Source organism: Silurus meridionalis, chromosome 17, assembly GCF_014805685.1.
Source record: "Silurus meridionalis isolate SWU-2019-XX chromosome 17, ASM1480568v1, whole genome shotgun sequence".
Taxonomy (NCBI): domain Eukaryota; kingdom Metazoa; phylum Chordata; class Actinopteri; order Siluriformes; family Siluridae; genus Silurus; species Silurus meridionalis.
In genome coordinates this window covers 20,219,025-20,363,203 of record NC_060900.1, presented here as the reverse complement: position 1 = coordinate 20,363,203, position 144,179 = coordinate 20,219,025, and the positions used below count along the sequence as shown (strand labels likewise).

The 144,179-nt window shown below is 36.6% G+C and overlaps 5 protein-coding genes, 1 long non-coding RNA gene and 1 pseudogene across 6 annotated transcripts; 2 read left to right on the top strand and 5 right to left on the bottom strand.

Annotated features, from left to right (window-relative positions):
• Positions 1 to 4,804: 4,804 nt before the first annotated feature.
• LOC124400260 lies at positions 4,805 to 5,461 on the top strand (annotated as a pseudogene).
• Positions 5,462 to 46,377: 40,916 nt separating this feature from the next.
• Positions 46,378 to 52,885, bottom strand: LOC124399645 (thyrotropin-releasing hormone receptor). Its single transcript, XM_046870723.1, has 3 exons — positions 52,687 to 52,885; positions 51,662 to 52,539; positions 46,378 to 50,306 (listed from the first exon to the last, which is right to left on the bottom strand). Exons 2-3 carry the CDS (start codon positions 52,448 to 52,450, stop codon positions 49,890 to 49,892), a joined length of 1,206 nt encoding a protein of 401 aa, XP_046726679.1. The 5' UTR covers positions 52,451 to 52,539; positions 52,687 to 52,885; the 3' UTR covers positions 46,378 to 49,889.
• A 4,069-nt stretch (positions 52,886 to 56,954) lies between these two features.
• On the bottom strand, positions 56,955 to 61,456 carry LOC124399644 (osteoclast stimulatory transmembrane protein). Its single transcript, XM_046870721.1, has 3 exons — positions 61,329 to 61,456; positions 58,721 to 59,729; positions 56,955 to 58,455 (listed from the first exon to the last, which is right to left on the bottom strand). Exons 1-3 carry the CDS (start codon positions 61,358 to 61,360, stop codon positions 58,000 to 58,002), a joined length of 1,497 nt encoding a protein of 498 aa, XP_046726677.1. The 5' UTR covers positions 61,361 to 61,456; the 3' UTR covers positions 56,955 to 57,999.
• A 2,570-nt stretch (positions 61,457 to 64,026) lies between these two features.
• Positions 64,027 to 99,852, bottom strand: slc13a3 (solute carrier family 13 member 3). Its single transcript, XM_046870720.1, is given in 14 exon segments — positions 64,027 to 66,605; positions 67,139 to 67,276; positions 67,831 to 67,992; positions 68,356 to 68,468; positions 70,804 to 70,851; positions 70,854 to 70,900; positions 78,360 to 78,464; positions 88,904 to 88,996; positions 89,214 to 89,339; positions 90,999 to 91,178; positions 92,404 to 92,467; positions 93,635 to 93,798; positions 96,507 to 96,772; positions 98,423 to 99,852. Coding segments are annotated over 14 exon segments (1,989 nt in total). The 5' UTR covers positions 98,744 to 99,852; the 3' UTR covers positions 64,027 to 66,443.
• Positions 99,853 to 110,792: 10,940 nt separating this feature from the next.
• mc3r (melanocortin 3 receptor) lies at positions 110,793 to 112,116 on the top strand. Its single transcript, XM_046871961.1, has one exon. The coding sequence runs from the start codon at positions 111,019 to 111,021 to the stop codon at positions 112,114 to 112,116; it is 1,098 nt and encodes a 365-aa protein (XP_046727917.1). The 5' UTR covers positions 110,793 to 111,018.
• Positions 112,117 to 115,181: 3,065 nt separating this feature from the next.
• Positions 115,182 to 126,603, bottom strand: LOC124399840. Its single transcript, XM_046871092.1, has 9 exons — positions 126,360 to 126,603; positions 125,307 to 125,398; positions 124,935 to 125,050; positions 124,021 to 124,243; positions 120,448 to 121,526; positions 119,759 to 119,904; positions 119,336 to 119,555; positions 117,608 to 117,792; positions 115,182 to 116,320 (listed from the first exon to the last, which is right to left on the bottom strand). Exons 5-9 carry the CDS (start codon positions 120,476 to 120,478, stop codon positions 116,273 to 116,275), a joined length of 630 nt encoding a protein of 209 aa, XP_046727048.1. The 5' UTR covers positions 120,479 to 121,526; positions 124,021 to 124,243; positions 124,935 to 125,050; positions 125,307 to 125,398; positions 126,360 to 126,603; the 3' UTR covers positions 115,182 to 116,272.
• A 2,343-nt stretch (positions 126,604 to 128,946) lies between these two features.
• LOC124399842 lies at positions 128,947 to 129,398 on the bottom strand. Its single transcript, XR_006928283.1, has 2 exons — positions 129,362 to 129,398; positions 128,947 to 129,029 (listed from the first exon to the last, which is right to left on the bottom strand). It is a non-coding gene; the product is annotated as an uncharacterized LOC124399842 (long non-coding RNA).
• Between the last annotated feature and the right edge of the window lie 14,781 nt (positions 129,399 to 144,179).

Genomic DNA, 144,179 nt, shown 5'->3' with positions numbered 1-144,179 from the left:
AGGCCAAACAAGTCTTTCAAAAAATAAATAAAGCAATTTGTTAAACAGGTCTCTTTAATTATGAAACAGATTTACAGTTTATTTTCACACAGTAGACAAACTATTAGATTTCAAAAGAGAAAAAAAATGTTAATTAGTTGTTCCAGGGTTTGAACCCACAACCTTGTGGGGACCTGCTGACTGGTAAACCAATGCCTTAACCACTGAGCTAACCTCTTCCTTTAATGCAAGCAGTCAATAAGCCTAATGAACCAACATGGCTGCTTTTCCATACTTCAATACCATGTAACTCATTAAAAGAAGGCCAAACAAGTCTTTCAAAAAAGACAAAGAAATAAAGCAATCTTTTAAACAGGTCTCTTTAATAAACAAAATGATTTACAGTTTAATGACAGAAAGTAGACAAACTATTAGATTTCATAAGAGAAATAAAAATGCTACTTTGGCTGTGCTAGGGATTGAACCGACAATATTGTGGGGACCTGCTGATCGGTAAACCAATGCCTTACCCACTGAGATATGAGATCTTATTTCTGCAAACAGTCAATAAGCCTAATGAACCAACATGGCTGCTATTCCATACTTCAACACCATGTAACTCATTAAAAGAAGGCCAAACAAGTCATTCAAAAAATAAATAAAGCAATTTTTAAACAGGTCTCTTAAACAGATTTACAGTTTATTTTACAAACCAATGACTTACCCACTGAGATATGAGAACTTGTTTCTGCAAGCAGTCAATAAGCCTAATGATCCAACATGGCTGCTTTTCAATACTTCAACACCATGTAACTCATATTACAAGAAGGTCAAACAAGTCTTTCAAAAAGACAAATAAATAAAGCAATTTTAAACAGGTCTCTTAAACAGATTTACAGTTTAATGACAGAAAGTAGACAAACTATTAGATTTCAAAAGAGAAATAAAATGCTACATTGGCTGCGCCAGGGTTTGAACCCACAACCTGTGGGGACCTGCTGATCGGTAAATCTACACCTTAACCACTGAGCTACCAGTTGCCACATTTGTAAGCAGTCAAAAGCCTAATAAACCAACATGGCTTATTTTCCATACTTCAACACCATGTAACTCATTAAAAGAAGACCAAACAAATCTTTCAAAAAAACAAAGAAATAAAGCAATCTTTTAAACAGGTCTCTTAAAATTTTTAAAAGATTTATAGTTTAATTTCACAAAGTAGACAAACTCTTAGATTTCAAAAGAGAAATAAAATGCTACATTGGCTGTGCCAGGGTTTGAACCCACAAACATGTGGGGACCTGCTGATTAGTAAACCATTGCCTTACCCACTGAGATATGAGATCTTATTTCTGCAAACAGTCAATAAGCCTAATGAACCAACATGGCTGCTATTCCATACTTCAACACCATGTAACTCATTAAAAGAAGGCCAAACAAGTCTTTCAAAAAGACAAAGAAATAAAGCAATCTTTTAAACAGGTCTCTTAAACAGATTTACAGTTTATTTTCACTGAGCTATCCTCTCCCTTTGGTGCAAGCAGTTCATAAGCCTAATGAACCATCATGGCTGCTTTTCCATACTTCAATTTCATGTAACTCATTAAAAGTAGGCCAAACAAGTCATTCAAAAATAAATAAAGCAATTTTAAACAGGTCTCTTAAACAGATTTACAGTTTAATGACAGAAAGTAGACAAACTATTAGATTTCAAAAGAGAAATAAAATGCTACGTTGTCTGTCCCAGGGTTTGAACCCACAACCTGTGGGGACCTGCTGATCGGTAAACCGATGCCTTACCCACTGAGCTACCAGGTCTGAGTTGTACAGGCAGTCAATAGGCCTAATGAACCAACATGGCTTCTTTTCCATACTTCAACACCATGTAACTCATTAACAGAAGGCCAGACAAGTCTTTCAAAAAAGACAAAGAAATAAAGCAATCTTTTAAACAGGTCGCTTTAATTAATAAACAGATTTATAGTTTATTTTCACAAAGTAGACAAACTATAAGATTTCAAAAGAGAAAAAAATGTTAAGATAGCTGTGCCAGGGTTTGAACCCACAACCTTGTGGGGACCTGCTGATCGGTAAACCATCGCCCTACCCACTGATCTATGAGATCAGATTTCTGCAAGCAGTCAATAAGCCTAATGAACCAACATGGCTGCGTTTCCATACTTCAACACCATGTAACTCATATTAAAAGAAGGCCAAACAAGTCTTTCAAAAAATAAATAAAGCAAACTTTTAAACAGGTCTCTTTAATTATTAAACAGATTTACAGTTTATTTTTACAAAGTAGAAAAACTATTAGATTTCAAAAGAGAAAAAAATGTTAAGATAGCTGTGCCAGGGTTTGAACACACAACCTGTGGGGACCTGCTGATAGGTAAACCAATGCCTTACCCACTGAGATATGAGAACTTGCTTCTGCAAGCAGTAAATAAGCCTAATGAACCAACATGGCTGCTTTTCCATACTTCAACACGATGTAACTCATTAACAGAAGGCCAGACAAGTCTTTCAAAAAATAAATAAAGCAATTTTTTAAACAGGTCTCTTTATTATTAAACAGATTTACAGTTTATTTTCACACAGTAGACAAACTATTAGATTTCAAAAGAGAAAAAAATGTTAATTAGTTGTTCCAGGGTTTGAACCCACAACCTTGTGGGGACCTGCTGACTGGTAAACCAATGCCTTAACCACTGAGCTAACCTCTTCCTTTAATGCAAGCAGTCAATAAGCCTAATGATCCAACATGGCTGCTTTTCCATACTTCAACACGATGTAACTCATTAAAAGAAGGCCAAACAAGTCTTTCAAAAAAGACAAAGAAATAAAGCAATCTTTTAAACAGGTCTCTTTAATTAACAAATAGATTTACAGTTTAATGACAGAAAGTAGACAAACTATTAGATTTCAAAAGAGAAATAAAATGCTACGTTGTCTGTCCCAGGGTTTGAACCCACAACCTTGTGGGTACCTGCTGATTGGTAAACCAATGCCTTACCCACTGAGCTATGAGATCTTCTGATCGGTAAACCGATGCCTTACCCACTGAGATATGAGATCTTATTTCTGCAAGCAGTCAGTAAGCCTAATGAACCATCATGGCTGCTTTTCCATACTTTAAAGTAGACAAACTATTAGATTTCAAAAGAGAAAAAAATGTTAAGATAGCTGTGCCAGGGTGTGAACCCACAACCTTGTGGGGACCTGCTGATCGGTAAACCAATGCCTTAACCACTGAGCTATCCTCTTCAAAAGCCTAAAGAACCAACGTGGCTGCTTTTCCATACTTCAATACCATGTAACTCATATTACAAGAAGGTCAAACAAGTCTTTCAAAAAATAAATAAAGCAATCTTTTAAACAGGTCTCTTAAACAGATTTACAGTCTATTTTCACACAGTAGACAAACTATTAGATTTCAAAAGAGAAATAAAATGCTACGTTGTCTGTCCCAGGGTTTGAACCCACAACCTTGTGGGGACCTGCTGACTGGTAAACCAATGCCTTACCCACTGAGCTATGAGACCTTATTTCTGCAAGCAGTCAATAAGCCTAATGAACCATCATGGCTGCTTTTCCATACTTTAAAGTAGACAAACTATTAGATTTCAAAAGAGAAAAAAATGTTAAGATAGCTGTGCCAGGGTGTGAACCCACAACCTTGTGGGTACCTGCTGATTGGTAAACCAATGCCTTACCCACTGAGATATGAGATCTTATTTCTGCAAGCAGTCAGTAAGCCTAATGAACCATCATGGCTGCTTTTCCATACTTCAATACCATGTAACTCATTAAAAGAAGGCCAAACAAGTCTTTCAAAAAGACAAAGAAATAAAGCAATCTTTTAAACAGGTCTCTTTCATTAACAAATAGATTTACAGTTTAATGACAGAAAGTAGACAAACTATTAGATTTCAAAAGAGAAATAAAAATGCTACGTTGTCTGTCCCAGGGTTTGAACCCACAACCTTGTGGGGACCTGCTGATCGGTAAACCAATGCCTTACCCACTGAGATATGAGATCTTATTTCTGCAAACAGTCAATAAGCCTAATGAACCAACATGGCTGCTATTCCATACTTCAACACCATGTAACTCATATTAAAAGAAGGCCAAACAAGTCATTCAAAAAATAAATAAAGCAATCTTTTAAACAGGGGGGTATTCCAGAAAGCAGGTTATGTGACATACCTGGGTATGTTTAAGGGTAAGTTCGTGGATAACCTCAACTTTCGGTTCCAAAAACGGAGGTAACTTTCTGGGTATGTATGTAACCATAGCAACTGACTCTCTAAAAGTAACCTGCTCGGGAGCAGGTTATGTTTCAGTGTAACTTCGGCGTGCCCTTTTGATGAGGATCCTGTGGACTTAGAAGCACAAATTATACGAGGTTTTTTTCGTCGGGAGAGGGTTATAACACCGCGTATTGATGTGTTTGCATACCCTAATGAATATTTGAAAGAGCGTTATCGTTTTTCAAAAGATTTGTTAGTTTATTTAACACGTCTTTTAAAACCGCATATCGCAAATGTGACAAACCGTGTGGGCAATTCAGAGCATGTGGGAAAGGCAACTGTGTGTAGAGCCGTTCGTACAGTATGTCTGGCACTTAAACAGTTCTTATATATATATATATAATAATATATATAAATATTTTGTCATATTATTTATATCTATACGTGTATTCATTATGCACACACACACTTCATACATCCATAACTTTCTGTTTCAGGGTTTCCAAATGTAATTGGGTGCATTGATGGCACTTACATTCCTATTAAAGCTCCACCAATAAATGAGGGAGACTATGTTAATAGGAAATCTATTCATAGTATCAATGTGCAGGTCCCAACTTATTTTTTTCCCTTCTTAAAATCATTAAAGTCATTACTTTTTTCACTAACTAGGTAATATGAGGCAACCCAAATCATTACCAATGTCGAGGCAAAATGGCCAGGATCTGTGCGTGATGCCAGAATTTTCCGTGAGTCATCATTATGCCAGACATTTCAGCAGGGTATGTTTTGCTTTATACAATTGTTTTTTTCCTTTTTACTATATTTGTGTTGTACACTTCAATCATTACAGGACAGTACAATGGTTACTTGCTGGGGGACAGAGGATACCCTTGTCTGCCCTATTTAATGACACCCTACCCTGAACCTGAGCGTGGACCACAGACACGGTTTAACCTGCCTCACAGCCGAACACGGGCCAAGGTGGAGATGACTATAGGGATCCTCAAATCTCGGTTTCAGTGTCTGCGTGGGCTCCGGTTAGTCCAGAGATGGCATGCGACATTATAGTGGCTTGTGTTGTGCTTCACAATATTGCCACTATAAGAGGAGAGAGCGACCCTCCTTGTATTGAGGAAGATGGCCCAGAGGAACACTTACAGATTTTAGAGGCCAACAGAGACGGAAGACTTTTTAGAGACAGGATCTGTCAAAATCACTTTTATTAATTTTTTTGCACTGGTCTGCCAGGCAGTTTATTTCTTTATTTCCAGAAAAACAATAAAAGTAAAATTCAATAAAATATTTATTTATATTGCTTTACACACACACACACACACACACACACACACACACACACACACACACACACACACACACACACACACCACTTTTAACATGCAACAGATTAATATTCAGACAAGTTCTCACCTTAAGGCGATGCTCCAGTAATTCAATTTCAAGTGCTGCTTTTTTAATGAGGAGCCTTTTCTCTTCCATTTGAAGCTGTATAAGGTCCCTCTCCATGTCACTTTTTCTTATTTGTTTTTGAAGATGGACCTTATACAGCTCAACAAATTACTTACAACTGTGACAGACTGTGTTCTTTCTGGAGGGTCCAATAATACAATACGTCCATCAGTATCTATAAGAACACACAACCCATTCAATTCTCAATATTATTAAAGAAAATAATACATGAAAAGAGTAAGATGTCAGACTAAGATCACAGTAGCCTATACATCATATGCAGTTAAATAAAATAAGCCTACATAAAAATTAATCTTGTTCAAAAAGCCTTTAAGTGACAGAGATAGTAATTTATTAGGACAAAAAATGAAAACAAATCATAGAGGTAAACTTACATTTCACCATTTTTTCACCATCACTTGTGGTGCATGGTGTGTGATGAACTGCCTTGAATGCCAGCAACCACTGGTTGCCCTTTATTAAGGGACAGAGCCAGCTCCTCAGATGGGGTGAGGGGAGGTGGTGGTGGACCCCCGCCAGTAAGACGGGCTTCAGTCTTCTTTCTATTAGCTACATGACAGAATGAATATTCTAAATCCTGTTATAATAATAGTTCAGTCATTGTGTAATTAAATATTACCTTTTTTGCAGAATGTTTGTGTTTCATTTTGACTTGGCTTAAAGCTCTTGTGGCTCCAGAAGGATTACACCTTATTAAATAAGAAATATACATTATTATTTTAAACTAAAGAGATAAATGGCAGGAAAAGTAAATGCTTTCATAGTGATATATTCAAAAGGATGTATAAGTCATACTTCATTATTTTACATTATAATAAAACTAGAGCAAATATCAAATTTGTAATTTAATACTCACGCATTTACTCTGTTCATTATTTTTTGCCAAGCCAACTCTCTTGTTTTAGCCGATGCAGCTGTATTGCTTCTTTTTAATATTATTGGCTTAAACTCCTCATAAGCGTGCATTAAAACCTCCAACTCCGCCTCTGTGAAATACGACGCTCTCTTTTTTTCGCTTTGAGTTTCCATGGTGACTCGTGAAATCGGCTTTATATATTCACCGTGCACGCGCATTACCTCTGGGTAACCAGTTGGAGGTTGATTAAACTAACTCTTCTCAGGTGTTTTGGAACCGACATACTCATGGTATGCCTGTTTGGGGTAAATCAACCCAGAGGTTATGATTTATCAAATGGTAAGTTAACCAAGCTTTCTGGAATACCCCCCAGGTCTCTTTAATTATCAAACAGATTTACATTTTATTTTCACACAGTAGACAAACTATTAGATTTCAAAAGAGAAATAAAAATGCAATGTTGTCTGTCCCAGGGTTTGAACCCACAACCTTGTGGGTACCTGCTGATGGTAAACCAATGCCTTACCCACTGAGCTATGAGATCTTCTGATCAGTAAACCGATGCCTTACCCACTGAGCTATCCTCTCCCTTTGGTGCAAGCAGTTCATAAGCCTAATGAACCATCATGGCTTCTTTTCCATACTTCAACACCATGTAACTCATATTAAAAGAAGGCCAAACAAGTCTTTCAAAAAAATAAAAAAAGCAATTTATTAAACAGGTCTCTTCAATTATTAAACAGATTTACAGTTTATTTTCACTGAGCTACCCTCTCCCTTTGATGCAATGAATAAGCCTAATGAACCAACATGGCTGCTTTTCCATACTTAAATTTCATGTAACTCATTAAAAGAAGGCCAAACAAGTCTTTCAAAAAATAAATAAAGCAATCTGTTAAACAGGTCTCTTAAACAGATTTACAGTCTATTTTCACACAGTAGACAAACTATTAGATTTCAAAAGAGAAAAAAAGTGTTAAGATGGCTGTGCCAGGTGTGAACCCACAACCATGTGGGGACCAGTTGATCGGTAAACCAATGCCTTACCCACTGAGCTATGAGATCTTATTGCTGCAAGCAGTCAGTAAGCCTAATGAACCAACATGGCTGCTTTTCCATAAATCAAACCCATGTAACTCATATTACAAGAAGGTCAAACAAGTCTTTCACAAAAGACAAAGAAATAAAGCAATCTTTTAAACAGGTCTCTTTAATTATTAAACAGATTTACATTTTATTATTACATAAAAGACAAACTATTAGCTTTCAAAAGAGAAATAAAAATGCTACGTTGTCTGTCCCAGGGTTTGAACCCACAACCTTGCGGGGACTTGCTGATCAGTAAATCAATGCCTTAACCACTGAGCTATCCTCTTCAAAAAGCCTAAAGAACCAACGTGGCTGCTTTTCCATACTTCAACACCATGTAACTCATTAAAAGAAGGCCAAACAAGTCTTTCAAAAAAGACAAAGAAATAAAGCAATCTTTTAAACAGGTCTCTTTCATTAACAAATAGATTTACAGTTTAATGTCATACAGCAGACAAATTATTATATTTTATAAATTATAATAGCTACTTTTCGGGGCAATGCCAGGTCTTGAGCCCATAACTATGGGTGTACCTGCTGATCTGTAAACCTGCACCTCACCTACTGAGCTACTAGATCTGACTTTTATATGCAGTCAATAAGCCTAATGAACCAACATGGCTTCTTTTCCATACTTTAAAGTAGACAAACTATTATTTTAAAAAAAATTATACATATATTTTAAGTTGGCGATGGCAGGGCTTGAACCAACAACCATGTGGGAACCTGCTGATCTGTAAAGCTACACCTTACCAACTGAGCTACCAGGTCTGAGTTGTACAGGCAGTCAATAGGCCTAATGAACCAAAATGGCTTTGTTTCCATACTTGAAGGTAGACAAACTATTATCGTTAACAAATATTTAAACATTTTAACATGGCAATAGCATGGCTTAAACAGAGACCCATGTGTGGATCTGCTGATCTGCAAACCTAAACCTTACCCACTGAGCTACCAGATCTTCCTTGTGCAACCATTCTATAAGCCTAATATACCAAAATATATTACACAAACACACAATGCAACTCCTTCTGACCTTCTCTATACTTCTCCATCAACATTCTCAAAGCAAATAATGCATCTGAGTGCTCTTCCTCTGCATAAAACCATACTGCTGCTCACAGATGGTCACCTCTTCTCTCAGCCTGACTTCCACTACTCTTTCCCATAACTTCATGGTGTGACTTATCAACTTAGTTCTCCTGTAGTTACTGCAGGTCTGCACATCCCCCTTGTTCTTAAAGATTTGTACCAGCACACTCCTTCTCCATTCCTCAGGCATCCTCTAACCTTCCAAAATCCTGTTAAACAATCTTGTTAGAAACTCCACTGCCATCTCACCTAAACATCTCCATGCTTCTGCCAGTATGTCATCTGGTCCAAATGACTTTCCACTCTTCATCCTCTTATTGCTGCTCTCACTTCCTCCTATCCACTTCCTGCTTCACTAACTCCATACCATCCAACCTTCTATCTCTCTCATTTTCCTCATTCATCAGCTGCTCAAAATACTCCCTCCATCTTCTCAACACACTCTCCTCACTAGTCAACACATTTCCATCTCCATTCTTTATTGCTTTAACTTGCAGCAAATCTTTCCCAGCTCAGTCCCTCTGCCTGGCCAATCGGTACAAATCCTTTTCTCCTTCCTTAGTGTCCAACTTCTCATACAGCTCCTCATATGCCTTTTCCTTGGCTTTCGCCACACTCCTCTTTACCTGCTGCCACATCTCCTTGTACTCCTGTCTACTTTTCTCATCACTCTGTCGATCCCAATTCTGTTTTGCCAACCTCTTTCTCCTTATGCTTTTCTGCACTTCCTCATTCCACCACCACATCTCTTTATCTTTCTTTCTATTTCCAGTTGTCACACCAAGTACCTTTCTAGCTGTCTCCCTTATTACTTCTGCAGTAGTTGCCCAATCATCCAGCCTCACCACCACCGAGCCCCTGTCTGACCTCCTCCCTGAATCTCACATCACAGTCTTCCTCCTTCAGTTTCCACCATCTTATTATTTTTTCAATCTTCACTCTCCTTCTCTTCTTCTTCAACTCCAGGGCCATCCTTCAGACCACCATCTGATGCTGTCTAGCTACACTGTCCCCTCCCCACATGTTACAGTCTTTAATTTTTTTAAAGTTGCATCTCGTTCATAGAATATAGTCCACCTGTGTTCACCTTACAGAGGCTTTAGCCATGTTGTTAGCCAATCATTGCCCATCTACTTTATGAGCAGCACTAACATCCTGATGCTGGATCAGTAGATTTTTTTAAATTTGGATCCAGATTGTATTATATCTGTACTATTCACCTCTTTAGCTTTATAAAGAGATATGTATCTGGCCCCATTCTCCCTTTCTCCATTAGGTCATGCCAAAGCTATATCATGGCATTACTACTAGCCAGAGACTGCCAGATATGGACTGAGGGTATAATGAGTAGCTCTGTTATCTAAGTGGTTAGCAATTACAATACATTTATACATTTATAATCATGAAATAAGTCATGAAATATTTATATGAAAATAGTGTGTTAGTAGTTCACAGAGTTTTGCCGAATGTCTGTAGTTATCTAATACATATAATGGATTATCAGAACAATGGTTCGACATACGGTTTTTGATGTTACGATGTCGATAGCGATACGACAAAATGTAAAAAATATTTAAATTTTGGCACAACAGGCACAGGCATCCTTGTACGATGTACATTGGACACGCAGCTGCAAAGAGCGTATCTTTCCCCTGTGAAATGTCCTACTCTCGCTAGCGCTCGACAGAGTAAAGTTGTATCAGTGTGTATTTCTATCTGTTTTAAACAGCAATTTAAGTGATAAAAGCATGTCTTCCAAATGCCCAAGTATGTCTAGTGCTGGTAGTGAAAAAAAAGAAGAGAAGAGCCATCAGTTTAAAGCAGAAAATGAAAATTATAAATCAGCATGAAGTCGAAAAGGTTGTCATAGTCATAGTACCATCTTCAATTTACAATATTGTAATGTAGTCGTCGTAGCATATTTTCATCGTAAGTGGGGGACTTAACACCATTTGTATATATTGTAGTGAAATTATCAAAAATTATCAAAATTAAATATTAAAATTCCATAAACCAAATCACATTAAAGTATTTTTGAACCTAAATTGACAATTAATGAATGTAGATTCCCCTGGCATACAACAGTCCATGCGAAATTAGGATTGAAAGACCTGGAGTTGGCCAACCTCTTTTTGAATAATTTCCTATTGCCATTAATAATGAGTGTTTGAATATAGACAGATCCACAATAAATTACATTAAGGACTTAAGTTTTAACAGATCTATCTTATTCAAATTATTTTATGCATTTTCATGTGATCCAACAAAAATAATTTGCTTAGTAATAATATAATTTGTGGCTCAGTGTACCCTGAAGTTTTATTCTGGTGCATCAACAGTAACTGTACTTAATTTTGTTAATTTTATAAATTAATATACATTTATAAGTAAATAGTATAATAATATATTATGTAATATACATTACATTTATATTTTATTAATGACCGATAGATGGTGCTAGAGAGTGGGAAGGACGTGACACACACTTCCAGAACAATGTAACGGTGGGGTCGGCAATACCGTGTGTGACCTCTAGGGTATATAGATTACACAGTCACACAGATTTTGTCTTGAAAATGGACAAAATTACAGAGAGAAACCTTCAGAGAAAATTTCAGAGAAAACCTCACTGGGCGTGTCTAGACACTGTTTGGGAGTTACTTGTATGGCTTTGCCAGTGGGGACCTCAATTTAGGTGCATTCAGGTCGAAGTCCCCACCGGGATAGGAAAACAAGAACACGCACACACACACACACACACACACACACACACACACACACACACACACACACACACACATATACACACACACACACACACACACACACACACACACACACACAGAAATTTTGCATGATATAATTAAGGCTGTAATGGAATACACTTATAAATGTAATTCAGTGTAACTTAGGGCCAGTACTTCTGAATGTAAAATTATTTACTATGTAATTATTATCAGTGTTGGGCAACGTTAGTTTAAAAAGTAATGCATTAAACTATTGAGTTACTCCCCAAAAAAATAACTAATTACGTTACTTAGTTACTTTTTATGGAAAGTAACGCGTTATATTACTTTTGCCTTACTTTTGCGTTACTTGTATCTCTTTCACGGCTTACAGGTGTAACAGGTGTAATATAGATAATTGCCATTAAGAAATAAGTTATATTAGGGCAAAAGACATGTGTGGGCCGCACACCGGTGATGTGGAGGGAGAACATAACTTTCGCTGTCATCTCATAAAACTTTGTGCAATTCCGTAAATATGACCTCGTCCTCGTCTACATCATTCTCTGCTTCATCATCAGCTTGAAACATTCTGAACGCTTTTACAAAGTTCGCGCTATTATCAGTGACCGTGGCAGTTTATCTTCCCACAAAGAGCAACCGAGCTGTGAATTTGCTCTCTATCTCCGCTGCGATGGCATCGTACATGTGTCTCCCACGGAAAACTTTTATTCTGAGCAGTCCATAGATCTGCAGTGGTGGAAGGTCGGCAAAAGTTTTCTATATTTCTGTCTCCATTTCCATATATGCAACATTGCATAATGTTGCATATATTAAATCAACATTATACACACACACACACACACACACACACACACACACACACACACACACACCTGTAGTGCTGTGCTTTGCATGCAGATGTTTTTTTTAATTTGAAGTGGTATTTTTTGCAGTTGACAAGAGCTTTTCACCAACACATAATCTACACTTAACCATTATTCCTTTCTTCTTTTCCTCCACTATTTCATAATAATAAGAATACTTCCATCACAGTAATGTAATTCTCTGGTTTGCCATCTCCGCTTCTGACCAGCTTCTGTTCCCGTGGCTCGCACGTATGAGTGCGCGATTCTACGTGACTACGTTCATTTTAATTCAGTATTTATTTTTTTATGCTAAATAATTTAACTGAAAAGTAACTCGCAATACTTTTTTTAAAAAGTAACTCAGATATTAATGTGTAAATTTATAAAGTAACGCGCTACTTTACTCGTTACTCCAGAAAAGTAATATTATTACGTAACGCACGTTACTTGTAACGCGTTACCCCCAACACTGATTATTAAACACTTTATACACATTTTTTTTTTAATGGGATTTACAAATAAAAATGAATAGTTCTAAATTCATTTCATTATTCTTGGACTAAACTTTACTGTAAATTCTAAGCATTTACATGTTAAACGTATATCTTTTAGTTAACCATAGCTTGTTATCAGTTATCAGAAATGAAATGCATTGCACTAGAAAACTCCTGTGTGTTTTGAAGCCAGAATTGGGTCTGGTGCTTCAGTCAGAGGTGATTTCACTCCACAGTTTTGTAAGCATAAAATTAACAAGCACCTTATAAGTATGTTCTCAGCTCTGTTAGACGTATTAAACAAACAGCAGTATTAAATACAAACTACTGTGATTTGGTAATGGATTTTCCTTCTGGTACCACTGATAACCACAAAGTGTCCTGCCACTGTCAGAAAAACTGTAAGAGTATAATAGCTACACGATCATGTTATATACGAGGTTATATATGACGCATCGTTAACCATAGGTTTCATCCTGGAGTTTTAGATGAAACGTATTTATTCCACATTAGAATTTCTGTTAGAAATCTACACTTCTAAGGATACACATGCCTAAATATTTCTGCTTCATCCTTCATATTTTGTTTTTATTTTCTATAAAACACATAGATGAGTGTGGTGCAGCCATGATGTAATATACAGTATAAAGGCCATGAGTTAAGCCTATTAGGTTCAATAACTTGAGAGCCATGTTTTTGGCCAATAACAAGTTTGCCATATTCATCATGCAGTTCACAAAATTTATTGGCACAAAAATTGGTACCTTGTTATTTAAAACAAAAATGATTCATTATTTTTGGCCTCAATAACTAACTAACATATTAGTTCATGGGCTTTCCTCATTAAATAAGTCAGCCAGCTCAAAGTCTTTGTAATTGACTTCTCTACAAGGATACATATACAATTTAATATTTAATATAAAATCTTACAAACAAGAGTAAAATAACAGTTTAATAAACAGAACATTATATATCGAGTTACCTACATTTTGGACATGGTATGGACAAACTGTTTTTATTGCCCTGCTTGTGGAAATAGATCCAGAAGGAGTAACACTCATTTTACAGCTGGCTATCTAGAACACACTGATTTGTAAATTCCTGCTAAAAGGTGATTCCTGTGAAATTGTCCCTTTTTCTTTTTAATCCTATTTCTAATAAGCTTTCATACTTCAAGTCAGATGTTAGATATTTGAAAAATAACCCTACTGTACTTTTCAAACTGGGCAGTCAAATTGAAAATGGTGAACATAGACAAGCTGAGAGATTCAAACAGTAAAATGTCTCAGTGCAGTTACATGGAACACCACTCGTTCAATCAAATTATGGGATCAGAACCAATATTTGTAATTGGTTATTTATGAGCATTTAGATAAAAGATGACATTAGCTAACATTCTGTCTGGCCATGATGGCAGAAAAGTAGTATCGAAACGGAAATCCTGTAGTATTGATAATCATCACAAAGATACTCTCTTTGTGTAATTTGCAATTATTATGCATAGATTACTGAGTTAAAGGTTTGACCTACAAACATTCATTGTGTCACACATGAGCTCAAACTAATGAGCTTCCTGATTGCAGGATGTAATTACATGACTCCTTAACACACAGAGCATTTTTGTATGGCTTATTTTCCAAAATATAAGAGTCAGAAGAACATTGAGAAGAAGAAGAAGAAGAAGAAGAAGAAGAAGAAGAAGAAAAACAAGAGCAAGAGATTTTTTTTCTCACCCATTCATTTATCAGAAATGAAGCCCTGCGGATTAGTTCCTGAGAGATCTTGTAAAATAAAATGAAATTCGAATCTCGCTTTTGATTATTTTGCATTAATTAATTAACATTTCTCAATGACTATATTTCTCATTAATTCAAAGAGGAAGAAAAAACTAACCGAATCAAGGCACAGTGACCTCAATGCTTTTATTCCAATGATAGAACATTAATATCATATAAGCAAAGCAAAGTGGAGTGTCTGAAAAGACTGCAACTGATGCTTAGGAAGACTCTAAAGCTTTGTTAGAAGTGGAACACACGAAAGGACACCCAGTGTAAACCAAGCTGTCTAGAGCAGACCAAAGAGATCGAATTAGTCTTCATTTTAGGCTAAAGGTTGCATAAGCATAATGGAGGATGCGAGGGCATGGATACAACTATGTCAAAGCAAAACCATTAAGATCTATTCAGCCTCTAGTCGCTCTCTCTGCCGTTCCCCGTAAAAAAAAGATATGATGGCTAATGCCAGCACCGTAGAGGCTGTTTTGTGTTCTAAGAAAGCTCTTTCTGTGATCTCTAATGTAGAACAGATGAAAAAAATTGAAGCTTTATCATCACCTTGTTATAATAGCTGCTTTTTTATGTTCTTGATGGATAGCAAAAAATATGCAGAAAATTATTTTATATATTCAAGATAATGAAGTTAAATAGAGCCTGCAGCAATCCATTCATTCAAAAGAATCGTCCTACTATTTAACCTACTTTTACAACTACCACTAAGTTATCATCCTCGAATAAAAGATTTATAGTTTCAAAGTACAGCAGCAATAACAACTACTGTATACACTGATTAATGTGAAATTACACCTGAGAGATATATATCTTGCTTTGTTTGCTTGGAACAAACACAAGCTATTAGCTGTCAGTCAAAACCCCCAGTCCCAGATGACTAAATATTCATTCATTAATTCATCTGCAGTAACCATCTCCTGATTATAGTGGTGAAATCAGGATTTTAATGTATTTAGGACATGGCAGAAGAGACTGTTATGTTGCCAACAACAAAAGCTTGCACTGCAAAGCAGGAGATAACGTCAATTGCAATGAGCATTTGGATGTATATGTCCACTATGTAGCAACACTATTCAGACCTTAAATAAATTCTAAAGATGCTGGAAAACACTTTTTGAGAGGAGAATTTGATCATCATCAGGGGCACTTATTATCATGTAGGGTATGTAGGGACTGTTTCCATGGTAAATCTTAATCATACACCACTTCGTAACTATTACATATTATAATTCAACACTTTCATTTTATTAAGTAGATTTTCCCTTTATTTCTTTATTCGTATCTGCAAATTTACACTCACCAGTCACTTTTCCACAATCATACGACATTTACCAACAGGGGAGGATTAAGGCTATCACATACTTCTTCTGATTCACTACTTATTATTCTGCATCACAGGCTGGCATAACACCCTTGGATGAAAAGTTATCCATCTTCTTCTTTATATATGAGCACAGACACCCATGATTGGCTAGTGTCACAATGATTGACAGGAACGAATGCATGACATCCCTCTCACCCAGAAAACACGGCCCATGTTGCTCAATTGGCTCCCAGACACAGATCTGTTTTCCTGACATCAGTGTTTATCAAAGACGTTTCTGCCATTGCAATTAATTTCTTGTTTAATTTCCACGGCTACACATATGCTAAGATTTAGTTTGTTACATCTATTATTGCTTACATCATTTCAAGATTATAGATACAGATGAGACTGATTTATTTGTGGCCTGATAGTTTGTGTGTGTGATGCTGATATTAATATATTACCACCACCAAGCTGCCACTGCTGGGTCATTGAGCAAGGCCCTTAAGCCTCAATTGCTCAGCTGCCTAAATGAGATGAGCATTTGCAAAATGATATAAATGTAAATGTAAGTGTAAATGTATCAAATAAAGTAACACTGTTGGGATTTTTAAACATCTCTGAAGGATTCTGGACAGACTACGAAATAAAAATATCCAGTCAACAGCTGTCCTGTAGTCAGAAATAAGTTTATTTATTGTTTAAAATAACCATAGCAACACTGCTGTGGCTGTTGCAACTAGAAACTAAGAAGTCACGGCAATATCATTGCTGTGCTGAGAAAAATCCATCTCACTAAAACCAACTGGTGACCAGTAGTCATGTAATGATTACTTTGTGTTTTGATATCCACTGAGTGCACTTACAGTATAGTATGCATGGTAGGTGTCTCAAGGAAACTAACAATCAAGTGTTCTAAACACATTTAACTGATTAAGTGCAGTAATAGTCCATGGATAAGGCTATTATTTTTTTTGTTTCAAGAACTTAGTGTACCCATGTCCTATTGCTCAATCCTCTCTAATAAAGGTTAAGCCATCCAAGTTTATTACTCCCCCACAAGCAGCAGAAATTTATCAGACACTACGATGAATCCATAACAACCCCACTGTGGTATTTGATTGGGCACCACACATAGATGGTAAACACAAAACTGACTCTATATGTCGCTTTATTTAATTAACCATAGTATAAAGCATGTCACTGAAAGCCATATGATCTATTAAACTGTAATGACCAACTTCCATTTGAAGCAAGTGCTCTCATGTGATTGATTCTAGTCATGCTGGTGTATGATATTTTTAGTTTCACATGTGGAATTATTAGACAAAAGAAGGTTATTTCTCTTCTTTGTGAGAAGTGCAAAATTGTCAACAGAGTATCCAAAGCATTATAGCCAAATGTGTGAAATTTGTTTCTTTTTATATGATTTTTCTTTTTTCAATGCCTGAGGGGACAAGATTTCAGCTAAGAGGATGAGACAGAAAGAGAAAAAGGAGTAAAAAAAGGAATTCCTATTTGTTCAAAAGGAATTAAAAGTGCATAATTAAAACTGGCAAAACTGGAAAACACTCAAAATGGAAACTCTTCTTAAACCCCGAATCTGTGGTTCTGTCCTGTCGTATGTTAGGCAGGCTGCCTGGAGTTAAAAGATAACTCATGACATTACAGGGATCAGTGAGAGAGAGCGGATTGCATTTGACAGGTGATGGATTTCTTATCAAGACCATGGTCTGTTAGTGAATTTCTTTAATGTGGAAACCGCTGTCCAAAATATCGTCCAAATTGATGTTCAAACTGACCTGTCATGTGGCATTAGGTCTAAAGTACTGATCTTCTGCTCTTGCCCACTTTTGTCTCTCACTGTCTTTCTCTTGTAAAACTATTATCAACGTTTTGACAAAGCTTTTTAAAATCCAGAAATCACTGCTGTTAAAACACAGACTCTGTTACTCAATAAGTCTTGTATTTCAAGGAGTGCTTGTATTGGCATATACAGTGGGTACGGAAAGTATTCAGACCCCCTTAAATTCTTCACTCTTTGTTATATTGCAGCCATTTGCTAATATCATTTAAGTTCATTTTTCTTCCTCATTAATGTACACATAGCACCCCATATTGACAGAAAAACACAGAATTGTTGACATTGTTGCAGATTTATTAAAAAAGAAAAACTGAAATATGACATGGTCCTAAGTATTCAGACCCTTTGCTCAGTATTTAGTAGAAGCACTCTTTTGATATAATACAGCCATGAGTCTTTTTGGGAAAGATGCAACAAGTTTTTCACACTTGGATTTGGGGATCCTTTGCCATTCCTCCTTGCAGATCCTCTCCAGTTTTGTCAGGTTGGATGGTAAACGTTGGTGGACAGCCAATTTTTAAGTCTCTTCAGAGATGCTCAATTACATTTAAGTCAGGGCTCTGGCTGGGCCGTTCATGAACAGTCACGAGGTTGTTGTAAAGCCACGTCTTAGTTATTTTAGCTGTGTGCTTAGGGTCATTGTCTTGTTGGAAGGTAAACCTTGGCCCAGTCTGAGGTCCAGAGCACTCTGGAGAAGGTTTTCGTCCAGGATATTCCTGTACTTGGCCGCATTCATCTTTCCCTCGATTGCAACCAGTTGTCCTGTCCCTGCAGCTGAAAAACACCCCCACAGTATGATGCTGCCACCACCATGTTTCACTGTTGGGACTGTATTGGACAGGTGATTAGCAATGCCTGGTTTTCTCCACACATACCGCTTAGAATTAAGGCCAAAAAGTTCTATCTTGGTCTCATCAGACCAGGGAATCTTATTTCTCACCATCTTGGAGTCCTTCAGGTGTTTTTTAGCAAACTCCATGCGGGCTTTCATGTGTCTTGCACTGAGGAAAGGCTTCTGTCGGGCCACTCTGCCATAAAGCCCCAACTGGTGGAGGGCTGCAGTGATGGTTGACTTTTTACAACTTTCTTCCATCTCCGACTGCATCTCTGGAGCTCAGCCACAGTGATCTTTGGGTTCTTCTTTACCTCTCACACCAAGTCTCTTCTCCTCCGATAGCTCAGTTTGCCAGACGGCCAGCTCTAGGAAGGGTTCTGGTCGTCCCAAATGTCTTCTATTTAAGGATTATGGAGGCCACTGTGCTCTTAGGAACCTTAAGTGCAGCAGAAATTTTTTGTAGCCTTGGCCAGATCTGTGCCTTGCCACAATTCTGTCTCTGAGCTCTTCAGGCAGTTCCTTTGACCTAATGATTCTCATTTGCTCTGACATGCATTGTGATCTGTAAGGTCTTATATAGACAGGTGTGTGGCTTTCCTAATCAAGTCCAATCAGTATAATCAAACACAGCTGGACTTAAATGAAGGTGTAGAACCATCTCAAGGATCATCAGAAGAAATGGATAGCACCTGAGTTAAATATATGAGTGTCACAGCAAAGGGTCTGAATACTTAGGACCATGTGATATTTCAGTTTTTCTTTTTTAATAAATCTGCAAAAAGATCTGTGTTTTTCTGTCAATATGGGGTGCTATGTGTACATTAATGAGGAAGAAAAAAGAACTTAAATGATTTTAGCAAATGGCTGCAATATAACAAAGAGTGAAGAATTTAAGGGGGTCTGAATACTTTCCATACCCACTGTAGGTGCAAGTTAAAATCATACATAGATATAACAATCTACTATACAATTTACAATATTTTTGAAATAGGTTTGTTTTAAATTGCCCACTCAATTGATGTTGACTGATCTTGACTTTAGAATGAAAAATTAGTTGATAATGCACAGCTCATGATATCATGTTTCCAAATATGGCAGCATTCATGAATGTTTCATGTGTGGTTGAACTAAGGAAATTGTAGTGTAATTACAGGCCTATGAAGTCTTCCCTTGGTAATTTACCAAAACATCTGAAAGGAAATGATTGATAATAATGATGGTCCTGTCTTGTTTCCACTGTCACTATACTGTTGCATTGTCTATAAGACAGACTTAATAAGTATGTGCTAGCTATCTAAATAGGGCAGCCAGATAGTTTGCTTTTGACTGAATATATAAGTGCCACACTTCTGGCCCACATTTACGTCTTTTATTGTACTTCAATCAAAAAATGTTCACAGCACATTTTATTTAACCTACTGTAAACATAAGGCAACATAAATTAAATGTAATTACAGTACAGCATTTATGTAAGCAAGTCCAATGCCATTAGAAGACTCCTGCATGTCACGAATAGCAACAATTTATTAGTTTACAGAGGATTATTAAGAGCAACAGTACAATGCGGCCACATATTTTGATGCATCATTCAAATCTCAGCAAATTTAACCCATTTGTGAGCATACAGGCTGTGATGCTAAGAAATGCAACCCTTTGAACTACTAGATGGTAGTTTCCTGAGAATAATGGAAATGATGGTTCCCTGGTTGGGGTAACAGTAGGATGGGAATCCCCAAAAAGCCATGAGTGACTACCTCATCCCCAAAGTCATGTTAACTTACTTTAATGGCAAATAACATCATTACATTTTCCAGATATAAAGGTATAATCTGGGACTCAATCGGCACCTGGAAAATGTGCAAGTGCAAGAGGATGAATCACAAGATCCTGGCTATTAAGAGTCTGTGAAACCAGATGCCTCTTTCCTGTATCTGTTCTGGCAACATAAACCTGCTTAGTGCCTAGAGGATTGGTTACAGTTGTCAGAAGGGTCTGTGTCTCTTCCATAGCATTGTAGGCAACTATTTATAAACATCGGCCAAAGCTTCTGTCCAGCAAGTTGCTGCTGCTGCAGCCAGTCACTGAATGAATGATTTACCTGAAGGTAACAAGAGTGGAAAGAGTTTTCACAGGCATTAATAGATTTTTTTTTTTTTCATTTACCATCTGTCTGGTCTGATTAAATAAATAAGGCATGGTTTTAAAATAAAAATGAAAAGAAAGGAAAAAAATGGCAAAAAGTTAAAAACAGCACAAAGTACAACTATAAAACACTTCAAACCAATGCCTTATTTATAGCTGTGAGCTAATGATAAGTTTCATATCCAGGCAGTTTTAAGTAAAAAATATTATACTGAATAACATTCATTAGTTTGAGAGCATTACTAGGTCTAGAGCAATTCTCAATGTATATTAATCCCATTTAAATTCCACTTCCATTTGACAGCACTGTATAATAAATTATACTGTCTGTTAAACAGCCATTTGTTACATGCTAGCTTTTTGTAATGATCAAGATTTGAAAGATTTGAAAGGTCACATGTGATTGGCTGCAGCAGATGATCAGAGAAGCTATGGCCGATGTTTATTATGTTTATAATTTATTATGTACTTTGAGAGTCACTAACAGCTGGAAACAAATTCCTTGTGTGTCAACACACTTGGCCAATAAACCTGATTCTGATTCTGATGTGCTGCCTTGCAGTCATGGGGATAAAATTAAGGCAATTCAGTGGTCAAACCTCTGGCCATCAGGAACTCGCATGGTTAAGGATGACTTCTCTTATTTATGTATGATATATATCTTATCTGGCAGGTCAGGGATGACCAGCAACAACATTCTGCTCTGTAAATAACGAAGCCGTGAAAATTGATTTAATAGCACTTCCCAAAACTGCTGGCTAAGAGGAAATGGTTCTTCCCCATAACCTGCAACAACATAAAGTTCATATTTCACTCTGGCCAATTTTCCTTATATCAGCATAAGGAGCTCTCCTGACCTGATCGAGTATCAGAGTTAGCCTCTGATTGCCAATCTGAGGTCAGTATTTGTTTTCCTCTCTGACAGAGGTATTGGATCAGCACTAAAATCATAGAAACTGCTGTAGCTTTGGTGAAATTCATACACACCACATACTGTACATTAATCTGGTGTAGGTGGAACTAATAGTTCTTTGGTTATGCCTTTAGGATAATACAGATCTATTCAACAGAAGGTTTACATTTAAAAAAAATTGGTTCCAATTCAAACTGTTTTAGAAAGCAAAGACCCCTTTATTATCAAAAAGATAATTGAGGAAGCCTTTATTTGATCTACAAGGTTACCGTAATTGTAAAGTATAATACAATTCTTTTTTTTTTCAAGCAAATGAGCAATTATTCAAATCAAGAGCAAATATGCAATGTCTTTATTTAAAACAATATTTACCAAAGACTATAAAAAAAGAGACTTACACCAAGATACACATACAATACATGCTGTCTGCTCTCTGACGCAAAGTAGATGACTTTATTCAATGCACTTACACAGGTGTTCTACACAATTCGGTAAATAGAGCAAAAATGGATTTGTAGAATAATGTTGATGACTTAAGCAGACAGTCATCATTCTACAGAAAGACGGAAACCCCTAGACGAATTCCTAAGATGTCAGACCTAATACTAATGGAGCACTACTGAAATGGATGCACTATACTGCATGCTAATGAGGCCCTGAAAACAATCTTGCACTGAACAGTACCAAAAGGCCTCATATATCAACCCAGACATTATGACACACTATAGAATATAGCCTGTTGTCTATTGAAAAAACAAAAACTAAAAAAAAGCTGTATGAATTATCCCTTTAATCGTTTGACAGATATTATTGTGTGAAATGTCCTTTTTGAACATATGTAGCACTTGCCTTTCCACTGTATGACTGTATAATAATGTAATGAATGAATGTAACCTAATACTACTAATGCTACTTTTAAAAATCTGACTGAACAAATAATGCATCCAAAAAAAATACAAATTCACTACAAATACTACAGGAGGTGGTCTAGGTGGTGCAGGAAGATTTGTCTTTATGTCCTGCCTAGTGAGAGTGATTATGGTTAAAGTTAGGCCACTATACACTTTTTGAAAAAAAACAAAAATATTTTTAATTAGCTGAAATTTAGTGGATTTGGACAAGATATACGCATTTATTTCTCTTTTGCTCAACTTTTATGTAAAAAAACAACAACTAATTAACGGTGGCACTCTTGCACACATGCTTGTGTATCCTAAGGGTCTCCAAAAATTTTTATTTTAACTAATTAAAAGTTATTGTCCTGTATGTTTATTGTTTGTATGTATTTCATTGTTTGTATGTTTGTCTTTCTTACATTATAATTATTTATTGTTATGAAATTTTTTTGAGCTAATGTATATAGGCATTTTAATGAAATGCAGATTCAGGGACCCTGTTTTGACTAGCAGAAGCACTAGTTGTTTTTACTATTTCTTTGGCATAGTCTTAGTAGTAGAAACCACAAAAAGGCTCAAATATAGACTCCCAGTTTATGGACTCTCATGAAGAAGAGGATAGGTTCCCTTTGAGACCGGTTCCACTGAAGGTTACTTCTTCATGTCATTTCAGGGAGTTTGCCTTTCTCACTTTTGTCCCTGTCTTGCTCATTATGGATCTAAAGCTGTCTATGTATTTGTATAAAGCTGCATTGTGATAAAATCCATTGTTAAAAGTATTCATGTAAAATGTAATTACCAATACTTGTATTACCCAATTGCAACATTGGATTAAAGACTACATATTTGCATGTATTGGAAAAAAGGGCCTATTTATCACATCTAACAGTGATTTACATTCAGCATGTCAAAGATTTTTCAATGATTTCACATGATTTCAGCATTTTCCAGTCAGTCCTCTTTACACGCACTTTCTGAAATGACCCTGGCTTTAAATAAAACTTCAAGTACATGCATTTAAAAAATTCATGCACTCCAATCAACTCTATTCATACAGCTATATTTATTCAAGTCAAGTCAAGAAGTCAAGAAGCTTTTATTGTCATTTCAACCATATATAGCTGACGCAGTACATAGTGAAATTAAACAACGTTCCTCCTGAACCCTGGTGCTACATACAACAACAATCACAGAAAACACAGGGCTAAGGACTAGTAAGTGTCCTCGTCAAAGTGCATTGTGTGCAACCTGGTGCAAACAGTGCAAGACAACACAAGACTGTGCAAGACAATACTGGCACATGCTCCATTTTCAGGCTTTTTGTCATATGAACTGCTCCACAGCCATCATCATGGCAGCTCTAATGAATTCAATCAAAGTGCTAATAAAAAGGCTGGGACAATAAAATCTAGCTGACCTTAAAAACCAAAATAGGACTTTTGGTACAAAAATAAGTTCTGACTCTTTTCCTATTCTGATATGCAGACGATGTAGGAGTTTATGTAATATGTAATGTTTCTATATGATCTTCAGAATTTAAAACTGGTGCTAGCTATTCCATAAGAAAAGATGAACACTAAACTCAGATCACTAACCTTCAATGGCCATAATAGAGAACAGCAAAAACAGAGAACTAGCGAATGGAGATGATGTTGCCCTTTCTCAGTACCAACCTTCATATCTTACAGTTTTTCAATTTTTAAATAAAACACAGAGTGCAATCAAGCAAAAATGTATTGCAAAAAAACCTTTAAATCATTTATAACAGATCATATATGCAGTGTGATCCTCAGGGCCTGGAGGACCGACAATTTTTAATATCACTATGCTTTGTAGAATTCTTTTTAGGACAAGTAATAAAAATAAATGGATTCTTCCAGCTGCTATTTTGACTTCCTCAGTTTACACAACACTGAAACCATTGGAATGCCTAGCTACAGCTAGAGCTAGAGTTACAGCAAACAATTCCAAACTTATGATACATTGGATAACAGAAACATTGTCTAGTAAAAAAAAAAATGTCAGGGGTGAACAATCAATGGCAATAACTATATGAGGCAAGAGGACCCAAAAACCAAAAAAGTTCCCATTCTGGAACTCAAGCTGCGCCAACAACGCTTTGAAACGCTTCTGCGTTGTTCATGCTCTGAATCACATGTGTAATCAGAGCCGATTGTCAATGGAGACAACCCTGTGGCAAACTGCTCCTGCAGGAACTCCAGCACTGAACCAATCGTTCCTTCAGGAAACTAGGGTTACAAACACAACCTACAGACAGTTCAAAAACTATTGCATTAAACCTGCTTTTAACATACAGTACAGACCAAAAGTTTGGACACACCTTCTCATTCAAATAGTTTTCTTTATTTTCATGACTATGAAAATTGTAGATTCACACTGAAGGCATCAAAACTATGAATTAACACATGTGGAATTATATATGGAATTATATACATAACAAAAAAGTGTGAAACAACTGAAATATGTCATATTCTAGGTTCTTCAAAGTAGCCACCTTTTGCTTTGATTACTGCTTTGCACACTCTTGGCATTCTCTTGATGAGCTTCAAGAGGTAGTCACCTGAAATGGCCTTCCAACAGTCTTGAAGGAGTTCCCCGAGAGATGCTTGGCACTTGTTGGCCCTTTTGCCTTCACTCTGCGGTCCAGCTCACCCCTAAACCATCTCGATTGGGTTCAGGTCCGGTGACTGTGGAGGCCAGGTCATCTGGCGCAGCACCCCATCACTCTCCTTCTTGGTCAAATAGCCCTTGATGCCTTCAGTGTGACTACAATTTTCATAGTCATAAAAATAAAGAAAACTCTTTGAATGAGAAGGTGTGTTCAAACATTTGGTCTGTACTGTATGTGGCATTTTTTGTTTTAGTATGACTATTAGTATGACTGTACAACAATGTAACCATGTATAAAATGATGTAGCCTAATATTACTGTTGATTGAACAGATTATGCATCCAAACCAAATACAAAATCAATTATAAGTAGTAGGTGAACTAGTAAGAGTAGGGGCTTTAGAGAAGGCATATGCATTTTATTTATATGAGAAAGAAATACAGTGTCATACATGCACTGTGGGTGGGCTTACATATGTCTTTCAGAGTCTCCAGAAATAATCATTTATTTTATTTAAAGATTATTGTCCTGTCTGTTTATTGCTTGTTTTATGTTCTTACACTGCTTGAGAAAATGTATACAGGATCTATAAAAAAAAAAAACATTTGTGTGTGTTTTCTAGTGTTATATGACATTGTGGTAGTAGTAGAAACCACACAATACAGACCCAGTATCTGGACTCCTAACAAGAAGAGGATAGGTTCACTTTTGAGTTTAGTTCCACTAAAGGTTACTTCCTCATGTCATTTCAGGGAGAAAAACTATCAGAAAAAAGGATGTATAGTCAGCAAAAGGAGACCACACTGATGTCGGGTGAATGTATCTGTGGTAGTTAACGGCCATGTTTGCTGGCCATGCTGTATTCTAGTAGCTATTGTTTGATGCTGATATAGCATGACAAATATTTTTAACTACAAAAATACAAAGCATTGTTCTTTACTTTTTGCAGTACAAAAAAATCTTACAGTAAGAGTAAAGGTTAATTATGGACACAGATGTTGGTGAGTAATCTCACTAGATTTACAGTATTAGCCAGATGCCCTTATCCAGAGTGACTTAAAATGATCTTGTTTTTACAACAGAGCAAGGCTCAGTAGTGGCAGTTTGGTAGTTTGAACTCATGACTGTCTGCTCACTTACCCACTGACCTAACACTGGTTGCATGCACACATACAAAAGGGAGTATTTTACCACAGACAAAATAATATATATATTTTTTCTAATAAATTGTTTCTTTTGGCAAAAGAATAACAAAATCCAGAATCAGAACAAAGATCCTCTACTTCTTTTTCTGTCTGGTATTATGCAAATCTTATAGCAGACGTGTTTAAATTAGATAAAGCCTGAGAAAAATGTATTACTCATAATAATCACATTAGCTTCATAATCTAACCATTATAAACAGCTGCAATCAATTGGGGTATGACGCTAGTGTGTGACATTAAAGACAATTTTGATGTCTAGACATCCATGTGATGCTTGGTTTCTTAGACAAATATCAAAATAAAATCTCATCTCAAGCAGTTAGATGTTATGGAAGACTCAGATCGTAAAGGACAAGACTAATCAGCTTTAATAGCTGCTGATGGCGTGACTAACAGCACTTAGAGACTCAGAATACAATTACAAATGGTGGCTGAGTCGAGGATCACAGAGGATCACAGATTAACACTGAAAATATTACTAAGCACAATCATTGAGCTCCCTTTTAATTTCTATACATACATACATACATACATACATACATACATACATACAATAAATCTTTACAAATGTCAAATTGTAATTTATTATAATGAATTTAAAAAAATAAATAAAAACATTTAGTGCATTTATTGCCTGCCACTATTTGCTGAAATGATTGATGTCAAGTATATAAAACTATAAAGCTCTAAATTCTCTGCGGTCTTCCCTCTTTTGTGATAATATATTGCGGAAGGCTGACTGGTTCTGCAGAAGGTAGATAAGACTGATGCTTCTCGAGCAGGCGTAAGAAAACAGCAATCAATTCTAATGTGCATAAAAATCAATTTGGGCTGCCAAGTGCGAAGCTGAAGCAAATGAAAGAATTTGTGTAAGTCTTGAAATAGCGGTTAAACAGGCCGTCCAACTGACTGTCAACAGTGAAACTGCTGACCTTGAGGAATTTCCTATAGTGTAATAACTATCGCTCCCTTTTGGTTATTAAATCCTAAAATCTTATGTGATCTAAATATAACACTTATACACAGTCTATTGTATATGATTTTTTGTGATTTTTTTCATTTCCCCAAAAAATAAAGTTTATTGTAGCAATGTAACTGATAAATACCTTATTTAGACTTGTCAGATACTGTTCACTAAATAGATACAAATACATATACAAATAGAAGGCTCAATATTATTTTTTTCACCTCTGAAATCTTGCCTAGACTAGAGGTGTTTGTCTGGACATTTATGATGATATATCAAATACGCTGATATTCATCACAGGACAAAGAAAAGTTCTGTTTATTATAAACATGCAGAGGTTCTTATTACAGTTTGGTCAGGATTGCAGTGGTTTAAATTAGGAACAATTTTAGTGGTAACTAAACATTGCAGGCAGGTACAGTACAAAAATTTCCTTGCAAGTATAAATAATTCAGCAGTCTGTTGGGACCAATTTATGAACTTCAGCAATGTAGCTTAGATTGAGAAAATGTTAAGCTGCATTCACACATGTAGCAACAAAGCAACTGGAGACAATTTAGATAACAGATATAAGATATATGCATGTCCAGTGACATGACAAAGTTGAGAAAAGTTTAACTCTATGCAGATATGGAGCAAATTTCAAGAGACTTCCAATCAGAGTGTTTTTTACATTTGCGCCATTCAACTTTGTCATGTCACTGGACATGCATATATCTAATATCTGTTTTCTAATACCCTTTTCCTGATTTGTGGAATTATAGATAGTTTTGTTAGGGTTGTAAATTATGAGTAATGAAAAATCCACTGGAATTCATGATCACCTGAAAATAATTTTGAGCTAAGACTAAACTCCCTTTGTCCCTATCATAATGAAACAAGGCCATGTTTATCTTCTGCTTCTTCATCTTCTTCTTAGTTACATTTACTGTTTACCTGCATAAGATATATCTCTTTGCCAACAGAGAATACATCATGAAATAAAATTAAGAGCACCCTTGTGAGACATTTATTATTCACATAATGGTTACTTTGGTTATGCTGACCCAATAGACAGTTGATTACTTTTATCAATCAAGCAGTATCTTAATCATAGGAACAAACACAATCATAATATCTTGCTGAGAGAAAAGCATATTCTATATTTACTGTACTCTGTATGTACTCTGTCTATGTGTGTGTGTGTGTGTGTGTGTGTGTGTGTGTGTGTGTGTGTGTGTGTGTGGGTGAGAGAGGATGAACACCTCATTACGATCTCAAATGAAACCAGTCAAAACTTTGCAAGATTCTTTTTAATTAAACATATTGCTTCCTTCATCATCTTTCCAAACACTTCTCAAAGTTGAACAGATTTTGCTGGAAATTTTAATACATTGTTGTGACAGGATCCTCTTTTTTGATGTTTCATTAAGGTATTGTGCACTTGCTTCTGGTGTCTAATTTGCTGTGCTTTGACGTCAATCAGCTCCAATCACAACACTGAACTACAACAGAGAATATTTTGGCTGCACCATTAATTGCTGCTACGCTTCAGTAGGGCCTATTGTAAAGTGCTTTTAAAGCTGTTTCAACATAATGTGCAGTAGCTGAATTAATGATTATTGCTGATATGGTGCAAGCACATGGCAATGTTCTGGCTGGTCAGAATCCAGGGAATATCTTCTTTATCATAGCAAACATGCAATCTGTGGACTCCATGCAATCCGTGGACTTCATGCAATCATGTAACTACTGTCATCTATTATTGTGCATGTACACATATTTATAAGTGTATTAAGGAAAGTTTTCCTGAAAAATTACAACATGCGTGCACACACACACACACACACACACACACACACACACACACACACACACACACACACACACATGCCAACTGCTCTAAACCAATGCTCTGCAAAACATTCTTTTATACCTGCACTGCTTTGAATTGTGCAGTGAGAATAAGATTCCCCAGTGCACACATTTAGATCAAATATGCAAAAACAAACTCATGCCTCCATCTTTATCTTTATTTCAGTATTTATTATCACTCACACAGATTTAATTTTTTTGTACCTGTCAAAAATATTTTCTCAAAGCCTACACAACCTAGTAGGCTGATGCAAACTACCATGATCCTGACCAAGTGGATAGGAATGAATGAAAACTGTGGGCTCATTTTAATCAACATTGTTTTTCTTGACCCATGACTGTAATGTCTAACCCCTCACTTGCCTGAATGCCAGTAAAACCTTTTACTTGTGTAATGTTTTTTGCAGTAAACACAAGTTTGCATACCTACCTGTTATATGCTTTCAGGAAAAAATAATTTTTTTTTTTTGGTCACCATTCTGTCCATATTGCTTTTGATGATCAATTATAAGTTGTTGGGCTACATTTTGCTTACTGCATAAGACTGTCTAACAAGCTAAAAAAAAAAAAACGCATTCTAGCAAAATCTATTATGTAAAAAAACACTACATTTAGATATGTGTGCAAGGTCAGAATATCTACCAATCCTGCCTGAAATGCATGCATTACGAGGTCTAGAAAACAAAATCTAAAAAGCTTTATTAATTAATAATACAGTGCATAAATATTCACTTGAACCCCATTATACTTAAATGTTAAATACATTACAGTTTCAGATGTCAATTCCAAAATGTCAGAATGTTCAAGAGGTAAAAACTTATGCAAAGTGAAAATAAGAGGATAACAGGTCAACCTACTAATTGATCACATAACTGCTCTGTTTATTTAATAACTTGATTGGTTTTGAAAGTGAGCTTCTTGATGAAATTTTGTGAGTTTGCGAATTTGGACAAAATTGATCAGATATAGAATCAGGAAGTGTAGACATCATTGTAATCACGCTGTGCTGATGGTTAGATTTGTAGGTCAATAAAATATAGCTGTCTATCTAAAAGTAGGACAAGCATTTGTGCTAAAACAACATTGAAAGAGTTTTTCAAGGTGAAAGCTGACATGAGATCTAACAGGGATGTGCATTGTGTAAACTAACTCTCCTACCATCAGATAGTTCGGCTGAGACTCATATCTCATCAAATCTGCCAAACATCTCATTATAACTGACAACCCATTACCTGAAGCTGAATCCAAGACTGTGATGAGACATTTTTCTGCAAAGGCAATCCAACACTTTGACAATGCAGCCTCTTTTACCACTAACTGAACATCTTGGATTTAAATATAAGTAACTTCAGTGTAACTCCGAACCCTTGGTATGTTCATCATAGTGGCATATCTAGGAGTTCGTAGATCTGGATTAATTTGAAAGTGATCTTTGCAGCTAGATGGCATGGATTGCTTGCAGTAAAACCCATTTGTACCTTTATAACCCCTGTCACAAGGACAAGACAGCCTAAAAAATTATGTCTAAATAACACATGAAAAAAAACTGTGGAATTTATTTAGAAAGACCATTATTTCTAGTCAGGTATTTCTTTTCAAGCTACTTTACAGTTATGATTGGTGAGTGCTGTGTGGCTGCCTCATCTAATTTGCATAAATTAGCTCAATATTTCTCACAGTGATATGAGTGAGGTTCTTGCCGCTAGACATCACACAATCCTTTGCCATTTTTCCTTTAAGTCCCTGTTGATAAATCTGTCATTTCACCCTGTACAGATTATCCTGTATAGACCACTATCTGGGTCAGCAGTAATGGAGACTGAATTCAGACAGACCTTATTAAGGAGTACTTAGTAAATACACCATCATGACCTGCCAGTTACATAAACAACTAAAACATGGCAAACTACCAACCAAGGAAGAACTCAAGAAAATGTAAAGACACGGTAAAAAAAAAAAATATTCTGCATTAAGCACAACACTAAAAAGAACCTCATTTTTATACAGTTTGCATTAGTTGTGTTACCATACTGATAAACAGATCTCAAAAAGAAACAATTTAGCAGTTAGTGCCATTGCATATACACTGAGTGGTCTGTGCGCTAGATATACTGCAAGTATAATTAGTCTATTTAGAAATTGTTAAGAAAATATCTGCATGCTGCAATATTGTGCACTATATCTTGAGCAGGGAGTGAATTCAGACAAAAAAAGAGCACTCATTTATGTGCTAAATGATAGCATTGGCTTTTCCTGGCTGCTCAGTTTTATCCTGTTCCTTGCTTCCAAAATCACAAACAGTTCAGAGTAATGATGTATTTTTCAAAAACAGAACAAAACACTTTTGCAAGCCACATAACATAATGTATATGAGTGTTTGCCAAAAAGTCAGTGAAGTGCCTATACAGTGTGACAGCCTGACATTACTGACACTAATTATTAAATCTGCTTCATTTGGAGCACTCAATCATCCAAGATTTCATAGTCTCTTTGAAGAATGTTGGCACTTCACATAGACTGAAAAAATTTATGAAAACAACCGGCTTGGCTGAGCACAGTAGTCCTTAAATCATACTCAAGGCCTGTCAAACTCACATTTGGCCTGACGTACAATTATATCCGGCCTGCAAGATCATTTTATATAGATCTATTATTATTGTTATTAATGGCTCGGTTGATATAAAGCGCTGATAACACACAAACTACAGATCCCATAATGCAGCATCAATCAAGTCAAACTTCTGTTGATGTATTTAACCCTATTGTAAAGTTATTGCGAAGCCCCTCACAATGGCGAAGAGAAAAGTTAGGAGGCTGAGTATATGTTTACTGACATTGCCGGTAAACCCATGTGTCTTATTTGTGGAGCTAATGTGGCTGTAATTAAGGACTTTAATCTAAGATGGCACTACAAGACAAAACATCAGGATAAGCTGAAAAAGCTGAATCATTCAGAAAGTAAAAGAGTTAAAGAAGACGTTTTTCACCAGAGCAAAATCACAAAGTGAAGCTGCTGTGAAAGCAAGTTTTATTGTGGCAGAGGAGAAATCAGAGCCAAATCAGCCCGGCCATTTACAGAGAGAGAGTTTCTGAAGAGCTGCATGATGAAGGTGTGTGACGTCTTGTGTTTGACAGGAGATATTTTTATGGAGAGCAAAATATTTTAAGTTATTTAAAGTTTTTATATATTTTTAATGGCATAAGAGCAAATAAATGTGACTGTTTTGATTTGTTGTTTTGATTTGTTGTTTAACGTTTACTTTTAAAAGCACAGTTTTAGTGTGTTTATCCTGTTCGGCCCGCAACCTAAAGTGTGCTTTAAGTTTTGCCCCCCTGTGCAATTGAGTTTGACACCCCTGCCTTAAATGGTCAGGACCAGCAGCTTTTTTCTTACTTCCCTTTTGGAAGACATATTTAATAACATCTTCTGTGACAAGGACAAAGGATGACAGAGAGGAAGTCAGAAGCCATGGGGCTAATGATGAAGTTAAATTATTAAAGCATCCGTCGGACTCATTAAGTTTGATATGTTATCAGCAGGATAAAAGGAAACAGAGCACAGTCTTTCCTCTAACATTTAGTTTTCATTTTTTCCTAATTCATTTTGAATCCATGTTATTGTACTGTCTCTTGACTTTCCTCTTGCATTGGCGCAGGTACCAATATTTTTTCCCTAGTTCTTTTTCCGAATCCTATTCATTTCCTTCAGTTATATGGCTGTTCTCAATGAAACTGTGTGAGAAGCTTTAGTTTAAAACACAGTATGCACAGACACTTTTCTCAGCCTCATCAGCCCTAATTCAAGAGCACTGGTGTAGATTTTAATATTAATAATTAACCTCTCAGTAAGCTCTGCTCTCAGTTTTCCTTTTTTTTTTTTTGTAGTCAAGTTTCTTTGTATCACTGACTAATTCTACTTTACATCCTCCTCAGAAAAGAGGAGGATTTGTTCAGCTTGTTTATTAGCATCACAATGGTAAGATAATAGGGGAGCTAAAAGAGGCTGTTGCTACGAGACGGCTGACGGGGACTGTCACCAGGGCGGAGGTTTATCTCGTGTTCAACGGCCAAGGCGCGGGTGGAGAAGGACGTTCTGGCCTTCTCCAACAGGAGATGAGCGAGACATTTGGGCTATTAGTCACTGAGGACCACTACTGCTCCCCTGAACCTATTCACACATAGCGGGTGCTGAAAGGAGATACATGAGCACATACTTAAGCCTTTGTTACACATATGACAGGAAAATAGACATACGCGTATTATACGCTGTTAATATATTCCTGTACCTCCATGAATGGAACACATTAGGGGAACAAAGCAGAAAACATGCACAGTATATGCAAAAATGCTGCAGCACTGTCCATGCCCATTTATATATGAAAGTCACATAATGATTATTTTAGATAATGCCAATAAAGTCAACAATATGAAAAAATATGACTGAAAAAAGTCCTTCTACATGTCAAACTCTTAATGGAAACTTGATCTCATGCAAAATGTATTAACTTTTAAACAATTGTAAGTGAATGAAGACAAAATTGTGACCACTGGCCCTGGCCCTGACCTTATCCTTATTAATATTCACCAACTGTCATGAATTATTTATTAACTACAGTGAAACCATTTGGAATGATGTGCAGGTTCAAGAGAGAGTAATGAAAGAGTTTTCAAAAAGCTGAGCACATGTTGAGACGAGTTTACTTAATAGACATGTGCTTTAGGGTGTTGCCAAGTTTCCAGTCTTTTGCTTCAGGCATGTCTGGACCAGGTCTCCCTGTTGTATATAATGCTGATGGATGGAATCTGCCTCCTAGTTTTTCCTGAAATTGATCATTTTATTTCACCTCGTCATCGTATCATAAACCATTTGCACATTGTGTGAACATGAAATAATACCCTCATGCCTCACAACTAGCAATGCTTTACTATGTTTACTATAATTTGAGCACCAAAATAAAAGAAATATAGCTGTGCCTCGTACTGAATTGCACATTGAATTCATGTTCTTTCTAGTGGTGGAAACATTACTGACTGTAACAAAGCAATGACACTTGAAACTCCATATGTCCATAGTGTAAATGCAATTATAAACATCCACAAGACTAAGTGAAGCACCCACTATACAAGTTTGTGACTGAGTTTCTAATAGATAACTAGTGCAAGCTCTCATTATGAAATTTCAATCATCACCTTAAGAGGAATAAGATTTAAACTATTCAACATTGTAAAACAGCAAAGAATTGACAGAACATAAAGAGTAAGAGATAGAAACTGATATTTGGTCCTTGTTATCAGGTAATTTTTTGCACTTAACTGAACCGTAACACAACAGAATTTTCCAAAAAACAAGTCTGTGCTTTATTGTAATCATAACTGTACAGAGACTCATACTCCTCAGTTAAGATCACAGTGTGAATAAGAAAGAAAGCATGCAATTGTATCATAAATGCATTGACCTTAATGTAAGAAGTAACTGATTGTAAATGTAGACCTACTAGTTAATCACAGGGTCATGATTTGAGTCATCTTTGTATATACAATAAGTGAACTGATAGCGTGAACCTAAAGACTATTAACACATAGGTGCTTAGAGATAGAGATGGCAGCAACAGTGCACACATTTAGATCAATATCTCCAAAACAAACTAATGCCTCCATTTTTATCTATTTCAGTATTTATTATCACTTACATAGATGTTATTTTCTGTACCAATTCACAGTAACTTACAGACTGTTAACACATAGATGGTTTGTTGGATAGAGATAGGGATTGCAGCAATTGCAGTTATAGCACACCACACAGAATAAATTAAGTAACAAGTAATGCAGTCAGTGATCTTTTAGAAAGAACAAAATTACAACCAATATATGTGGACCAATTCTCTATAAAAAAATAATAATTATGTCGCATCTCAATTAATAGGGACCTATTATGGTCAATACGAAGGGAATAAAACATTTTGGGAGGGATTGTTATAGAAAATATAAGCACCACTAGGATTGTGGGCTCTGGCCCAGCACAATGTGGAATGACCCTTTTCAGAAGTACAGTAGTATTTTCATAAGCCAGCGCTTTGCAGATTTATTCTTTGTATACCATTTGCCAATGTATGCAATTTTTAATGTATTAAATGAATTCCACATCATACTTCTGCCATTTATAGTAATGTTTAATGATGTGGAACATCCCCAAGACATGGTCCTATTATTGCTTACATTATAGCAGCATTCATTTCATCACCAGCGCATTTTTTTTCTCTTTTGAAAGTTACTGAGACAAAACAAAATATGTTACTGTGAAAAAATAAATCAGAAAGGAAAACTTACTTAAAGTTACAAAGCTCTGGAAACTCTTTCTATAAAGGTTCAACAAATATTTCTTTTACAGAAAGCTTTGCAATGTTAATTTTTTCTGGCACCACTGCCAAAACCATCGGGGAAAAAAAGAAACATTTTTGTCCAATCAGATTTGAGAACACACCAGTGTAGTGGCATAATAAATAATAATTATACAGCAATGTAATGACAGGACAAATCATACACATTGACATGACATGGTAATGTTCGTTCTTCTACACCAATTACTACTGTGCACCTGTGCCTAAAAAAAGGGAGCTAAAAGTAGGCCACAAAGATAAATATTAAATCAAAAGCACACACACAACATGGTGTATGTGAAAGCTCACTACTCACTAGCTCACAACTCAGCTGGATTCAAATGACTTTTGTACTGAAGCCTACATAAAATATTTGTGTGTGCATCACAACAGTACAGTGATGTAGCTACACACACTGCTTTAAAACGTGAATGTAAATTCAATGAAACTTTGATTCAGGCAATTTTTTTGAGGTTTGGTTTAGATATGTGATGAAAATCCACAATTGTTACAACACTGTATATCCTTTTTTAACATACATTACAGTGAATATAGAAATAATATTAATTGTCTATACATTTGTATATATTCCAGCCTACATACATACACATACCCAGACTAAATATTTAACATAAATAAACAAATAACTTGAATAAATACTCATTTATAATTATTTATTTAACCTAAGTTTTTAAGTAGCTGAAAAGTGCACTTTCCCCCTTTACATCCTTTAGTTGTAGTTGTGCTACTTTCCTGTCACTAATTAGCAAATACTTCTTGTGGAAAACATCCAGACTAGGGAAAGTCAGTATTAGTGTTGGCATGCACTACACTTGGCATAAAAAAGAAAGCCATATGGAACAGTCTGCCAACAAACATGAAGGAAAACAAGCACAGGGTCACTTATGCTTTCAAGCATTTCCTGTCAACATGCTCTTGCTTGTCTTGGACTATGGAGGAATTTGTATGCAGACTTTGTATACAGAGAATCGTTTGCAATGACTCTGTTGAGGGTGGTCAATAATTCCCTTAGGAATCAAATATATTAATTCCACAATATCTCACTGCAACCAAAACCAATATTATTAGAGCTGGGGCCAGCACAAGAAGCTTCTGTGGACAGACATGTCTAATACTCCAGACATTATGAAGGAGAAACCTGCATGACCAAGTCATGGTAACAACATGAGCTGAGAAGGAGAGTTGTTGCATTTATCAGATGTATTTATCGAGAGCAACTTAGAAAAGTGTTATTAATCCTTTTCAAAAGCACTTATCTTATGCCCTGAGAGAGAGAGAGAGAGAGAGAGAGAGAGAGAGAGAGAGAGGGGAAGAGAGGAAGAGAGAGGATCAAGCGCTAATAGAGATTCTGATGGTGTACAATGCAGTGCAATGTGCATTTTTTTTTTTAAGGCATGCTTTAGTGTTTTAATGTGTAGTTGCAAAGCCAAGTTATTCAGATACATTTTGGATTAGTCACAGAGGTTGGATAGTGTTTAGGGGCCGATCTGCCAAGACTGAGTGCAATTGTCAACAAGTTGGCCATGGGACTGAACAAGCTCCTAAATGGGCTCTGTGGGTAGAAATGGCAACATCAAGGAATCCTCTTAGAGTTGTAATGGAGAAACTCTGGAGCTGTGATATGTAATGCCACCTGTTGTACCAATACCAATCTTCAGTTTGCTTTTACCAACTTTAGAGAACATCCTTCCTACAACTTAATTTGTATAAAATCATTTATTTAAAATGTCCTGCATGTCTACAGCTTTTTTTTTTTACAAGGAAACTTGTTAGAATGAAAAAAGCTGCCAAGATTCTGCCTTGGCCATTAATAGTTAAGTCTTAGATATTCTGGTTAATCAATGCCATCTTAGCCCTACAATGATCATCAGCCCTAATCATGACAAGCATTCCCACCAGACAGTTTGTGGTTTTGATCTCTTCCTAGAAAAGATGAACAGATCAGCTGTTTCAGCCCAGCTGAAGGGCTCTCCATCAACAAACAGCCACAGTGAGGTTCCTCTTCACCAAACCCTTAGCGCTGGCACTGTCCCTGTTCTCACTTTGTATGCTAACACCACTGGCCACACAGTAAAAAAAAAAAAACAAGCAAATGCATATTAATGAGAGATGGTTGGGGGCACTTGTCTAGCACTTCAAAAACTCTCTTCTCATTCTAAATAACAGCATGATGTAAAGGGCTGTTAGTCTAAGTGTAAAACACAGAGTTGCCATCTTTATGTCTGTGAACTTAGCAGAGATACAGGAATTTAAAGCTTATTATCTTTGGCTAAAGCAAGGTTTATGTAAAGCTTTCTCAGGTTGAACCTAGATTTTAAAACTTTACTTTTAAATATAAAGTAAAGATATAGTATAAAAGATCAGCTCAATTAAGTGTACATAAAAGCAATAATAATAATCAATTATCACTTCTTAAGCAATAAATACTCTTAACATTATTCGAATTATAACAAATCTTATGAAAAATATTTTATGAAAAAATAATTGAATTGAAGAAAATATTCTAACCTCATTCTCACCACTGACCTTCTGCTTTGCAATTTTAAACACCATGGTTACTAATTTGAGTTCATAGGCTCTATGTAAATGCAAATTTTCTGGACAATCCTGCCATGTTTTTGATTGGATTTGTAAAAAGCCATTGTTATGTGAGTGAGTCGTGTTATTTTTGTGGTAATAAATACATTTGCTGTATTAAATTAATTCGAGTGGTGCAAGAGAGTGTGTGACATTCAAAATTTGCACACACAATTGTCTTTTCAAACAGAGTTTGATCCATATATGAGCATGCACTAGGCTACCACTGTCCAAACATCCCCCTACACAGATGGTGGGATAAACCAGAATTTTCCTGAGTACTAAGTGCAATAAAACTTTTCCTTTTGGCTAAATATTTACTATAATCACCCATCTCCAGTTTAAATACTCAAAGATTATTTGAGTTTATATTATATTATATTAAATTATATTATATTATATTATATTATATTATATTATTAGTTCATGTGCAAAAAAGGGACATAGGGTACATCGAAGAATGTTGTGAATGGAGCAAGCAGGAGGAAAAAGCAGAAGACCATATATATGGTATATGGATCTCTTGAGGAAAGACATGCAGTTAGTTAGTTTAAAAGAGGCATTTGCAGAGAATGATTTGGAACAGCCGAAATAATAAGAAAAAGAAGAAGTTATTTTACTGTATTGTAGAAAAATCATTAATAAGGACCAAACTTTGATGTAATTAATAAACAATAATATCACTCCATTAAAACATAAAATGTATAATCACTGAAAAATTCAGTAATCCTGTATATTCCTAGGCATATATAGATATTACTTATGTAAACAAGTATACTGTATATAAAAAAAATATAAAACAACACAAACAAGAAACCCATAACCTCAGTATGAAGATGAGGAAAAAGAGTGTCCTGATTCTGACTATATAACAGTGTAAGAGTTGATCGGTTATTTTTCTGTAATATTCGTAAGGAAAGCACACACAAACAGGGAACAAATATGGGCTGTGCAAGTCAATAAAATTAGTCAGTAAATAAAGAAATGGGTAAAAAGAGGTCATTATTATAATTATTATTATTCTTATTATTCTTATTCTTCTTGTTGTTATTGTTATTATTATTATTATTATTAATGATAAGAATCTAATGGGCAGCCATTTTTTATTCATGTGCTCAATACTATACCCACCTGTTTTAAATCTTTGGTCAACTTAAGTGAACAAATTGTACAGCAATTATGGAGGTGAGGCCTCAGAATCGATGTGCCCTGCTTTTATCATTCTCTCATGCCAAAACGCAGATGGATGGACACAACCCTCAGAGGAGATTAGACCTGAGGTTTGACATTTATGTGCTTCGGTGGATCACAGAGCTGTGAGAGGGGGCAGAAATACATAAAGCCAGTCTTGAGTGGAGTGGATCATAGTCATGGCAAAAAAGATGACTCCTAAATGCCATTCTGATTCTTATCCTATTTCTTTCTCTTATCCATAAGGTCATAGTAGTCATTTGGGTGGACGCCAGTCTGAACTAATGTGTTTCTGATGCTGTAATCTGCACTGACTTCCAGCAGCACTTTGATGGGTTTAAAGAGAAAGAGACAGGGATCACATGGGATTTATTTTATTCAGGGAACATCTGTGTCCCTCGTATACAACCAACAACCACACACACACACACACACACACACACACACACACACACACACACACACACACACACACAAACACACACACACACACTAGTAATTTGTTTGCTTGTTACTGCATGACATGTTCAGAAATTTATTATTTAAAAAATTGTATATATACATATATAGATTTTATATTCACATTTGCCATCACAAATGTCAAAGCAGTTTCTTTACATAAATAATCATTACCTAATCAGATTTAAGAATGTAATGGTGTTGGGCTCTATGTAGTGCTATAAGATGTGCACAGTACAAGCAGGTACAGACATATGCTACCTGCGAACCCTTGTTCAGGTGTTTGCCTAATTACCTGTAAATGTAATTTTCCAGTCTGGCTTGTGTTTTTTTTTTGGTTCAGGCAAGAAGCCAGGCCTCTTCATGACCATACATACATTTACAGAGGCTCATCACTGTGGATGTAATAAGTCTGAAAACATTTTATTTTCAAGTACTTCAGCCTTTTCACATCAGTCTTCTCATAGCTCTCACCTGCAGTCCTGAGGGATCCATGTTTACTTTCTCTAACAGCTGCTTTACCTAATAAAGGCTTCCTAATTAGTTGCTGAGCTGAATCAGATGTCTAGAGGAAAGAAATGAAATGCATGATGTATGATAGATTGGACAGGACTTTATTAAGAGAAGCACAGTTAAGTGATAAAGATTGCTGTTCTGCCATGCTAATACTAAACATGTAAATGTACTCATTGTAAAGTATTAATAACACTGTCATTAGTTTTCTGTTTTTTTGGTGTGTGTGTAGCAGGTGGGATTAGGTATTGCTATGGTTCCTCATCATAATGGAGATGTGATGTGATATATGTGTGTGTGTGTGTGTGTGTGTGTGTGTGTGTGTGTGTGTGTGTGTGTGTGTGTGTGTTTTGCACTTTAGAGAAAATGCATGACTGGGTTTCATTTGTTATGTGTTATCAACTTAAATCCCCCAGTGGTCAGTGATATTTTATCAGTCAACACTTTGGTGTATCTGGCAGTCTTTTTGTTCATTATTGTTGGTGGGGTTTTTTTTATTCTTCAGCTGCTGTCAATCAATTTTTTGTTCAGTGGAAAGAGAACCTTAAGTCTCAGTAGTAACCAAGACTGATGGTGTAAATAACGAATATATAACCAATCAATACAAGAAAGTCTAATGACTAGTCCATTATGTTGCATGCAAACTTTGGCATGTGTGAACTCTTTAGGTGGTCTAGATAATCTTAAGCGTCAACCCTTCTAGCTTTAGCTATATCTACTGACTACAATGCTAGCAATAAATTCTGTTTTACGGTTCAGGGTTATCATAGCATTTTTAATGCTTAGATGTAAACGACAGCTCTGACAACGCGCCAGCTCACAGCACCTCTATTTAATGATCTTGCAGGATAATCTGATGCCAAAAGAATGTAACTCTAAAACTAAAATGACAGTTGCACAATGGAAACTCCCTGTATTAGCTGTTTAATACCCTAGTTATTGTTAATTATACTGACAGTAGTAAGCTCATGGTTCCAAGTGGGAGAGCAGATGCATTGCATGTCAGATATAAAATTTAAATTCTAATAAATGCCATTTTTATTTAACATAATGAATTATTTCATTTGAATTAACTCTTAACTTACCCTGGTCAGTGTGAAATCAAAGTTGATGCTGAGAACATGGTGCTTGAAGCTTGAATACACCTGTGATGAGACACCAGTTAATTTCACCCATGAGACTTCTTCCAATATCTATGACAATTGGGTGCAAATTTATAAGTAAGCTCTTCAGACCCAATACAATAAATCTATACTCTTTTCTGGTATTTATCTTTTATTTTTCAAACGTTTTTATGGAAAAGTGTGCAATATGGATTTTTTTAGCGCACTCAATCCTATGCATAATAGCCGTGTAGGATGCACACAGGACTCGGCTCAAAGCCAACATGCAGCCAAAAGAGCTCTTGAGGCTTTTTAGCATCTTCATAGGAAATACAAACACACATGCACGCAATCACTTTGAACTGCCAGTAGAGAGAACCTGAAGGAGTACTTGGGGACTGGGGATGCATTCAATGCATTTGTTTCACAGCAAATTATGCGCAAAGTACTTCAAGGAAGCTGCGCTAACATTTCTCCAACCCCTTCCTTCCCTCATTCCATTTGTCCAATCCTGACTGTCTTGTTTTGTCTCATTCTCCAAGACAGCCATCTACAATTTTTATCTGCCTCTCTAGTCATATTGTATCGGAAACATATATCTGATGAGGAGCATGATCATCAATATTCATCCAGTGGCTATTGAGGCATTAATATTCATGGTGGTTGTCCTTCTTCACAGATTCACCCAGCAACTAGGATTACTGTAGGAGGGAGAGTGGGTCACACACGGGCATTCAGACCACTCTTCATTAGAAGTCCTGTGCAGGCGAGTATAAGCGAGCAAAACCTCCTGCAGTGGCAACCGCTATTTACTCTGTACCACTTTTCTGGCAGATGCACACGGAGAGACATACAAGGAGAGAAACAGCGAGTGGTTAGGGCTGTCCAAAGTGGTAACAATTCAAGAGATGCAAACACTCATTGTGTGCCAAGTTATATAAAATAGACATGATTAGGAGTTGCATGAAACACTACAGATTTTAGTAAACAGACGTTCATACCGTATTCAATTCTACAGCCACTACGGACGTTATGTTTTTTGTTGTGTGAAATGAAATCTTTTGTCATCATGGTTTTGACTGTTATTTGTGAAAAAATATTCTCTCAGACAAGATCCACTACATGATAAATACTTATCAAGACAAAAAAGGAATATATATTTTTAACTATGTATTAATTATAGCTAATTGTTACAAAAAAACAAAAATTTTCTGTTCAAGCGTGACTGTGTGGGTGAGATAATGACGACTAGTCATGATATTAGAAGTGAGCTCTTATCAGTTGCTTGACAATGGAACAGTTAGGCTTGGGCAATGCATTATCTGAAGAGGTTTCATTAACGGCATAATAATAATGATGTGAGGCAAACACACACACACACACACACACACACACACACACACACACACACACACACACACAATACTGGCCTTGTGCTCTGTTTCCTCTGAGGACCAATATGACAAGCAGAACTTGTAACCCTTTCATTGAAACTAAAACCCTAAAAACTCTAAAAACTGAATTACCAGTTCAGATATCTGCCCTTGTGAATATGTACATAAACTGGATAAAGTATATCTCCTTTCTAGGCATAAAAGGAACAAGATTGAGATCAAATGTATACTGTATAATTAGTATGAGTACAAATGTCAGTGATCTGACACTGAATCTACAGCTAGAAAGAAACTAGCCCCCAAAAAAGATAATTAAACAAAAAGAGGGTTAGATCTGCAAAAAAATGTACCATATATGTCATGAATATGTTTAATAAAGGGCTAGGGACTATGCATATTTTTATTACATTCAAGTAGCAGCCATATACTGTATAAAGATCCAAATAAAGCAAGTCCACTGGCTTTTGTATATAAGATTGGACACCTCTGTTGTGAGTTGTCCTTGGTGTAATTGTTCCAGGTAAAAAAACAATGTAGACAGAATTAGACAGCAGGGAACGAAAAAGGTGAGCTGGTCTGAGTGCTATGCAGATTATCAGATGTATTGCTAGCCAAGTCACATCAGAGAGAAGCAACACAATTAGTGTTACTGCCATGAAATGCTCCCAGTTAACTGCCTATTACCATACTGCTGGCTCTGCTATGGCTATAGGCAAACTAACCCACACTAGTGCTTTTGCAGCAGTAGGCATAAATTAAAATGGCTATTACATAACATTATTACCTTCATACACTCCAGTCTCTCTGATGATACTTGTTAATTTGTCACCTGCTACTTGCTCTGACAATTTGTAGCTCCTTCACTACTGTTTAATGGATTTTCAGTCACACCAGCTGATTCACGAAGAGCTGACTAATCAGAAACAGAAAGAAGTATAGAGCTGACTGACATTGTAATTTGACTAATTATAAAGACATTGTCACTCTTGGCTGGACCACTTGAGTGTGTAGAAATGCAATTGCAGGAGGGCATCATTATCGCATGTTCAGATGAAGCCTTTTAATTAAATCTGCTTGTTGAAAGAATGTCTTTCAATGTTTTTATGGACAACAAAATCATGATACATAACAACAACCAATCATTTGATTCCTTGGCCACTATTGCGAGAAAATGTTTTTCACACATATCTGAGTTCATCACAATGCACAGGTGAACCAGATAGATGTTTCTGGAAGCAAGCATAGCTTTCACATTTGGTGCCAAACATAAATGTGTAAAAAAAGGATGTGCTAAATTTATCAGAAATCTTTCACTAGGAAAGCTTAACAAACTATAGATTACTGTAGAGTTAAAAAGTGAATTCAATTGATATTGATATTAGCTTCAAATATGTATTTTTTTCTCATCTCCAGTAAACAAAAATATAGACACAGATAGTGAGGAGCACTGTAATTATTCTGCAGGAAAAAAGCACATATTTAGTAGTGATTGATGAAATAAATAATCTTCATCATCCGTCCCTATATAATATTTCTCTACCCTATACTTTACCAATAATTATGCTTTAGTACACAGGAATAGGTGATACAAGCCTCTTGTCTTAGATTATATAAAATTTTTACCTAATATTTCAGCTATTTATAGCTCTTTACTAAGTGTGACAAGCTGTCAGCCATGACCGTCAGCAGCTCTATTTATATATATCACCTCCTGAGTACTCTGATAACAACCTGGCATGTCAATAAAGTAGCTGCACTGTGTCCTTTCCAAGTGACTCACACATTGAACCACACACAGTGGAATATGATGTATTCATACCAAAAAATGGAGGCATGAATTTGAGTCTCTATATAATGTGTAACATTCGTTCTCATGTTATGGTGTCTTCGGTTTTTCACAGGCCATTTACGCAGTAAAAGCAGCGTAGAACTCTAATGAGGAAATACAACCCCATTTCAGACTGGTTATTAAATAGATCTTTAAAAAAAAGCAACAATGCGAAAAAGTGTACTGTAATAGGTTCAAAAGGTTACTTTTCAAAATGCACTTTAATCTTTCATTTGTGAATGTGGTAAAGCGGTAAATTGACATTTTTAGCCCGAGTCGGACTGAGAAAATAAAAGAACATTACAATAAATGTTGAAGATCTTCCAACAAGAGTATTTGCAGTAAATAGCACCATTATAGCATCATTCATCAGAATATCTTTCTAAGTTAGCCAAGGTCCCAAGAACATTGTTGGCATGCATTTAGTGCATGGTTTAAACTACCCTGACAGTTTTGTATCAATGTTTCAGAAAACCATTCATATATTTCTTTTCACTCTTCTTAAACATTAGCGCTAGTGTAGATTGCATGGAAAATGTATCCAACAATGTCATGAGGAACACTATAGGAACACCCTAAAAGGTTTTTAGAGATGGCTGCTTCTCTTAGACTATTTGTAGAGCTAGCTAAATAAGGCCCATGAAGATTTCCAGAGTTTGCCCAGTTTATAAATAAATCAAAGTGATGACGTCCGTTAGTCAGTAGTGTAGTCTTTGCTTATTCAATGGAGCTCATCGTGTCTTTTCTCCATTTCACATGAGGAGTTGGTCTTAGTTGTTACTCAAAGTGGGGGTCTGAGGACACATCAACATGGCATCCTCTTGCTCAATAGTCTTATCTCATAAATCATTAGTTTTTGCTAAACAATGTCTGCCACTAAGTCAATGTTTGATCTTCAGGGAAACTCAGACTGTTTCTGGGCTTCTGATGCATATTAATTTGTTGCTAGGCCTGGGCATTACAACAAGCAGGCTGTTTGTTGGAGCTGAGCTAGATTTATCTCTAAGCCAGGGTTTAAATCTACAAGCCAAGCATGCTCTGTTAACATCGTACACAGTCAGGCGGGGTGGCTCTCCAAGTCAGAAACAATGTTGAAGTTTAGGGGGTCAATATACTGACAAACCTGACTTCCCAATGATCTGCTGTGGCTGATCCACTGATCCACTCATTACCCACTTAAAAATTATTTATATACAGTCAAAAATAACTGATTAGCAATATGATACAATGTTTATTGTTCTTAATGAGTGATAATAAGCCTGAATGGGAGCTCAATTCATACACATATTAATATATAATATTAATATATAATTTTTTTCTTTCTTTTATCTATTGTAATTTTTAATTATAGTATTCTGTAATTACAGTAAAATTAATAAGGAAGATGAACCCATTACTGGAAACTATGATGTAAGCCTGAACCAGCTAATGATATACTCCTAGTCGAGTAAAACATAAAGTATATACATGCAAAAATAACTGTTATTTTATTCTTAAGTATTTTTATAGTAAACCTTGCACACTCTCACATAATACTAACACAATATTTGTGAATATATTCACTGTAAGAAACCAGGCAGGAAGATTGACACAGTTTTCCCTGAAATTCTTATCTGTTGTCCACAGATCAAGGCGATCCACACAAAAAAAGTTTTTTATTTTTATTTTATTTCATTTACACTTTTCCATCAAAAAGACAACAGTAAAATATACAATATTATAGGAAATATGATATTTCACAATTCATGTATGATTTCAGTTCAACAACATGAACGGCCTGTGCTATAACAAAAATCCATGCCCAATTCTAGATTAGCAAGTGTGAAATGGACACATAGTTCCATCTTTATTCCCATTTCAATTCTCCTCCCTCAAGCATTGTTTCGCATCACTTTGTGCAAAATATAATCAGTCCTAATAGACTGTAAGTAAGATCATTTCGAGTCTTTTTTCCATGCACAAGACATTTTGCTGCCACTGTTTTAGGGATAAACAATCATTTTGCTTGCTACAAGCAACATTTATTGTGTCATATCTCTAACATGTGCAATCTTAAATTCATGCATCCATAGGGCATATTATTTGTTATTATAATTAATTACAAATAAAAAGAATTAAGCAAAATCTGAAAACTAGCTACAAATTATGCATTTAGTATCAATCACTCAGCATGGTCAATGTGATGTTGAAACTTTACCATTTGAAATGTCATGAAATTCTAAAAAAGACATGTCACACAAGTCAAAATAATAATCATGCAACATAACTCATAACTCCATATACTCGTTTTGTTTATATTGTACAGTGCAGACTGAGCTATTTAATTTCACATGGAATACTCACGCCTAGAACTTAAGAATACAGCATATTAAATCCATTTTCACAAACAGATTTGGTTTACAAAGTGTTCCAAGTACCAATATACAAAAGTGATGGTCCAAAGGTAATTTATATTTCATCAACAGAATAAAATGGCAATCAAGGTTTGCATATCTTCTCCTAATAGCTTTGCTTTTCTCTTCTGTTATGTTTGCAACAAATTGCATTTTGAATGCCACGTTGCGTTTGTTAAATTAGATGAGGTTTTGCTATTAGATGAAAATGTTGCATTGGATCAACTAATGGTCTAAGAGTTTCAGCGTATCCTCAAAACCAAACTGCCAATCATTAATAGTGTAATGAGCTTTGCCTTTTTCAACAATTTGATTCTAAATGTTTCGCTCTCATTCTGTGACTGGCACTCATAATAGACTAACATTTCACAGACAGTTTTGTTGGCTCTAAAACAATTCATAATCAAAAATATATATACATACAATTAAAAGCGAATTTTTCATTAGAAATACTACATTATTTACACCCATTTCACAATTGTGCAACAACTGATAAGAATCTGAACAGTATCAATTGATGGGAAAGAATGTTCTGTTTCCTGATATATTAAAAACAAATGAGTGAGTTCCACTTAGTCGACATGGAATATACTTAAAACTGTGTGGTAGAAGGCTATATGAAAATGTCTTACACAGCCCCAAAACATAATGTAAAAACACATGAATAAATAAATAAATAAATAAGAAAAAAGGATAAAACAACAGATTGTAAGCTTTTCATTTTTCACATATTGTTCCACTATGTTAATAACTTATAATAATAGTGTACTGATTATCTGTTGAAATTCACAAATAGAACAAAGTAAATCTAAAGGACTTTTGTAATTATAGGAAAGCAGTGTGGGTGATGCTTAAGATAAACTCTGTGCTTTTAGTATGTTTTTTCTTCTTGTTTTTTAATTAGGTCACAAATAGTTTTATTATATTTCATCATTCATTCAGTGGATGAGCAAGGAATATAAACATGTGACACATCATCAAACTGCTCTCCTGTGAACATACTGACCAAATGTTTTGCATTCCTGCATATAGATTTGACATTAGACAACAGAAAGGGGAAAAAGCACAGATCAAATGTATTTTAGTAAAATAATTGGAATTGTCTAAAAATTTTACTCACTTGCCATTTTTAAATGAAAGTATAGGATGAAAATTGACTTGATTGAGGCTTAAGCAGTATCTACATTTGAAAAGAACAAAAATATAGAAGATTAAATTGAGACGTTTTAAAAGTATATTTTGTTTAACCCTGTATGACTATTTAGTTTGCTAAGCGATTGATCCTAAGAAAAATGTTAAGCTCAGACAAAATAGAATTATCATATGTTTTTAAAAATGATTAGCATTGAATATTAGGCATATCAGCAAAGTTAGCTCATTTAGAGAGTGAACACCTTTTTAGAAAACCTAACTAGTGACCTAATTTAACAAACTAAAGCACTAATCTAAATGAGCTAATTCAACTAGCTAAAATGCTAAATGTATCTAGCTAGTCAATTTACCTAGCCAAATTATAAATCCTAACTAGCTTAATTAGCAAATGATAGATATTTAGTTTTAATGGTGACATACTTTAATTAAGACACTACATTCTGTATAAATCAGTAACTACAGCAAAAGAAAACATCTTACTTAAAAAATAGCAAACTTAAAAATGAAAACTTTTTTTGCTGTATTTTTTAGGTCAAAATGAAAAAATGTAAGGATTAAAAAGTTTAAAATACAAAGACTTTTTTCTTTAGGAAATTTACTTGAGTAAGAGAACAAGTATTCAGTTTTAATAATCCACAAGAAAGGTAAAATATAAATTCTACTGCTTTCTAAAGCCTCTTCATGGTTATTATTCTTAAAGTTTACTTTTTTTTCTCTCTTAAGAAAGGTGCAGTCTCTTTCCACCACTTTGAGAACAACAGCTACAGATGACCCCACAGCTAGAACAGTAAGATCAGCATAGCTCAGAAACAGCATGTGTCTGTAGTTTATGTTTTTTAATGTGTACTTAACAAGTTGTAAGAAAGGTCTAAATATAGTAAAAACACTTTACAGTATTCATTTGAATTAAATGGGACGTTCAGCTCAAAACTGTATTCAATGTATAGTTAGTCCAAGTAATTCCAAATATTAGCATTTTTAAAAATGTCATAATGAAGATCTTTACCTAGGCAACAAATCCTAAACCAGGTAACACTTTATTGTCCTGACCTTGAAATGAAGAAGCTGAAATTGTGTTAGTTTAAAAAGATGTATATATGTATGGAATATACACTGTATACTAGCTATATACAAATGAGTTATTGTTGGCAGCTATTCAAGAACAATTGAAGTTTGATATTTATTCCACACAAATGTCATGATGCTATTTCAAGAAGCTTAAATGAGGTAAATTTGTTAGTAAATGTAGTGTCTAGGTATCTAATGTGCTAGATTAGGTTTCTGATTCGAGTTATTCATGTAAAATATTTATCTTTCTTAATAGAATGTTTATTCAAGTGGAAAAATCTGTTGGCCAATTGGACATTTTGCATAGTGGAATAAAAAAAATGAGTCAGCTTTCATAAACATGGAAATACTATATGGATGCCTTAAGTGACTCCCATGCATTCACATGTCAAGCATGCATCTCAGTTTAGTCAGGCAGTTAGTCAGTAAAAGAATTCTTCCTAGCTGGCAAGATTTTTAACAGCCCACGCAACAATATCTACTCTCAAAACACTTGCAAAAGCTGAAATAACGGCCTCTACTGCTGAGCTGCAGCAAAACTGTGTCTTTTTTCAGGAATTTTACTTAAGCAATGCTAAACATCCCCTGAGCAGTTGCTTCTTCAGTCTGGGCTGAAAAGTTCACTCGCTTGGCAGATACACTGTATGTGCTAACGTCCTCCTGCTCTGTCTCGTATTCAGGACTTGAGGAGTCTTTAATGACACTGTAGTAGACTGGGGCATTGTGTTTTGATGCCTTCTCCTTACTGATTGTGGTCTTGCAGTGGCAGAGCTTTTTAAAAGCCGTGCGGAATTTTTGCGACATGGCGTTGTATATGATGGGGTTGATGGCACTGTTAGTGTAGATACTCATGCGGCAGAAGAGCAGAAACCACGTGTTGAGATACGGAGGGTCCATGAGAGAGTTCACCACAACCAGGGTACGGTAGGGCATCCAGAGCAGAGCGAACAATACCACCACCACTGCCAGCATTTTAGTCACCTAGAACAAGAAAGGGCAGAAACGAAACACACCCATAGTATCCATTTAATACATGAAGAGCTGTTGCATTTTTGGGCAGCAATTATAATTGAATCTTAGACTAGTTTTGTTTCATGAACAAATTAACCACTTAATGAGCCATTCAAGTTCAGTTTTTGAAGGAACAAATACTTGAAATTTCCCATGGCGATTGACTAAGGCATTCTCATTTTTCTTTTATTCATATTCATTAACCCCTATGTCCTGGTCAGGTTCACAAAAATCCTGCTGTGAGACATGAATACACCCTAGATGTGATGCCAATTTATTACAGGTCACTAAGCACACAACTTCACACCTTAGGGAAATTTAGTTGCCAATCTAACTACTGACATGCCTTTGGGAGCTGAAAAGGAACTATTAAGTACAGAAGAAACCCACAGCCTAAACCCAGGATTAAACCAAGAGCTGTGAAGTGGCAACACTATTTGCCACACCACCATGCTGCCCAAGGCTCAGTTACTCCAATAAACACAGAATAGATTGCTGTGGAATGTTTCATAATACTTTCAATAAAGATCTAGTAAACAGTATCTTTCTGGTTTTTGCTTTATTAAATTGATGTCTAATGCTTTGGCATTGGAACAGCACAATTTCCTAGTGCTTAAGCTAATAAAAAGTCATTAACTTCTTATGAATTCATACCATAATCCATTTTCCTCGCTCTGCAAACCATATCATCGGTTATTTTGGGACGAATAAAGAAGTTCATAGGTGGGTGAGTCCTGCAATGCATATTATTCTGCTTGATGCCTCCAAATGCACAGATTGAATTAGTGGAAATATTTGCATTTATAGTACAATTGTCAGGAATACTGTACTTTGGAGGCTAAGCAAAGTAGGTGTGTGGTGTTAGAGGCAGTGTAATTTTAGAGTGTCAGACAGAAAGCCTTTGAATCTCTTGCTAGAATAAGTGTCTTTAATTGGCAAAAAAATAAGATCATACTTGTCTCTTTTGCTTGCAGCTCTAGGTGGAATATTGTATTTTTTCTTTGTCCATGCCTCACACCTTTCTTTCTCATAAAAAACTGCTTTGGCAGTGTATGCAGCACTTTGTATGAAATCAGAAGTTATGTGACACTTGAACAATTGCATTGGACAATTTAGAGAAGGCACCAAAACATTTTTTTTCCACAGACGGAAAGTAAGAAAAGAATTTGTGCATGTTGACAGGTGATAGACTACACCTCAACATTGTAAAGCAATTCACATCACAGCTAAACATTAAAATCAATCATTGTCAATCATTTTAACTTAGTGACATTTAATGATTTAGGGTATTAAGTTCTCACTACTCATATAAAATAGCAGCACACCTGTTTTCTGGAGGACACTGCACCCTTATTTGGCTTGCAGGAGACTTTCACCGTGCTGTTCATTCGTCCTTGGTGGATTGAGTCATTTCCTCTTTCAGACAAATTTGCTGGTAAAGGATTCATGAACAATATTCTAGCAATCAACCCGTAAAGTACTGTAGCAACGACCAGAGGAATGACATAAAACAGCGTGAAGTCCAAAAAGTAAATTGGCATGTAGAGGTTCCTCGAGACCCGATAACCACACCTCACAACGACACCGTTGGCATAAACCATCTCATGTATATCAACGAGGAAAAACCACATGATGCAGTAGAGTGAGGTGAAAATCCAAACGCAGCCGATGATTTTTTTAGCTCTGGATACGGTGCATATAAACTGTGCCTTGATGGAGTGGCATATTGCGATGTAGCGCTCAACAGTGAAAGCTGTGATGGAGCACGAGGAGACATTGATGCCCAGATACTGCAGGTAAGTGATACACAAGCAGCCAGCATAGCCATAGATCCAAGAAGAAACTACCTCAGAGATGTTGGGCAATCCAGCTGCCAGAAGGACGATGAGGTCAGCAATGGCCAAGCTGACAAGATAACAGTTAGTTGGTGTCATCATGTGTTTGGTCCGGAGAACCACCAGGACGACCATGATGTTCCCAGCTATTCCCACCCCACAAATGAGAAGGGACAGGAGTATAGTGATGACTTGGACCTCCAGTGAGTTCTCAGGCATATTGCTCAAAGGTTCCGAAATTGTGAAGTTAGTCATAGCACTCGGAGTTGCATTCTCCATTGTAATCGCAGTATGTCTCCTTTCCTCTTGGGTCCCTGGATAGATGTGAGAGATCGCTTGGATATTTTTCAGTTGACACGATTGAAATCCTGTAAATCATAAAATAATATTATCTTATTTGAAAGTCTTACAGTCATATTTATAAAATGTAAAATCTTTAGATTTCTATTCACACAAAAACATCTGTAAAATCCTAGAAGCACAAGTAACTAAGAGGAAAAAAAATGAGATCTTACCATAATTACATTCTGATGACTATAACTGGATTTCCTCTGATCTTGTGGGATGCTCTGTGTGTATAATGCGTGCATGTGTGCCTGCAGATATTTATTTCAAATCAGTGTTCTTCTGCATCTAATAAGGTGGCAGCACGCTGCAGAGTGCCAGCACTCTCTATCGGCTTCCCTCTTTCCTTCCTCCCTCCTTCTTACTCTAGCGCTCTTACGGTCTGTTGGCCAGCCCCCCTTTTTACCCCATGTCTCATGTTAATCACCCTCACACTCCCACTCTTTTACTGTCACCACCCTTTTTTCCTTCTTCTGACTTCCTTTTTAATCTTTTCACTCATATTAGTTAACCTTTTCATGACCTCACTATCACAAAAATATACATTTCGTACAGCCTATACATTCTATACCTAAAATAAATACCTAAAACATATTTCAAATTTATTATTGCTTTCTGTTTAATTCCTGTGTCCATTTGATAGTTAAGCTTTAGAGAATAACAGAAGCTCACCTTGAATTGATTTTTAAGCCAAACACCCTTTCAGGCAATTTGTTATGCAGGAAAGACATATGATCTACACTCTGTTTGAGGTATTTTTTACTCTTTTGTACTCCCTCTTTGTAATCAATGGTTATTAATTATAATAAGCAGATATTAATGATCCAAGATTTAGTTGTGCATTTAAAACCTCACGAATGAGAGTCCATTTATATTGGCAAATGATGAACCAATTAGTCTGTCAGTAGCTACAGCTCCATCAATCACCCCCTCTCTCTTTTGTTCCTCATTTCTCTCACATACACACACACATACACACACACAGAGACACACACACACACACACACACACACACACACACACACACACACACACCTTCAATCATCCTCGTTCTCTTATTCTTCTCTTATTCTTCACCCGCTGTCTCTCTTCTATTCTATTCTGTGCCACCAGTCACCACTTTTGCTTGTAATTTTGTGTGAGCTGTTAGCGATAAGACATGACAAGAGCCTTTCATGTGTGCCGTTGGAGGAATTTGAAAGGGTCTCCTGAGCCGATTCCATTTACCGTGTGCTGTCTTTTCCCTTGCCATTTAATCTGAAATACAGCATAAATCTACTTATCTCAAATGCGGGCAAGAGGGCCAGAAAATGTCATATCATTGTTTACAAACAACTCAAATATAAAGTCTGAAAAAAGAGAGCGTCTTTGTGCTGTTGACGGCTGATTTATTGCACTCACTGCTCTGAAATCTACAATTTATAACTGAGTGTGCTGTAGATTACACTAACTAATCAGTTCTGAGTGAAACAGACACCTAGAAATTAGAGAAAATACACGAGAGACAACCAGGCAGACACAATATGAAAGTCAGTGAGAGAATGCCTTTTTATGACAGGGAGAAGGAAACCAAATGATAGAGACGAATGTTATGTGGAATAATTTCTTATAGGCCCCTTTTTTCAACATTATAGAAAATAAGATGAAAGTGTTTTTCTTATAGAATCACACTTAATACATTTTCAGTGGAATAATAATAATAATACCCAACATCTAGTACTTTTAGTATATTTCTTATATATTTCTATCTTATTTTTGATGGATGTAATGAATTGCATGCCTTAAGCCTAACTGTGTCCTACACTGATGTGCAAAACGTGTGCCATGCCAGTCAACATATAATAATCAAGCAATAATCTACTCATTCAAGTTTAGAACATGTATGAACATGAAAAAATGATTGGGCTAACAAGTGTCAGTATTCATTTGACTTTGTATTAAAAAAAAAAAAAAGGTTATAATCATTTGGGAATTTATACAGGATTATAGTCATAAATATGTCTGAAACTGTGAGGTTGGAAGAAACTGCCAGTGGTTTGTTGCAATAAAGGGATGAGAGGTTTAAAATGATGCAGCCCTAGCAACCATAAAACATTTTGTACCACAGCTCCAACAGGGTTTGCTGGAGTATGAAATTATGCCCAAAAGTTGTCTTCTCCTTCTTTAATAAAACTGTGGATCAGCCAATCCGTGTAAGAATCTGAAATGACTGACAGCTGTGCAGATATTTTTAACTGCCCCCGATCCCTGCATCTTTCACACATCTTACATAGTCACCTGTCATCTTGACCTGTTTTCCTCACTTAAAATATTATTCTTTCTCACTTTCTCCCACAGTCATTGGAGACAAGACTTTTAATATATTACTTTGTAAGAAAATCCATCAGTGTGTTTAAGTTGCTAAAATTAGACACGCATATATAGTTAGCCTACATTAACAAATATGTTTATTGAAGATTTAAAGAAATATTTCAAAACAATAAAAGGCATAAACTATTGTATAAAAAGGCTGAATTTGTAAAAAGGGACACAGCAATGTGCCAAGTCTAGTACATTGGAAATAATTATTTATAATTAGACAGTGAAACACCCCTTTTTTACTCTCCTGCTCTCAATGCTGAGAAATGTTGAAACAGTTTAAACAAAATCAGGGTTATGAAGGGTTGATGAGGGGCAAGCTGTCAAAAAGTGGGAAGTGGGTCTCATGGGAAAAATCTGTTGTACAGTAGATAACTTGTTTAAACTAACACTTAATATAACCATCAAAACTTTGCTAATTTATTATTAGCAATAATATTAGTATTAACACTACTGACCATGTTTAAACATGAGCTTAATCATGAGGAAATGTTAGTACTAGCACTTGCGTGGTTTTTACATTTAATTTCTTTATATTTAACTATGCTGACATGTTTTTGTAGCTTTATGGGTGTATTATTACCTTATAATGTTGACATGGTTGTTTGAATTAAATTCAATCTAATAGTGTAAATAGGCTAAAACTGAATGTCAAATAAATTTGAATAACTATTTTGAACAAAGCAGAGTCGTAGCTGCAAAATCATGCTATTGAATTTTTCTAAATTGCACGGTTGTCATACAATTTCCCACACACATGTCCAGCTGTCCTTTGATATTGTGTGAGAAGCTTTTTAAAATGATGTAGTAGCTTCATGTACCTTAGAGGAAGTTGTCACCATTTCACTTATCACATGATAAGGGAGAATAAGTTGGTGAACGCGTAAAACGAAGCATATATTTGAGAGAACTTTGTCATTTTGATATTACTGAATACTGAAGACATGTTATAGTATATGTAGATTATATGCAGTAAGTAAATCTCTGTCTGAGAAAAAGAAAGATATTTTGGGATTAATTAATTCATTATTGTTAATAATTTTGGCATTCTGGTGCAAAAACTTCTGAATGTAAGTGTTATGTGAGTTTCTTTTTTGTTTCTAGTTAAATGCTGTGTGATAATGAATATTTCTTGCAGGTCTTATTCATAAAGTAAAAAAAAATACAATTAAGTGTAATGCAACAGCTCTCTATTGCCACCTAAACATGTAAAACATATCTGGAGGACTGCAGTCATTAGAGAAGGAAATCATGGCTAATATAGTTTTAATAAAATTACTACATATTTAAAACAAAATCAGAAGTATACACATTTTCTTTGTAAAATCACCTTATTTTGGGTTGTTGTTCAAGCAACACACCTCCATTTGGAAATTTGGAAGTAGATGTTATGAAAGTTAGTATGGTTGTCTTGGCAGAATAACAAACTTAATTGTTGAAATTATTTTCTACATATATTGTATATTGCATTTTTATTTTTAAGTAAGGTAACGGGGGAATCCCCAATAGTTGCATCAAATGTGAAGTGCAAAATTTATTTGAAGACCAAAATTCCCATGGCTAATTTTAGAAATTAACCTATAATACTTGCATTTATAAGGCTTGCGCTAATATTCACATTCAGAAACCAGAAAAACTGATTGCATGTTTTAAACAGGATTTAAAAGGATGGCAAGAAAGTGGATTATACCTCTGAAAACACGGATGAACATATTTTTAGGAAAATAACATGCTTTGCTCTTAAAGGGTTTTAGAGCTCTATCCAAAAGATATTAAGGTGCTGCAGTGGCAGTAAAAATAAAACGTGGAAAAATGAGTAAAAAAAAAAAACATACTAGAGGCTTTTAATAGATCTTTACAAAAGTGGAAGTGCATAGATCCGAGACATGTTTTGATCAATTTGAAAATGGATAATGCTATTGAAGGTTAAACCAGTGTGTGTGTGTGTGTGTGTGTGTGTGTGTGTGTGTGTGTGTGTGTGTGTGTGTGTGTGTTTTGAATGTTGGATGTATAGTAAATCCAACTATTCAACCAATATTTTTTATTTTTTTTTATAAAAATAAAATATTATGAACAGATCTTTATTATTCCAAACCAAAACATTAACAGTTACCTGGGAACAGAAATATCTACTATGTGATCTTTGTATAAAAACAGACTCACCACTGAAACCATTTTCTAATTACTGATGAGTAATCAGTAAAAAATACATTATTATATTTTCATTAATATCCTGTTTCCTGTACCCTTTTACCTGCAACATGTGGACAAGTACAGATCTTTGCATGAGGCCGGGTTTTTTACTGTTTAACAATGACAGTCATCAGCAATCTGAGATTTAATTTGTAAAAACATGGCTAACATTAAGGTACAGGACTGTATTAAATAATGCAGAAATAGTAAATAACTGCATCATTAGAATGTTTGGTAATGCCAACATTTGATTATTAGCCAGACACAAATATTTATTATAGTATAACAAAATGCTGTTTATATTACAGTGGAAATAATAAATAATAATAACAACAGGCATTCTCTTGTTAATAGTATTAGACTTCTATGCAGGTAATACTACACGGCACTTTCACACACATGCACATACTGTATCTGTACACATTAACATGCATGTAGATAGACCAGAAATAATTAAATAAATACAATCTGTTAAATCCTCAACACCATCATTCATGGACAGCAAAGCAGATTTTAAATGTGAAGCTACTGACATCATGTGGACATTTGGAGTGTAATGCTTTTTGTTGGACCTGTAGCATTATGTGCTACAATTCTTCTTCAAAAAAATTATTCCAGTAATTTATAATAAATAAATAATGGCATGTAATAAATCCATATAAATATTATGTTAAGAATATAATTAAATCAAATAGGCATTAATGGTACAAAATTTACTTCTTTTAAATATAAATGTATTTCCTTTCTTACCCACCACAATTTTTTATTGAACTAAGAAATGTGGAGAAACCCACATAGACACAGAGCGAAATCTGCATAGACACACTGACTGATTGTAATTCAAGCTGAAGTTCAAAGCAGCCATGTTAACACTCTTAAGTCTACATTAAATATTGTGTAGTCAAATGTTCATATTTAATAGCATTAACTAGTCAGTTTAAACCAGTACAGTCAGTTGTGTGTTTTCTTGCAGGAAACCATGCATATAATCTTGAAAGTGGATTAAGCACAAATATTAATAGTATCTTATCAGTTCCATGCTTACTGTTTTCAGAACTTTCAAGTTCTGCTTGTTTGGCCTCCTTTCTCTTCTTCTTAATCACAATTTGATCAAGAAGAAATGTGATTCTCTTCTCCTCCTGCAGCTGGAAGAAGGAAGAGGCGACTTTTCTGCGAAGGCGTCGAGCGTAGACCTCTAGGAATGTGAGACAGTAACTGAGGAAGTAGAGCAGGAGCAATGCAAAAATCACCCCAGCATTCAGCTTGCTTGGCTTCATCGTGCACTGAGTCACATCTGAGCTAATGGTGGCATTGTACATTCTGACGAAGTTCACCATTACTGAGGATTTGCAGCCAAATATCTGACAGATGTTAGGTTTATAATAAACCTATTTGGATTGGGCAAATACCAAGCAAAAAAGAAAGAAAAAGAAAAGAAAGGAAGAAAAATGTTAAGATTAATATACAGACAAAATGGATGTAAAATAAGTTTTTACAACAACTTCTAGGGTTAATGGTAGTTCTTAGATAAAAAAGCGTACCTCCACCATAGTTCAGGTGAAAATGTTAATTTTGTTATGTAATGACAAGCCGATTATATTGTTAGAATTGAGTCAGAAATAGGCACATTCTCAGAAATGTTGCCAGGCTTACCTTGAAATTGATGTTCATGGAAATGTCAGTAGGTGGAATATCCAAAAGCCAAGGCCCACTAGTTACCACAGCATAATGCACTGTATAGTCAAAGACTAGAAGAACAATTGTCATCAACAAATACAACGTGATTATGAGAAAGGGAAGTAAACACTTAAGGAGTTCTCTTTTTGACATTCTGAAGCTGGTGACGTTCACTCCATTTTTCACATCCTTTGCCTCCACATGGATTCCTTTAATCTCTGCATTTTTTTTGAGCAGTCTTGTAATGTAGACATTGTCAAATTTTACAGATGTCAGGTATGACTTCAGGTAAATAGATGATTCTACAAAAAGGTAAATCACTAAAGCAGCAGCAAGTATTCTGCTTGAAAGGAGCTTCAGTTCCTCGAGATGATGTATGGCCTTGGAAAGATCTTGCCCAACGTGTTTGCTTAAACTTTTCAGATTTTCTCGGAGACCAGTCACATCAATGTCTGTCTGATGGTTAAAACTACTTAGCTGCTCAACAAATGTCCCAAAACCTGAATTCTTCATATTTTGAACTTTAGAAACCAGATCACTTTTTATGATGTTGCTTAATGCAGATGAATTAAGGACACTATGAGCAATGTTTTCTGATGTGCACTTCATGATATGTGTAAGTGCAGCTATGTTTGTGGCAATGTTTGGCAGAACGTAAATCAGCACCATCATGACACACAATGAGAGAACAAGTTTCCGTCCCTGTTGGGTGCCCAGTGTTGGAAACATCAATGTGAATGCACAACGAAAAGGATGTATGAGAAATGAAAAGATCAAGATGGCAAGTGTGTAGATGCCTGCAGCGATGCCTGCAGTCTGTAGGTTGTATCTTAAGAGGCCACTTAACCAGTGGAAGAGTAGTGCACCAGTGCTCATGGAGATGGCCAAACAGAGAAGCAGGAGGGTAAACACTTGTTTGGCATTGTGTGGACTTGGAGTAGAGTAGGCCGACCAGAGGAACCCAAGGCCATTCATCACTGACTTTCTGTAAGGCAAAGTTTATAGGTTAGGAGATAACTGCAAGCAGTGGGATTGCAAACCAAGATGGCCCCTGCCCCTTTAACCTAAACTGTTAATATCAGAGTATGAAAAGCCAATTACCCAAGTCAGTATACCAGGAAACTTTGTTATACCCTTTGTTTCCCAATGTGTCGATCTACATTTATACTATGATATATGCTGTGCTTTACCATTGTAACCCCTATAATTGAGCCCCTAAATCAATTTAGATATATTAGACGCAAAATAAATGCTAAAATGTGCACTACGTGGAAACTGGAAAATACTCCACAGATAATTTAAGGTAAAGTTTTGTAAAATCCATATTTTATCATTCCATGATAGCAAAACCTGAATATACATTAATATACATGTACAACAAAAAAAGGAACTGAGACTCTGAGGCTGAGACTTTTTAAACCAAATACTTATTATTTTAAATAAAATTAGATATGGTTTTATACAATGTACTTTCTGCCTGTGATTCATTAAGCAATCATGTATCTAATTAAATAACTAATAATTTGCCAATCAGTAGAGTTTGATTATTTTATTTTAATATAGAATAAAAGCTGTATATATACTGACTAATCTGAATATTTCTAAAGATATTTTATATTTATTTCTCTTTTGAATATATTCATTTTTATATGAAATGTTTACTTACATTTAGGGTTAGGGTTAGGGTTAGGGTTAGGGTTAGCCCTAACCCTAACCCTAACCCTAACCCTAACCCTAACCCTAACATTTAACAATATAGTTTAAACATTATATGTTAAAATACACTAGTGCATACATGTTTCTTTTAAACCACATACATACATGTATTAAAAATGGTCACGTCTACTAGCTTAAAGAAGTTGATTAGCCCATTTTCAATCTTAGTTACACTGGAATATTAAATTTCATTGCATATACTCATACTCACAAATCCCACACCCCAGAGTGCCCAGTTTGTGCAAAATATTGCATAATTTAATATAATTAGTTATGTGGGAGGAGTTATGCACACAGCATTAATATATTTTACCCAACAGAAAACATTTCATGTCAGAATGTGATTTAATAATTCAATAATAATAATAATAATAATAATAATAATAATAATAATAATAATAATAATAATAATAATAATAATAATTTAAATATGCAAAATGAAGACCAGTGTAAATACAAATTGTGCTCTCTTGAACCCTCACCACTAGCAAGTGTAATAATTAAAAGGAATACTATTTGTACTGTATAAATTTAGTAGATGTCTGTCTTTAAAGACTATTTTGTCATATGGATTATAATTTAAAATGTAAATTATTTATCATAACCATATAAACTAGACATACAATATCTGTACAGATGTTACAAATGGGTGTAACCTATATGACATTGACTAAAATACTACCTGGAATAAAAGTTCAAAAAGTTTTTTAATGTAATACAATAAATAAAATATATGCTTAAAAGGTAGAAATTGGGTAGCAAGCACATAAACATTTTCTATAATGTCAGTAGTCACATTAGATCTGACATTAAATTTTTATAAAAATTTAACTAATATAAAAAAAAGTAAAAAAAGAAAATGACAAACCTGTAGGCATTCCAGTTAATACTTTGGAACATCGCAATGTGTAATAAATCTATAACCAAATAATGAACTTGAGTGAAGAAATTCAGAAAGTAAAATGAGAACAACACTGTGTGTCAATCACATGGAAGTGGAACCAATCCCAAAAACCACATACAGCTTGTTTAAATGCACTAAACCTTGAGTCATCAAGTTGCTCAAACTCACATGATAAGCATTCAGCGTAAGCACACATCACGCATGTACAAATAAACAGTAGCTTGTGACCAGTGAATCACACTTTTCGTAAATAAATTAAATTGGTCACTATTTGTAGCTAAACAGTGTACATTACTTAAGATTTAGTTTTCTTTCCTATAGAATTTGCACACAAAAAACCCCACACAATTTGCTTTAATTTTAAATCCTCAGGAAAACCATTATGTACAGACAAAATGCAAAAAATGTTCCAACCCATTTATATACCTTTTACAAATAGTGTAGGGAATTTTGGCTTCTTTTAGTAGACAAAAAGTTATGCTATTAAGATTTGTTGCACATGTTACATCAATTTTCACAAGCTCAGGGAAACTGGCTGAAGAAAAGGTATGGCTGGTTTACAATGACACTGTTCTTAGAACTAATTATACTGTGTCAAAAATATAGCCATGCAATCTTTCAACAACATCACACTCTCCCTCTACCTCCTCTGCCTTTCAGCCTGGCAGAGAATGTCACTCTACTGTCTGGTCTGGCTGAGGATATTGCATTTTTTTCCCTAGAACTTAAATTTTGAATTATTTAATAATTAATGTGATTTACATGCTTTTTTATTACAGCCTTTTTGGTCAATCAATCAATCAACCAATCAATCAAACAATCAATCAAACAATCAATCAAACAATAATTTGACCAAATAATTAACCAATATTGGTTGTAATATATAATATGTAAATATTTTTAAACGGTTGTAAATGGTTTTGGATTTAAAGTACAAAAGTTATAACAATATAAAATTATGTTTATTTTTTTAGATTTTTTAGATAATTGTATTCATATAATATAATACAATAAAATAGAGTGGAATATTTTAAGAAGGAGGATCATAGGGTATAAGAGTGGAGGAAGGTGCACACAGGTGGACTATGTTCTATGTAAGAGATGCAACCTGAAAGAGATTAGAGACTGTAAGGTGTTGGCATTGAACAGTGTAACTAGACAGCATCGGATGGTGGTCTTTAGGGTGGCTATAAAGATGAAGAAGAAGAGGAGAAGAGTGAGGACTGAAAAAAGAAAAAGATGGTAGAAACTGAAGGAGGAAAACCGCTGTGTGAGATTCAGGGACGAGATCGGACAGGGGCTCGGTGCTGGATGATTGGGCAACTACTGCAGGAGTGATAAGGGAGACAGCTAGGAAGGTACTTGGTGTGACATCTGGAAATAGAAAGGAAGACAAAGAGATGTGGTGGTGGAATGAGGAAGTGCAGGAGAGCATAAGGCGAAAGAGGTTGGCAAAAGAGGACTGAAAAGTAGGCAGGAGTACAAGGAGATGCAGCAGCAGGTAAAGAGCAAAGGAAAAAGGCATATGAGAAACTGTATGTGAAGTTGAACAATAAGCAAGGAGAAAAGGGGGGACTGAGCTGGATGCAGATGGAAGTGGAAGCCAGATGCATTATTTGCTTTGAGAATGTTGATGGAGAAGTATAGAGAAGATCAGAAGGAGATGCATTGTGTGTTTGTGGATTGTGCCAAGAGAGGAGTTGTGGTATTGAATGAGGAAGTGAAGTGTGACAAAGAAGTATGTGAGGGTGGTACAGGACATGTATGAGGACAGTGTGACAGCAATGAAGTGTACAGTAGGAACGACAGACTGGTTTAAGGTGGAGGTTGGACTGCATCAAGTATTGGCTCTGAGCCCTTTCCTGTTTGCAGTGGTGATGGACAGGACGAGTTTATTAGAGGGACAGCAGATGTAAGACGTTTTGGGGACAAAGTAAGAGAGGCCCGATTGAGATGGTTTGGACATGTGCTGAGGAGTTACTGAGTGCTTAGAATGGAGCCACCAGGAAGGAGAAAAAGAGGAAGGCCAAAAAGGAGGTTCATGGATGTGGTGAATAATGACAGGTTGTTGGTTTAAAAGAGGCAGATGTAGATGACAGGGGGGGTATGGAGACAGCTATGGTGACCCCCAATGAGAGCAACCGAAATAATAATAATAATAATAATAATAATAATAATAATAATAATATATAATATAATATAATATAATATAATATAATATAATATAATATATAATATAATATAATATGGGTACAGACAAGAGCTATATATTTTCATGTTAACTCACTCTTTTTTAAATATTGTTTACATGTCAGGAATTCAGTGAGTTACACATCAGTTCTGCATCAAAGAAAAAGGAACTATGACAAATAAACAGATGCTTTGAATATTTCCCTTCTCAAACCAAAACTGGACAGTATTATGCTGCATAATGCTTTGACTCAGTCTTGTTGAAGTAATATAAAGTAAGCTAATAATAGAGGTAATGGCAAATAAGAATCATCCGTGCCATACGTATACATTTGTTTATTTAGGGAAAAAATGTCTTGTCTCTCTTAAGAAATTAAATAGACAAACCTGCAAAAGTAATTAAAATAGCAATATTTAATTAAAGTTTTTTCTGTATATGTATGTGTGTATAAAGGAAAATGAAACAGAGGTCTCATGTTACCTTTTTTATTGAATTCACAGCTTCATTTTCCATGTTCCATTTTCCAGCAACAAACCAGATGTGTAAACATTCACAGTAATAATGAGGTCTTATTGCATGGTATGTCAGAGGAAATAGGTAGTGTTTATTCGGACAGTAACCAACTGGCTGTTCCCAGCTTATACTACCATTATACTACCATTTTCTTCATATTTCCTGAAGGCATAAAGGAAGGTTTTAAAGGAAATGTACAATATTGTGTGTTATACGATTATGCAATTGCAAGTCCTATGTTGCTTCATACTTTCCTCCACAGTTTTAACAACACACCTGAATTCAGACAGTTTCAAACCTAATACCAAATGAAGCAAATATACAATTTGACCATTATGTTATTGCACAAATCATGATTTACAGGTTGCAATTGTAATGAATCCAAACACAAGTGTGTTTGGGTTCACATGAAGACACGTAAGAGACACTTACATGAAGACACTTAAGAGACACTTACATTTGACATCCTACTTACAATCATACAATTCCTTAAAAACAAATCTCATGTTACATAGACATTAAGTCTATTAATTATACAGTAAAATCGGACAATATATCATATTGCAACATAAACTAAAAAAAAAAAAAATCATAAAAGTCCTGGGATTTTATGAACATGTATACATATATAAATGTAAGATAAATTATTACATTAAACAGCAAAAGTGTGTGTATGTGTGTGTGAGAGTGACCTCTTTGAATTTGTCTTGAAATAAATTGATCAGTAGTGAGTATTTAGTGAACAGGTGGATTGAAGGTCAGTGCTTGTTTCTGTTAAATACAGGATGCTATACTACTAACAATTACACGTTTATCCACACAGCACAGTGACTTTACTCATTTCGTAAAAGTGTGAAATCCCAAACTGGGTCCTGTCATATGCTGACCGGATAAAGTATTGCGGCATGTTGATAACAGAATAGTATTTACCAAATCTTTACTACGTATTTTCCCCTTTACCTATTCATGTACTAACAATTACACATTCCCTCCCACACAGTCCAGGGACTTTAGTCATCTACATAAAATTGTGAAGACCTGAACTTGGTCATTTACATTTATGCTGACTCAACGAATTATTGTCCAATAATCTGCATGTTGAGAAAGAGCTAGTGTTTAAAGGAAGTAAACCATGGAACCATGTACATGATGAACAATTTGATTATCAACAAAAAAGTGTAAATAAGAATAAGATTTTACAAATGTCCAATAAACCAATATACCATTTATAATCATTATAATCATTGTACTGTCTATAGAATTGTCTCATCTTTGGCCTTTCCATTTCTTAGAAAGTAAAGCTGACTGTTCATAGATAAAAATATGTGGAGGACTTATTTTTATATTATCATTACAAACATTTATAATTTATTTAACAACGTTACTGTTAAGATTTCTCTACTCCTATAAGTAAGGGAATAACTGTAAAGGCTGTGCTGCTATAATGGATTAATGCACAAGGATTTGAAATGCAGTGCAATGATATTTTGAAGTGAAGCTACCCGCTTTAGTAAAGAAAGTCAAATTATAAAAATCTAAGAATCTTAAAGTTTTTTTTCGCTTAACTTTGGTTTACCAGTTATATTTTATAATATTTTGCATGATTTTATATTAACTAAGTTTTAGCTTGTTTTCATTTATTCTGGTTTCATACACTAGGGGGCACCATTTTCTAAGCGCTTGAAAAGCAAGGTTCCTCAATCATGTAGTGTGGGAAGAGAGCATAAAGCTAAGCACTTGTTTTAACTCATAGTCACAAGACAGTAACACACTGTAGCTCTAAAACAACAGGGTATACCAAATATAATTAGCAAATCATTAAAACAGTAGCTGACATTTGACAGACTGAAAACAAAGAAGGTGACTATATGCAAATTATGCAAATTAGCACTCTAATGCATCCATTAATATTTTTCTGTGTGCTGTGTTCAACCTGGCTAACCTTGGATCCTACATATACACATTTTTTGTGTTAAGTCACATCAAGAGTTATGAGTTCTTACTTTTGAAATATATTGCAATACATTAAAAAGTGATGTGCTCTAGATATTAACATATTTTTTTTTATAATAAAAATAATCTGTCCTGTTCAAATCTAGGCTTATATTTTTGAAAGTTTCCATACATTCGATTTCAAGATGGCCAAGGCATAATGCAGAAACCTTCCTGGAATCTGGACCAAGCTTATAGTCTAACACTGTTCTGTGTTTGCTGGGAGAATACTGTTGAAGTATGTTTCCCATGTATGCCATTGTATGCCATGCCAGCAACATAACTAGGAAACACTTTTACACTATAAACATGAAACCAATAAACAATGTTATCAACACTGATTATTAAATATTATATATAGTGTTTGAAGTGTGAGGGTGTGTCTATCCAGTAAGGTTAACTACTGGTACTTTAAGTTCTGTAGTGTTTAGAGGTTTGGCCCAGTCCGGGTATGTATCCAAGTTGAACATGTGAAGTCCCCAAGTGTTCATAGCCAGAGATACACAGAAAATCCCCAGAATGTTCATCATAAAACCCGTTTTCACCTTTAAAAAAAGAGCAATATGATAAGATGTTATTATTGCAGCAATGACTTTCCAATGACCTGCAGGAAATGTAATTATGTACGAAGATAATATGATTTCTGGATTTCTGCAAATGTATATTGTTAACCAGACTTGGCAAATAAAAAAACAATTATTTGTTGCCAAATTATGTTTGCATTATACATAAGAATCATAAAGAAATAGTTGGTTGTGCTAGAATTTAAAGTGTAATTGTTTTTTTTTTTAAGTTTACAAGTTTAATTGCTGTTGATTCTCTATTTGGCATTTAATTGCCAGAATAAGAAGTTGTGTAGGAAAGTGTGTTCGTACATTTAAAACAAGAACATTTGTTGCTAATGTGGGCAAATTATAATTCATTAAGGTCTTGCAGCTCAAAGTTCATTTAGATACACTGTAAGAGTGTGGTGGGAGTGAATTTATTACATTTCTGCATGACTAGTCGATACATGATGCCAAAAGATCAAGGTTGCTTGTGATTCAAATGTTCTAATTAGGTCTTTTGAATTGCTCACCATGTCTTTGACCATGAGGTGTCCAGAGGCAAATGCAATAGAATTGGGTGGAGTAGAAACAGGAAGCATGAAGGCATATGAGCAACCTACGGTTGCAGGAATCATGAAGTACAATGGGTTCACCTTCACATGGATGGCCTGTAAACAACAACATCAGATGAATTGCCCTTTGCTTTACATACATTTCACTCATATTCACTTCAAATAATATAACAGGCATTTAGTTCTAATATGTGAACTACTCTAGCAAGATCAAAATTGCTGATTTGTTTCAATTACACACATGAATGTAGTGAATATTTTGTGAAAATATATAATATATAATAATATATGTTAGAGACTGAAAAATAAATCAATCCAAAACAAACCCATCAAAAGAGGACAAAGAACACTAGCTATTGAATTAGAACAAAAAAAATGTCTTTATTTGGGAAATGAGTCACGAGCTGCCTTAATGGAAAATTTTGCACCCTCAATACAGGTAGTCACTATTTTGCTCTCTTTGAGGCTTGGAAATGTTTCAGCTAAATGCTATTTTTCATGTACTTACAAATGTGAGTACAAAGAAAATCGTTTTTGTATATCTGGTATTAAGATTTTGTTTAGTTTTGGTTCTGAAAATTCAATTTCATTTATTCAATTTCAGTTAAAAAAGTACTGTTTCAACCAAGCCATGAATCACAGTCACTCACCAGTTCAGCAATAACCGGAAGGAAGATGATGATGGTGGCGGTGTTGCTGGCAAACTCTGTGAAACAAGCAATGAAGGCTGTGATGAGCATCACCGCTACCGGAGGGGGAACCTTAACTAAAGGCTGCAAACGTCCTCCAATCCACACGGCCAGACCTGATTCCTGAGAACAAACAAACATAACATAACTTGTATAAGTGAAGTAGACTGCATGTAATCGACCTGAACGCACTTACTAATGATTGTTATAGCTCTAAATCACTTTCATTTCATTACTTAGTAAGCAGTCTTTTTAAACTCCAGATTTTAGATAAAAATTATGTATTGGTTGTTTTTGTTCAAACGTTCATGTCACAAATTGTTTAAATTTGTTATGTACTAAACATAACAAATAGGTCATGATGACCTGCAACAAGAAATGCTTAAAAACTCAAAATAACGTCAATACTTAGTGAGCTCTGACCATAAAAGATAAAGAGAGAGAGAGAGAGAGAGAGAGAGAGGTAAGGAAATGCAAATAACCCACCTCACAGCCTTTAGCCATTGCAAAGCCTCCACCCAGCAGGATGATAATGTTCCATGGCACACATTCCTGAACTCTTTTCCAAGATAACAACGGCACATATGGAGTGTTCGAAGCTGTAAACGAAAGTCAAGTCAAGTTCAAGTCGAGAAGCTTTTATTGATATCCCATCACATTTAGCTGAATCAGTACACAGTGAAAAGAGACAAAGTTTCTCCAGAACCCAGTTGCTCCAACACATAAAAAAACACAGAGCACCATAACAGAACACCGTTCAGATGTGACATGTTTAGTTCAGTTACAGTTCAGTTTATAAATGTAATTATTCTCATGGAAACTTTTAACAAGTATTTTGTGGTCATTGGCTGTGGACCATTCAGCATCTGTTAGGCATTTTGCATTGTCACCACAGTTATAATTTAAACTGTAAATGTTCAAATTCATTGCTAACTCAGTAAAATGGCAGAAAACATTTTTAAAAGTATACCAGACAGGAACTAGTAGAGTATTACAAAATGTATAAAGAAGTAGGCCACCTTTGGGTGAGATTACTATAATCTGTTAGGAACAGTGGCATTAGAGTGTGAGCCTTTGGAAAAACATGATAAGCTAACTCATTAACATTCCACATCTTATTTACTGAGGCTCCAATCAATGCACACAAACAGCTCTCACAAAAATGTCTCAGAAACGACAATCTTGAAACTACTTTGCTAGATTGTGAGCTCTCAATTAAATAATTACATTTAGCATTCACTTAGCGAAGTACTGCAGGCGGGATATTTTTATTCATTCAGAAATCTTACATTGATCTAATATATATTATAATGTATATGTATTATAGCATGTGAGGGCCTAATCATACCTCCATATACAATTCCAGTTCATGTCACTTTACACTAAACATTAAACTAAATCTTTATCTTGTTAAGTGAGGAATAAGGTATGATGAATGAGCTATTATAGGAAAATACTCACTGATAAAGTGCACAGCAAAGGGCTGTCACTATGACAAAGTTCATTATATTCCAAAGCAATTTAGAAAAAGCGCACATTACATTGCTGATCTGTTTATAGCTACAATCAACACAATGAATTATTTAACTTGGTTCCTGATATTACTTATATTCTATCTTTTAGAAACCATAATAAACCAAAATAAAAAGATATATATACATACACATTTATACTCATATCCTATAAACCCCAAAGTTTAAAGCACTTTGTCCTTAGAAAACTACTACTGCTTTACTGACTTTACTTTTTCAAGCACTGACACTATTCATTTATGGTAGTTGGCAGAAACCCTTATCAAGAGCAAAATTGTCACCTGGTGTTACTGTAAGTTTTATAGTTATTGTACTGCGGTTAATTTGTATTAAAACTCACACTTTTCTCTGAATGGTGCAGTTATAAAACACTGATAACTTTGAACGGAATTGAAATTTTTTATAAGAACACATATCTGATAATATTTCTGGCTGTAGCATTAATTCCAAATTTATATTAGTGTGCTGTTTTGTATATAATTACATTCATATATTCAAACAAATGTACATTCATCCATTAACATTTAAGTACTCACAGACTTTTACAGTGACTTTGGTTACTTAACCATGAAAAACATATAATTACCGTATTTTTTGGACTATAAGCCACTACTTTTTCCGCACGTTTTGAACCCCTCGGCTTGAACAACGAAGCGGCTAATTTATGAATTTTCCCTGGGTTTTTCTCGGTTTCACAAACTTCAAGCCAAAAAACTGAACCCCATAACATTAGACCAATGAAATTTCCGAACGGAAACGAAAAAACGCACCTCACCTGTGTTCTGAGCTGCACAGCATCGAGAGAAAAAAACTTCCATCGGGTGATTTTTAAACCCAAAAGATAAACTCCCGAGAGAAATATTTGTAAAAGGAAGGAGGAAGACAGTAAACAATGACTTTCTTGGTCGGCTACTGTTTAGATACAAGCCGTTGTAACGCGTTGAGTCAGGGTGAAGGGAGAGCTCGCTATTCCCAAAATACGGCTATGCTCCTAAAGGAAGCGCAACATATTTCACCTGTTACACCGTGTTTAACGTGTCTTTCGTTAAAGCGTGTGTAAAGTACATTAGTGTAGACACCTGCGGCTTATAGACAGGTGCGGCTTATTTTTTGTTAAAAATAAAAATATTTGTAAAATTCAGGGCTTGTATATGGGTGCGCTTTATAGTCTGGAAATTATGGTACCCATTTTCGATAAATATTAGAGTGATGTTTTATAATCATATGCAGACTGTGATGTATCAAAGGAGCAAAACATGATTATTTGCATTTTGTGCCAAGTCGTATTACACCACACTGGTATAGATAACTAACAGGTCTAAAAGTGAGGGATTAAGAGGACTGTAACTTTACAATGAAAACAAAAATGGTTATTTGGAGCTAGTTTGGGTAATGCTCTGACCTCTAGTGTTCAGCCACCATCGCAGTGATGGACACTTGGAAGGAAAAAGAACAGGATGGAGATGATGGTAACTCCAGTAACGGCATCTGAGACGTAGCTTCAATCATGAGAGAGGGGGAGAGAGAGAGAGAGAGAGAGAGAGAGAGAGAGAGAGAGAGAGAGAGAGAGAAAGGAGAAAACAAAACAAATTTTATATATATATATATATATATATATATATATATATATATATATATATATATATATATATATATATCAGTTCAGTACACAAGATGTTTTTGTAAGCAGCACACATTAATGGAGACCTGACCAGATTGGGTCCATCTATATTAATTCACCTGAAACCCTCTTGAAGACATCTCCTCTACTTTTTTCCCCCTACGTTCTTGATGGATAGATTATGAGGCCAATCCTAATTCAAGACAACAGATTAAGTAACCTAAATTAGGCTGTGAATTGGACATAATGCTCAAGATTAGCTGAAAGGGATAGTAATCATCAGAGTGTGCTTTTGTCCTGGATCTCTTTTCTCCAGCTAAGCTTAGTATGCATGCTGTGCTCCAGTGTTAATGCAGCTGAGTTTCCTGCGGAGAGAGTTTTCTCTCCTTACTTCACTATCTCTGCACTTCTCCACATATTTAGCTATTTGCTTACAATTACAATTCACTGGCTTTATTCATGCTGTGTTTAATTTAAAAAAAAAAACGTCAGTTTCCATAAAAGAAACGTGTATTAATATGTATTTTCTCAGACAAAATTAACACTGGAGTGAACCGGAATGGTACTTCTTTCACACTTAGCGTTTGGCTCTTCAATTGAAAATGTGTATGTAATGTATTTTTAAAACTGTTTACATGTTAAAAGTGCTGTAGTCAACATTTTACATTAATTTAAATATCAAATGAAATATATAGCATCTTTCTGATGCCACAATAGTGTGTATCTGTACTTGTTTAAAGTTTCTAAGTAATAAATAAAACACAGCATATGAGTGTCACGCGAGGAAACTGGAGGCGAAAGCCGAAGTGAAAGCAAACGAAAGTTTATTTGAAACACAAGGCAAATCCAGATACACTCGCTGAAAAAGGGTATAATATCCGTGGGCGCAGAAGCAGCGCGTCCACGGTGCATGGGAACAAACACCGGGCAGTCGGTGTATGAATCCCGTGCGCTGAAGAAGCACGGTGCTGAACAGTCCAACGGAAAGCGTGTGACGGGCAGCAAAACCATGAAACAATAACTGACAGAGTGTGTGTGTAGGTGAGGGGTTTATATGGGTTAGGTGATGAATGAAATAAACGAGGTTCAGGTGTGTGTCCTTAGTATGCTGGGGATGAGCTACGAGTGGCGCGGCCTGCACAGGAGAAGGAACAGGTAGCTCCTGACACCACCCTCCCCAGGGGCGGCACCGACGCCCGGACTCTGCGGCGAGGGCGACCCCAGCCCGGGCGCCGGGCGGCGCGGTGAGCCGCGTGGAACTCCGCCAGCAACGCTGGGTCCAGCACGCCCCGCCGGGCCACCCAAGACCGCCCTCCGGCCGTAGCCCTCCCAATCCACGAGGTACTCGAGGTGACCCCTGCGCCGCCTGGAATCCAAGACTTCCCGCACAGCATACACGTCTGCTGCGCCACGACCTCCGCTGGACGGACGCCGCGGGGTCACCTGGAGGACGAGAGGAAGGCGAGACATACGGTTTTAGCAGGGACACATGGAAGGTGGGATGAATGCGGTACCGGGTGGCAGCTCCAGCCGGTAGGATACGTCTCCGATCTGCCTGGAAACCCTGAAGGGCCCGATGTACCGGGGGCTCAGCTTACGGCACGGCAGCTTCAGCCTCAGGTCCCGTGTCGACAACCATACCAGATCCCCGGGGCGGAAACGAGGAGCCTCCAGACGCCTGGCGTCAGCGTGCCGGCGAGTATTGCGAAGGGCCCGACGCAACTGGGTGTGCGCCGACTCCCAGACCCGTTACTCTCCCGGAACCAGGCGCCCACCGAGGGTACGTCGCTGGGCTCGTCCGACCACGGGAACAGGGGTGGCTGGAACCCCAGCACGCACTGGAAAGGGGTGAGACCTGTGGAATCCTGCCGGAGCGAGTTCTGGGCGTATTCGGCCCAGGGCAGGAAACGAGCCCAGTCCTCCTGGTCCTGGCTGCAGTAAGTCCTCAGGTACCTGCTCAGCTCCTGGATCTTCCGCCCGCCTGGCCGCTCGACCGCGGGTGGTAACCAGACGTTAGGTTCACCGAAACCCCCAGGAGCTGGAAGAAGGCCTTCCACACCCGAGACGTGAACTGGGGCCCACGATCTGAGACTATCTCCTCCGGGAGACCAAAATTCCTGAATACGTGGGTGAACAGGGCCTCGGCTGTTTCGAGGGCGGTGGGCAGGCCCTTGAGGGGAACAAAACGGCAGGCTTTGGAGAAGCGGTCCACCGCTACCAGGACGCACGTGTGTCCCCCTGACCGTGGCAGGTCGGTCACGAAGTCGATCCCAGGTGGGACCAGGGCGCTATGGACGGGAGTGGCACCAGCTTGCTCACGGGTAGGTGCCGTGGCACTTTGACATGGCGCAGGTGGCACACCCTGGACGAACCGGGTGATCTCCTCTGCCATCCCGGCCACCAGTAACGCTGCCTGGACGAGCTGAACTGTCCTCCTCTCCCTGGGTGACCCGTGCCGGGCCCCTCGTGTACCGACTGCATGAGCCCTCGTCGGCAGGAGGTGGGGACAAAGACACGTCCCTCAGGACACCGGGGCCGGTTCCTGGAGAGAAGCTGAGCGGATCTCCTGTCCACGCCCCAGACGATGGGCCCCACGACGAGTGTGGGAGGAAGGATGGGGTCCGGATCGCTGGGTTCCTCGGCCCGAACACCCGGGAGAGGGCGCCGGCCTTACCATTAAGCGCCCGGCTCGGTAGGTGACGTGGAACCGAACCGAGTGAAGAAGAGGCCCAGCGGGCCTGCCTGGGGTTGAGCCTCCGGCCTCCGTAGGTACTGGAGGTTCTTGTGGTCTGTGATAACAGTGAATGGGTGCTCGCGCCCAGCCAGTGCCTCCATTCGCCAGAGCCATCTTTATTGCCAACAGCTCACGGTTGCCGATGTCGTAGTTCTGTTCAGCCGCTGAGAGCTTATGCGAAGTAAGCGCAGGGATGGAGCTGTGGCGGGTTGCCTGATAGCTGGGAGAGAGCCGCCCACGCCGGTGGAGGAGGCGCCGACTCACCACAAACGGTCTCCGGGATCTGGATGACGTAACACAGGGGCGAGGCAGAAACGCTGGCGGAGCTCGCCGAAAGCCTCCTGAGCCTCTGGGGTCCATCTCAGGGTCCGTGCTTTACCCCTGAGGAGGGTCGTGAGGGGTGCCGTGATCTGGCTGTAACCCTGGATGAACCGACGATAGAAGTTAGCAAAGCCCAGGAACCGTTGGAGCTCTTTGATTGACTCAGGAACGGGCCAGTTCCTTACAGCCTTCACCTTGCCTTCATCCATCTGTATTCCCGTGCACTAATCACGTAGCCCAGGAACTGTATCTCGTCCAGGTGGAACTCGCACTTGGAGAGGTTCAGATAGAGCTGGTGGGAACGGCGCCCTAGTACGCCAAGCACGTGACGATGGTGCTCCTCCAGGTTACGTGAGTAGATCAGGATGTCATCGATGTAGACCATGACACACTTCTGGAGGAAGGGCCGGAGCACCTCGCTCATGAACCCCTGGAACACTGCCGGAGCGATCGAGAGGCCGTGCGGCATGACCCGGTACTGTAGTGCCCTGAGGGTGTAATGAAGGCGGTCTTCCATTCGCCTCCTCTTCTGATGCGTACTAGGTTGTATGCGCGCCCGGAGGTCGAGTTTGGAGAATACCCTAGCCTCCCTTAGGTCCTCCAGAGCTGACGGCACGAGAGGGAGGGATAAGGGAGAGGAGCGATCTGGGCGTTTAGCTGCCGGTAGTCGATGCATGGACGAAGACCCCGCCCTTCTTTCCCACAAAGAAAAGCTTGAGGCTGCCGGTGAGGTGGATTGGGTGATGAACCCCTGCTGGAGCGCCTGTTGGACGTACTCCTCCATAGCTCGATGTTCAGGAGCGGATAGGGGATAGACACGGCCCTTGGGCAGCTTAGCCCCAGGAAGCAGGTCGATGCAGCAATCCCCAGGCCGGTGAGGGGGAAGACGAGTGGCTGCTTTGGCACAAAACACATCCTTGAATGCCTGGTATTCCACAGGAATCGCCGCCTGGGTCTTTGTGGTGGCTTCTTCCACCCTGGTGGCACCGACCACGACCTTATGGACCCGTGTGGGTAGCTGGGAGAGGCAGTTTTCCCGGCAGTGTGCACTCCACTCTAGAATGTCGCACGGGTCCCAGGAACACCGTGGGCGTGTTGTTGTAACCAGGGCCGTCCCAAGATCACACTGACTGTAGAGTCGCCGAGTACCATGAACCGGATGTCCTCCCGATGGAACAGCCCCACCTGGAGGGTGACAACTGGCGCACAGTACTTCACCCAGCCCCTTCCCAGTGGGCGGCCCTGGATGGTCTGGACGGCTAAGTCCTGGGAGCCCTCTCTCGGGGAGCCAAGGCGGTCGAGGCAGGCTTGGGAGATGAAGTTACCTGCTGATCCAGAGTCCACCAAAGCACATACGGAGACAGATAGGCTTGGGGTTAGAAGCATTACCGTGAGCTTAGACAAAGGAGAGATGTCTGCAGGGAACTCAACAGTACTCACCGCCGCGAACGGACGCCTGGTGCATCTGGCGATGGAATGACCCGGTCACCGCAGTACAGGCACTTTCCGTGGCCAATCGGCTGTTTCTCTCTCCTGGACAGCCTTTGTGAGCCCAGCTGCATTGGTTCGGTATCGGAAGCCGGGGTGGTTGCAGGATGGGTCCCTGAGGGATGGTGTATCGGTGGGCATGCCACGAGCCGCTGTGAAAGGCCGATGGACTTTCCTATGAACTCCTCCAGCCCCATCCTGTCGCCATAGATCGCCATTGCCTGTTTAATTTCTGGTGTGAGTCCCACTCGATATATGCCCAGAAGCGCTGACTCGTTCCAACCACTAGATGCCGCCAGTGTGCGGAAGCGCAGGCTGTAAGCCGTGATGTCATCACTCCCCTGTCGCAAACTGAGCAGCTGGTCGGCGGTGGTTAGGACCCCGGAGGCGGCGCTGAAAACTTCCAGGAAGTGCGCGTAAACAAAGCGTAGGTGTTTAATACTGGGCTCTCCGAGTCCCACAGCGACAGCTCAAGCTAGCGCCTCCCGGAAAGTAGAGAAATAAAGAACGCTACCTTGGACCGCTCGATGGGAACCGCTGCGGTTGCATCTCTATGTAGAGGTTCACCTGGAGCAGGAAGCCGCGGCACCGACGCTTCTCCAAAACGCCCCGAGCGCCATGGGACTGCCGGTAACCGCGGGGGTTGTTCGAGCCGCTGTTGGAAAGGCGGCTTGCAGCGCGGCGACGAGATCCCGAACCGGGTCGGCGGAGCTGCTCCCGGAGGAGCCGCTGGGTCCGGTATCCATCTACAGGTAAGAGCCGGAAAACAGCTCCTTACTGTTCTTCGAGGTCAGTTATTCTGTCACGCGAGGAAACTGGAGGCGAAGTCAAGTGAAAGCAAACGAAAGTTTATTTGAAACACAAGGCAAATCCAGATACACTCGCTGAAAAAGGGTATAATATCCGTGGGGCGAGAAGCAGCGCGTCCACGGTGCATGGGAACAAACACCGGCAGTCGGTGTATGAATCCCGTGCGCTGGGAAGAAGCACGGTGCTGAACAGTCCAACGGAAAGCGTGTGACGGGCAGCAAAACCATGAAACAATAACTGACAGAGTGTGTGTGTAGGTGAGGGGTTTATATGGGTTAGGTGATGAATGAAATAAACGAGGTTCAGGTGTGTGTCCTTAGTATGCTGGGGATGAGCTACGAGTGGGCGCGGCCTGCACAGGAGAAGGAACAGGTAGCTCCCTGACAATGAGGTTATCATTAAATCATTAATTTTAGGATTATGTAAGGGTGATTTTAGGATTATGTAATGGTGATTTTTCCTTCAACTAGATGTCCCATTGTGTTTGATTCCTCAAATAAAGATTTTAATGGACTTTTGAGCCATTTGATGCCAGGGAATCTCTGCAAAACAAGTCCCTGTTATCACTATTGTAAAAACAAAAGTCTTTTAAAATTTTCATGAAGTATATGTGACAGAATATTGCAGCCTGTTGCAGGACAACAACAAAATATATATTCTCAGAGAGAAAAAAAGATATGTTACGTCTTTGCTTGTCACTAGGGTGACCTGAATAGTACTTCTCTTGAATTTTGACTATGTATTATCCAGGTGTGTGTAAAGTATATAGTATAAAGTAACTATAAAGTAATATACCATTATTTACTTGAATAAATGCTCAAATCTCCAACTTAAATAATACTTAAGTAATTAAATAATACTTCAGTAATAGTACTTCAGTAAAAGGCCCTGGTAATAACCAATGGTTTAGAAAGTAAAATGGAATTATTTGTGTACAACAGCAAGCATGACTGAAGGTTACAGTAAGATTACTTTAGTAGTTCTAGTAGTAATACTGAAAAGTATGTTATTGGCATTATATTGTAAATCATAAATCTACACAAAATATCCCATGATATTACATGGGAGGATACCTATATACTACGGAAAATTATTGCATTGACTGCTTATATTTTTATAGAAACTGTTTTTATTGCATTCACAATATGTGTGTGCATAAGTAATCGCTGCGATGAAAACCCTAAATTTGTTATGAACGAAAAAACCTATCGGGAAAATCAGGAAAATACTATCATTCAGATTTTGGTTCTAATACTTTTTATTTATTCTTATACCCTGCAGAGCACCATTTAACTTTATTTATAAATAAAAAGAATATGACACAATTGTGTCCCAATTTCTAAAATGGGCTGTCCTGCAGATGCTGGTCACTAGAAAAAATATATATAATTAAATACATAATTAAGGAAATAATTGAAGATCAAATTTAGGGATTTTAGAAGCACTGGTGGTGAATACACAATTTACATTTTATAGATTGGGCACACAAACATTCTGACCAAGTTTGTGTAGATTCTTGACTTGCAAACTAGAAATTTTAGCTCTAGAAAGTATTTTATTCGTCAATGTATTTGGTGAAGAGCCCAAAAACATTCTCTTTCTTGTTTTCTTCTCTTAGTGTAAATCAGGCAAAGTGAGTACAGACAGACACCCTGCTGTCAGAGGAAGGTTGGTTTATTGGAAACTATATGAGAGCTGGACCCCTGCACATCCCTGTCTCTGGTCATTAGCATGATGTGGAGAAGAAAAAGATAAGAGACAAGGTGATGGGTGACTGACACACTAGGTCATCTATTCTGGGATCTTTTATGATGAAATGTGTTCAATTTCATCTTTCTCCATGAATTTCCAAATGATTTGCCAGGTACAGTTTATGGGTGATAGATTAAGTATGTCTTTTTTACAGTATGTTCACTAATTATCTATTTTATAGTACTTTAAAGTTACAATTATAAGAGAGAAAAAGAGAGAGATTCTGTCTTACTCTTTTCTGAAGAATATGGACCAGCCTGTGACGAATTTTGGGTCTCTGGTGAATAGGAGGATAGCAAACAGGATGAAGAAGAAAGAGATGGATTTCTCAGCAAAACTAAAGAGGGGAAGAAAAAGAGATACAAAATCCTGGAATTACTGTTTTATGACAATATCACTAAGCAACACATAAGAAAATGAGTGCTATAATGGTATGATATTTCAGAACCACAAATAGAAATACAGAGCTCTATTACAGAAAAAAGGACTTGCAATAACAAATAAGAGAGCTTGCATTTGATAAATTATAATGACCCCAGTTTTGAAATGACTCCAGTTTTACTTCACAGTGGGTTCCCACCACACCCACCACCCTTAAGAGTTGGTCTTGATCCAGAAATAAGACTAACTGTTTTTGTAAAATGATCTGTCTGATGTTGGTGTGTGAAGATCTACATGCTTAGGAAAACAGTCATACTTTGTTTGCCCTCTAGGGCAGGAGTGTAAAGTAATAAAATTTTATGTAAAAATATTTAGTGTTAAATATTTATATATATATATATGTATATAATTTTAATTTTTTTTAAATATATCATTTATTTTAAATATTATTTTTTTGAAGTTTATTTATATATAAATGCATGGCATGGCCTAAATGAGAAGAATTGTTTGTTAGTTAGTTAGTTAATTAGTTAGTTAGTTACCTATTTATAATCTTTTTCTAATATGAGCCCTAACACTATACCACAGGAAAAAACAAAAAAATACTTTTTATAAAAAAAAAAAAAAAAAAAAAAAGAATTGAAATGTCAGCACTGGCAGGACAGTCCTTACATTTTGACTCTTATAGTTTCCTTTAAGGAACTATAACGCTCTATCTATAAATGATCTATCTGATGTTGGTGTGTGAAGCTCTACATTCTTATGAAAACATACTTTGTTTTCCCTCCAGGGCAGGAGTGTAATGTAAAAAAATTATCTGTATATGTATATTTAGTGTTAAAAAATGTGGCAGTCCCGGTGGGCACTCTTCAACAAGGGCTCTTGCAAACCCGATAGTGTAATGGGTCAAAAAAAAAAAAAAATTTAATTTATAAGTTTGATATCCCCCCCCATTAATACGTGAATACATTACCGCATGTTCATTTTTTTTTATTACATTTACAAAACTAGAGCTTTCAGTAAAACATCTGTCATTACCCCGCCACACCACTAGGTGGAACACACGAGAGAGATACTTCCCCCTGTTTGGCGCGCTCAGTAATAAACTGACTGCCGCTGTGGAAACATCTAATTTTTGGTTCTCTTGTGTTTCTCTCAGTTTGTTCTCTGATCCACAGTGCACACTGCCTGTGTATCATTTGCTGCCGGCACAGATATCCCCTAGGTCTGAGGCCGGTAACAATTGGGGGCTCGTCCGGGATACAGCACATCTCGTTTGGGAAGGTTGTCATAGTAACTGTGGAATCCTGTGACCAGTGTTTCAGGGAAGACTGCAGTGTCAAGTGTCATCCAGAGAACAGTTGCCACAGGTTATGCATCAAGATGACTACCTTAAGCCAACGCCAGTGCTGGTCTTCAAGATCCAAAAGAAACTTTCAGATTTGAATCTTAGTCAGCTGCAGACTGTTGCCAGTTCAATAGATGATGGCTACAAACTTACCGTGTTGCTGATCTCAGTGAACCTGAACTGTATGACCTAATCGTCGACTACATCAGAAGTGAGAAGCTAAAAGCTGCTGAAGATGAAGGCATGACTCAACTTCTCCTCCTTTTCGACTTGCTCAATGATGTGTTATCAGCTTCAGATACCCAAGCCACTGAATCTGGTACTGTTGCCCCTGACTTGGCTGTGGATTCACCAACGCACCACCGTCGTCACACTCCACCCAATGATGATGGAGAAGATCGTCTACCACCATCCTCTATGAACAGAGTTACTCTTACACCAACATTACACATGGACAAAGACACTCGCTTGCACTCATCATTCCAGGGCAGAGACAGCTATGTACCTACCAGGGAAGTCACTTCATCAGCGCCAGGTATGCCCTCCCACGTCGGCGCTGCTCCTTTGGGTAGGATGAACTCATCATCTAACATTTCTGATCATGTTGTAAGATTGTCAGATGTTTCAGCTTTGTTACCACGCAGAGAATTTAAGTTACATGGTGGTCAAATCTGTGATGCAGGGTGTGACATGTCTTTCAATTGTCTCTGTAAACAAATAAATGAAGGGTTGCAGGAGGGTTTCAGTGAGTCTGAGATTATCAGAGCTGTCCTTAAAATAACAAAACCTGGTACATTCAAAGAGATGTTGGTTAATAAGGATGATCTCACTATTGATGGGTTGAAGAGATTTCTTCGCTCCCACATTAGAGACAAAAATGTAACTGAACTTTTTCAAGAACTAGCTAGTGCTAGACAAAATTACAAAGAAAGCCCACAACAATTTCTTTACAGAATAATGGGTCTAAAACAGCGTGTTCTCTTTGAGTCACAACAACCTGGTGTAGGTTTCAGCTATAACAAAGAGCTTGTTCAGGGCACTTTCCTTCACACACTTTACCAAGGGTTAAACGAAGAAGCAGCCATGTTAGACATGATCTTAAAACTTTCTCTCAGACATGCAGGTTAGCGATGACTTACTCTTGGAACAAATAACAAAATCAACAACTGAAGAAGAAGGGCGATTAAAAAGACTGGGTTCAGTAGGTAGACACAGACCAGTTACTGTAAATGCAGCTCAGCACTCCCAAAGTGAACTAAACACCCGTCAAAAGTTGATGCTGAGTTACAAGCAAACCGTGATGCTATCAAAGAACTAACTGCTCAAGTTTCTTCTCTAACCAAGCACCTAGCCCAGATGTCCACCCCACTGAGACTGTGAACTTGAAAGACAGCCGCTCATCTACTGATCGCGCCCAACCACCATTATCTGAGACAAGAGGTAAATGCAATGACTGTGTACAAAAAACAATACAAACTGTGTTCACTGCTTTGTTTGTGGCCAGGCAGGACATCGTGCCATTGGCTGTCTCCAACGAAAGATGTCGGGAAACGGGAGGAGGTCGCTGGAGAGGGGCAGCCAGCGATCCTAAACAGTGATAAGCCCCAAGAAAAGGTCATAAAACCTTAATGCTCACAGTCAAACTCACAGTGCCAGTCGGATCCAAAGATAAGAGTAGCTCAACTCATTGGTAGGCGATGTCTGGTCTCATGCTCCATCAATGGCGCACCTCTTCAGATGCTGCTTGACTCAGGGGCACAAGTGACAATGGTGAGCAAATCATGGATTGAACAAACACTTCCACACATCAAAATACAGCCACTTGGATTGTTGTTTCTGATCAATCCCTTGAAATTTCTGCTGCTAATAACACTAGAGTTCCTCTTGATGGACGGGCGGAGATTGATCTTCAGATACATAGTCAGCATCATGGGCATGTATTGATCAGAGTGCCACTTCTTATCAGTCACGACTGTAACTACCCCCTCTTAGGTAGTAATGTCATAGCAGAGATCATTAAAGAAAATGCCAATTCGAAAGAGAAAGTCAATGTTTCTACTATTCTGGAAGAAGCTTTAGGTGTCAGTGCATCTACGGTAGAAGCATTAGTGTTGGCCCTCCAGGAAGTAACTTTTACGGAGACACCACAGCACTACGTTTGCATTGGTAAGAGAGGTGTAACCATACCTGCTGGACAGATTCGAGAAGTTAAGAGTCGGGTTCGAGGGTGGTCCAGTAATGGAACCCTGCTGTTTCAGCCTATTGCTGGAAATGACTGCATTGAGGGTTTAGAGCTGTTACCAGCATTAGTGGATGTTCCTGGTGGATTGTCAAAATGTGTCAAAATCCCAGTCCAGAACCCCACTAAACATGCTATTTATCTGCCACAGAGGACAATTCTTGGAAATCTCAAGATATTGTCGAGCTCAGACCCGTCCAGCAATCCATTGCTCGCCCTGAGTCCAGATGCCAAGATACTTCCCGATCATGCTCAGCTCAGTTGAGGACTGATGATCTGAAAAAACAGAAAAGACAGGAATCTTTCTGTGCATCCAAATAAAGAAAATGGCATCCTCAGTAGATGTATCCCATCTGGCAGAGGACGAACAGAAAATAGTCAGACAAATGCTTTTTGATCAGTCTGATGTATTTGCTAGAGATGAAACCGATATTGGTTGCATTCCAGACTTACGGCTCCGAATCTGCTTAAGTGATGACACACCAGTCCAAAAGTCCTACAACGCAGTCCCAAAGCCTTTGTACAGAGAAGTTAAGGAATATGTTCAAAAACTTCTTGATCATGGGTGGATTCGGAAGTCTACATCACCTTACTCCTCCCCTGTGGTATGTGTTAGGAAAAAAGATAAGAGCCTTCGACTTTGTGTTGACTTTCGCGGACTAAACAGTAAAACCATTCCCGACCGCCATCCCCTGCCACGTATACAAGATCTATTAGATAACCTTGGAGGTTACTCGTGGTTCTCCATACTAGACCAAGGCAGTGCATATCACCAGGGCTTCGTTGAGGAGAACTCCAGGCACCTGACAGCTTTCAGCACACCTTGGGGATTGTATGAGTGGATTCGCCTTCCCTTTGGCCTGACTAACGCGCCAGCAGCTTTCCAAAGGTGCATGGAAGGTGTGCTAAATGGTTTGAGGGATGAATGCTGTTTTCCATACTTAGACGATGTTCTCTGTTTTTCAAAAACCTTTCAGGACCACATCAAAGACCTGCAGAGTGTTTTCTGCCGCCACGGGAGCATGGTGTGAAATTACGTCCAAAAAAGTGTGAATTGTTTAAACATCAGGTGAGGTATGTGGGACGTCTAGTTTCAAGCGAGGGTGTCCAGGTTGATCCCAAGGATCTGGAAGCAGTGCTGCAATGAAAGGAACGGAAACCAAAGAATGTGGGAGAAGTTAGAGCTTTATTGGGTTTTTTAGGCTATTATAGATCGTTCATTCAGGATTTTTCCAGAATAGCCCGCCCACTGTTTAAGCTTCAAGAACATCCTGTTGAGTCTGAAGAGAGACAAGTCAAAACTGGGCCAACCAAACAGAGTGTTAAAAAGGTCAGTTGCCATCTAAGACACCAGTTCAGTGGACCCCGAACACAGCGCTGTTGTTGCTCGCCTTGTTGACATGTTAACCTACTCTCCTATCCTGGCCTACCCAGACTTTGATTTACCTTTTGTCCTCCACACCGACGCATCCAATGAAGGTCTGGGGGCTGTACTCTATCAGGAACAGGGAGGTAAATTACGTGTAATTGCCTATGGCTCAAGAACACTCACGCCTGCTGAGAAGAATTATCACCTTCATTCCAACAAGCTTGAGTTCCTTGCCTTAAAATGGGCCATCTGCGATAAATTTCGTGATTACCTATACTATGCCCCCACGTTCACAGTATTCACAGATAACAACCCACTTACCTATATTCTGAGTACCGCCAAGTTGAGTGCTGTCGGGCATCGATGGGTGGGTGAATTGGCCGACTTTACTTCACCATTAAATACAGGCCAGGCAAAACCAACACAGATGCGGACACGCTTTCTCGGTTCCCAGTGCAGCTTCAGGGCCACATCAGAGAATACTCTGAGTCTTTACCTCCAGATGTTATTTCTGCTATATGGCAGGGGATAAAGCAGAGAGAGAAAGAAGTACCATGGGTTGCGCCCTTCAGCTTTGTTCCAGTAATGATGTTTTGCTGCCAGCCCACCCGTTATCGCTCCTGAAGACATTCAAGCTGCCCAAAAGAAGACGCTTCCATCCGTGACGTAATTACAATGAAGGAGAAAGGATGGAACCCCAATAACAAAGACAAAAGACAAATGGATCCAACCACACAACGACTGATACATGAATGGAACAGACTTAGACTTGACAAGGGAATTTTATACAGACAGACAGGGCAACGAGACAACTGGTTCTCCTAACTCCTCCGGTCTCTCGTGCTCAAACACCTTCATGATGACATGGGGCATATCGGGCTGACAAAGTTATCCAGCTGGCAAGACAAAGATTTTATTGGCCTTTCATGCAGCGTGACATAGAAGATTATGTCATTCGTCAATGCTCATGTATCAAACAAAAGCGACCTACTGTTCCTCAAAAGGCACCAATGGGCTCAATTACAACTAGTGCCCCATTTGAGCTATTGTCTGTAGATTATCTGCACCTTGAACCAAGTAAAGGAGGCTATGAGTATATCTTGGTTCTAGTAGACCACTTTACTCGGTTCGCCCAGGCCTATCCAACGCGGAACAAATCGGGCAAAACGGCCGCAGAAAAGATTTTCTATGATTTTATTCCACGCTTTGGGTATCCACAAAAGCTTCATCATGATCAGGGACGGGAGTTCGAGAATAACTTGTTCCAACGACTTGAGCAACTGGCTGGCATTACTCATTCTCGAACAACCCCCTATCACCCACAGGGGAACCCTGTTGAGCGTCTGAATAGAACATTGCTTCAAATGCTCAGAACACTCGCAGAGGAAAAGAAATCAGAGTGGAAAGAACATTTACCACACATTGTCCATGCGTACAATTGTTCAAAGCACGAAGCTACGGGCTATTCCCCACATTTTCTACTCTTTGGGAGAGTCCCCCGACTACCCATCGATTTGCTCTTTAACCTTGAATCTGAGCCACAGGCTGAGACCCGTCAGGAATATGCACAGAAGTGGGCATCTCGGATGCAGGAGGCATATAGGATTGCCTCTGAAAACGGTAAAAGGTGTTCTGCAAAAGGGAAAAAATACTATGATCGTGGTGTCAGAGGAATCGTGCTTCAGCCAGGTGATCGTGTGCTTGTCCGCAACCTATCGGAGAGAGGTGGGCCTGGTAAACTCCGCCCTTACTGGGAGAACAAAGTTCACAGTGTTGTTGAAAGGATGGGAGACGGTCCTGTATATCGAATTCAAGCTGAAACCGGTGACCGCACTCTTCGTGTACGGCACCGCAATCTCCTTTTGCCTGTAAACGATCTGCCACTTGAACATGATGGTCAGGACAATCGGACACAGAAACGACAAAGACGGAAACTTCACCGCATGAACAGCCAGCATCAAATGTCTGACACCCTCGAGCCTGAAACCAGTGATTCTGGGGATGAGGAAGGATATGCATGTAATCCCAGATTAGTACCAGTGTATGAAAGGGAAAGAGTAATTCTTAAACAGTTCCAGGGTGAGCCACACAGTCATCTTCGTGTCGTAGCACCAGAGTTTCACCCTGTACACTACAGGGCAGAGTCAGATAACCTTGAGACATACGAGCAGCACCCTCAGGTTGTGACATCAGAACCATCGCAAGCACTGACAGACTCTTTGCCATATGGGGAACCTCAGGAACAATCGGATGACTGCACGGTTGGTAGTGATGAGGATACTGATCTGGGAGCACAGCAGGTTGCACATCCAATGAATGACGAGAACGTCATCCCGCGCAGGTCTACCCGTGCAGTTAAGCCGAAGGAGATGTTAACGTACAACCAGATGGGCCAACCTACATATCAAACTTGGAGACCAACAGCCAACACGATGCATGCTTGTGTCCTTTACCCTGTCCAGACTTACCCTGTGCTACCTGACATACACCACTACCCAGTGCCAGCAGTATGGGCATTCTAAAAAAAAAAAAAAAGTCATGAAAAATAGAATATACTGGTCACTCTAAAACATGTATACAAAACTTAAACATTCTTTAAGTGATAATCTCAGTTCTAGATGTCCGGAGACATCTCTAAAAGCAGGGGAGAGTGTAATGGGTCAAAAAAAAAAAAAAATTTAATTTATAAGTTTGATATCCCCCCCCATTAATACGTGAATACATTACCGCATGTTCATTTTTTTTTATTACATTTACAAAACTAGAGCTTTCAGTAAAACATCTGTCATTACCCCGCCACACCACTAGGTGGAACACACGAGAGAGATACTTCCCCCTGTTTGGCGCGCTCAGTAATAAACTGACTGCCGCTGTGGAAACATCTAATTTTTGGTTCTCTTGTGTTTCTCTCAGTTTGTTCTCTGATCCACAGTGCACACTGCCTGTGTATCATTTGCTGCCGGCACAGATATCCCCTAGGTCTGAGGCCGGTAACAATAGCGAGGAGCTCCTGGAGTTTGTGACACATGCCGTCCAGAAGCTGGATATAGCTTGGCCGGCCGATAAGCAAAAAGCCTCTCGGTCCAGTAAGCTCAACGAGTGCTTTTTGCTTCTGGCGTCACTGCCTCCATATCGGAGTCTGCCATTTTTCCCTGACCTGCACTCCAAGGTGTCCAGGTCCTGGGCACAGCCTTTCTCGGCCCGCCCCTTTAGCCCCAAGACTGTGGTGTATTCCAACATCGCGGGGCTAAGGGATTATGGCTATGGTGTCATACCAAGGGTTGAAGAGATGCTAGCAGGTTATCGCTTCCCGGGTGTGGCATCCTCTCTCAAGCCCTCAACACTACCCACCAAGCCCCTGCATACTACATACTACATACTGATGGGAAAGGCTTATACCTGAGCAGGTCAGGCCGCTGGATGTCTGCACACCATGTGTTACAGGCATACCAAGCTGACCTGCTGCGAGAGTTAAATGTGGGAGACATCATGGGCGGCCAGATACTAGAGCTCTGCCGTACGGCGGACTTAGCCCTACGAGACACTAAAGAGACTGCTAAGGCCATTGGCCAGTCTATGGCCACCCTAACCACCACAGAGAGAACCACCATCTGTGGCTCACCCTGCACGAAATCCCTGACAGGGACAAGGCATGCCGCTGGACTCCCCACTCTCGCCCTTAGGCCTTTTGCGTTATTTTAGATGGCAAACACATTTTAGAGTGGCCTTTTATCGTGGTCGGCCTAAGGCACACCTGTGCAATAGTCATTCTGTGAGGTGGATGGATTATCTCGGCAAAGAAGCGCTCACTAACACAGATTTAGACAGATTTGTGAACAATATTTGAGAGAAATTGGTCTTTTGTGTACATAAAATAAGCCTAAAAGTCTTAGATCTTTGAGTTCAGCTCATGAAAAATGATGGCAAAAACAAAAGTGTTGCATTTATAATTTTGTTTAGTATAAATGCATTACATTGATGTAAAGTTTTTGTTTTTGTCCCGTGAAGTTTTTTTGCATGAAATTACAGCCCTCCTCCTCATGTGATCTTCTTGTTGATCCCAGTCTCACGGCAATTCGTGATATGATCACGAAATCTAATCTATTGATTCGTCTTCATAGGCACAAATTTGCAAAGATACCTGAACAAAAGATACCTGAACAAAAGAGTGCACTTTGGTGTTGTCTTTTATTACTGCTAATTTTTTCTGCCACAAGTAAACATTGCTTATAATATTGATCATTTGATTTTATTGCACGTTTTTTTAAATACTAAAATGAAATGTAAAGAAGTGCGCTATGTTAATCCTATTATACTGAACAAATCATTAAAAAAAATATCAGCAGTGAAAGGTAAAATCAGCAGAGGTGTTTTTTTTTTATTTAGAATGCATTTAAATGAATTAAAATAGAATATAAAACCATGTGGGCACTGTAGAACTGATCAAAAAGTCATGACTTTAAATCCCAACCACACCAAGCACCACTGTTAAATTATTAGAGACCTTGAGTGAGTCTTTTAAACTTCCTCTGCACAGTTTTATTCTATCTCAATTTATTTTGGATAAATATCAGTTAAATGCAGTTAATGCAAATTTAAGAATGTGTTTGTGCTTTTGCTTTTTAAACCGCAAGCTAACACTGCTGTTTAAACTAAACTTGTCCATTGACTGAGAAGATAATCAGAGAGAAAACTACAAAATTACTACAAAAACACACATTTGCTGTTGTTTGTGATTGAGATCCAGGTAATTTATCACAGAACTATGGCACATGTCTGGTGGATCTACAGCAAAATGAAATCTTTTATTTACCAAAGACACCCAGGTTTGGTGAATTTAAAGGTAAGACCTACCACTACAAGAACATCTTTCATGTCCTTTCCCCTTCAGAGAAATGGATTAGGTGCTAAGCAAATTTCAGATATGCATTTGCCATATAGACTTAGCAAGAGTTTTAATGTTCAAACAGTATGCCTAACCAAAAAATATTGCCAATCCTGCATATTTTTAGGGTAACCGCAGTCGAAGAAATGCTGTTCAAATGATGTCTTTCGCAGTCTACTTAAAGTTTCCTGCCAGCATAATGTAGATTTACCAGTTGCTTGATATTGAAAGAACTAATACTGTAAGACAGGAATCTATGCCACACCTAAACAACACCTGACGCAACACCTGAAAGCAACATCCACAAACTCAATTTACAACAAGTAATATAAAAATTATCTATAAAATGTAATACAAATTATGGCAGTGATATAATCCTACTGACTCTCCTTTCCCCCCATGAAATGGGTGTGTATGAATTAGTGGCATAATAGGCAAATATAATGCAATTTACTGTTTGCTTCAATACTTTTAGCCTGTATTGTATCTCTAAGCAAATATGGCATTTTCAGCAGTGTCTGTAACTGCCTAGATTTTCCAGCATGCAGTCTCACCTCATGGGTCCCAGCTTTTTGTAGTCTTCATCAATGACCGCGTTGGCCTTGGCTTCGGCAGCTGCACGGTCATTTCGTTTGTTTAAACACAATCTAAATACATAAACATGCACATGCACGCATGCAAACACACTGAGTGACAGTTAACATATTAATAATAATAATAATAATACAAACAAATGCATTCAGCACAGACAAACACAGAATGAGCATGCATGTTTATTTGGACCATTTTATATAATAGTAGAAATAATTTGTGTTTGTGTGTGTATGTGTGTGTGTGTGTGTGTGTGTGCTGGTTTGATTGTACCTTGTCGTGATTCCTCCATATAGAAAAGCAATCCAAATCCACGACACAAGAAGGAAGATGATCATTAATGGAAAAGCAAAGATGAACCATGAACCAAAGTTGATGAAATCACACTCTGGGAAATAACTGAAAAATGTTTCGGTTTCACAAATTATTTGCAAACATATGATTTGATTTATACATTAGGTAACTTACTGACACATTTTAAGGCAGGAAGGTATTACAATTCATTATTCATGAAAATGTGGATTTCTACACACCAGGTGTACAGTATAATGCAGAAGATTAATCAAGATTGTGTACTGAATTTTATAAAACTAAAACTTATTTTAATTTGCATCAATTTTAATGTGTCTACATGATAATCCAAGATTAGGAATATATGTAACAAATAAATGTGTTCAATAAAATGCAATAAAATTGCAAAGTAAATTAAAATATAAAAAACTGTGAACAATAAAGACAATGAGTTTTATTTTTGGTTGTGGGTCTCATTCTCACCCTTTGCTGTTCAAGTATTCTGTTTGCATTTCCATGTGATAACTTTAATATTATTTTTCTAACATATTTTTCTAAGCAGCAGTACATGAAGTACTTACTGTAATTGGCCAGCAAATTCTAAATGGGGTGCAACATGCTGCCATAATCAAAACAGTCTGAACAAAACACACAATGATAGACAGACTAAAAAACACCATTATCAGCAATATCATATTTATAGGAAAAAACATGGTTTCCGTTACTATTTATCACTTTTTTTTCGTTTACTTTTTTCTACTATTCAAAATGTAAGCACTTTCTTAAAATCAATTTACCTTCCTCATGCATTATTTGAAAGTTTGCATAAAAAGATGGGAATTGCATTTTTGAATGGCTCATGATTCATTCTAAAACATCAGTGTGAACAGAGCTTCTCTCTGTCACACTTTGTAATGTCAGGTTGTGATGGGTGGCACTGTGAGTAAGCTAAACTCCAGCACCAGGCAAGGTAAATAACGATATGAAAGTTGTTTATTACGAAACAAATTGCCATTTGCTTGATGAACAATTAGAGTTTTCGAGGCTTTCTTTTTATGCTTTTAATCATTATAAATTAATATTAAACATGTCATTTTAAACCATTAATGTAGCAGCAGGCTAGATGATTGTTCTTGTTAAAAGTCAGCATGAGTGGAATTATCTGAACCTGTGAAGTGCATTTTCCTGTCCTCTCCTGTTTAGTTTTTCAAATACAAACTACCATAGCAATTCAAGCTTTGTTGTTCGTCATTCACCATTACCATAAACGGAATTAGCTATCTAGCCTAGCACACAGGTAAAAATTAGCTAGGATCTGTGCTATTCTCTAAGATTGCTTAAAGTCGTTTGTGGAGTACATTTCATAACATGCCTAACTGAGCTCATATGCAACACTTCCTGGTTTCGTATTACTGTAAATGCTTGCCTTTCCATTGGACCTTCATGTAAACTGATTTGTTAAAAACTGATTTGTTTTGTCCTGAACACGTCTGTAAAACAAATATCACCAAACTGTCAAAAAGTTTTTAAGTTTAAAATCATCCAGGAAATTCACTTTATTATAGCGTTAACATTTGATGTGTGTTTAAAATAAATTATTGCATTTTATGGACTCACAAAGATAATAATATTTTAAATTGCAAGAACATATTCAGATTCCATGACTGGTGATGAACTATTTTTTTTGCTTTTTGTTGAACAGCAAATGTATAACTTTTTTTGTGTTGGAGATATGGTGATGCCTTACACCAGTATTCCTACACTAACCTCTTCAGCTGTCCAATGAATATCAGGTTGGGTGCGGTTCCTGTCAGAGTGGCTGTTCCCCCAATGCTGGCTGCATATGGGATACAGATGAGAAATCCTTTCCACACTTTCAGCTGGTATTCTGCCTCTTTCCTCACCTCCTCCTGATTCTTATGCTCTATCTTCTCTATTCCATCAACCCTATGAGGTTAGCATAGTGTTAGAACAGATTGCACAGATTAAAGAAAACTTTTTTGTCCTCTATTTTCTTCCTAATTTGGTCACCTTTGGCCAATTCCCACCCACTCAAAAATATCATATGACAACTATCTACCAGTAAGGGTAAAAGTAATATTTTACTATTTTTATAAGTATCAAATGACAGCTATGTACCAGTAATGGTAAAAGCAAAATTTGAAAGCAAAATGCTTTTCCAAGATGTTGTTATCATCGCTTCCGTCTAAATACACAACATTTTGCTTTATTTGGCTCCTGGCCAAAAAATAGTTGTAGGACAGAGTCTTCAGATTTTGTGATTCGTGTTAGATTGACCTTAGACAAAAAATGAGATTTTCTAAGGCAAAGATCAAATCACACACTAGTGACTTTTGTAACCAGGTTACACTTTAGACACAATTACTGATTATAGTACATGGCTTAACATTTTGTGATGATTTGCCATTTTCGTAAAAATACATCCTAAGACACATCATCATTAGTCATCATTTTTTTAATTATGATCTTGCAATCCTGACTTGTATAGACTTTCTAGCATTAGCTTGATGTAGCTAATCTCTCAATAAATATACTAGCTATTACAGTGCCTTTAATCTGCAACATTAAAGGTAAAAGGGAAAAACTGGAAAAAAGTTCTGTGGTCCAATGAGCCTAAAAATTTAGTTTAAATTGAGCATTTCTGGGTTTAAAAAGAACTTATTTTAAATGGTGGCAGACTGCCTCACACCCACAATCAAACATGGAGGTGGAAGCTTAATGATTTAAGATTGTTATAGAGCAGAAAAAGGTTGGAGATTTTTTCCAGGTGAAAGGTATACTAATGCAACATGGTTACCATTCCATAATTCAAAGCCATGCAATTCCATCTGGACTGCAGCTAATTGGAACCAACTTCCCCATAAAACAATACAATGACCCGATGCATACTGCACGTCTGAGCTCCAAAAGCATTATTAAATTTTAAATAAACTGGCCTAGTTTAACAAGAGGCATGGCAAAGCATTTCAGCTGAATATTTGGAGAAATGAACTGACTGGATGCCAAGAGTGTGTAAAGCTTTTTGGTTAAAGTAAATGCTGCTGAATATAAACAGAAAAAACAAACACATGTCTCTCATAAATGATAAAAGTCTTGGTGTTTCCAAACCTTTGACAGGCACTGTATAATAAAGCATTCTTTAGTACTTCACCTGTCAACTGCAGTCAGAGTGTGTTTTTCCGATAGTAGTACATGATGCTTCACTTGGGCCTGATCTGCAGCAGAAGAAAACAGAGTTATATCTGAAACACTTAAAAATAATTCATAAAATAACTTCTGTGTCCTTGTACATCCTCAAATGTGGTTTAGCTGGTTTCCTCATGCTTACAGAGTGGCATTAAGCTGCTTGAAGTAAAGCCAAGGATGACTCTGGGCCAAAATGAGACACGGTTTCAAAGTGATATCCCCAATTTAGCAGCAGACCACACTGTGTTAAGTCTCACACCCACTACATGTCATTATGTGTATTTGTGTACAAATGTGCATAATGAAATTATATTATTATATTATTATATAATTATAATATTATATATTCCTTTTTTTATGATAACAGTCACATTAAAATGTTATCAGTAAAAAGCATCACTAAACCCAGCCCTTATCATTATAACAGTCACTACATGCTACTGTTGTAAATGACATTATTATACCTTATACCTATACCTAGCATGGTAGGACTATTTATCTGAAAGGAAAAGTTTATAAAAGTATTTATATAAAACATACAGAAAAAACAAGTCTATTATGTCTGTTTTCATCATCATCCCATCAAGTCGAAGAGAATAAGATTTGTTTAAAGTTTTACAATAATCACATAGTAGACTACAATCTTTTAAGCCAGCAAGAAAAAACAACAACAGGGTAGACTTTTATATGAAAATAATCCACAACAATATGATTAAACATGAACCCAATAATAACAAATCACGACATGTATTGCTGTGTCTGTTATACAGAAACAAACTTGATTATTATAATGGCTTATTAATTAAAAAAATATCATTTTGCATTTTATCTATTTATTATCGCTTGTCGTTCTAGCACGTTTTATTACTGTCAGTAGTAATAAAAAGCTGTTCCCTCGAAAGAGTCTCTAGTTTTTATTTCTCTCTAAAACAACTGATTTGCATTTGATTTGCAAATGTGCAATTCAAAGTCTTTATTTTAGTCTATGTCTAAATATAAACCAACACCCACTGATCAATCAGGCTTAAACATTTAACAGCACTGTTGTACACTGTGTAATGTGTTCTGAACATTATGGTTATAAATTATGAGTCCTTATGTGAGTATATGCATGTGTGACTAAAATGTCTGTGACTCCACAGGCAGGGACAGCTATAAAGGACATAATTGCTTGATCATTGCATTCTTATGCATACCCTCAAGGTGGTCCGTGATCTTACACTGCTCTTTAAGTGTCTCCAGGTCTCCAAACAGGCTTTCCAGAATGGCGTTAGCGATGGGCAGCATCATGGCCGTCGTAGCAGAGTTACTTAACCACATGGACAGGGAAGAAGATGTGATCATCATCCCCAAAATCAACCTGATGGAAAAGACACATCTGTTTAATGGTAATGTTTGACAGAAGAGGCTAACAGTAGCATATATGTTACAGGATATAATTTATACATGTATGTTCTTGGTAACAGAAGAAATGGTTTATATAAAAATTGAACATTTGGTAGGGAACAACTTTTTCTGGCGTTTGTTGTCTGTACCAGTTTAAATTTATTATAGTACACCGAAGAACTAGAAATTATATGTTTTAAGTGAAAAAACTGTGATTCTTGAATATTAAGCAAAGGGTTCACATTAGGGTCAAGGCAAGTACAATCATTTCCTCAATATTTATTAATCTTTATATCAATTTCTATTTTTATTTTCTATATTTTTGTCAACAATTCCATACATTGTACACTATCGTAGAAAACAGAGGGTTAATGAGCTGTGACCATAAACAAACAAATAAACAAAAAAAAAAAAACATAATTGTCTGCTACAAAAGTAACTGTGTCTGTGCATGTCCATAAGAAGATGAGAGGTGAAGTTTTTTTGTAAATGTTTGATTATGCAACCGGGCCACATGACTGCAAACTAGATGCAGTTCCTCTAAATTGGACTTACGTCTTGTGGACTTTTTACATGCTATATTGAATTTTCAGCCACAGTGGAACTTCCAGATTAATATCACTTCACGACATTTGCAGAACTTGTTGAATTGTGTGACATTGACAGTGTTTAGACACTGAATGTTGGAGTATTTTACTTTGTAGTGCAGGATTAGCTACAATCATTTAATATTGGAAAGAAAACAAAAAAACAGTGAAAGACTTACAATGTGTGACACAGGTCAGAATTGTACAGAGAATGTACAAAGATCATGTGCAGTTCCAGAGGTACATGAAAATCCGTCTAAATAGTATTGTGTTGTACCAGAAATAACTGTACAGGTACTTGACTTCAGGAAGTACAGGAAGACTTGAGTCATTCAAATAAGTAACAAATTTAAAGAAAATTGAGTTTTAGTAAGGCAGTGGTCTTTCACAAGCTGCTAGCTTTAAAGCACCTTGGTACTGATGTAATGATTTCTCTAATTGGGTTGAGATCTCATGACAATGTAGGCCATACCATATGATTTCCATCATATTCATCCTCATCAGACCATTTAGTGAGCCACTGTGTGCTATGAATGAGGGTGGGTCATGCTGGAATAAACTACACCCATAAGGATAGTAAGGTTCATTAACTTTGTTCTGATTTGCAGTGATTGCTTCTTTTCAAGTGGAACAATTAAACTATTCCAGCACAAGGATTCCTCAGCATAACTGAGCCACAGTTTTTTCCCTTAATTTGTTACTCAAATAAGCTGAACATAAATGACTGCAGATCTGTCTACTATCTTGCATCCACCCACATTGAACAAGAAGTGTGAGTTAATAAAAAGCATGCGCTGGTCATAGGAATTCCCAGAAAACTGCCAGAAGAAACATTACCAAATATCATAGTGTTTGCATCATGCACAATGAGCCACAGAATGTGTTCACTTGTTAATTTACCACATAATGCTACATGGTCTGTCTGCTTTGGGTTTGTGTTTCAATACACCTTTCAATGCATTAACATGGATTTGTTTATGGCTAATTCAAGTTGTCTCCTCTGACTGGCCAAATGCAGTCTGGCAGATGCATTCATTTGCATAAAGTTGACTTTTAATGAAGACATAGCACCAGTCACAAGATTGCTAGGTCGCCATTTTCCCAAACAAAAGGCATGTGAATGTTGCTGCACTTTTCATTAACTTTTTTCAATCGGAAGGTGCCACCTTTGATAAATCTTCAGTGCTACAGACAAGTATGTATTCTAATATCTATCCAAATCACAATGGGACTGTAGTTGACAGCTTCTGTGAATGATGATTCACAGTATAAAAATAATTTAGAGTTTTAAAGGAATCAAAATATGTCTTTAAGTATTGCCACCACTTCATTTGGCAAAAATCTATTTATCTAAGCCTATAAAAATGTCCTAAGCTCAGTACTATAGCTAAAAGAAAGAAAGAAAGAAAGAAAGAAAGAAAGAAAGAAAGAAAGAAAGAAAGAAAGAAAGAAAGAAAGAAAGAAAGAAAAATGCCATCACCAAATTCCTATTTTTAAGGTCAGGCATGCTGGTGGACTGTGGAGTAACCGAAAGGAGGTTATGTTGAGATTATTCATTCATTTATTCATTATTCATTCATTGATTGAAATAGATAGATAGATAGATAGATAGATAGATAGATAGATAGATAGATAGATAGATAGATAGATAGATAGATAGATAGATAGATAGATAGATAGATAGATAGATAGATAGATAGAATAAGAGTTTTGTTTCCCCTAAAGAGCTGTTACCTACATAATTTAAGTGTAATCTTGTCAGAATGAATTCTGAAATTTCAGTGCATTCTGACCTTGGATCATTATGGTCTATTTTGCTGTCCTGTAACAAGTTACCCCCTGTTACCGGATTTCATATGTAACTATGTTATGCTCCAGCAAACTGACCCCTTGCTTGCTTTTCACTTCATTCACTTTTTCCTATATTGTTTCTGTGCTATGTGCTGTATTGAAGCTGTACACACACACTGAATGTGGAATCTTATTAAAATATATAAAATGCTTAATTGAAATATACAATTTAATTGAATATACAATATACAATTTAATTTTTATAATGCAAAACTGCATTTTCATATTATACTGTAACTCTTACCAGGCTGGTTTCACGCCAACAATCTTGAGAACTCTCAGGGCAATACGTCTGTGTAAGCCCCACTCCTCTATAGCAGTAGCCATTACTAGACCACTCAGGAAGAGGAAGTTTGTCTCCACAAAGTACTGAGGACAGACCTTCTTAGAGGGTAGAATACCCATAGTGGGGAAGAGGCAGATTGGCAGCAATGCAGTAACTGATAGTGGGAGAGCTTCTGTACACCAGTATATTGCCATCAAGAGCACCACATATAGACATTTTCCCTCCTGCAGGAAAGACAGAAAAGGGATGTACAATTACAGATTTGGTAGTTGGATGGTGAAAAGGTAGATTAATGGATGGGTGGCAAAGTTTACTGTATGCCAGGTATTCACCCCCACCCTAAATTATTATCTATGTACAGTATGTTTTTGTTTTACCTATGAATCTCACCCTTACAAGTGCCTGCATAAATAATTACTACTAAGAAAATTATATATTAGAGCAAATACAAACTTTCCAGTAAGAACTACTGTCCAATAAAAGCTGTTATGTAAGGAATAATATACAGCAGTCTATGCCGTTATAAGAAATTAATTACTGCTAAGGTGATATGATGTAGCCTGAAGTTAGTTCATTTTTAATAAAACCAAATATACAAGTGTTTTATTCCACATGGCACAATTATTAATGAATGACGCATCCTTATTCCAATTCTGTTTAGTTAAAACATAAAAATACAGTTCAAGTTTACTTGGTCAACACTTAACAGTTTTAAATAACTTAAATGGATTCTGACTAGTCAAACTCTCAGCCAACGCCAGGCTTCATCTCGTTTATGGGAACACCAGGCCCGATTTAACCGACCATGTATTAGTTCTCTCTAATGGATTTGCATCAGTAATCCAACCACAACATCTTAATTGAAACTTATATTTGGAACCTCAGTTATTCTAACACTGATTAGTCTTTCTCACAGCGTTTAATTTCATGCAGATTCACTCCCCTACCATGACCTCTTAACAGATCCGCTGATCCATTGTGCTTGGGCCCTAACAAGCACAGTATGTGCTCATCTCTTACTGTGAAAAAATGGTGTGCTCCCCACTGGGATTCCACAACAATCCAAATCGGTTTATTTGGTTTTGTCAGAGGCGAATGTCCCAGACACCCAGACACCTTTAATTAGGTATCTTCAGACATATGGATGTACAAATGGAACAGTGACGGACATAACAAATTTGGTCATTGGGCAAAATTGGCTATAGCTATCCAATAGCAAGTTACTTTGTCTATTTGTTTAATTCTTGCTATTTTCCAGAACACTGATTTGATGTCTTGACAAACAAAACGTGATATTTTGCCATTTTGGTCCACATTTTATTTTTTATTTTTAATAATTATTTAAAACTAAAAAAAAAAAAAAAATAGATAGATAAATAAATGTGCAAAATCTTGACTAATACATTTCCAAATTCTGCACACTTTCAATGTTACTGTGAGAAAATTTGGAAATGTCGGAAATTGACATGTACTGAGGGACATGTTCACATGACACATTGATGGATTTGATGTAAGACTGGTCAGTCATGAAGTTTAACACAACCCTGTAGTCTATATCAGATCAAGATAATCAGATAATAGTAAAGCAAAAATACCAAGGAGCAGTCATTGGAGTTGTTTCTGAAAACCTTTGGGCCAAACTCAAAAGGAATGCCAAACAGGAACATTTTTCCTTTTTTGTTTGTCCACATCATTAGTCATTTGGTGCCTCTGGCTGTGCGCCTCCACACTGCACACTGCAAGGCCACTCAGGCAAGTACAAACTCGTGATCTCGTGTGTGCACTTGCTCTGAAAAACCCGCACTAAAATACCGGAGCAGTGAGTGTCATCTAGTGCTGTTGTGATGGCTGAGCATGAAGATTCTACGTCCTACCTTTTCTGGCAGAACGAAGAGAAGAGGAAGCAAAAGCAGTGGTGTGATGATGAGAACCAGATGTTTACGAACGAACCAGAGTTTCTTGACAATCATCAGCAGGTCCATTGCGCGAGAAACCAGGATGTGTTTCTTTTTTTTTTTTCTTCCTCCTTTCACCAAGTTCGTCGCTTTTCTACTCCAACCGATGCTCCTTCTCCACTTTTTATCACGCTTTCTTTGTTGATTTTTGAGGAACCCTGGGAGAAGATTAACTCTTGGATTACTCGTTAACTCGTCGCACGTAATAAATGATGAAACATGCTGTCGGGACACTCGCATGTACGGGTTACAGCCTCGAGCCGGGCCCCAGGAGTCAGATCAGCGTGGGAAACATCGATTATCAAAGGAAACCTAAACGTTCGTTTACATAAATGAGATTTCTATATGGCTTCTCTTTTGTTTGCCCAGGAGGGTGGATCGTGAAGAAGTATTGCGGAATGCGCACTGGTGGAGATTAAAGAGTCGTTGGGTCAAAAGCACTGAAGGATGGGCGCATCGATACTGAAACACTGTAGCTGTCTGCAAAGATCCTTTGGAGATGTTAAAGCAGAGATACAACCTAGAAAGCCCATTGATGTGATATTTAAGATTATATATAGATTAGGAACTAGTTCCTCCCTTTCCCCTTTGCCCAAATGCACACGCACACGTACACATACACGCCTCCAAGCATGCAAAGAATGACTCCAAATACCAGCACTATATTGTTATATATTTTCCAATCATGAAGCACTATTTGTTTTTATTTCACTTTCCAACACTGCAACAGTTACACACACCAAAGACAAGTTCCATATGCAAGCTGTCTTTTGGCTTTTGTTATTAGAATACTTCAGATTTCTTGCTTTTGAAATATATAAAAAAATAATAATAATAAAACAACAAAAACAATCATGCTATAGTATAAGAAAAATGAAGTTTTCCCTCCTCGAAACATTTTATTCCATCTTCCTCGGAATGTAGACTTTTTTTTTTATCTCTATATGAAGTAAAACCCGACAATCCTCCTGTTCCACTTACCCCTTTTTTGGTGGAAAGTAAAAGCTTTCATTTGTTTTAGTATAAAATTCATAAGCAGACAATTCCTCCCAGTGTGTTTTATTTCCAATGCCTTCAGAATCTTTCTTACACAGAAAAAATACATTACCATCCAATTTATTCATAAGTATTTCTGACAAGGTTTTTTTTTTGTTGTGGTAAAGATTCAGAGTTTCAAATAAATGTGTATGGTGTGTATTAGGGATATACATTAACATGATTGATAATGTGTTCTAGATACAAATACATATGAATATAAGGTGCACTTTTTTATTTTTTCAAAAAATATTTCATTGAGGCTAGAAATGTGAGCATATCATAAAAAACCTGTAAAGTGTGTGTGTGTGTGTGTGTGTGTGTGTGTGTGTGTGTGTGTGTGTGTGTGTGTGTGTGTGTGTGTGTGTGTGTGATTTATTTATTCATTCAGCTTTAGTACATCCTTGGCCAGGGTCGAAGTCTTGCACCAACCTCTTGGCCAGTATGGCAAAATGTCAGACACACCATTTGCAAGGCCAACTATGTGGGCGGTGCTTCTGGGTTTGTTTTCCAGTTTAAAGTCCTATAAAACATTAAAAATAGTGCTATCTGCAGCAATGTATGCATGCACATATACAGACATCGAAAATATTTCATTTATGAACATTATCTTCACAAACACCCCAGTAAAAGATCAGAGTTTAATAAAAGAATGCACAGTGAAGGTGCTTGTGGTAATTTAGGTGGATGTACTTTTTGTTCTTGTTTTTCTCCTTTATAATGGATATTTAGCTGTTGCACCAAAAGCTGATTAGCAATGATTCATAATAAATGTCTTAAATGGAAGGGCAAAAAAAAAAAAACCCATAACACAGCTGTATTCATGTAATAACAAGTCTGAGCAATGCTTTTTCAGGTGCAGACTGACTATAGTCCTGTTCTAAATAAACAATTTCCGTTGTGAAGCCTCAGGCTCTGTCATTATCGTTTAAACAAGTTCTGAAAGTTTTCTTTGCATAAATCCTGGTATTTTCAACAACAGAAAAAAGCAGTGAAACTGGTAGCAGAGACCAATACACTATTTCAAGTAAAAAAAAGAAAAAAAGAAAAAAGTAAAATGATGAGTTTATCTTTTAAAAGGCAATGACATCAATGTAGTCCATTAAAGAAAGAGACACACTTGATTACCTTTCTACCTAACGTTATTCCCATATAAAGTATAGCCTGAACACACATCACTATTGGATCTACTGTATTCATCAACATCAAGCTTTTCTTTAATTTCATGGTACAGCTGTGAATCAAAGAGAAACTGAGGAGCTAACTGTAAAAATATATATGTAGGATGTGAGCATATAACATTTAAAAAGTTAAAATATAATATAATATATTTATGGTATATTGTAGGTTTTTATTGTGCAGTAAATGTTCTTTGGTGGATGAAGTTCACTATTCCTGTAACTGAGTAAAGGTACAAATCCCTTGCTTAAATATTACTCAAGTTGTAGTAAATGTTTACATTTCTACTTAAGTAAAAGTACAAAACTGCTATCTTTGAAATATTCTTTAGTATCGCATGTAAAAAGAACTTGTTACCATGAAGTATATTTGATAACTTTTGCAATTTCATGTTTAATTTTCTTGCGCATTAAACCTTTTTAAAGAGAGAGTTTTCTATTGAAACAGGCACACAGTGGGAGTACCTTTTTATCATGTAACACATTTACGTATTCATTCAAAGCAAAGAGGACCAGCATTTTTCTTGTTGTTGAAATGGAGACATTTCAGAATTGACAATGTAATATATGTAAAACTAATTTAATTTAATCCTAGCTAACAGATAGGATTTCAGCAGTCACTGTGTTTCATGGCAGATCATTTACTTGTCCATTTAACAGTCCAAATGCAGACTTTTTGAGTCAAGAGAAGAAGCACAATTGTGACCTAAAGCACATTTGTTAATCACACTATACTACAATGCATTTAAAAAGATGATGTTTATATGGGAAATCCATTAAGGAAAACCTAAATATGTAAAAATATATAGAATTACATGATAAATTATTGAAAATGATATCTTGCTCTATAATCATGTAAATTTTTACATTATGGATGGGGTAGAAATAAGCTAATATACTGTAAATAGCATAAAAATGTGTTAAGTATGTAAACAATGTTAAATGTTGCTTACAAAATATATAGTCTGTTCACATACAACATAGAAAATAGAGATATAAGCCTACTTATAATTCCATTTGGATTGAGCCTGTAAATTATATATAACCCATGATTATATGGTTTGGCAGATGAATTATGGATTAAGATGTTTTTTGTTTTACAACTCAGGCCTTTCTGATCTTAGCACTCTTTCAAGACCATGGCATTTTCTTTAAATACCACACTCACAGTGAAAATGTTGAATAGCTACACAAACTGTCATCTTGCTTGTGCAATGTGGAGAGAAATAAATCAAATGAAACAAGCACAGACCTCTGTTCATGTAAATGTCAAATATGTGGTTAAAGGTTTGCATCTCTACTCCTGGGAAAAATAAATGGACCCAGTCATTAATAAAGAAAATATTAGAAGAGTAATAGTCTTTAAAGAAATGAGAAAGAATGAAACCACTACTGTAAATCTCTTCCTGCTTTATCAATCCTGGTCTCATTTATAAGATTGACATCAGGCCCTTGATAGGCTGTGACAGATAATAAAAACAATATTTTTCTGAAGATTCTTTTTTACTATGATTTTACTCTTGCATACAAGAAGTACAATTCCATGTTTCTTGCTTTTTCTCCAAATAGTTCACTACAGCAAAAGTAAACAAGCAAGTGGTAGCACAGGAGTTCTCAGGCATGCATTTGTTAAATTCTTGCAATTTTTTCTGATCATTGACTTATTGTTAAGACCATAAAATAGCTAAAGCAAATGGCCAATATTTTTACAAAATGTAAGGTGTTGTTCACAATGTTGGAGGTTCAAGCCCCAATATTGTCAAACTGACACTGTTGTGTTCTTGAGCAATACATAAACCCCTAACTGCTCCAGGGATGCAGTCATGGCCTACCCTTTGCTGTGACCCTAACTTCCTAACAAGTTGGGATATGCAAATAAAATTATTTCACTATGATATATATGTAGCAAATAAAGCCTTCTTTTCTAAAGCTTGATATTTTGAGCTTGGTCCAATTTTTCCTCAAGAGTATACACTACACATGGAATTAATGCTTGTGGATTGGCATCAATAGAAATGCAATTTGGACATCTGGACATCTGGACATTTTAACATGCTCAAACAGCACCATCTTTTGATAGAAGTCTATTTCTTTTCTCTATGAATTTTAGTTTCCTGTTAGTTGCATAATCTAGATTTACTTTTGGCAGTTCAAATTCTTGAACTTGAATTTGACGAGCATTTTGACTAAACTTACTTGATACATTCAATTAATATATATAATTTGGTCTTTCTTTCTTTCTTTCTTTCTTTCTTTCTTTCTTTCTTTCTTTCTTTCTTTCTTTCTCTCTTTAATATAGTCTGTGATCGGACACTAAATACTTCAAAACAGCCAAATGTGCACTTTTTTCTATCAGAATGCCACACTATGAAACCACTCAAAGATGTACTTGCTTATTGAAAATGAGTGGCCAAAGGTATTACAAACTTTTAACATCACTTAAACTATTATATTTGCTATAGAAAATGTCTAATTTTTAGCTCTAATCCACACCCAATATATAACCTAAATCTACAGGCTTGAGCTTATAGCAGAGATGGGAAGTACTGAAGAACAAATACTTTGTTAATGTACTTTGTATTTAATTTTCTGACAACGTTTTACTTTCACTCATTACAATTTCATGCAAAACAAATACATGTACTTTCTACTTCTTACATTTTCAAAAAAGGCTCATTACTTCAGATTTAATCTATTTGGTGACATGATCAATAGTTTTTTTTTTTTCTTTGCGTGCCATTTTCAGCCCATAAACCTATTTCTTGTCATTGCGTGGCTTTTTTAATCTATCACTGCTATATCATTTTCTGGCTCTCACACACCACAAACAAAGGCTAGTTTCCAAAGCTAACAACGAGCAAGGCAGAAGGCAACAAGAATTCTGTCTAACATGGATGAGACAGTGGGAGTCAGCGATGTAAACATGACTGAAAACAGAGACATTCTTGATCACCTGATCATCGTCTTCTTTGCCCTGTTTTTTGTATAATTATTATTCTTTTCTTTTTATAATATTTTTTTTATTTTAAATTAAGTAAAAAAGTGTAGTCAGTACTTAATCTTTTACCAGAGTATTTTAAAACATGAGTATTTGTACTTCTACTTGAAGGATGTGTGTACATTCTCTGGCTTCTAGTGATAGTTGAATAGAACACAGAGCTGCCATGCTGCCAGATATCACATAACACTTTCCATTTGTCTTAAATGCTTACCGTATATTTTAGAGAACTGTTATAAAATAAATGAATGTTACAAAGATAGATTTTCTCAAGCATGTCCTTTATGGCTCACGGCCATTAAGAATGCTGTTCTATTCAGTCTTTTGAACTCATCCTAATAATCAGTCATTTTAGAATTGAATAATATGTGAATGTAGGAGTGCAAAAAAATGTGAACTGACTGTGGCTCACCAAGGATGGCCTTGTGATTTTATAAAGGAAAAAGAAAAGTAAAAAAAAAATGATTCAGTATTTTCATATTTCTAAAAGGAAATTGCTAATTACTGTTATTGCCAATTGGTTTTAATATAATTCCTAAAGCATCACCTACACATAGGACATACAAATGTAATTTTATATAGTCCATGTGTAAAGGTTTCTTCAGATTAATTAATAATTAGTGATAAAAAAACAGAAACATCCTGGGATTCTGCTAGTTAATGAAATGATTTGGTATTAGCCATTTTCTTTCCGTAGAGTCCCTAGTGGTTCCCATTAGAAATACTTTGCAGTGTGTTTCCCATTTGATTATATGTTTGCCTAATACTAGTGTCATGTCAGGATAAAGCACAGTTCTGTAGATGTATGTGTCCAGTGCTCGCACCAGGCACACCTGGTTAAGCTTCTCTTGGTTGGAGGCCTGAAAAGGAGGAGGACAGAATGCCTGAAGCACGACTGGATGTAGGACCGCCAAGGGCACCTTGGGGACATACACTGGTCTGGGGTAGAGGAAGACACTGGCCATGCCTAGGGTGAACTCCAGACAGTAGGGGGTCATGGAAAAGGGTGTGAAGGTCCCCTACTCTCTTTAGTGAGGAAATAGTCAGTAGAAAAACTTTTGACTGTTAAAAATTTGTTAAAAAACTCAAGAGCACCTCAAGCAGGGGCTTGAATCGAGGCTTGGACAAGGCCTCCAGGACAGCTTCTCTTGGGCCCACATGAGGATCTGTCATGCCAGCTTGTAAAGGAGGCATGGTTGATGTAGGAGACCATCAATGTGTTGTCTGTACGGACCAGCACTTGGTGGTCCCTTAGGTCTGAGAGGAAATGCTTCATAAATCTAAAATGGGACGCAGCCCCCATCCTCCTTGGGAACAATGAAGTACCAGCTGTAGAACCCAGACTCTCTGTCGAACAGAGGGACCACCTCGATTGCCTGTAGGGTGAGTGGTGACACTCCATCTCTGAATTTCATGATGCCTAGCACTTGTGTTAGGCTGGGGCGGTTTTTGGGGCTGCTCTCACAACAGGTTGGCCTGATCTTTGAAACAAGAGAGGTGGAGCACAGCACACTACTCACAGGGGGAAGAAACCGCATGCTTTAGAACCCTGGTAGAAAGGGCTGAATATGGTAGGTGAGGCAGAAGAAACGGACAGGTCCGTCTCCAAACCCTCTGCCAGATTCAACTGTGAGCGCCATGACCTCAGTCACCAGAACCATGAGGAGTGGAAGCACCCTCCTCGAAGATGGACATGCGGTCGCAATGCAGGCAGCTCTGCTCCCAGAAAAGCTACACATAGCCTGAAAGCCTGCATGCCTTTATATTTTTGCTTTTCCACTTTTTTCCAATTTCTTATGAGTCCTCTGGTCTCCCTGCACCATTCGGGGTCAGATCTTACTCTACTCGGAGTGTGGCAGCCTCTAAGGTTTTGTCCTCTGGAGTTTCCCTCGAAGGAACGTCTCCAGGTTACGAATGTAACTATGATTACGTTCGTAACCTGAAGACGTTAGTTGTGTTATCACAATACAAAAAGATTTTGAGTGAAATCTATCCATCCATAATCATTAATACTGTTACAGGAACATTACCCTCTTCCAAAATATGTGTAATAAGCTCTGAAATTTAATGCAATAGATCTATATTGGTGTCTGGTTTTAGAGCCTGTTGAGTTAAAAAAAATGTTTCATAAGCACAGCATTGTGTTTCTTTGTGTGTATGTAAATAGGCATCTCTAGGTAAAACTCATATTTTATATACTGTTTTTGTTCTTTTTAATGTCTTTTGATACATTAAGCTGTCTGTGGCCTGTCTGTGTGCTCGTCATCCCTTTGAAATTGTTATGCTTTAACATGCTGTTATGCTGTTAACTGCTCACCCATGGTTGCTTGCTTCAGTCAGTAACGTAGCTAAGTAATGATTTGGTATTTATGATGGTAATTAGAAGTCATAAAATGCTGTCAGGAACTGAATTACAAGTAGCTACAAAAGACCTACACTTTAACCTTTGCTCTGATTAATTCAGCACTTGGAAAACTGTCAGTTTAATAACAATTAGAGCAGCTGTGATCTGATTATACTTTTTTAAACTGGCATCTGTTAGTATGTATGTGTTATAGGCTCCTTATGTAGCTCGGTTTCTCCTTGACAACCAGCCAGAATGACCAGCTAATAGCAAAACATCAGTGCTTGAGAAATGCGGAATGAGTTGTGAGCATGTGTGTGTGTGTGTGTGTGTGTGTGTGTGTGTGTGTGTGTGTGTGTGTGTGTGTGTGAATATGCAGGCGTGCTCGAAGCTGAAAGGCTCCAGTGGTGAAAAACATCCATTTTATCCACAGTTAATAAGTATACTTTATACAATTTTATCCTTTTGCCTTAGTTGCTTGGTGATACCAGATACATTTGAATTTCCTGTCACAATCTTAAAATGTCAAGTTCTGTATTTTTAGTCACATTCAATTCTAATGGTACATTTGTATTAAGAAGGTTTCTAAAGGTCCTTTCGCACCTATTTTTTTACTTCATACACACATTGCATCAACTAGAATTAGAGGCAGTCAGTAAATGCTAATTATGAAATAACTACACTATATAGACAAAGGTTTGTGGACACCTCAGCATAAGATTCATATGTGTTTTGAAACATTTCATTCCACATTTAGTCCCCATTTGCTGTTATCATAACCTCCAGTCTTCTAGGAAGAGCTCCAACTTTGTGGTAATAAATTGGGGATAAACCATATATGGATTGTCAGGTGTCCGAATACTTTTGTCTATTTAGTGTATCAACCGATAGTTTTAAGCATTAGCCAATTTATGATTTTTAAAATATTTTTTCTTTTTGTTTTTTTTTGTTGTTTTTTTTTTGTGCAGGGAAAATTCTATTACTGAAGCACTCTTACTCTTGCTTTTTGGTTAGATAAGTTAAAATTTGGTGCTTTCAGTACAATTCTTTCATACTGACCACTGGATGTTCAACATGGCACCTCATGACAAAGAACTTTCTGAGAATTTGAGAATTTGAATTGTTGCTCTCCACAAAGATGGCTAAGTCTATAAGAAGTTCAGTAACACCCTGAAACTGAGTTTTGGTACAGTTCATTGAGCTGTGGTTCCTTGAGAGAAACATGGATGCCAACATGTAATCTGACATTCTGAAGCAGAACATGATGCCCTCCCTTTATAGCCATAAGCCATAGTTTCACAATTTGTAAACTTAATCATGAGCTCAGTTGTGAAGATCTCCACCCAGATTTTCCTAAATTTACACCTAGCATAAAGATAAACTCATTCTGTTTCTGATGTTTTTATGCATTTTTAGAAAATAATAAAACACTACCTCCAAACAGTCACCATGAAGAACAACACTACCACTAAAATTACTAAAATTAATATTTGATGTAAAAGGATGGCGAGCCACTGAGGACAGGTTATATGTTTAAAAAATCAAATACACCTCTATGTTTACAACCCTGATTCAAGGAAAAACAACATAAAAGATTTGCAAATTTAAGTTAGTATACTACAATATAGAATTGTTTTTGTTGTTTTCCCATCATTAAAGTGACATTCAACCTTTTGGTGCGATTACAAAATAAGCAGCCAACAACCATAGTAAGAGAGGTAATAAGTTTCAAACTGAGCTCTGATTGCAATCTGCAAATCTTCAAATTGATATTTGATTGCAGTAGAAACACAATTTGTCCCTGATACTAACTGTATATTATGAGAACCAAGCAGTATAATTTGTTAAGGTGAAAACTGAACACAAATTCCTATGGTCCTGTCAAGCAGACATAAACATCAACATGATGAATAGGACATGTGGCTTTGCATGGTTAAGCGACGTACAACTGTTATCACTTAGGGTGTACTCGCTTTTGTTGCCAGCTATTTTGACAATAATGGCCGTATGCTGAGTTATTTTTAGAGGAAAGTAAATCTATACTGCTTTTTCAACCTGCACCTTGACTACTCTAAAATATATTAAAGTTTAATTTTTATATTATTGTCCATTTTAGTATCTTCTTAAGGGACTAATTTCTATAGAAATTAAACTATATATACTGTATCTTTGATTATATATATATATATATATATATATATATATATATATATATATATATATATATATATATATATAGTCTTTGATACAAATTGCCTTGACATATTGTAGTAGCATTTGCCCCCTGTCCTCTCCGTACTCTTAACTAAGTTCAAGTCAGAATGAGTTCATTTTAAATGCCAAAGCTCTACCGACAATACACATTCCTGTATTTATAAATGTACAAAAAAATTACATTATGTAACTCTATTCTTCGTGAGTGGTTTTAGCTGAGATGGGTGAGCATTTGTCCAAATTATTACCAAAAATGGCAGGTTCAAAATCTTTCAGGATTTTCAGGACATTTACAGTTGTGCCGTTTTCTTCTTTGATTTGGATTCCTAAAAGATGTTCCACAGCAATCAAGACGGTTGATGAAGAATTATGCACTGGAATGCATGTGTTGGTTTAGCGATTTCTGCATTGACACTGGGAAAATAAGCAGTGTGACATCTGATCAATAACTAGGTTGTATGCATGCAAACATTATATTGATTTCCCACACACCTGCACTCTCTCTCTCTCTCTCTCTCTCTCTCTCTCTCTCTCTCTCTCTACTCTCAGATTTCAAATAAAGCTATTAACCATTTTCAGATGCCCTGAGGATTCTCTGGTTTTATTGTACCTTCCAAAACCACGCTGGCCATGTGTAATAGCACATTATATAGCCAAAGGTATGTAAACACCAGACCATCACACTCATATGTGGGTCTTCTCAAAACCATGGAGCACATAATTGCATAAGTGCCAGGATTATGGACAGGGACTGTGTTCCCCACTAATCACTCATGCATCTTAATGTACTATGTTTTTTATGTGCACTTGTATTTATAGACTCATATTCAGGTATGTATTCATGGACTGTATTGTATTCTGATGTTTCCTTGTGTTTAGATTCATTTTTGTTTGTCAATACATTTGTATGTTAGTTAAAAAATCTATCTCCACTAGCACCCGCCTCTGCTTACTTACATGACAATAAGGTTTCTTTGTATACTGTAGCATTACAGTTTCCCTTCACTGGAATGTCAAGGATTAAACCTTTTTCAGCATGAGAATGAGTCTGTTTGTGCACTCAGCGAGGTCATGGTCAAAAGACATGGTTTGCTGATGCTGATGTGGAAGACCCCAAATGTCCTGCATTCAACCCCAGTGAATACTTTTAGAATTATTTTAAAGGCTGGCTGTGCCCAAGGCCTCCTGAAATACTCAAAGCATATATTAATTAATGAATATTTATTTTTGTAGACTGTGTAAAAAAATGCACTTCTAAAAATGTTTGTCAGGCCTGAAAGCTTTTCAGTTTGTTCAAACTTGCATTTAAGTCTGTGATATTAGTGTTTTAGGGACAGTATTATATTTTTATTCTGTCCCTTTTTTATGTTTTCTTTTGTCTGATTTTTTTTCCTTTCTTAAATATTAGACTCATTGCTTGTCTTTTAAACTGCACTTTAACCTACTGGGAATTCTGGAATTGTTTATTTGCAAAATAGCTTTGATGAAAAAATGCACTATAATAAATTTAGCAGAAGCTTTAATTTTAATAGAACATTAGGCCACAAAAACAAACTGACAAGAAATAACAAATAAATCGAAGTGAAGTAGAAAAACCACTTATTATGACCTGCATTTTTGTAGTTAAAGAAAAAAGAAAAGTGTTATGTTTTTGTATTTCTGGCAAAAAATTGTCAATAAATTTCTTTTATGTAGCTCATTTGAAATGCCACATCTCTGACGTCCCTCCTGAGCAACAAAGAAAATATTTTGTTTATTAATTTAAGTTTTTAAGCAGTTTTGATTTTCCAAAATCCAAAACAATTTATTCAATTTAGTATGTAATCTTTCAGTTTTAACTTCATCTTATTTTAATTTTAGGTGTATCTCATTTTAAGATTTTTAACTGAATCAAAAGAGGACAGCATGGTCATAATAAACATCTAATCTTTATTATTTAAACATCAACAAAATTACCAATAGCAGAGTTGGTCAAGGCTTTCATTTGTGTGTGTGTGTGTGTGTGTGTGTGTGTGTGTGTGTGTGTGTGTGTGTGTGTGTGTGTTTGTGTGGCTATTCAATAAAATCTGACTCATCATCTCCATCTGCTTAAACTGTCCTTACCTCATCCTGCAAGACCTATTAAAAGTGTGTTAAAAATGCTTGTTCCCAACATATTTTTTATACATATCTCTTACATTTTAATTTTCTCAGAACAACACACACACACACACACACACACACACACACACACACACACACACACACACACACACACGCACACACAAATAACCAAGGACAGACAAAATGCTTCTTTTTGGAAAAGTGTATACAAAGATGCAATAGACACATGCACAGGCACATCCATGCACATGGAGAAAGAGAGAAAGAAAGAGAGAGAGAGAGAGAGAGAGAGAGAGAGAGAGAGAGAGAGAGAGAGAGAGAGAGAGAGAGAGGAAGAGCATCAGGTGGAGGCAGTGTGAGTAGCAGAATCAGCCAGTGAGTCAGTTTGCTCTGAGCATCACTGAGCAGAACGAGAGGACGTGTAACTAACCTATGCACCGTTGTCTGATTTCATTCATTTAGTTTTTTTGCATTTTGGTTATAGATTTATTTTTCTGTACTGTCATCTGAGTTAAACTGATTTCTTAACCTTCTTGTTTCTTCCCCACCAACTCTTCTTCTCCATTTCACTCCACATCACTTGATTAATAGTTTTTAGCCAAAATTTTTTCTCCATATCCCAACCCTTTTTTTGTGGATACTCATGAACAGATCTTACCATCACATGCTTCTGCAGGACATCTCCCAAAGCAACCTCACAGAAGAACCAGAGAACGAGAATGGGAACACATCGCAGTGGCTGTCCAACGGTAGCATCGCTCCTCCTCCATCAGGGGCGCTGTGCCAGCAAGTTCAGATCCAGGCAGAAGTTTTCCTTGCACTTGGGATCATCAGCCTGCTGGAGAACATCCTGGTTATTTCTGCTGTGGCGAAAAACAAGAACCTCCATTCGCCTATGTACTTCTTTCTGTGCAGTCTGGCGGCGGCAGACATGCTCGTGAGTGTCTCTAATTCCCTGGAGACGATTGTGATCGCCATTCTTAGGAACAATCTGCTCAATATCAACGACTACTTTGTGCGTTTGATGGATAATATTTTCGATTCCATGATTTGCATTTCTCTGGTAGCATCCATTTGCAACCTCCTGGCTATCGCAGTTGACCGCTACGTCACCATATTTTATGCGCTACGATACCACAGCATTGTGACTGCGAGACGCGCATTAAGTGCCATCGGCACCATTTGGCTCACCTGCATCATCTGTGGCATTGTCTTCATCATATACTCAGAAAGCAAGATGGTCATCATTTGTTTAATTACAATGTTCTTCGTGATGCTGGCGCTGATGGCAACACTCTATGTGCACATGTTTCTGCTTGCCCGACTTCATGTCCAGCGCATCGCCGCGTTACCAGCTGCAGCTGCCGGTGATCCGGCGCCACGGCAACGCAGCTGCTTGAAAGGAGCGGTGACTATCAGCATCCTGTTGGGGGTGTTTGTGTGCTGCTGGGCCCCTTTTTTCCTCCACCTCATCCTCCTTGTGGCATGCCCACGCCACCCACTCTGCCTCTGTTACATGTCACACTTCACCACCTACCTGGTTCTCATCATGTGCAATTCAGTCATCGACCCCATCATCTATGCTTTCCGCAGCCTGGAGATGAGAAAGACCTTTAGGGAGATCCTCTGCTGCTTTGGCACAGGATGCCCAACTCTGGCCTGTGAGCGAGAACGAGAGATGGTGACGGAGAGACCGAGGGTGAGGCCACAGGAACAGGAGAAGGACAGTGAGACAGAGTGAGATAGAAATAGAGAATAGCAGAAACAATGGGAGTTTGAGTTTGGAGTGTCAAGCATGAAGTCAATTAAATTCAGTATGGTGTGTGTGTGTGTGTGTGTGTGTGTGTGTGTGTGTGTGTGTGTGTGTGTGTGTGTGTGTGTGTATAAAACATTTAGGTAAACTAAAAAAACTATGAGTAACTAAAATGTTTTTTTTGTTGAGGACAGTAGCATTATTATATTTTCAAAGTGAATTATTTGCAAAAATTGTAGATGCTATGTACACGTGTTCCCAGTTGTGGCAGCTTTGTAGATATGTACAGTTTATATAGGTGTCTCAGGATTCAGAAAATGATATGCACTGCAAAACTCTTAGCAAGTAGAAATATTTTGAACCTAGTCAAATTTTGCATGATTTTCCTTTAATAAGAATTAATAAACCGAGTATAAGATTATTTAACCTATTTCAGGCTAAGTATTACAGGCTTAAACCTTTTTCTAGCCATCTGTCTAAATAAGTTTGCTCAATAATTTATTTCTAGAAAATAAACTGGCAATAGAATAAGAAAACTATACATATAAAATAAGTAATGTCTAAAGATGGGTAGAATAAGCCTATATTTGGCTTAAAAAAATTGAAAGACATTATGTAGTGTTTGAAAACTATAATTAATCAAATCTTTTTCAGTTTATAGAAGACATAGATTTTTAGATGCTTCAAAAACAGCCACTAAATTTGATCAGTTCAGGAAAAATACCTTGTCATTGTTCACTGTGATCACTGTGAGTCTCACTACTGAAAAACAATTTGTACTAAATGCTAATGCAAACTATTTTTTCTGGATGATCTTGACATTTTTGATCACATAATAAAAGAATGATAAAAAAATTGTAAATAAAATAACAGTTCCTTAAGAGAGCAGTTGATGTAATGTCTTTGTGTGTGTGTGTGTGTGTATGTGTGTGTGTGTGTGTGTGTGTGTGTGTGTATATTGGGGTGGGAATCAGGTATGTATGAGTTAAAACCCGATCACTAGTTTTTCACTGTGAATTTCGAGTACATTTCTTCACAAATGTATACACTTCTTTATTGTTTGTTATCAATGACATTGTGAATACCTTTCAGTGTTTTAGTGTTGACGTTTTATTCTTATGTTGTAGAACTATTTGTGGTGTCAAATTTCAGATAATGAATGTGTAAATAAAAATGATGGATAATATATGAAAATAAAATGGTACACTTCAATAATGGATGTCCTGTTCTTAGATGCTCTAGTTCTCAACATATTGGTTTATCAGCATTATTTTCACAGGTCCACAAAGTATGTCGCACTAAAAGCCATAGAAAATGTCATTCTCTGTAAACAAAAAAAAAGTAATTAAAGCTGTGAACAAGATATTGATGGTGACACTGCTTAGCCCATTTCAACCCATCTGACCGTGAACCATCTATTTTTGCTCCAAATTGCTCTTAAGTATGTTTCATAAAAATAAATAAAAATAAATAAAAAAAATTCTAATTCAGAATCGACAAAACAGATGTTGTTTTGAAGTCACTTTCTGCAACCAGCCTATGTCACTGGGTTTTTTCCCCATGATAATTAATAGACGGACCAGCTTTTTGTGTGTTAGTGACTTATGACGCAGGGCACCGATTCAGCTGATTCTGTCTTAATGAATTGTGTGGGTGGTCTGTTATTCAGTTCTTAGCAAACTCATTTAAAAGAAGCATTTGCTTGCATATGTGGATATGAGGAAGAGTTGGACTGTGCCTCCCTAAGCATGGACATTAGAGGGTAGACATGAAGAATACTTTAAAATAAGTGGAAAGAATGAGAAAAATATCTGTGTTTTTTGCTGTTGGGAAAAAAAAACACTGTTTATTAAAGGAATTGCCGTAGATAAAATGGTTTTCCTCTGACATCTTTAAGTGTCCTTTTATACCACAGCACATTTACAATAACAGTTTTTTAATAAATTAAATGATTGATACTGCATGGTTCATAATCATTTATAATTACATATAATGCCATCGAATGTAACATGAAACAAGTCATTCAGTAAGTAGATGTGTTCAATATCTTTCTCACCAGCCTCTATTTTGTATTTAATAAGACAAAATGTGACCAAGGCATCAAAAATGTAAGAGAAAGAGCTGAACATTTGTCAAGATTCATGCACTGTATGAACAAAAGTATTGGGAAACCTGACTTTTTCAGCTATATGTGGTTCAAACTGTTACACAAATTTGGAGGTACACAACTGTATAGATTGTCTCTGGACGCACTAGCATTAAATCTATCGATCACTTGAAGTAGGAGACCCTCACCTGTTCCAATGTTCTATGGTTTACATGGATTGAAATGGATGATCTTGATTAGCCTGCCATCCTATTGAAGACCATATAAATTGGCACACTGACTGCACCTCAGGCCTTCTGAGCCTGCATCATTATCTGACTGGACTAGCACTCTTGTGTCTGAAATAGCAAAATTTTAAACAACCACACTCCAAAATCTAGTGGTACATCTTCTCAGAAAAATGTAATGTGGAATAATGTGGAATGGGATGTTTAAGAAGAACATATGAACATTGTGCTCAGGAACAGCAATCTTTTGTCTATATAGTGTATTTTATTACATAAATTACATTCAGTGGTACATAGCAATTGTTCACTAGAACTATGAATTGTGGTTAGAATATTCCAGAACACTCTAAGTTTATAGCTAGGATATAACAGACTCATACACCAGCATCTTTCCTTTTCATCTGATTGAATTGAACTGCACTTTATAGAGCTGCATCATGCTGAGAGGCAATATTTCAGTGACTCACCCAATGCAACGCCTTAGTGATTGTAATAAACCCCATGGTCAGTATTCACTACATCTATATATGCCTTTGGACTTTTTATAGATATATATTTTGGATGTGATCATTACTGTCATTAAGCACAGTGGGGAACTGCTGAGTGTCTCTGCTCTTTTTGGCACCCTGTGATGTGATATCTGTCAACACCGGCCCAGCCTTTACATCGTAAGAATTATGTATTGATATGCATCGAAACATATGAACACAAGACAAAAATCCCCAAGCAGTTCTTTATTGCTGTTAAGTAGCTACGTTAATATAATGTATTATAAAGTATTTCCTGGAGCCATATACAAAGTTAATACACATTTTTTTATAACAAAAATATTTTTCACACCCAGTGTAGTTTTTCTTTCATCACAGAACCAGATGTTTCACTAAAATATTCGACAATACAGAGCTCTTTAATTGCACAACTGGATGGTGACGTCTCTAGTTGTAACTATTTGTAAAATTAAACTTTAATTGTGTGACTGTTCCCTTATTAACATGACTTGTTTCCATATTCCAGTGGAGGAAGAAGCTGGAAATCATTTCAGACACTGACTCAGGGATGGAAACAGTACTTATAATTATATTGTGATAGTACTAATGTTGTGATTAAATATTTCTCAGTTGAAATTGGAAAGTAACAGTTTAAAATTTGTTAAAACTAATAATACATCAATATGCATATTTCAAATTAGTTCATAGCTTGTAGAAAGGCAATGGCAGGTCATTGTATAATAGTCTTGGCTTATTCAAGCATATTGAACCTTTTTTTTTTCTAAGGTAGGGCCACAGCATCTTTGTATGCTATATTATATCTGGTGGCTTATTTCTATATTATGTAGATGTTTGTAGATTCGGTAGATATATTCTTCAGCATTATCTACAGTGTGAAGAATAGGAACGTCAACACAGATAGCAAATTGGCATAATTCTTGATCATATTTTGCTACATGAAACTTTATTGGCTGCTGTAAACTGAATTACTGCTTTGTAAATAAACCTAAGGTTTTTGAAATATTTTAAACCCAAAAACTAAATGTTCACTATCTTTATTGGCAAATGTGCAAATTTGCAAATAATGATACTATTGTGGCAGAGTTATAAAGTTATGATAATTAGATAGACATGTTGATGTTATTTAATATTATATATGCATAAACTATAATATCCTTACTGCATCATAAATATTTACAGCTGATGAATCAGTTTGGTTCACTGAATTATCAGATGAAGAATAACAATTAAATAGTTCTTCTCTGGCCAAAATGTATATGCTGTATTATCAGCAAGTCCAGGAATTCTTTGCTCTTACTTGGTTAACTCCATAATTTATTTCTCTGGTGCTTCTTGTACACTGTCATACCCTGTAAAAAAAAAAGATAGTAGTATATAATTAATGTGAATTAATTCTATGCCTTTCTATATTTTTTATATATAAATTCTTGAAAGCCTGATGTCACAGTTATGATTACTGAAAACTCTTCTTTAATTGCTTTAAAAAGAAAATATTTAAAATTAATTAGAAAATTCCACTTCTACTGAAAGAAATGTTATTTGAGTGTGGGTGAGCAGAGGGTTAATCATATTTTAGTCATCAAAGCTGTCTGTACCTACTTTCACACCCTTCTGAAGAAACAAAAGACGTTTAGGCCGAGATGTTTTTTTCACACCATTTGTAAAGAATGGAAAATATAAATACGTAAAGGTCAATTTGTCATGAAACTATAGAAATTAAAGTTGATGAGTCAGCAGTAAAATGGCACTTTGAGGTGGTGCAGTTTCCACAGTAGAAATGTAAATTGATGTAATAATAACAAAATTAAATATAACCAAAAGATCGTAAAGACAATGTATACTATTAATTACACCATACTTATGTATTTACAATGATCTAAAAAAATGTGATTTTTCTTTTTAAATTTAGCTAGGAAAAGTGAACAACTTTCACTGAATAATGCTAAAAAATGATTGGTTGTCTAGATTATGGAATACAAATTTAGCACATATTTATCCAATAATATGAAACATTTATTTTTTATTTATTTTATGGGGTTTTGTATGTATTTTTTCCATCTTGTAGGATACCTGTAAAATTTCTTAAGATGTGACAGTGGTACCTCTGACAAAATCTTCAAATTGTTTAATAATTCTAACAGGCTTATCTTGCTAGTTAGCAAACATGACTTTTGACATCATTCAAGTCTGTGTAGCTTGCCTATACCAACACAAATATACTAAAGAGCTAACACTAAAATACACACTTAATATATAGGAGCCAATAATATACATTCTTAATATATTTTAGACAAAATATTGGTTTTAATAGAATTTTTTACAATTTGGAAAGTAATATTTTAGTTAGACCATGACCAAGTAGCATCATTCAGTTGTTTTTCTTTTGTTAAAAACATTTAAGAGGTCAGTAATTTATACATAAATTACTTTACATGCTCATACTGATTCTATTGTCTCTATTTTATTGTTTCTGTCACAATTATTTATTTATTCCTTAAATATTTGATCCCTCAGGTTGTCCCATGTTAATTGAAGCCCCATAAATGACAATGGAAGGCTTCTTGAAATGGTTGCACTGGAATGTTATTGAATACAGTTGTTACATGTTAAAAAGGTATACAATACAAAACACTTACCCATACACACATGAAACAGAGTAGAACTTTGCTCAGACTTAGGCTGAAGAATCCAACCAGGACAGATAATGGGTTCAAATCCACTGGCACAGCGAGAGCCAGTACAGATGAGTTAGGTACAGTGGAATAAAGAGTAAACTCGGTGGTGACATTCAGAGTGGTAGGTGTTGTTTTTGAAACAGTCTCTATATAGTGAAACGAATAACTAAGTTATAAAACAACAATGACAAAATATTTAAGTACAAATTAAACAAAAAAAATCTTGATTTGAATAAACATTCTAGACATAATGAACATGATAAAAGCTTGCTTTTCGCTAGAGATTGAAGAATATACGGAACTGCAGATAACTGGTTTCTGCTTCTTATGTGATTGAATAGGAGTTCATGGGGAGCAAAATTGCTCTGATTTAATTGTTGAAACAAAATGACCTAAATCAATTTAAATGAAAAAACTACAACACTGCAAATACTACAACATTTTGTATTACTAACCAAACACATCTTAATAACCCTCCCTGGAGTACCCAGAAAAAAAACCCTTGCAAAACATAAAGTGAATTTTTACATGAAAAATAAAATTAACTCAAAACCTTACTAATTAACCTTGGAACTGTGATGCAGATAATTATGCTTGTATTCCAAAACCTATAACTATATGTGAACTTTCATCTCTTCTTGCATTCTTGGCCAGGAGGGTGAGCTGTTTGTTTGCCAAGCATTCAATTTTAAAGTGGCTTCAATTATAATTTTGACTGTATATAGTAGGTACTGTAGGTACTGTACAAAACAACATAAATTCAGATTAGATGACACAAAACTAACTAGAACATAAAGCCCAATACGCAGAACTACACGAAGTGCACGTGTGCAAACGCATGCCTACAGCATTTAGAGTAGGCTGATGGACGATAATCATTGCACAAATTGCCTGAGAACAGAACAAATTTATCCAGCACATGCAGAGTCTTTTCAACATAACATGGGAAAACAAAGCTTGCAGGCTATGTAAAACCTGCTGACTAATTAGTATCCGTCCTCTAGCACTCAAGTCAAAGCAGAGGGTAAACAAAATGTGTTACTATGCTGTTTTTTTGTGGCAGGAACAGGATAGCCAGAAGCCTCAGTTACTTAGACTTGGTAATTGCAAGAGTGAGCAAGATACACTGGAATAAAGAGTTGGCAGTGAGCAAGATCAGATTGTTTTTTCAATCACTGTGGAATAAAAGCCATTTTTGCACACAGCATCATTTGAAGGCAGATGCAAAAAAGGCTGTTGTTTAGTGCACAACCAGCTGGGGGGTGGCATTTAAATAACTGACTTGTTTTTCTGCTGAAGTTTAATATATGCTTACATACATGAATTCAGGCAATTATATATATATATATATATATATATATATATATATATATATATATATATATATATATATATATATTTGCAAAATACCTTGTACCAGGTAATGACAATGTAATACATACTGTAAGTGAAAGGCAGGGCAGATGATGAGCCAGAAAATAACATGAAAAGCATCTTAGTTTGGCACAAAAAGCTATGTATATAACTGTGGTTCTATCTGGCTCATTGGGTTGATTAGAATTACAATGGGAATTTATACATCAATCCATAGTTAGGAAGTATTAGTACTTGGTAAAGCAAAAAGGGAAGTTTTAAGTTCTAATTCTATCACAGTCATACTAAAAGTGATTCACATTCATACAAACTTACCTGTCACACTTAGCATAACATATGACACATTATTTCTGTGTCCAACTTTTCCAGCCAGGTAGCATTTGTACGTTCCTGCTTGTGAAAAATTAACCATCTCCAGGACAAGCGAACCTTCATTTGTAAGGGACACATCTGTACGATTCTCATAGTACTTATAGAGCACTGGTGTGGTTAGCTTGGTAGATATTCGAATAATGCCCTCTTTGGTAGGAGAATCCTATTGAAAAATAAATTATAAGATATAATTTGTGATAAATACCGGAAACAGAAATACATCAGGGTGCATATGTAACACTCACACAAATCACTAAATTTACAAGCTCTAAAGCATTCATAAAATATATTCACTTGCTGTATGTTAAAATAATGTAAATCGGATTTAGAGGTCTATTTAAACTAGTTTATAATATTGCATTGTACCTTGTACCAGGTGAGGGATGTGTAATGATTACTGTTATTCAGTGCAACACAGGGTAAAGTGGCGGTAGTGTTGAACTCTGATTGGACTGTGAAATGTGTTTCTTCACTGGCATAACACAGAGCTGTGGATATAGCCAGACACAAGGCTGGAGAAACAGTTACAAAAATGTCAAGATTCAAGCAGAAAAAATAGACTTTTCTCGTTAAATGCACTGTATGTTTCCTGAGAATAAATAGGTAGGTGTCATTTCAAAGTAGTATAAGAAGGAAACTGTTGACCACAACCTGGTTTTACTTATATTTAGATTGTGTCATTCGTTGAACCATTACTGAGAAATGCAGTATAAATGTACCGAAACTGGTCTAAATAGACCAAAGTGCTATTACAGTATCTCGAACATGACTTTATTATTGTCTCAGCCATGACTTTTATCGCATGGCTCCCTGCTAACATTAGTAAACTACAGAGATTAAAAAACCCAGACAAACCCAGTAATGCCAAACCTGTAAAAAACCCTCTTTTAACATACTATCCACGTTTGACTTAAGCATTTACGGATTTAATTACAAATAATAATCAGGCCTTTGTATTAACTAATTTTTATTTTTTTTTTTTAGCCTTTTGTAGCATTAAGACTATACATAAAATGAAAAAAAAAAAATAGTTAAACAGAAATCTTTTTGCTTACCAAGAATTTTGCTAAGTTCGTAGGTCTTCATATTTCACAAGTTGTACATACTACTATGTTCTAAGTTCGGATGAGGCATCGTTTAAGGAAGTGAGAAGGTAACGTGAGTGAGGAAGAGGAAATGTTTCTGCTTCTTTTGTGAAGTGTGGAAAAACGCTATTTGTAAAATGTAAGTAACAGCATAATGGAAAAAAATAATGTAAAAACAGCAGTTTATGTAATAGAAACACGTTGCGTTCTATCAGTGTAGTTTTGGCAGCTCATTTGAAAATTTAAAAGCAGTTATAATGAAATGACTTCTTTGTACACATTTCTAGAGAAGATGATAATAATGATGATGATAATGATGATGATGATAATGATGATGGTAATGATAATATTAATAATAATAATAGAAATAGTAATAATAATAACAATAATAATAATAATAATAATTGGAAAAAACATTCTCTGAAGATATCTTTAAATCATCAGAATCAGAATCAGAATCAGGTTTATTGGCCAAGTGTGTTGACACACACAAGGAATTTGGTTCCAGCTGTTTGTTACTCTCAAAAGTACAGACATGAATAAAACCTATACATGACAAAACAGACACGACAAGACAAAAACAGACTATACAAGACAATACAGACAATACAGATGTGAAAGAATACCAAAGGACAATTATTTTTATTGTTAACATAAATATAGAATCATGAACATATTTTTTAAATTAGATTAATAAAATACATATACAATACATATACAGTAAAATAACATTATATAATATTTTTATTACATAGACTGTTTGGGCAAGTGTATATGACAGAAAAAAAGGTGCGTTTTATTGATTAAAACAATATGTTTACCCAGACAATAGAACACTAGGTTAAAACCATTATCACACCTTCACATATATTCCATATCTGGCTTTTTCTTTTTATTCTGTATTATCTTTTTGCAGCTGAGATAAACAATTCCTATATTACCAACAGCAAGCAAAATTGAGATTGCAAGAATCACAGGAAGATTAAACAAGCTCAGTGTGCTTTTTTCACCTGGGAGAGTTGTAGTTTGCTGAGGATGTCTGGAGCAACCTGATTGTAAAACACAAACCAACAAATAAATTGAAAGCATTAATCTGTGTCAAAATGGCTACAATTGAGTTTTTAACTAACAGATTGATCATGTTCATTTGTACACAAAAAGGCTAAAGACCACATATAGAAAAGACTTAAGATCATTTAACAACCTGAAGCATTTGTTTTAGGAACATAATGTTTAATCAGATACATGCAGTGGGAAATCCTAATTCATTTAGGCATAATATCTTCTTCTTCTTACATTATCATCTCTCAATTAAACCTAGTACAAAATGAAGTATTACCTAGATATCTGCTACCTAACAGCACACAGATACAACTTTACGTAATGTTTCATTTGAAATGGCTCTTAATTTGATAGTAGTGTTGTGCAAATTACTGTACTTGAATAAAAATACATAGCCCTTGTTATATGTCCCTTGCTTAATATTACTTCAAGTACTCCTTAGACATTTCTAGTTGAATGAAACTCAACAATACTTACTTTTTAAAAGTATTTAAGTATCAAAAATACATTTACTGAACTATGAGAACTATATTTGAATAATTGTATGCGATATTCCTGGGCAGCATAACTTTAGGAGCGAGATTTCTATTGTTACACACAGGAGAGTACCTTTATCTCCATGCAAACTCTAATTGGAACCATGGGGTTATGCTCATGGTCTCAGGACAGATTATCAATTAATGCAATTTGAAAGTGGCAGCTAAAAGTGTTAGATTTTTCATCTGAAGGTCATGTTTTTAGATCTTAGCACCACCTATCTGCCACAGTTGGACCCTCAAATGTTTAGCTGTATAAATGAGATTATAAATTGCTCTGTATGAGAGCATTTTCCAAATACAATACATGTATTCACTTTAAAGTATTGAGGAACAAAACAATTTTCCAATAGTGGATTCCCAAAATGAAAATACTTTAAAAAGTTTAAATACATGAAAAATGTAAAAATGTTTGAAAGTTAGTTCACAATAAATAATGTAATAATCAAAGATTTCATTTAAAAATTGGTTCTAATGACACTGAAGCAGTTGCTAATTAACATATTCTCATAGAAATAATTTTGAGTTAATTCCAGCAATTTCCTTATAATAGACTAGCAGAATAAACGTTTTTTTTTTCCAGCATTTAAATGGTGAAAATTATTCATAATCAGACCTGAGTTATGCAACTGCTAAGGTACATTAATTAGATGCGGCATTTACATTATGCAAATTTTTCACATATAATTTATGCCTCCAAAGTATTTTCTGAGTGAAAACATCTGACACAGGATATTTCAATATCTATATCACCACATTTTAATAATGTTTTAATATATTTACATCCCAAAATAACAAGTAAATGTCAGCATAGCACATTATGCTCACAATAAACTATCAGACAGTGACACTAAACATATTGTTAAAGAAAAATATTAATTCAGGGTCATGCATTTATAACTGCATTCTTGCTAAATACTGCTTAGTTAAGCAGTTAATCAATATTTCAATACTAAACATTTACTGTTTATTTTCCCATCTTAAAATGCAAATAAATGTAAGACGATTTTGCAAGTTATTGCTATCAAGCAAGCTAACGTTGAAATACACATTCGTCTAACTAGTGAAGAAAACATTCAAGATGTTACACCATGTTTAGGGTATTGTAATGTTAGAAAGATGTTTAGATTATTAAGGCAAGTTTGTATGCTCCTGTAATTCTAAAAAAAAGGAACAAATGCTATTCACCTTGAGAAATATAGTTGTCATGGTGACAGAGTAGGATTTTTACAGCTATTTCTGTAAAATGGCCCCAGGTATGCATGATGCTAATTGGAGGTCTTAAGGTTTTGTATCTTGTTAGCTATGTTACCTTTGCAGCTGTCTGATTTACTGCATTTTGTATGAACACATCCTTCAAGCTTTTACAAATTCTTCTAAATAATTTTATTGTGCACCAGTCTGCAGTCTGTGGTTGCTGCGTGGTTTTAGTTTCCTATTAACACATATGATCGTTAGGGAAATCACTTGTTTTTTTTATTCATTATGAAAACAAGTTAAAGTTACAGGAAAGCACATTCTATTTTCCAGCAGCCAAAAAAACAAAACAGAAAAACTGCTGAATATAATAACATGCTAAAGTTTAAGATAAAGCATTAAAAAAAAATCTTTAAATACTCTGCTAAAATCTCTTCCACTGATATGTTGCATAGAAACTATGGAAAGAAAGAAGCATATTTAACAAGAAACTAAATTTATTTCATTGGAAATGTCATTAAAAGACAAAATTGGGTAATGTACTAGTAATGATATCTAACCTTAGAAAGAACTTTCCAAACTAAAACTAAAGCAAAGAGATCGTATTGTCATATGCATATTTTTGACACCTACAGCACCAAATCATATATTACCTAGACCCAGTAGTGCATGTTTGAAATATATTTTAATTGAAGCAGATATAATTTCAAGGACTATAATGATAACATTGAGAATAAGTAAGAATTACCTAGTGCATACAACTCGTAGTCGCCCTCCTGGATGTAATGACCTACGGGAGGCCACAGAGTGCAGCGGTAATGACCACAGTCACTCTGCCCAGCATTGGGGAACAGCAAAGAGTAATCATCTTTCACTTCATACGACCGGTTAACAAATTTATAGAGGACAGTTTTCTGTGTATGCAGGTCTTTTGTTACAAGACCAGTTAACACTTCAGACCCCTTTTGTACCTGTAAAAAAAAGATTCAATCAAATATTTAAAAAATGTATAATGCTTCCAGACAGTAGAGGCTCAGTCATAAAGTCTGGCAAAGGAAGACATTGAATTGTAACAAATGTTCCTCTTCAGAAAGCCTTCATTATCAATTAAGTATGTTTTACATTTCACTGAAATATCAATCAAAAATTCATTTTTTTTCTAAAAATTATTTATTTGAATTGTCTTTCTATTTGTTGCACCATAATGGGGCAGCATGCATGATGCCATATTAATATGAGTGCTATGGCTCCAAACAGTTGTTGTTACTCCTGAAGTAAAAAGAATTTAAAACCGAAGCCCCGCCTCTATCGACATTGATTGGTCGAGAGGCACAGCCGGGTCCTGCGGAAGGTCTATAAATATCAGACTCGCTGTAAACAAAGTCGGGCAAACGGAGTTGTGCATTCCATTGTTATATTATAAGCTGTTATATAAAAGATCCTAAATTCAAATAAATTGTAGTCTAAAACCTCTAATTGCACATGAGTGTATTCAATGGCTGCATTTCCACATCTTACAACGCAGAAATGTCATAATCAGTAGGTTATACAATGTCAGTGATCTCTTCCTGTCAGTTGTTTTGCTATGGTTTGATAGAACGTGAATCTGAACCATTTTCCGCTGTTCTTTTGTCTCTCTGCTAATAACATTTTTTTTAATACCTTGTACCAGGTGATTCTCCGATACTGAACTTCTGATTCACGTTTTGCTTGGCATGGGATTTCAGTGAAGCTCTTATTTTCCCGTGAAGACATACACAGCTCGAGCAGGTTCACAACTGGAAAGAACGAAATCAATACTTCAAATTGATTCACATGATAGGATCATTCAATGCATCAATTTCTTTATAACAACCAGTATACGTATTTTGCATATTCCTGCAGTGTGCAAACTGCGCCTGCGCTTTTGTTTTGTTTTTTTGGTTTCGTTTTCGTTGTTTACATTCGTCAAAATGGAAAATCCCCGGGTTTTTACTGTTGGTTTTTTTTTTTTTTTTTTTTTTTATCGCAAATATAACTGGAAAAATTACTCACTCAAAGCAATGCTCAGTCGCGTCATTTTCCAGCTTTTTGCGCACCCAGGGTTGGTTGGTTGGTTTGCAGCAGCTCCAGCAGACCTGTACTTCCTGCACCCAAATTAAACAGGCGTCTATCACTAGTACTCATCACCCAGCCCAGTCATCTCTCAGAACCACGGTATTAAGTTATAAAAACTATTTTTAAGCAAAACAAACAAAACATTTAAACTTGTTCAAAATATTGGCCAGGTTTTTACAGGTGTTATTAGGCCATTTGCAGCTCATGGGGTTTCCATCATCATGATTTTACAAACAAATATTTATAAACTGTATAACTGTTTTAATGAACCCGAATCATAATGAAAACTTCTCCTTCTTCTTCTTCTGTCAGCTGCTCCCATTAGGGGTCGCCACAGTGGATCATCCCTCTCCATACTACTCTGTCCTCTACATCTGCCTCTTTCAAACTAACTACCTGCATGTCTTCCCTCACCGCATCCATAAACCTCCTCCTTGGCTTGGGACCGGCACTAAGACTGCACTGGCTTGTGCAACCCTAATGGCTGGGTTGAATCATAATAAACTCTTCTTCTTCTTCTACTTCTTTCGGCTTCTCCCATTAGGGTTCGCCACAGCGGATCCTCCGTTTCCATACCCCTCTGTCCTCTACATCTGATCCTTTCATCCCAACTACCTGCATGTCTTCCCTCACCACAATTAAAACCGCCTCCTTGGCCTTCCTCTTCTTCTCCTTCCTGGTGGCTCCATCCTCAGCATTCTCTTACCGATATACCCCATGTCCCCCCTCTGCACATGTCCAAACCATCTCAATCGCACCTCCCTCACCTTCTCTCCAAAACGTTCTACATGTGCTGTCCCTCTAATAAAATCTTTTCTAATCCTGTCCATCCTCGTCACTCCCAACAAAAACCTCAACCTCATCTTTCATTCCCCTACTCTCCAGCATGTACCTCCACCCCTACAGGCTCTTCTCAACCTGCTCACTACTCTCACCACAAATCACAATATCATCCGCAAACATTATAGTCCATGGAGACTTCTGTCTGACCTCGTCCATCAACCTGTCCATCACCACTGCAAACAGGAAAGGGCTCAGAGCCGATCCTTGAACCAGTCTGTTGTTCCTACTGCACACATCACTGCTGTCACACTGTCCTCATTTGTCCTAAACCACCCTCACATTCTTCTCTGACACACCTGACTTCCTCATACATTACCACAACTCCTCGCTCAACACCCTATCGTACGCTTTCTCTAAATTCACAAATACACAATACTTGTCCTTCAACATTCTCAAAGCAAATTATGCGTCTGTGGTGCTCTTCCTCTGCATGAAACCATACTGCTGCTCACAGATTGAATCATGATGAAAACAAAAAAAAAAGTTTTCAGTATTTGTGCATGATTTAAATGTATATTATTTTGGTACAATAGTACAGTAACATTTCAGAACCTCAATTACTATTAAGATACCATTTAGCTATTAAATAATAAGGAAATTATTGATTGAAAAAAGTGCTTGGAAATGGTAAGAATGTGGCACTTTCACCTTTGCAGCATTTCTTCACTGCTGGCCTAATAAGTGTCAGTCAGTCAAAATGCACTTTGCTTTAACCTTTTAATTAAGTAAGACACAGCTTATTTTTCTGTGTTTTTTTATTTTTATTTTTATTTTCAACATATTTTTGTACATAATACTTAAGACATCAAAACTATGAAAGAACATGTATTAATTATTTAGTAAATAATTTGTTAAACAAAAAAGTGTTAAACAAACCAGAATGTTTTATATTTTAGATTGTCCAAAGTAGCTACATTTATATTATTTGTTATATTATATTAGATATATTATATTGGCAAACTCATAACATTCTCTCATTAGATTCTTGAGGTAGTCACCTGTAATGATTTTACAATGTTTCCAGAGGTGTTGAGTGCTTTTCCTTCACTCTCTCTGCTAACTAATCCCAAACCATGTCAGCTGCATTTAGATTAGATGATTGTGCAGGTCAGGTTATCTGATGCAGCACTCATTACTCTTCTTCCTACCAAAATTTCCACATACTGTATCTCTAAAGCATGCAGTATACACCATATATAAGATGTACTATAACAACAAAATGAATATACATTTAGTTTAAATCATGTACAAATCTTGTAACTCAAACATTGTATGGTATTTCCATTATTATTTATTTTCATTGAGACAATTAAAACGTCCAACCAGTCAAGCAATGAAGCACCTTAATAAGTATCCTTACTTATTAAGATTGAGAAGTTTGGTATTTAGCTTTCTGTAGCTTTCTTCTGGGATTATTACTTAATCTGTTCTTACTAAAAAAATTTGCTGTGTGAAATAAATAATAGATTTATTCCCAGACCAATACTCTAATATTTAGTCAATTTACTGAATGTTTGGAATTTTAGAATAGTGATGATAATTTGGGAGTCAATTTTATTACAAAAAATGGTTATTTAAATGTTATTTATTAATTGAATTCATTATTTTATTGCATTCACTGTGTTGTGCTTGCATAAAGTGCAAGTGAACTCAGCTTTCAGAGCTCTAAATGTATGAAAACGACAGTTAAAAATATGTGTTGCACAAAGCACCCACCCCACACACACACACACACAGGGTCCTATTGCGGAAACACAGCATGTGAACCACAAAAACTAAAAGAAAAAGAAAAGTCACACATTCTCATTGTCACTTAAGCAGAACACAGGAATAGGTGACTAAAACGCATGATAAACAAACCAACACAGGAAATACTTGTGTTAAACTAATCAGGTTTTCTTTTAGAAGCCTTCTGGTATGTTGTTGCAAACAAAATCATCAAATAAAATGAGAATTTCATGTCCATCTGATTGTTGCCTTGGCCTTATGGTTTGGGTCAATGTCGTGCTGGAAGTTCCATCCAAGACCCATCTTTATTGTTCTGTCTGAGACCTGTGGGTTTTAATCTAAGGGTCTACGGTACATGGTTGTGTTCATGCTGTGAAGTTTCCACCACTATGTTTGACAGTGGAGATGGTGTTCCTGGGGTAATATTCATAATTTCTCTGCCTCTAAACATGGTGAGTAAAGTAATTGAGGCTACTTTTCATCACATCTGATCACATCACATTCTCCAAAGCCTTCTCTGAATCATTCAGGTGTTCATTTGCAAACTTTAGATGGCCTGTACATGTGCCTTCTTGACCATGGTTTTCATGATGACTATGGTCTCAGTTCCCTTGAGATCATTAACAAGCTCCTTCTGTGTAATTCTGGGCTGATCCCTTACCTTTCTCAGAATATCCTTAGCCCATGAGGTGAGTTCTTGCAAGTACCTGCAGAGCGAGGGCGATTGATTGTTATCTTGTACTTCTTCCATTTTCAAATTATTGCAGTTGTTTCTTTGTCACTAGCTTTTTGCTGATGGTCTTGCAGCCCATTATGTCCTTTGACAGATCTTTGGTTTTGTCCATGGTGGTGGGGAGATTTGAATGGAAGAGATTGATTGTGTTACAGGTGACTTTTATACACATAAGTTGATGTTAGGAGTACTTTCCTGAAGGGACTGGACTAATTTGAATCTTTGGGGATCCGAATTCTTGCAGGTTGGTAGTGGATTCAGATGTGCTTTATGTTTCTGTGTTTGTAAGAATCACTTCTCCGTCTCCCACTTTTGCTTCTGCTTCTTGCTTCACTTCCTCTCTGCTTCTTGCAAATCTAAGCATAAACAACACGATCAGTATGCAAAACAAAAGCTTGCCTCTATATAGTAAAAGGTACAAGTGCAATGATTTGCAAGCTTCCTTTTTGTATAATCATACTTCAGCTTGGAACAAACTATTTGAACCATACATTTAAATAGGCTTATACACTGACCAGGCAATGATGAGGCATAACATTATGACCACCTGCCTATTTATTTCTTCAGCAATTTGAGCTACATTTGCTCGTCTGTTGGATTGGACCACACGGGTCGGCCTTCGCTTCGCACATGCATGAATGTGCCTTGGTTGCCCATGACCCTGTTGCTGGTACACCACTGTTCTTACCTTGGACCACTTTTAATAGATACTGACCACTTCAGACTGGGAACAGCCCACAAGAGCTTTTTGAGTTTCGGAGATTCTCTGACCCAGTTGTCTAGACATCACTATTTCGCTCTTGTCAAACTCACTCAAATCCTTACACTGGCCCATTTTTCCTGCTTCAAACACATCAACATTGGGGACAAAATGTTCATTTGCTGCCTAATATATCCCACACACTAACAGGTGCCATGATGAAAAGATAGTTAGTGTTATTTACTCACCGATCATTATGATATAATGTCATAATGTAATGCCTGGTTGGTGTAAATGTATTTATATTATGACTACACATGACTATATGAACACACTATGTATGGCATGATTACCAGTTCTATGTAGAAATAAACTCAACAAAACATTTCATATTACGTAAAGCATTCGACTTGGTCACAATTAATAGATCGCATATCATTATCATTTCGTGTAAAAAAAAATTTGATGTTCTGTGTACTCACTATGACAGTTATAGTGCAGAAAAGGATTTTTGCCAGGCTGAAAAAACTAAAACCAAGCAAAGACCACAGAAGAGGAACTTCTACTACATTAGGAATGCACAGTTTTCCAGTTGTAGTCCAGAATGGACTGACAGTCGGGCACTCTGGAAATGAGAGGATGATTTAACTATTACAAATATATAGGAACACTTTGCACAGTAACCTACAGTTGAAAACTGTATATGTTTAATATGTAAAACGTATTGCATGATATTGCATGTAACATTGAAATAATATTTATAACACTAACTCATTAGTGTCAGAATTTTGAAACAATCATAGATAAAACTGTCACTTCAACTTTTCAGGACAAATGGCCTAATGAGGTTTTGGTTTCTTGGTTGTTTGTTTTATTAAGATTAAGAAAGAACCAACTTGTTTAATAGGAAGTTTTATTTCTTACATGATGAATTAGACAAACTGTAGACATATGATATAGAAGTATAGTCAGAGTGAACTTACACACACCTGAAACTTTGAGCAAGACATTTGACTGCATGTCTTTATGGCCAACGTTTGCAGCCAAAAAGCACTGGTAGAGTCCAGAATCTGAAGGCTTCACATTCTGTAGCACCAGTGCACCTTGAACTCCCAGAGATGCAGGAGATGACTTGTTATAAAATGTCACTGTATTTACATTTCTTTTTATTATGGCGGTTTCATTTCTGTACCAAACCATATAGCGGTAACTGCTACTTTGATCACTGACTGTGCATGGCAAACTGGTGTCCTCATTGCAGTTTGCTTGGATGAAGGGCACACCTTGACTCAGACCTTTCCAGACATGTAGAACAAGCCCAAAATGCAGGCTGAAATAACATCAAGAATTTAGAACTCTTATAACATAGGAACACACCTTTTCTTTCAAGAGGTTGTCATGCTAAGTGACATGAAAACAGAGGGAAATTCATGTGCATAAAAGTACGTGACTATATCAGAAAATGCCGTGAGACTGTGTTGAAATGTGATGTAATTTTCTGGTTCCTCTGGTTCTTATGCTATGCTTTTCAGAGCCAGTGTCCATTCATTTGCAGCAAAAAGTTAAATATATTATGAGAGAAATAAGACAAAGGAGCTGCTGCTCAAACTATTTGCTTCATTGTCCGAACTAATTCATGAGTATGTTAATTATGTAAAAAATTTTTAGCATTAAGATCTTTTCAAATGTTAACATGTATCAGATCTACATCAATGAGTAAAGATATTTTTCTTGTTGTTAGAAAGGGCCCAAAATTTGTAGCTTGGCAGCACTGGGACTTGAATTTTAATTTCAATCTTTGAGCCGTATTAAATTACCTAAAAAAAATTAAATAGCAACGTTGAGTTCAAATAGCTGACGATATGCTCCTGTTGTTTCATAGTGAGAATAAAGACCAAAATATCACCATATTGTAGATGTACTTGCAAAATATTATTAAATGAAATATAAGATAAATATAAGCACTGGAATCAGATGCTAAAAGCGAAAAGCAAAAAAAAGAACAAGTGAAAAACAAGAAAGAAGTTTCTTTAGAATACGGTTCTACGGAATGAGAGTGGAAAAAGATAACTGCTCCGGAGGCCCCACTGCCCACAACCTGTTTCATTCTTCCATCTAAAGCATAGCCACAACACAGCACGTCATTTCTATATATAGAACTATAGACCGATTTGTAGGTCATTTTCATGAACAATGTTACAAAAAGGTCTATTAAAATAACTATACACAAGACCCTAAACACAAACGTCTTTCATGCTTTGTGCTGTTGTACATAAATACAGTGCACTTAAAATAAAGACTACCATTTTGAAATTAAACAGAGAAATTTTTTAATTACACAGAAATATTGTTTTATTGTTTACTGTAGTAAAATTAATAGTTGTTGCTATATTACCTGCATTTATATTTAGGCACTTTTACTTTGCAGTACATGCCAATAGTACATGTACTATAGATTACTATAGTACATGCCAATATAATTACTGCTTTAATCTAAATCATGAATAAAGGCTTCAATGTGACATTGGAAAAACTCCCTCCATCTGTTCAGTTGACATGTAACAGGAATTTTATCCTTTAATGAGTCAAGGGATTTTCTATCTAAACGGCACCTGTTTTTTTCTTTTCCGTTTTCAGATGCTAGCTTTAGTCAAATAAAAATACTTTCAAATACACTTCAAGTTCAGCCCAAAACAAATAAACTGACCCAAATAATAAAAAATAAATAGTACAAAATTTAATTGTTCTAATTATAAAATAAAAAGCTACTAAATTTGTTGATTTGAAATGAATAATTGTTTAAATAATAAACTGACCCTTTTAAATTATTTATTACATTTAGGTGACCAAAATAAGGTGTGAAGAAGTTGAAAGGGGGTGCGAATTTCTTTTTTATTATATGGTTATTTATGTACTGATGATTCTATTTAGTTATGTAACATAGTAAGTTACATTCGCCTCTGTTTTAAGCCTATATTCATGTAAGAGTAAGGGAACAAATGTGTAGGTGTACGAAGACTTTACGGTGTTATAATAAAAAAAGAAACAGTGAGAAACTCACTGTAATCGAAAACAAATACCACACTTTGTTTAGATATAGTGATGAAATGATTTTGGCCCTTGAAATATTTGTTGTTGAAAAAGCAATATTTCTGTAAGGTACAGCAACATTTCTAGATTTGTCTTAATATAATTTTATCATAATCACAGCTGGTTTATTCATTGATTTACTGATAGATATATTTATTGCAAAATCAATGTAGAACAAATATAATCAACAAATTATGAATTTAGTATAATGCTATACTTTCATAAATTAGCAATTTAAAAATGTCTGTTTAAATGAAGTAGTGCATCTATTAACTTACCCCAAAAACACTCATGCATTGTGAGATCTCATCAGCTAGACAAATTTGAAAATGTAAAAATTGTTATTAAAAATTGTAATTAAAGAAGTAAAATGACTGTATTCTTTCTTCATCTTCTTCATGCAGCAGCAGATGCTTATATGTATTTTTCTTTGAGATCGCAAAGATGCTGACGTAATATTGAAACTAGCCATGAGATAGGTTGCACCGGCATTTTCCTGTCCCTGCAAGCTTGATTTGTTTACACTTCAAAACACAAATCGAAAACTAATGTGCACCCAAAATGGCCCCCACTGACCAGGTTTCATTGAGGAAATGTACATGTGAAAATTAGGAAACAAAACTATGCCACACTCATGTTATCTCAACATAAGAATATCAAAGGAAATTAAAACATAAATAATACAATAAAAATAAAAAATTATAAGAATCATTAATATAAGAATACAAAGTATTAAAAAAAGTATTTAACATGATTTCTTTCTGAAGTTCTTCTTCTTCTTTTGGCTTCTCCCATTAGGTGTAATTTGCAGATCATCTGTATCCATACCTCCTGTCCTCTACATCTGCCTCTTTCACCCCAACTACCTGCATGTCTTCCCTCACCACATCCATAAACCGCTTCCTTGGCCATCCTCTTTTCCTCCTTCCTGGTGGCTCCATCCTCAGCATTCTCCATTTAATTTAACTTCAGTTATTCAAAATGCTCATAAGTGGTAATAAGTGTAATGTGTTGATTCATCTAATGAATTGTTTGTTTCAGAACATGCATCTCAATAAATGAGAATATCATTAAAAAGTTGATTTATTTTAGTAATTTGATACAAAAGTGAAACTTGTATATTACTGTATATACATTCATCACACACAGATTGATATATCTTCAAGTGTTTATTACCCACCAATTCACTCATCTCAAAAAATGTTAATACTTCATAAGACCAATCAAAAAAAAAATTTTTTTAGTGAATTGTTGGCCTTCTGGAAAGTATGTTCATTTACTGTATGTACTCATTACTTGGTAGGGGCTCCTTTTGCTATAATTACTGCCTCAATTTGGCTTGGCTTGGAGGTGATCAGTCTGTGGCACTGCTGAGGTGGTATGGAAGCCCAGGTTTCTTTGACAGTGGCCTTCAGTTCATCAGCATTTTTTGGTCTCTTTTTTATCGTTTTCCTCTGGACCCTCATAGATTCTCTATGGGGTTCAGGTCTGGTGAATTTGCTGGCCAGTCAAACACACCAACACCATGGTCATTTAACCAACTTTTGGTGCTTTTGGCAGTGTGGGCAGGTATCGAAATGAAATGCACAATTTTATTTCCTTCCATCTGAAAAGAGGACTTTGGCACACTGAGCAACAGTCCAGTCCTTTTTGTCCTCTGGCCAGGTAAGACACCTCTGACGTTGTCTCTGGTGCAGGAGTGGCTTGACACAAGGAATGCATCAGTTGTAGCCCATGGATACGTCTGTGTGTGGAGGCTATTGAAGCACTGACTCCAGCTGCAGTCCACTCTTTGTGAATCTCCTGAAATTCTTGAATTGAGCTTCGTGTTACCTTTTTCTACCACATTTTTTCCTTCCATTCAACTTTCCAATAATGTGCTTGTATACAGCACTCTGTGAACAGCAGCTTCTTTAGCGATGACCTTTTATGTCTTACCCTCCATGTGCAGGGTGTCAATGATCTTCTAGACAAGTGTCAAGTCAGCAGTCTTTCCCCATGATTGTGTAGCCTGAACCAGAGTGAGACAACATTTAAAGGCTCAGGAAACCTTTGCGGGTGTTTTAAGTTAATAAGCTGTTTAGAGTTTGACACCACGAGTCTCCAATATGGAACTTTTTCACAATATTCTCATTTTCTGAGATGCTGAATTTTGGGTTTTCATTAGCTGTAAGCCATAATCATCAAAATTAAAAGAAATAAACACTTGAAATATATCAGTCTGTGTGTGTTGAATCTATATAATACACAAGTTTCTCTTTTTGTATTATATAAAATCAACTTTTTAATGATATTCTAATTTATTGAGATGCACCTGTATATTTATTCATGCAAGCAATTCTTTGTAAAAAAAATAAAAAGGGTCATTCTTTTCCACATCTCTTTTGAGCTTCCATTTGTACAGTGCATATGCAATAAACTTTTTTTTTTTCCTTCACGGACTTCGACTACCTTAAATGTGACTGATTAAATGGTATGAGGTTAGCCAACAGAGCCATAGGCTTTCTTATCTTCAGATGACTTTTATCACAATTAATAATATGCTTTGTTCCAGATATACTTTAAATGTCATTTGTCTCATTAAGTGTCAAAAAGATTGCTGGTATTGCAGTTTCTGACAGGAAAAGTCTTTTGTCACATTATCAAGGTGTCTGTGTGTCCTTTCTTTGCATTTCTGCAGCAAATATGCTTTTCTTCCGTTGCACCGCTGCAGTTCACCATTGAACAGACTAGGGAAGTTTTGCTCTCAGTCTCCAAGCTGCCTGCATTTATCATTGTTGTTTCACTCGGTAAAAGTTGAAGCATTCCTTTTCTTTACCCCTGACTATAGTAACCTCGCTTCCTGCTCGTTCTTCACATTTTTCACCTTCGTCTATCTTTACCACTCAATACATTAGTCTGTATATTTTGTTTTATATAGTAAAATATAAGAATAAGAAATACATTTTTTTAAAGATTTAATCAATGACATATTTTGGTTATTATTTTACAGTTTTATATCTTACAAAATGATGTCTCACTTGACCTGAAATTATCCTGTAATGTGCTATGACAGAAACTGGAGACATATATATTTTTTATATATGTTGCATTGTAACGCTTTCATATATTTCTGTAACAAAGGATATTTTATTAAATTCAATTGCATTGATTGAAAGCTTAATAAATGTACTTTACCAGTAATATTCACTCTGTGGGTCATTCAAAACAGTATTTAGTTATGACGCAGGCATAAATATTTGCCAGGAAGTCCAATCTCATAAGATGTAATGTAACAATATGTGTTCTGTCCAAAATTACCCATTTTGTGCTATTTTTTACTAGAAAAAAATCCCATTGAAAAGTAATGAACATACCAGTTATCTATGATTCACTCAAGTCTCCAAATATTTCTACTATTTATCTTAGCATGTTTAGGTAAATAATTTGAGAAATTGCACCCTTTGCAGGTGGCAACCTGCATCATGTTGGATAAACCAAATATGGGTTATAAACCATGTTTATATGCTGATTTTATATATAGATTTTATTCTCTTATAATCCAGTCCACTTTATTGAGCTCTCCAAACTTTTAGCACACAGTTTATTCAGAAATGTGCCAATTATTTACAGATAAAAAACAGGTTGTTTATCATGTATCCTAAATCGTCAAACAAATCATTTACAAAGTCTAAATGCTAAACTTATAAATGCTTAAATAATTACAGGTAACAGTATTCGGGTGTGCATTTTTTTTGCATAAACATACAGTTAGAACACTCACAACTAGAAAACTTACTAACAGAAATCCGGAAATAATTATGTATTGATTGTAGATCTCTTGTGTACCTTGTAATTGAGAAGATATTTCTGTTTTTTGAACAGCACTGCAACCTGCAGAACAAGAAATTCAGAGAACAAGGCAATTAACCATATGCCACTATATACTGCATACAAATATACACATTATCTATCTATCTATCTATCTATCTATCTATCTATCTATCTATCTATCTATCTATCTATCTATCTATCTATCTATCTATCTATCTTTCTCTTTGCACAGTACTGTATATTCAAAGTATACAGTAGGTTTACTGTTTGGCGTTAACTTGTATTATGTGTATTGTCTTGTGTTGTCTGTCTGTCTGTACTGTTTTTCGTCTGCACTGTTTGCACTAGGTTGCACTCGATGCACTTTATGTAGCTTTATGTTGTGTGCTGTAGCTCTATGTTGTTTAGTGTAGCACCAGGGTTCTGGAGGAATGTTGTCTCGTTTTTACTGTGTACCACTGTGTATAGTAGAAATGACAATAAAAGCCTCTTGACGTGACTTGACTTGACTTGACTACCTTGTGGGAGGCTGTAGTCACTCTGCAGAATGCGGTGTCCAACAGGGGGCCACACACTGCAGCGGTATATCTCACACTCTTCCGGGCTGTGCTCAGGCACATGCAGCAGTGACAGGTCATCTCCAATTTGATATGAGTGATTGACAAACTTGTAAAGCTGTGTTTTGTTGCTGCGGATGTCTTTCATTACAAGACCCACCAGCATGTCGGACCTGAATGACACCTGGACAAACAACAATACAGCAGGGGTGATATTTAATGTGCTTATCTTGTTGACACTGTATTACTGATTGTTGAAATGATTAGCTCTTACCTTATACCAGGTTATTCTACGATACTGTACACCCTGCTCCAATTCTACTTTACAGGGGACTTGCCGTGATAATGACACTTTGAAATTTTGAAAGATGAGACACAGCACTGTAAAAGAAATAACAAAAATCAGCCATGATGCAAAAAATGTGGGGCAGCTTAAAAAAAAAACTTTTCAATGTTAAACTTTTACATTTTCTACTATGGCCTGCATTCCGGGGCAAAAGAAAAAACAGATGAAACAAAATGGAAAAATATTCATATCCTAATGATTTAAACACAAAAAAAAAACAGTATCAGAAATGTAGCAAGAATTTAACAAATGTACACCCAAATAATTCCCGTGCCACCACTTACACGTATACTTTTACACAGTTTGGAAAAAAGCTAAGGAAATTCGCTTATATAGCATATGCAAAGGTAACATTTAGTTGAAAAACATTAAATTGTGTAAAATTGTGTAAAATTCAACGAGATAATATTTATATTATATTAGATATTTGCCACACCCTAATAAGGATCCGGTAACAAGCTCATATAATATATGACAGTATGTGACCAAATATTTGTTTGTAAGACCATTTAAACTTTACTATTTTAATGTTTGGGTGAGAATGCATATATATAAGTTTATATATGTACATGTATATACAATATTTCAAACTGAAATATTATAACCTTTGTTAATATACTATTTTAAAATCTATTTACCTCTTTGTAAAAAGAAAACATTTAGCCTTTAACATTTGTTTAAATTCTACATAAAGGTGTTGTAATCTACTTGTCTGTATACTTCACTGGCTATTTTTATAGCAGAATTATAATAAATTAAAACATATCAGAATCTGTCTGATCACCTGAGGGAAAAGTTACACAAACCGCCTCACTGCAGTCTCTTTATTCGAATGACCTCTAGTAACATCTGTACTGATTTATTCAGTCAGGCCTGTTGGCTATATGTTCTTGTTAGGCATATCTTTGTATTGGGTCATTGAATTATTTGAATTTAATTTTTTGGAAACCATCTTTACTGAGCATGTCACGTCAATTCTTCATTTTTTTGTTGATAAGGTACAGCACAGTCCCCTGGCAGCCATTTTAAACCAGTATCTGATTACTGGTTTTGGTATTGTGTTGTCATTGTGAACTCTATTTCTGGCTTCTATGTTAAAATGTAAGCCAACTAAGAACAATTGACTTCATTTTGGTTAAACATATATTGATTTTGCTTTAGTATAGTAAATAAATATACATCATAATAAAACTACAGTTTAATATTTACAGTTTCAGCAGAAACACACTGTGAATGTTGTGTATCATGGTTTAGGATATGAGAAATTATATCTGTAGTTGTTTTGTTTTTTTGTTGTTTTTTAAAGTTTAAAAGTGAATAATATGCACATTTCTAAGAAGAAGGTGTGTATTTAAAAAAAGACGAAGGAAAGGGCGTGTAAGAACTGCGACCGCCTCAGCGAAAATGAGTATTTATTTATACACCTTTCTATTTTATGCACTTTATCTACAGAATTTACTTTTTGCTTTCATTCCCAATGTTAAATAAATACGAATAGGACCATTTCTAAAATAGGCTTTGAGTTATCAGGAAGTATTTCCGCTTCTTTTATATATATTCTGTAGGTGAATAATGATCTGGACAGACCCCCCCCCAGGTTGTAAACGACTAACATAAACCACACCGGTAGTGAATATTTTACTTACTTATATATGGACGCATTTTTGTCTGCGAATTCATATTTCATCAGTTACAGGAAGAAATCACCACTAAGATGAAGTGAAACTGAAAACATTTTAAAAACGTAACTGAAAGCTGGTAATAAGAGGCCAGAGAGAGGGTGTGAGTCAGCTCTGTAAGGTCTGTCCCTGCATTTAGGACTTTTATTTATATCACGTTAAGGGTCTTTACTGTCATTTTACTCATAAAAGCATATCTAATGCACGTTGAAACAAACCGGGACAGGAATTTTTGAAAAATAAAATAAAACCCAATAAATGGACGCTTTTATAGTTTAGATTCTAATTAATTAATTAATTGTTTCCATCTTGTTATTTGTACTCAGGTGGCCATATTTACAAGTAGGAGTAATGTGTGGTGCACTTCATGTCGTGTCCCAGTTAGTTTTGTGTAGTTCTGTGTTCTGTTTTTTTTTTTGTTTTGTTTTGTTTTATTTTGTTAATTTATGTTTGCTTCACTGTGTACTGTATATGTTTGGAATGACAATAAAAGCCTACTTGACATGACTTGTAATACTAATAGTACTGTGATATTTGGTGATGTACATAATTTACCCTCTTTATCTAGTCTACATAAATAGTATCTAGTTGCAATATTTTTTAATTGCTTTCCCCATTTATATGTCAGTAAAATTAATTTTTTGGGCAATTTTGTTACATTCATTTGATTCATCTGCTTCAACTCTTATTTGCATGGTTACGTATTCGAAGTAATTCAAAACCCAACCGCTAGATGGTGGTGGTGTATTTTATCTTTTTACTGACTGCTTGTTTTCATATGCATTGCCATCGTTCTTGAGAACGTCACAACTTCATCCAGTGTCATATGAACTACAGCTTTGTGGTAGTCAGGAGATGATCCGGAGATGGATCAGTGATGCTTTGGGCTGATTTGTGTCCGAGTGATCAAGAGCTCCTGGGAAGATTGATAGTATCATGAATTGTGTTAAGTACCTAAGATATTTCAGCCCAAAACCTGGTTGATTCTGGCAGAAGGTTCAGAGTTGGCCATAGGTGGATACTTCTAAATCAAAACAAAAATGGTTGCTGGAAAATAAATCAGTGTTATGCAGTGGTCATATTTGCAAGTTTGTATTCTTGTGTATAAAATGGAAAAATACAAATAGTTTGCCTTTTTGCAAGTGAGTAAAGACACCACTGTGTATAATCTTCGGTGAATGATTAAGAGAAGAACAGAATTGTCCAAAATATTTCTAAAGACATACTTGATTTGTTGTTTCTAAATTGGCTCCAAAATGTTTTGGGTTTGCTCTGCTTTCAAATCATAATCAAAGAAATTTATCAGTCCTCAGACATGTGCCTACATCTGCACTCCTCTTCCCTTCTGCATATCTCTTACCCCTGATCTTCTATCTAATTTCTTACCCCCTCTTTTTTTCTCTGAAGTTCTTGGTATCCTCTGAGGCCCATTTGTAGGTCACAAATGGTTGAAGCACACAGCCGTAAACCTGTGTTTCCTCAGCAGTAAATTACACCACTGCTGGAGCCTCTGCTAGCGGAACTCTCTCCTCTCCTCCAACGAAGGAGAAATTCCCTCCTGTGTGTTTAACTTACCGCAAGACATCCTCACTTCCATCCTGTTGTTGGTCGTTTAGGGGATCCCCTGCTCCCCTAATCTCCTTTTCTCCCCTGATTGCTCACGCTGAGACTGGATGTTTTGCACTTGTCAGTCTTGTCGACAGAGAATCGGGGGGATAATAGTTATTAATAGGAGGCTGAGCAAATGGAAAGAGGAAGACAGAGAGCACCAAGATCACACCATCTGGATAAAACAATGCCTGAGCTACTTCAGGATGGAGCGACACAATGGAGGAGAAGGGGATAGACAGAGAGGATAGAAAGGGGGAGAGGAGATCAAGAGTGTTTACTTCACTAATTACTGCCTAGTTTTGGTTTTGTTCTTAACAGTGATTATAATATAAACAATATTAGTTGATCACTAATATTAATAAGAAGAATGCATCACATAGTATTTTCAAATTACATATGCAAGAGATCCATTGTTTTATGTTTAACCCCATGTATTTGTTTAATACAAATCATAATCATTAAATTAATCACATAATTGCTCTACCCTGAGCTCAGGTTTCTGTCTATGCTGGGTTTCAGATGTTCTGTCTGTGTCTGTGATTTTTTATAGGTGCACAGGTTTCCTGCACCCTCCCCAAAACATACATGCAAGCAGATTTGAATATGCCACATTGTCCTTAGGTGTGAATGTACATGCATGATGCACTATACTCAACTACTAACCCGTCCATGGTGTATTCCCATCTTGCACCCAATGTTTCTTGGACAAACCTACCATGGCCAATAGCAAAATAAACTGGTTACTGAAGATGACTGGATGAACGCATAATGCTGTCTTTGTCATGGCACTGCTATTTTTCTGTGTCTCCCAGTTCCTTGACACAAACCACAATCCCAGGTGCTGCTGATGATAAACTCATGGACTATGAGCAACAGATTTCAGAATGCACAACATGTCAAACCTTTCTTAGAAGAAGATTAGGTCTGTATCCACTTTTGCCTCAGAATCTGGTTCCTGCTCAAACGTGATTTTTGATGTGTTATTTGTTTGAGATGCTTTTCTGTTCATCACAGTTGCAAAAAGTTGTCGTTGTCTTTCTGTAAAACTATTCTGGCCATTTCCTCTCTCATTAACAAAACCTTTCAAGCCACAGAATTGCTGCTTACTGTATTTTTACTTACCATTCTGCATAAACTCTGCAAAGTGTCATGAAAAATGTAAGAAATGTATTAAATACAAACCAGCTGACTGGCAGCAACAACAATCACATGCCGTTTTAGACCATTCACTTTCATAACATTAACTGAAGCTTTGAAATGCATCTGCATGATTGTATAGATTGTAATAGCCCCACAGGCTGATTCAAAAGCAGCATGAATGTGCAGGTGTGTGTATTTAATTTTCTTATTTATGAAACCCAAGCCATTTTGATACTTGAGTATGATGCATTAGAAATGTTCAGTACATTTCTAGTTTAATTATGGTTTTATTTTTCCAGCATGGGAAAACCTTTTTTTATTTTTATTTTAATATAATGATTTTGTATAGTATATTGTCGTTATACTGAAGTACAATAAATGTTTTAGTTACATAGAGTATTGTAAATAACATTAGGTCTGCATATGGATTTTATGTTAGAGAATGCCCTCTATATGCTGTGACACATAATATGCATTAATAATATGTATACAAGTATCAATAATGTTACTGTATATTACTTACCTTATTACTCACCATTGGGTTTGGGTATTTATTAATACCCAATATTAAATAGTGTGTAATGATAAAAAAAGGTTTATAGTGATGTAAAAGTTTTCAAAATCTCTGTGTGTGTGAGTGTGTCCTACATTAGGTCCCCAAGGTTGTTAGTAGACTCAGCTGTGTAGTTGTGTGTGTGTGTGTGTGTGTGTGTGTGTGTGTGTGTGTGTGTGTGTGTGAGGGTCTATGTTTCTGTCAGTGAGCTTGTTCAGAGTGCACTCTCTGGCCTTGATTGAGGATATCCTCTGGACGATCGTTCCCGCTATACACACACACACACACACACACACACACACACACACACACACACAAACACACACACACACACACACACACACATGCGCGCACGCTCTCTCTCTCACACACACACACACACACACACACACACACACACACACACACACACACACACACACACACACACTACAGAGGAACGCCCTGATCAGTTCCTTCAGCACACTCATACAACCCTTCCACAGCTGGGAGACTTTCCCATGTGAAAACATAGTAACTAGGATGAACACACACTGACATGCACATACACACATGCACAAATCTTTTTTATTTTTTTTAAAACAAGGTTTCAAGATACTAATTTATTTGTGTGTATGTGTGTGTGTGTGTGTGTGTGTGTGTGTGTGTGTGTGTGTTTACTGCAGAATGCTCCTAGCACCTGAACTTGTGTAATTGCATACTTTGGAGCAAGGCATGATGCCTACTAAATGGATGAAAAGTGATGAGGATGATTGCTGTTCGTCTTTCTCCACCCTCTCACAGCATGTCTCAATTGTTCAATTGTTTTCTTTCGGAAGCTTTATCCGCACGACACCATGGCTGACTCCTCACCTCATGGACACAACTGTTGGTGCTTAATGTCTGGGTGGGTCACGTCTCCAAGTCGACGGCTTCTGGAGCTGATCAGGGCGCAGAGTTCGCATTGTACAGCAATTCCCAAAGCAGGGAATTCCTTTACCACTTCCCCACCCAACACATAGCACAAACAATGTGTGTGTGTGTGTGTGTGTGTGTGTGTGTGTGTGTGTGTGTGTGTGTGTGTGTGTGTGTGTGTGTGTGTGTGTGTGTGTGTGCAGTACATAAGAGAAAGAGAGACGCAATAACAAAAGTTTAGTGCTTTTCTTCTTTCAAATCTCCTTCCTCCACTTTATATCTCAAAGGAATAAAAGAATATCCTGAAAAAAAAGGGAAGTAGGAATAATCCAAAACTTCTTTTTGGAAAAGAGAGAAGTACAGTATGCGTCTGTAAGTCATTAGTATCTATGACGTGCAGGTTGACTGAATGGCCGTCTCCCTGGTCACTGGGTGTCTGAAATATGCATGTGTATATATGTGTGTCTGCATGTTTCATGCGTTGGGAGTATATGATTAAAATATTATTCCCTCTCCTGCAATTTGTCCAAGATCTTTTTAGCAAATTCAGCCATGCAGCTTTTCTTCTCCTGAAGAAAGCATTCATTCAGGGATTATAGCACTGTGTGTATCTGTATGTGAGTATGTTCATCATATGTGATGCACTGTACATGTATTCTTTCTTCTTTCCTCACTCCTCAAGAAGAAGTGGAACATTCTTTTACATTTAGTCAAGCAAATCTTTTTTTACCCTAACCCTAACCCTGGTTTGTTATTCTCCCAGATAGTCGTTTCAGTTTTACTTCCAGCTTGCAGCTGTTGCTAGTGCAGCCAACACACAAATCTTATAATTTTGGTGAGATTCTAAATGATAAGCTAAAATACTCAGATCACATAAAATCAAGCAAGAGATCATGCCTTTTCACAGCTTCAATATTTCTTAACTACAGAAACTGCTTATATTCTCTGCTTATATTGTTTTTTTCTCTAAACAAGCTCTCCATTAGTTCGCTTTTATATGTAAATTCCTTCTACAGACCTTTTGCTGTTTTGGTGAGCCAACCAAAACTGTCTATGTGGCTTGGTTCAGCCATTTAGCATGTGTTTTTTTTAATTCAGAGCTGTTGGTAGGCTCTTCTCTGAG

Bases quoted from the DNA above. Each gene is read 5' to 3' on its own strand.
- mc3r (XM_046871961.1), top strand. From the start codon at position 111,019: ATGAACAGATCTTACCATCACATGCTTCTGCAGGACATCTCCCAAAGC.
- LOC124399645 (XM_046870723.1), bottom strand. From the start codon at position 52,450: ATGGAGAATGCAACTCCGAGTGCTATGACTAACTTCACAATTTCGGAA. The intron at 50,307-51,661 runs GTGTGCTGCTAT...TTCTTGTTCTAG, and splicing joins CAGTGTCCTCCAGAAAACAG to GTGACTAAAATGCTGGCAGT.
- LOC124399644 (XM_046870721.1), bottom strand. From the start codon at position 61,360: ATGTTCCAAAGTATTAACTGGAATGCCTACAG. The intron at 59,730-61,328 runs GTTTGTCATTTT...TTTGCCTTACAG, and splicing joins ATTAACTGGAATGCCTACAG to AAAGTCAGTGATGAATGGCC. The intron at 58,456-58,720 runs GTAAGCCTGGCA...CAATCCAAATAG, and splicing joins CCATGAACATCAATTTCAAG to GTTTATTATAAACCTAACAT.
- LOC124399840 (XM_046871092.1), bottom strand. From the start codon at position 120,478: ATGAAGACCTACGAACTTAGCAAAATTCTTG. The intron at 119,556-119,758 runs GTACAATGCAAT...ATTTTTCAATAG, and splicing joins CATCCCTCACCTGGTACAAG to GATTCTCCTACCAAAGAGGG. The intron at 116,321-117,607 runs GTAAGTGTTTTG...TTTTTTTTACAG, and splicing joins TCTGTTTCATGTGTGTATGG to GGTATGACAGTGTACAAGAA.